This window comes from Lepus europaeus, chromosome 13 (assembly GCF_033115175.1).
Source record: "Lepus europaeus isolate LE1 chromosome 13, mLepTim1.pri, whole genome shotgun sequence".
Lineage (NCBI taxonomy): Eukaryota > Metazoa > Chordata > Mammalia > Lagomorpha > Leporidae > Lepus > Lepus europaeus.
In genome coordinates this window covers 16,484,133-16,628,311 of record NC_084839.1, presented here as the reverse complement: position 1 = coordinate 16,628,311, position 144,179 = coordinate 16,484,133, and the positions used below count along the sequence as shown (strand labels likewise).

The window sequence follows — 144,179 nt, the reverse complement described above, 5'->3', positions numbered from 1 at the left end:
GGCTGGCGCTGTGGCTCAGTGGGTTAACACCCTGGCCTGAAGTGCCAGCATCCCATATGGGACTGGTTTGAGTCCCGGCTGCTCCTCTTCCAATCCAGCTCTCTGCTATGGCCTGGGAAAGCAGAAGATGGCCCAAGTCCTTGGGCCCCTGCACCCATGTGGGAGACCCGGAAGAAGTTTTTGACTCCTAGCTTCTAATTGGCACAGCTCCGGCCATTGTGGCCAATTGAGGAGTGGACCATCAGATGGAAGACCTCTCTCTCTCTCTCTCTCTCTCTCTCTGCCTCTCCTCTCTCTGTGTAACTCTGACTTTCAAATAAATAAATAAATCTTTTTTAAAAAAGTACATTTTGCAGAACTTCTTTCACTGAATGATTCTGCCCAAGATTTAGAAGACAGAAGAGAAGGAGAAGCCTCATTCACATGGAAGATCTCTGTCTCGGGTGCTGTCACCCCCACAAATATCATCTGGTCTTTACTCATGAATTTGTCGAGAGGGCAACATCGGGACCTACAGTTTCTCCAGCTCCAGAATGGATTAGGTGCATGACCAGCTCTTTGGAAAAGTGTGATGTGTATGCTGCACCACCCACAGAACGAGGGTGGAGGCATGGAGAGATAGACAGAGTTCCCATATATGTCCACCCACTGGCCCAGCTGACTGTTGAACCAATACTAAACATAGAGACAGGAGTCTTATGCAGATAATATAACCAACTCTCAGGATTGCATGAAGGCTAATCTCTATAATAAATCTAATTCTGTGTCATTTAGAATGGCTCTGCTTCCCTGATCAAGCCCTAAATGATTGGTAGTGAGATCCCTTTTGTCATTCGAGAATACACATTTTTGGGGGAAGGATCTGAACAATGGAATTTCTCAAGTAATAGAAGAAACAAATTGATAATCTTGTGAAGTCTTTCCTCTTAGCATGCACATAATGAAATATGATTCCCCAGTAGTGTCAAATATCAATTTTATTTTTCAAGTTGTGGTTTCAGAGGTACTTAGTGTGGTATTTATCATAGGTCTCAATCAGGTCATCTCTTACAGGTTCTGGGTGGGGAAAACATGGTAGGGGTGGGGGTAGGAGTGGTCAGAGTATTTTGATCCTGGCATCTGATACTAGATTTCTGATAGATGAGAGAAAGACAATTCTTTTGTAACCTATTCCATGAACGTTGAAATTAGTTAAAATTAATAGTTGTTAAAATTGAGTGCCTCAGTGATAACCTACTACTTCATTTAACTCTAGAGCTAGGTATATTTGCTCTCAGTATTTTCTCCCATTTCATTTTTCCTCACTGATTACAAACACTGGAATGTTAAAAAGCACATTCTCAAGGGGTGGGTGTCTGGTACAGGGGTCAAGATGGCCCTTTGAATGCCTGCATCTCTTATCAGTGTCAGGGTCTTGTCCACTTCTGATTCTGTCCTCCTGCTAATGTGCACCCTGGGAGGCAGCAGGTGATGGCTCAAGTAGTTGGGTCCTTGCCACCCATATGGGAGACCAAGATTGAGTTCCAGCCTCCTGGCTTTGCCTTGTCCCAGCCTTGATTGTTGCAGGCGTTTGGGGAGTGAAGCAGTAGATGGAAAAATCTCTCACTATTTTTCAAATATATAAAACTAAATAATAAAAAAAATTTAAAAAGAATATTCAGAAAAAGATGGCCAGCTCTGGTGCTGTCCACATAGATACTGCATCCTCTTTGGTGGTGTCTAACAGATTGGTGCTTTACACAAGTTCCCAATTTGTGGATTCTGCCTCGCCTCACTTTGGCAGCCTCACCCCAGATACCCACTCTTGTGCCCTTGATCTAGATTTCGGGAACACGGAAGATTGCAAAGGAGAGCCTCACTCCTCCTTTTGTGGCAGATGAGTTAATTTAATGCTGAAAAATTTGTTCTCCATAGGGAAAACAAAGCCCCATCGATGATTTCATGAGATAGTCTTTCAGGGAAGGATCTGCTGGGCAGCCTGACCTGGGAAGCTCATGATGGATAGACTAGAAAAGACTTTCCCTAAAAATGCTGTGGGAGCAATGTCATTGTGCATTCGTACTTGCTTCTCCTATTCATATTCTAACTCAAAACAGTTACAGCTATGTGCAGTTGGGGAAACAAAAGAGAATTCATTGAACATGGATGACAGTATACTGATTTGCTTCTGCAGACCTCTGAGATTGCAAACAGATCACAGATCTGCTCCTCCATTCCCTCGTCTTTAAAACAAGGCATCTTGTTAAGATGGTGTGGAAGGACGCTTCCAGCTGTAGCATCTGCAAGTGCCTGGACGCTACATTTCTGGAGGCTTGGCCTCAGATGCATTAGCACTTGGTGGCCGCAGCCAGCGGAGATTTGAAATATCACTGAGACAATGTTGAGTGACATGCTGTCTCTCCCCAGGCTCTCTGTCACGGCTCTGTCCAGCTCCAATTGTCTGCCCTGACTCCTGAGATCTGCTCAGCATTTCTTTTTCTGCAGACTATTTGAGTGTTTCTGTTATACATCTTGGTTGCCATGCAAACTTGGCTCTCAGAAGTCTGAAACAAACCCCAAACACCTCCTTACATACTTGCTTTATGACATTTTATTTGAATGCCAATATAACAAGTTTATAGTAAATGGAGGATATGGCAGGAGACTAAAATAACACTGTAGTCTTTGAACACTCTAATCTGAGCTTAATAATTTTAAGATTTTTTAGACATTTGTAACTCAACCTATAGGCATAATCTAGTAGTAATGGTACTTTGGTAAAGATGTTACACATGGTGCTCAAAAGATTGTACTGGATCAAATAACACAGTGGTTCCAAAGGAAACTAAATCTTTTTAAAACCCTCAAACATCAGTTTAAACTGTTAACTTTAATTTTATTTTAAATTCATGTTAAAGTAATTGCATCAAGCTGGGATTAGACACTGTCTCTAACCCGCCTCTTACAGAGTTAACCATTTCATGTATTAGAAATACAAATATAGTTAAAAGGGGAGAGGGTTAAAAGTAACCTAGAGGTTTCTTCTCACTGTGGATTGACATAAGCGATGGTCCCAGACTATGCCTCCAGCCTGGACTCCCCAACTGCTGGAAGACAGGGCATTCACTTGAACAAATTGCCTGGGGAGAAACCACAAAACAGTACCCCCACCCTTGGACAGTGACATGCTAGCCAGTACCCTGATCATTCGGAGTGTGGATGTTCAAGGTTGACTTGAGGATATTCTTAAGGCAACAGCTCTTTGAAGGTGCAGCCTTGTAGAACAGAGAGAGCCTGGGCATGGAGTCACTCAGGCTGGGACTCCAGGACCTGCTCAGCTACTCTCTAGCATCCTGACTTTAGAAAATTGATCTCTCTTGGCCTCAGCATTCTAAACTATAAAACTGGGGAATTAATAAACTCTCACGAGTCCTGTCAAAGACTGACATTCTGGGATTTTTCATTTAGCAAAGCTTTCCAGAAGTGACGAGCTGGGAAGGGAACCATCTGTAGGGAGAATTTTAGAACGGCTGCTTCCCTGACTCCTTTTGGTTTTCCTGTGACCTCAGACATGACCCCTTCAGGATTTAGCCAGGAAGTGCCAAGTGGGGCAGGTTCAGGCTGCTGTAGGGCAGTATATGTGTCATTGTGTAGGAAAAATAGGGATGCAAAGGAGGATACGCCATGTCTGTTTAACCTTGAGGAAATAGTAATCGAGATTTCCATTTATAGGGGTGCTGCACTGTCAGAAATGGCTAGGATTTCCCCAGCAGAAGAGCTGCTGCTGGGTTCATTATCATCTGCACCAGCAGAGTTCAGCTCTTGCAGGCAGGTCAGCTGCATGATAGAATCACAAAGGTTAGGCTCAGGAGGACAGAGGGCAGCCAACACACGGTGAGGCTGGCAACGCAGGGGAGTGTTCAAGGTGAATTGTCAAGGAATAGCCCAGCTCAGAATACAGGGGTATTCCTGACCATGTTGATATGAGCCCAGCCCCAGTTCAGAAGTTCTCACCAAGGTCCAGAGTCTCAGCCTTCCCATGCATCTCTTTCTGTTGGCTCTAGTGGTGCAGGATAGACACATGGGCCAGCTCCTACAAGGGGATCAGAACAGCAGTGTTTATACTCCATCATTCCAAGTTCTAAGTGTCTACCTGTGCTGCAAAGCTCACTCCTTGGAACCCTATTACTATTACTCTAGCAGATGAAAACCACATAACTTCCTTTTGGGATCTTAAAATATAAATGCCCAGATGTGATCTTAGAGGCACTCATCTACTCTGAGACTCAGCTTAACATTGAATCCAAAGTCTCTGATTTTCTTTTTCTGAGCACAAACATAAGAATTTGAACTGTTACTTTTTCCCTGTTATGGTCCTCAACTTAATTTTCCCCAACTATCTTTGTCCGTTAAATATAGAGCAAAGTCACCTGTAGAGTGCCTTCAATATTCCATGTTTTTTAATCTGTATGTCTACAACAAACAAAATAGAATTTCCATCTTAATGTCCTTGTTATAAGTTTTAAAACACAGTCACATCAAAATAAAATAAAAGTTCTGAAAAGATGAATGGTCATTATATTATTTTAAATATTTATTTATTTATTTGAAATGCAGAGTTGCAGAGAAAGAGAGAGAGAGAGTCTTCCTTCGGCTGGTTCACTCCCCAAATAGCTGCAATGACTGGAGCTGGGCCAATCTGAAGCCAGGAGTCAGGAGCTTCTTTCAGGTCTCCCACATGGGTGCAGGGGCCCAAGGACTTGGGCCATATCCTACTGCTTTCCCAGGCCATAGCAGGGAGCTGTATCAGAAATGGAATAGCCAGTACTCAAACTGGTGCCCATATAGGATGATGGCATTGCAGGTGGCGGCTTTACCCTCTATGCCACAGCACCAGTCCTGCTCATGATATATTTAAGCTGGAATATTTCATTCATTTACACAGCTAAGGACTTATTTTGGCAGAAAACACACAAAATTACTAAAAATTAGGGTTTGTTTAGATTTACAAAATTAAGTGTAATAATTTATTTTAGTTAATTCTTCTTCCTTTACTATAACAGTTAATATTTACCTTGCAAATTATGTGCTTGAATTTCTCATGAGCTAGTTAGAATTTCTGCTCATGATATAGGGCCTGGACTTAGGGTTCTTTAGGAATCCCTGTGAAGGAGATACTAGGAGACATCATTTTAACGAAGGATAATTACCTTAATAGATGAATTGGTGTAATTGCTTAATTGTATTGTTGTATGTATAAATTAGCCGTTTTAGGATCTTTAAACATTTTACAAACCCTCTATAGAATAGGTTTCTAGAAAGGAGATGATTATCCTTGCAGAGCCTAATAAATTTTCAGGTGGGAATGAGACCGGAAACCTGTGGACTTTGTTTGAATCATTCAGCATTTAGTAAGATCAGCATTGGGCAAATGGTGTGTGTGTGTGTGTATGTGTGTGTGTGTGTGTGTGTGTGAGAGAGAGAGAGAGACAAAGAAAGAGAGCAGATTCCTTGAACTCAGAGAATCTTGTCTTACTGGGAATATAAGAGGCAATCAAGGAACCATAAGAACTAGAAAAATTACTTGTGTTTGAGATATAAAGATATAAATACCCACAGGGATAACCCTTGTTCCCACACAATCTCTACTGTGCCTACACTGATTGATATTCTTTTTAAAGGGTAAAATGGACAACCTCTACTTCCCCAGGTCCTAAAGACCAGTTTTGACATTTTCTTCCACCTACTTCCACTTTTCTATAAGACAAGGCAAAGGGAGTAGGGTGGTGGTTAATTCTCTTTTTTTTTTTAAATTTTATTTAAAGTATACAAATTTCATGTATTTCCTATATACACCTTCAGAAACATAGTGAAACTTCCCACCCTACCCTCCCTTCCTCCCATGCTCCCACCCTTCTTCCTTCTCCCATTCCTATTCCCATTCTTATTTTTTACAAAGACTTATTTTTAGTTAAATTTATACTCATAAGATTAATGCTACACTAAGTAAAAAATTGAACAAATAGTGTGAAGAGAAAAGCACTGTTCCTCAACAGTCTAGACGGGGGCTGTAAACAATCACTGAATCTCAGAATGTCAATTTCACTCCTATATATTACCATTTAGGTACTCAGTTAGTTACCACAGATCAGGGAAAACATATGGTATTTGTCTTTCTGGTATTGGCTTATTTTGCTAAGTATAGTGGTTTCTAGTTGCATCCATTTTGTTGCAAAAGACAGTATTTCATTTTTTTTACTGCTGTGTAGTATTCCATACCGTATATATACCATATTTCCTTTACCCTGTCTTCAGTTGATGGGCATTTAGGTTGATTCCATATCTTAGCTATTATGCATTGAATTGCAATAAACATGGGGGTACAGAGCACCCTTTCCTATGCTAATTTCATTACCTTGGGTAAATCCCCAGGAGTGAGATGGCTGGGTCATATGGTAGGTCTGTATTCAGATTTCTGAGGTATCTCCATACTGCACCAGTTTGCAATCCCTGTGGTGGTTAACTCTGTGCAAACCTTACTGGGCCACAAGGTACCCAGATATTTGGTCAAAGGCTATTCTGAATGTGTCTGTGAGGGTTTTTTCTGAAGGAGATTAACTTTTGAATGCTAGAATGAACAAAGCATATGATTTCTCCTAATGTGAATGTATCTCATATACTCAGTTGACGATGTGCATGGAACCAGAAGGCTGAGTGAGAGAATTGTCTTGCCTGATGTGTGAGCTGGGACATCAGTCTTCCTGCTTCAATTCAAACTAAAAATTTGGTTCTTCTTTGACTGCAGATCTTAGAGCTTGTCAGCCTCCATAATTGTGTGAGGTGACCCCATGTCATGAGATGACACTTCTTTTGTACCTCTGGAGAAACCTTCCTAGGATAGGGGTTGTTTCATTTAGTGTATCAATACTCATTCCAGGCACTGGAAAACCTTACTCCCAAACAGGAGAGGAACATAGGAGTCTGTCCTGGCAAATAGCAAGCCAAGGCCAGTGTGCATGCAGCTTTCCCTGCTCTGTGTGATGGCTTGCATGACGCTTCTCTGAGCTGTCAATGCCCTGGGCCTCCTCTATAATAACTTAGACATGGTCACCATTGCCCCCTGTGAGTTCACAGGCTGCATCAGGCCTGGTCTGCAGTTCCACCAAGCACTGATCAGGCCCCTTCATTCAACCAGCTGGAAATGGTTTGGAACTGCTCAGAGAGCCCTCTGCCTGATTTAGCTAACCATTGCTCTTTCCTTTTCCCATTCTAACCTGGGCCTCCCCTTAGAGTCATTCTGCTTGATGTACTTTGCCCCAAATCTCATCAAAAGGCAGTGCTGTGGTTGGAATATTTGTGTCCCCCTCCAAAGTTCCTTTTGAAACTTGATATCCAATGTGGGATGAAGAGGCAGTGCTTAGGCCATGGGACCTTGCCCTCATGGGTAGAATTAGAGACCTCATGGATAGGATTAGGGACCTCATGGATAGAATTAGGGACCTCATAGAAAGCACTGGAGGGAATCAGCCTGGCTCACTTTTGCCTCCTGTCCCATGAGTACACAGTTTCTGTCCAGACGACACAGCAACAGAAGACATCTTGCAGGCAGGGAAATGCCCTTCACTAGAAATGCTTGTGCCTGATCTGTGAGAAATAAACTCTCATTCATTATAAATGATACATTACCAAACTTGTAGTATTTTTTTTTACAGCAGCACAAATAGATGATGGCAGAAAGCGTTGGTGAAGTAGACCCACCTCACACCCACCAAGTTCTTCCAACTACACAAGCTGGGCTCCTACCAGGCATTTTCATCAACAAACTCCTACCCATGGACAAGAGCCTTCCTGGGGAGGAGCCTGGTGTTTTCAGGCCCTTGGGGTTCTCCACTCAGGCTTAACTTCTATGTGCAGAAAGCCTGTGGCTCTGAGCCAATGGGAGTATGGCCCCAGGATGATTCATGGCTCAGGTACAGGATTTATATCCTAGTCAATAAAGACACTTGGAGAAGCTTCAGCTACAAGAGATATGGTTCTGCAGGACCTCTGTCTTCACAGAGTTGTATTATAACTTTTAAGTGCTCCCAAAAGATGTGTAATTATTGGGTGTTTTGTTAAAGTTAATTAAGTATCTAAAAGAAGAAGGAGGAGAAGAAAAAGGAGAAGGAGAACAAGAGCAGGAAGAGGAGGAGGGAGAGGAAGAGGAAGAGGAAGAGGAAGAAGAAGAAGAAGAAGAAGAAGCAGCAGCAGCAGCAATGGGGGCCAGCACTGTGGCACAGTAGGTTAATCCTCCGCCTGAGGCATCAGCATCCCATATGGGCACCGATTCTAGTCCCGGCAACTCCTATTCTGGTCCAGCTCTCTGCTGTGGCCTGGGAAAGCAGTAGAAGATGGCCCAAGTGCTTGGATCCCTGCACCCATGTGGGAGACCAGGAAGAGACATCTGGCTCCTGGCTTTGGATCGGCGCGGCTTCGGATCTGCGCAGCCCCGGCCATTGCAGCCATTTGGGGAGTGAACCAACAGAAGGAAGACCTTTCTCGCTGTCTCTCCCTCTCACTGTCTGTAACGCTACCTCTCAAATAAATAAATAAATAAATAAAATCTTTAAAAAGAAAAAGATGCAATGACTTTGAACAGCCTTTGTCTCAACTGCTGAGGAACAGTTTTTTTGTTGTTGTTATTTTTTTTTTAACTGTACAAATTGTTGAACTCTTTACTTAGTTTAGAGTTGGTCTTCTGTGTATAGTTAACAAAAAATGGATCTGAGTGGAGAATGGGACTGGGAATGGAGAGGGAGGAGGGGCAGGGATGGGAGTGTGGGTGGGAGGGTGAGTATGGTGGGAAGAATCACTATATTCCTAAAGTTGTACTTATGAAATGTGTGAAGTCTGTATTCCTTAAATAAAAGTCTTTGGGGAGAAAAAAAAGAGAGAGAAATTATGAATCCCAGAAGTTCCAAGAATTCATTTGGTCAAGCAGGGTAGATCTAGGTTTGAAAGAGCCTGAAGTTTACGCAATCTGGGGGAGGTATCTGATTTTAAATGAAAGTTCCAAATTTTAGAAATAAAACTAAGCTAAAATAAATATTTACTTGGAATGCAAAAAAGTTACATGTTTTTAAAAACTGACAAATACTACACATAAAATAACATAATTAATTGCTTAATATATGATCATAATGGATTTTCCTAAATTTTTGGCTATATCATCTTGGATCTTTTTTTATAAGAAAAATTGTTAATATACGGAGACTATAAAGATAATCTTTAGTAGCCAGTGCTGTGGCATAGCAGGTAAAGCTGCTGACTGTAGTGCCAGCATCCTATATGGGCGCCTATTCAAGCCCTGGCTGCTCCACTTCTGATCCAGCTCCCTGTTAATGTCCCTGGGAAAGCAGTGAAAGATGGCCCAAGTCCTTGGGCCCTTGCACCCACGTGGGAGAGCTGGAAGAAGCTCCAGGCTCCTGCTTCGGATCGGCCCAGCTCCAGCTGTTGCAGCCATTTGGCAAGTGAACAGCAGATGAAAGACCTCTTTCTGTCTCTCTCTGCCTGTGCCTCTCTGTAACTCCGCCTTTCAAGTAAATAAATAAATTCTGTAAAAAAAAAAAAAAGAAAAAGAAAAATCATCTTCGCTCTAGCATGATTGATCAGAATATTTTTAACTGATTAATTTTTTTGAAAGAAATGAAGTGAGAGAGCGAGACAAAGACAAAGAAAGAGAGCGAGAGATCTTCCATCCACTGGCTCATTCCCTGAATGCCTATAAGAGCTGAGGTTGGGACAGGCCAAAGACAGGAGTCTACCATTCAATCCAAGTCTCCCCTGTGGGTAGCAGGAACTCAAGCACCTGAGCCATCACCTGCCACTTCCCAGGGTGTTGGAAAGCTGGAATCAGACCCAGAGCCAAGACTTACACGCTGGCTCTCCAGTATGGGATAAAACTTCTCAAGCAGCATCTTAACAGCTACGCCCAATGCCACCTACCCCCAATTTTTTTTAATTTATAGTTTAGGCAGCGTTATTTCATTTTTACACTTGTAGTTGGTAGTACTGTACAGTTTTAAGATTTGGAGAAACCTTTCTCAAGCGTCTTTCATATGCCAATTGTATGATTTAGAATTTTCCATAGATTGGCTTCTAGCTCTTTTGCTGACATTGTGTGTCTTTACCTTCATGTCAGGGTGCATGGTGGCCCAGGCAAGAGGCCATTGGCATCTTCCTGGAGGCCTTTCCTTCATGAGGGAAAGTGTACCCAAGGGAAACTCAGAGTAGAAAGAGACAGGAATATTAAATAATCTCACCTAAATGTTGTACTTTTCCAAAGTTTACAAATGCACAACCTACACTGCACATTGCTGGTGCCCCTGCCAGGAACAGTGGGGACAAGTGAGGAGACTGAGCTTTCTTGGAGACCCTCTCAGACCCCTGCTCAGTCTTTTTATGACTCATTCCTTCTTTGCAGCCTGCATTCCTGAGTCTGAAGTCCCTCGTCCAGAACGACCCTCCCTGAATCCCCAACCAAGTCAGATACTCATTCTCTCTCCTCTAGTGGCACCCTGTGCTCACCTCATGTATAATCCATGCCACTCTGCCTGGCCATGGCTGTCTTCTCTCCTGACTGCCTCAGTAGATTAGAAGCTTTGCAAAGACTGCCCCCTCCACCTCTCTGTCTCCAGTCCTCACACGGTGTCTCAGTGTGGGCCGCCCCCCACCTCTGGGTCTCCAGTCCTCACACGGTGTCTCAGTCAGGGTGGGCCGCCCCCCCCACCTCTGTGTCTCCAGTCCTCACACAGTGTCTCAGTCAGTGTGGGCCGTCCCCTCCACCTCTGTGTCTCCAGTCCTCACACGGTGTCTCAGTGTGGACCGCCCCCTCCACCTCTGTGTCTCCAGTCCTCACACGGTGTCTCAGTCAGGGTGGGCCGCCCCCTCCACCTCTGTGTCTCCAGTCCTCACACGGTGTCTCAGTCAGTGTGGGCCGTCCCCTCCACCTCTGTGTCTCCAGTCCTCACACGGTGTCTCAGTCAGGGTGGGCCGCCCCCTCCACCTCTGTGTCTCCAGTCCTCACACGGTGTCTCAGTCAGTGTGGGCCGTCCCCTCCACCTCTGTGTCTCCAGTCCTCACACGGTGTCTCAGTGTGGACCGCCCCCTCCACCTCTGTGTCTCCAGTCCTCACACGGTGTCTCAGTCAGGGTGGGCCGCCCCCTCCACCTCTGTGTCTCCAGTCCTCACACGGTGTCTCAGTGTGGGCCGCCCCCTCCACCTCTGTGTCTCCAGTCCTCACACGGTGTCTCAGTCAGTGTGGGCCGCCCCCCCCACCTCTGTGTCTCCAGTCCTCACACGGTGTCTCAGTCAGGGTGGGCCGCCCCCTCCACCTCTGTGTCTCCAGTCCTCACACGGTGTCTCAGTCAGTGTGGGCCGCCCCCCCCCCACCTCTGTGTCTCCAGTCCTCACACGGTGTCTCAGTCAGGGTGGGCCGCCCCCTCCACCTCTGTGTCTCCAGTCCTCACACGGTGTCTCAGTCAGTGTGGGCCGCCCCCCCCACCTCTGTGTCTCCAGTCCTCACACGGTGTCTCAGTCAGGGTGGGCCGCCCCCTCCACCTCTGTGTCTCCAGTCCTCACACGGTGTCTCAGTCAGTGTGGGCCGCCCCCCCCACCTCTGTGTCTCCAGTCCTCACACGGTGTCTCAGTCAGGGTGGGCCGCCCCCTCCACCACTGCGTCTCCAGTCCTCACACAGTGTCTCAGTCAGTGTGGGCCGCCCCCACTCTGTGTCTCCAGTCCTCACACGGTGTCTCAGTCAGTGTGGGCCGCCCCCTCCACCACTGCGTCTCCAGTCCTCACACAGTGTCTCAGTCAGTGTGGGCCGCCCCCACTCTGTGTCTCCAGTGCCTCACACGGTGTCTCAGTCAGGGTGGGCCGCCCCCTCCACCTCTGTGTCTCCAGTCCTCACACGGTGTCTCAGTCAGGCTGGGCCGCCCCCTCCACCTCTGTGTCTCCAGTCCTCACACGGTGTCTCAGTCAGGGTGGGCCGCCCCTCCACCTCTGTGTCTCCAGTGCCTCACACAGTGTCTCAGTCAGGGTTTGCTGCCATGACAAAACACCACAGGCTGGTGGCTGAATCAGCAGAGCTTCATTTCTGAAAGTCCAGAATCAAGGTCCCTGCATGGTTGGGTGGCCAGTTCCTCCTGTGTGTGCACATGGCCTTGCCTCAATGCATGTGTATGGACAGCGAGAGCAAGAGCGATAGCAAGAGGGTACTAATGGTGTGTTTTCTCTGGTGTATTTTCTTAGGGCTCTAATCCCAGCATGAAGGTCCCATCCTCATGACCTCATGACCTCATCTAAACCTAATTATTGTCCATTGGCCCCATCTCAAAATACTGTAATTTTTATTTTATTTTAATTTTTATTTTTTTTACAGGCAGAGTGGACAGTGAGAGAGAGAGAGAGACAGACAGAGAGAGAAAGGCCTTCCTTTTCCGTTGGTTTACCCTCCAATGGCCGCCGCAGCCAGCGTGCTGCAGCCAGCGCACCACACCGATCCGAAGCCAGGAGCCAGGTGCTTCTCCTGGTCTCCCATGGGGGTGCAGGGCCCAAGCACTTGGGCCATCCTCCACTGCACTCCCGGGCCAAAGCAGAGAGCTGGACTGGAAGAGGAGCAACCGGGACAGAATCTGGCGCCCCGAACGGGACTAGAACCTGGGGTGCCGGCACCACAGGTGGAGGATTAGCCTAGTGAGCCGTTGTGCCCGCTTCATTAGAGCTTCAATATATAACCTTGGGGTGGGGGCAAAATTCAGTCCCTAGAACTTAGAATCTGATAGTCAGTGATACTTGTTAACTGCATATCAAATGAATGAAAGAATGAGAAGTTGTTTTGGTTCCTAGGATTTAATTGAATCTCCTTCGGTTGCATAAAGATTTCGGCAATGACCACTCATTCTGTTTGGACCTGACCTCTGTCTCTGGGATTCATTCTTCCCAAATCTGTTAGGCCTTCTCCACCCAACCCTTGCCTTCTGTTGTCACTCCTTTCTACTTCATAGCCAGGGCCTATAAAGTAAAAACAGCCACAACCTCTCCTTTCTAAGCATTACTTTTTGCTCTCACACATTTTGCAGTCTTCACAGCATTGTCATGTAAATGTCCCTCATCCGCCTCATAGAACTGAGGGTGCAGCATGGCAGCAGTTACTTTGTTCTGTATCGTAGCCCAGGAAGAAGAAAGAGGAGAAGGCGGTCGGGCATTCGGCACAGAAGCTCAGCTCTTCACTTGGGATGTCCACATCCATGCAGAGTGCTTAACTCCAGCTTTGACTATTCTGCTTTTGATGTAGCTTCTTGCTGGTGCAACAGGGAGAAAGCAGATGAAGTCTTAAGTACTTCAGCACCTACCACCTACAGGGAAGACCTAGATGGATTTCTAGGCTCTGGAATACTGTCTGGTTCAGCCCTGGTTGTTGTGGGCATTTGGGGAGTGAACCAGTAGATGGAAGATCTCTTTCTTTTTGTTTTTCAAACAAAATGAAAACATTAAAAAAAAAAGAGGAGAAAGAGAAAAAGAAAGATAGGCGAAGGGAGAAAAATTCACTGAGTTGAAGTGGTTTAGCCAACATCCCAGAGGAATTTGTAACTAAAACGCACACTTTATAAATCCCAGCCCAAGACTCTTCACACTAAGATAATGCAATGAAACACTGCACTTGGGAGCACTGTATGGGGAGCCATTCATCTTCAGAACTTCAAGACCAAGGTCTAGAAGTCAGAATGGGTGATGAACCTTCTTCCAAGGCCAGGACTTTCAGTTAAACCTTCAAGTTTGGAAAGCACATAATCCTGAGGTTGCAGGGCCAAGTGAACACTTGGGAATGTTAGAACATCCAGGGACACTCCTTGTCTGCATCCCTCACCTTTCCCTTCCAAGAAGAGAAATTCACAAGCATATCAGTAAAGCAAAGTAGACAGATGCAAGCAGCACTTTCAAGTGAGCAGACGTCTAACTGTGTGCAACCTGTCTTTGCGCGGAAACAGTAAGTCAATAGTGCTGTGCATTCTTGTCATTAAGTGGAGCTGCCAAGAGTGTTCAGTGTGCAAGTTGCTTGTTACATGTCAGCCCACAGCAGTAGCCTGCCTGTGTATCTCAAAGGAAGACAGACAAACACAATCTGCAAGGACAGTTGAGGCTCCCACAGGAGCATAGAATTGCCTCGAAGTACAAAGGCTCATGAACATTTTACATCCCTGTGGGAAATCCCCCTAAACCCCTGCCTCCCTGGTTTCCTGGTACAAGATCTAATAAATCTGCACACTCAGCTTAAACTTAGTGCCAGGCCTCATAATGGAATGATTACATGTGTTTTGTGTGTCAGAGACCTGACAGAAAGATTATATGGCATAGTGAAACAATCTTTGGGGTTTTGGCAAAGGAAAAGGGAGATGAATATGTGTCCAGAGGAGAAAAATGGCAGCTCATGGAACTGCTGCCTCGATGTCACTCAATCATTCAGCAAAAATGTATTAAGTTCAAGTCAACAAACATTTATCAAGTGCCCCCTGTGTGACAGGCATTGTGTTACACACTCTAAGTACCGGGGAGCACAGGACACATCATTTATCCTTGGAACTGGAAGAGACAGGCATGTAAGCAACAGTTGGAGTATAACATGGCAAGTGCAGTGGTAGTGGTTGTGACTGGGGCAACGGCAGCACAGAGGAAGGGTATTTAGTTCAGCCTGGTGTGTCAAGGAAGATCCAAAAGGGGCCTGAAGGAAGGCATAGGGCAGAGCAGGAGGTGCACTCCAAGCTAAGTAAGCAACATCAGAAAAAGTATAGGGTTATAAAAGATCCTGGCGTATGTGTGAGATTGGGAAGTAGGGAAGGGATGAAGAGGGGCATGGACCTACAGGGATAAAATAAAGAAACTGGGACTTGATGGAGTGAAAAAGAATGTTGGCAAGTGCTGTGAGGGATTCAGAGAAAAAGTAGACAGTTCTGTGAAGGAACTGACCAATGGTCAACTGGACAAGTTAATGTGCTTAAAGTCACAGTCACAAAAGACCCTTCTATGAAAGAAACCAAGCCCAGTAAGTCAGTGACAAAGTGCCTGAAGTGATCAGAGCACCACAAGGGGTAGTTTGCAGGAGGTAGAAGGAGCTGGAGAAAGGTCCAAAGAGGCAGTGATATTGGGCAGAAGAGAGGATCTTGAGGCAGGTAGAAAACAAAACACCCACCAAGCACAGAGAACCAAAGACTTTGGCCAAGACTCAGAGATACCGAAAATGGCTCTGGATCAGAAAGACACCATAGAAATCGGCAACAAAATGCTTATATACGTGAGTACTTAGGTCTTTTCCCCATGGGCTCTTAAAGAGGCAACTCTACCTAAGGTGACTTTACAATTTGTCATGGAAACCAGAACAAGTTTTGTCTGGGATAAATACTAAACAAGACAAGATGCCAGGAAAATGAGTGTGAGTGAGGATTGTCTGATCAAACTGGGACACATGGTCCCTGTTAGGAAGACAGAAACCATAAGAGGCATTTCAACAGAGAGCATTTAACACCAAAAAAATGGGTTAAAGGGTAGAGCCTGAGAAAGCAAAGTGAGAGCATCCAAGTAACACAGAGGTGATAGGTGGAGGTGAAGGCAAAGGTTGGGGTTATCAGAATACAAAGCCTATAGACAGAGCTGGGCTCTGCCCTCTGCAGGGGAACTACTTCCCCACTGGGTCTGGATAGGTCAGAGCTCTGAATAGGACGTCCATGGACCAGAGGCTTGGCTCTCTGAGGACAGGGCATTGCCAGGCTGGCGGTGATGCCATCCTACACCTTAATGAGACTTCTCCTGGGAGTACTGAGAGAGGTTAGAAACTGGAGCCAACTGGTGATGCTGAGTAAAAGGCCATCATTATGGCGCCACTAGCAGAAACAGAAGGAAACTGCCTTCTTGCCCCCCAGTCTCCATGCCCCTATTTGCAATGTCCAACAAAAAGACAGCTGACAGAGGAAAGACATAATCTGCATGGCTCCAGCCCCAGCATCTCAGAACAGAGCACAGAAAACTGGATTTGGAGCCGAGTGACATTGGTTCCAAGGTCACTCTGTGCTTGGCAGTCTCAGACTCAAAAACTGCCCCCAGTTTGAGGAAGGAATTCTCCCAAGAGATCCCTTGGCTCAAGCTGTGTGATCTCTGCAGAAGAACGTGTATCAGTTTTTCCCTTTGTACTGGGAGTTTTGTGTATATTGATTTATCACAATAGCCCCACAAAACAGGAAGGTGTGTGGCCCATTTTACAGATGAGAAAGTAGAAGTTCCGAGCAGATTGGCCAAGTAGGTAGTAAATGGCAAGGTCAGGAGTAGAAACTAGTTGCTGCCTCTTTAAAGGCTGGGGCCCAAGATCCTGGATGGAGGAACAGTGACTGTACCACTTCTGGAGTCCTGGGCCAAATGACCTCTGCTGACCACTGGCCTCTTGAAAGCTCAGGCCTAAGAGGTCTTCCAACCCTTGAGTTCACATGTGGTCAGACTCACACCTACCGGGATTCACTCCTGCCAAACTTTGGCCTCACTCCCATGGGAAGGAGCCAGGACTTTGTTTGAATGAGCTCATCACCTCTTGGAGGAAGCACCATGCTGCAAGCTCCCATAGCTCAGTTGTGTTACATGGAGAATGTCTGTGTGTCTGTCCGTGTATTCTCATGTCTTATAAATTCAACCTCACTCATCAGGATGACATTCTTGGGTAATAGGCCATTTAGCCAGGAAGCCAAAAATTGCGAAGGCAAAAGTTACTTTTGGCTAAATCAAGTCTCCAGTCTTAGCTGAAGATGGAAGCAAATTGTGGCTGTATTTTCTGGAAATGTTGATGCTGAGATGGGACCTTATTGAGAAATTCACCAAAGCCCAAGGGAACTGAGAAGATAAGTACTACCAGGCGGCTGTGACTTGAGCAAAATTCAGAAACAATAGAATGTCAACTTAAGATCATAGAAGGCTGTGGTGAGTGTGACAGAAAGCAAGGGCAATGACTTGGTCCCGGGATAAAGGAGGATGGGGATAATGGGTGATGGCACTACAAAAACTGCTTTGAAAGAAGCCCGAAGGGAAGGAGGCAGAGCTGCTCTGCCTGGCTGGGGTCTCCACCTCATCATCGAGAAAGAGGGAAATGCAGCCCTCAGTTTGGCACCCTGCCCTCCCCTGTGCCCCTGTTCCAGCCTTCACAGTGGTTTCCTGAACAGCCTGGGGCCGCCAGGTATGGGTTTCTGCTGTCACGTCAGTGTTCCTGCAGAGAGAGCTTTGGGGCCGTTTTGGAAAGTGACTTGGCTGGAGCCACACTCCTGCCAGCGTGGCAGCTGTTACCACTTATGCCAGGAACATCTGGCCTGAAGATGGCAGTGAAAGTGACACTTGTCTACAGAGAAAAAAATGTCGAAGTATACATTTTGGACATAAAGAAATAAGTAATGACATTTCACGTTTTCATAAAGCTGCTGCACTGAGCAGCTATCTTCCAAACCCAGAGCCAGACAAGGGTGCATCTGTAGAGCCACACGGGACTGTGAAGGGCTTGGTATCCAGGACATCACGACCTAACTCTGGCTTGGTCCCCTGAACACATAGGACAAAGGGGTGCTCATGACAAGATCCCTACCTTCAAAACCTAAATAAAAAAAAATGAGGGACATGGAGCTGGATGTCTGGAAAGCTAGTTCTGAGTGGCAGTAGTTATTACTAGGTAATTCCTATTTCCAGGGTCAAATTTCACATCTGAGAAATGGGAGTGTCAAAGCTGATCTGTTTAAGGTTGCTTGAACATTTTGCACTTTGTGCTTTTTCAAATAGAGGCAATTCTATCTTTTTTTTTTTTTTTTTTGACAGGCAGAGTGGACAATGAGAGAGAGAGACAGAGAGAAAGGTCTTCCTTTTTGCTGTTGGTTCACCCTCCAATGGCTGCCGCAGCCAGCACGCTGCGGCCGGCACACCGCGCTGATCTGAAGGCAGGAGCCAGGTGCTTCTCCTGGTCTCCCATGGGGTGCAGGGCCCAAGCACTTGGGCCATCCTCCACTGCCTTCCCGGGCCACAGCAGAGAGCTGGCCTGGAAGAGGGGCACCCGGGACAGAATCCGGAGCCCCGACCGGGACTAGAACCCAGTGTGCCGGCGCCGCAAGACAGAAGATTAGCCTATTGAGCCACAGCACCAGCCGCAATTCTACCATTTCTATGCCAGTCCTGTACATTAAACATGATTCTTTCCAGATCCCACACTGTTTTTTTAAAGATTTTATTTATTTACTTGAGTTGTAGAGTTACAGACAGTGAGAGGGAGGGACAGAGAAAGGTCTTTCATCTGCTGGTTCTCTCCCTAAATGGCTGCAATGATTGGAGTTGTGCTGATCTGAAGCCAGGAACCAGGAGCTTCCTCCAGGTCTCCCATGTGGGTGCAGGGCCCAAGCATTTGAGCCATCCTCTACTGCTTTCTCAGGCAATAGTAGAGAGTTGGACCAGAAGAAGAGCAGCCAGAACATGAACTGGTGCCTATATGGGATGTCTGGCACTGCAGGTGGAGGCTTAGCCTACTATATCACAGCGCAGGCCCCCTTCCTCCCTAAATGCACATCCCCTTGATGTGGTAATAGTGGCCACAGCTCTAACTTCCAAATAAAGGCTAGAAAGACACAGGCTGTAGCCTGGCTATGCTGTTCTGGGCTCCTGGAGAGGAAGACAACCCCTAGAGGGTGATGACACACTCAGGCTCTGCACAGACAGTCTGAGTTTCCTGGGGATGCTCATAGTGGGACATGCATCAGCATGTCACAAGGTGGGCATCTGTTGCATTTAATTTTCAAGATAGGAGTTAAGGCACACTTGTTGCAACTTCTTCCTTTATGGTGGTAGAGTGTCAACTGGTGGTGATACAATAACTTGATCACCCTGACTTTGGCAGTAATCAAATAAGAAAGCTTTCTGATTTGTGAGGCATCAATCTTTCATGTAATTTAACACAGAATTGGTAATTATCAATACCTTCTGAATTGTAAAATGTTACCACTGCTAATAGTAGACTGCATTATTAACATGCAAATACCATCAGTAACATATACATGACTGTGTTAAGTACATGTCTCACCTAAGAAGATCCTTAGAGCACATTCTTTTTTTCTCTTCCACTAAGAGGAGCGAGGCAGAGACAAGTACCATTGTTCCCCAAATGCCACCAGACATAGCTATCTCCCTCAACCCCCATCTCAGAAAGTGGGCTCTGGAGCCTGCCCTTTCAACCAGAGAAGCTGCTTATCTTCTCAGTGGCCTCTCTGCTCAAGCAGCTAACTTCTCAAGTCAGGAGAGAGGAGTGACCACACGGAAGAGCTGACTAGATGCTGGTCAGCCCAGGTTTACAGTCAGGGCAAAGCAGAAGTAGCAACAGGTTTAGGGCCCGCAGTGAGGTCAGGGGATTGGAGGAGGCAGTTTCTCTAAGATTTGGTCTGTAGGCTTTTGGTTTAATTTGGTCACTTTTTCCTCAATGACTACACTAAGTAGCAAGGGTGCCTCCATCAGGAACTTGGGCTTTGAAACCTAATACACCCATGCTCAAGTCCTGGCTCCAGAACGTGTGGACTTTGTGTGACTCTGGGACAAGCTATGTGCCATTTCTCGGACACAAGGTGAGAAGAAGCATCATTCTGGATATTTTAGCTGGCAGAGAAGAATCACATGGATCACGCAGATCTGCTGCACCTGCCAAGCTCCAGCGAGGAGAGGGTCAAGAGAGGCCCTGTGTCTAGCCACTGACCTCTGAGGCTTCGTTCCACGTCCAGGACTCCATTGAGGGGCCAGAGCTCAACCACAGGAAGGCCCTCACACTTAACTTCTTTGTTAAGAAAATGGGAATGACAGAACGATGCCTCCCGAGGGGTGTACCACACAGCACAGCTGCGTTTGCCCAAGCAACCTGGCTCCTCTCTTAGCAAAGCAACTCAGATGGCCGCTACTGATTGAAATCGCAGGTTCTTTCTGTGAAACCGGAGGCCCTGTGTCCACCTGACCTAAGGAAATCCTTGTAAATGATTTATGTGCATTACCTCACCTATACATGTGATAGGTGATTAAATCGGAAAGTCCTCGTATGGAACATTTTACACCAGTTTTAAAATAAATAGCCATGTAAAGTAAGTTTTGACCAAACTAAAATGGAAAAGCACTGTCAAAATAAAAGCATTTAAAAAAAACCCTATTGGCTGGTGCCAAGAGTCCCAACCCCAGGTACCACAGGGGGAAACTCAGCTGTGCTGGTGTGTCCATTCTGCTATGGAGACTGCCTCTGGGAAGGGAATGACTGCCCATCTTATGGCAAAGCTAGCAGTGGCAAAGTAAGTGGCAAACCAAAGCCTCCTCATTCAGGCCATAGCACCTCCCTTCTGATAACAGTCACAGGACAAAGTATGCATGGATGGGGAGCAAAGAGAAGAATCCTGGGTACCTAGAGACACCTGCTCTTCTCGACTGCGCACAGTGGAGCTTCCCAGCATTAAAGCAACCTCTCGCTGGCCTGAGATTCTGGGTCCCTTGGCCTGTGTTTCTGGCTGGACCAGCTCTCCCAGTCTTTTGCACCCCAAGGGAGTTCTGCAAAAAATAACTTTTTCTCATACTGAGATGAGTGTTTTTCCAAAGCCTAGGGTGTTTTACTCACACTCAGATATATCCTTTATGTTGACAGTATGGGAACCTCTTACATTAGACTGGCAGCAAACCCAAGCACCCTGGCCCAAATCACTGCCCATTTCCTCGGCAGGAAGTGGAGCCTTCAAGCTCAGTTGCTGCAAACACTTTGGATGGATATGAGGTCCAGTTCCTTCTTTCACAGATAAAAAATGGGAGTTTGTAAGAAGAAACGCCTGGGGCTGGGGCTATGGCATAGCAGGTAAAACTGCTGCCTTCAGTACTGGCAATCCCATATGGGTGCTGGTTCAAGTCCCAGATGCTCCACAGCTCTCTACTGTGGCCTAGGAAAGCAGTAGAAGATGGCCCAAGTGCTTGGGCCCCTGCACTCACGTGGGAAACCTGGAAGAAGCTCCTGGCTCCTGGCTTCAGATCACCCCAGCTCTAGCTGTTGCAGCCATCTGGGGAGTGAGCCAGAGGATGGAAGACCTCTCTCTCTCACTGCCTCTGCCTCTCTGTAACTCTGCCTTTCAAACAAATAAATAAATCTTTAAAAAAGAGGAAGGAGGAGGAAGAGGAGGAGGAGGAGGAGGAAGAGGAGAAGGAGAAACGCCTGCTTAGCTGTATACTATGATTTAAGGAATTGTAGCTAATCTGGGTAACTTTTCAAGCTCCAAGATCCTCCTTAGCAAGAGCCAGACACCACTGGGCAGAATCACTTTTTATAGAAGCTTGTCAGTATGTACATGTGCCAAGGATAACTGTTGTCACAATCGTCTTGGAAAATTAAAAAATGCAGCCTGCCAGGGCCCACTTCCGGCTTCCTAAATCAGAAGGGCCAAAGAGGTGTCTGAATTTTGGCAAATTCCCCAAGTAACTTTGTGGCACAAGACTTTCAACAGGCTCCATAACTGTTGGTTACAGTCCATCAGGAACTAGTTCACCAGCCTGTGCCTGGGCTGGGGTGGGGCATGTGTGCCCAGTCTCCCTTTCCCTGGTGGGTGGCCTTGTAGCAGTCTGGCTAACACTAAAGTGCCCTCTGTCAGTCATCCTGTGTGGCACGCCAGGCCCCCATTCACTCTGCTGCCCATGTAGGACCCTGGGCACTGAGAACTGGACTCTGTCCATCCACATGACCTGCTGGTATATTGCAGCTCCCCTTGGCTATCTTCTCAGAATATTAAAAATGGGATCAGTATCATGGTGCAGCAGATTAAGCCACTATCTACAACACCAACATCCCATATCAGAGCACTGGTTGGATTCGTGGCTGCTCTACTTCCAATTCAGATCCCTGTTAATGCACCTGGGCAAGCAGCAGAAGGTGGCCCAAGTGCTTGAGCACTTGCCATCCATGTGGGAGATCTAGATTGAGTTCCAGGCTTCTGGCTTCCGCCTGATCCAGTGCTAGGCTTATTGATCATTTGGGGAGGGAACCAGCAGATGGAAGATCTCTCTCTCTCTCTCTCTCTCTCTCTCTCTTTCCTCTATCTTCTTTTCTCTGTCACTCTACCTTTCAAATAAATAAATCTTTTTTAAAAGGATATTAAAAATGAACAATCCTTACTATAATACTTGGCTTTTTCCTCCTTAGCTAAATTTGAAATATTATTGATTGAATTTTTTGGAAAACCAGGTCCAGCCCAGAAATTCTTTATCTATAATTGATTGATAAGAAGACTTTAATTTGTTCTCCTTAATTCCTTTTATTGTCATGTAATATCCTAACTAATTCTTAAATATGAGGGTAAGATAACTTCATGGAAAATATAATTAAAAACGAGTTTAGATGCAAACAATTTTGAAACCCATGTTTTTTTATTTTAATTTTTAAATTTTTCCCAAAGAAACCTTTTATTTAAGGAATATAAAATTCATGCATTTCATAAGTACAACTTTAGGAATATAGTGATTCTTCCCACCATATTCACCCTCCCACCCACTCTCCCACCCCTCCTTCTCCTCCCTCTCCCATTCCCAGTCCCATTCTCCACTAAGATCCAGTTTTGATTAACTATATACACAGAAGACCAACACTCTGCTAAGTAAAGTGTTCAAGAATTTGCACGGGGAAAAAAAAAAACTGTTCATCAACAGTTGAGACAAAGGCTGTTCAAAGTCATTGCACCTTGAAGTTAATTTCACTTTTTTTTTTAGAAACTTAATTAACTTTAAAGAAGCATCCAAGAATGATACATTTTTTGCCAACACTTGGACATAATAATTATAATACAACTCTTTGAGGACAGAGGTCCTGCATGAGAAGTTAGTGCACAGTGACTCCTATTGTTAATCTATTTTTTAACACCCTTTTGTGTGATGTCAGCGATCACCTGAGGTTCTTGACATGGGCTGCCTAGGCTATGGAAGCATTTTAAATCCACAAACTCCTTCAGTATTTAGACAAGGCCATAAGCAAAGTGGAAGTTCTCCCGTCAGAGAAAAGTACCTCCTTCTTTGATGACCACTTCTTTCCACTGAGGTCTTGTCCACCAATGTCCTTCACGTAGAACATTTTCTGCCACAGTGTCCTGGCTTTCCATGCCTGAAATTCTCTTGTGGGCTTTTCAACCAGACCAGAATTCCTTAAGGGCCATGCATATATTTTCATAACAGACATTTTCCATAAACTTTTTGAAGACCCCTCATATAGCAAAACAACCCACCTGGTAGCCATTTTGAAGTGAAATTTACACACTAATATATTACCTTTTAAAATATTTAATATTTGCTCAAAGTATTTCCGCAAGTGCTTTTTCCCTTCAGTGGAAAGGTTTTCATGGAAGGAACTGGAGACCAGATAACAACTTGACTTACCTGGAGTCACCCAGAAAATGAGAACTGACTGGGGACTGCCATTTCAACTGCCCACCCTATCTTGTCTTTAAATCATGCAGAACAGGAGGCTGCACCCATGGGTGGCTGAAATAAGGGGTTGTGGCTCCCACTTTGAGGATAACCTACTTCATTGTGTGATGAACACCCACAATTTTTTTTCAAAAATGTATTTATTTGCAAGAGAGGGAGAGACAGAGAGATAGAGAGAGATCTTCCATCTGCTGATTCACTCCCCAATGGCTGCCAATGACCAGGACTGGGCCACGCTGAAGCCAAGAGCCAGGAGCTTCATCTGGGTCTCCCACATGGGTGCAGGGACCCAACCAGTTGGGCCATCCTCCGCTGCTTTTCCCAGGTGCATTAACAGGGAGCTGGATCAGAAATGGATCAGTTGGGACTCAACCAGCAATCATATGGGATGACAGCAGGTTAACCCGCTGTGCCACAGTGCTGGCCCCACACCCATGAATTTGACTTCTCCTGAGTCTGACTTCATAGAAATCAGAGGAATAACTAGAGGCTCTCCTGGCAGAAGAGGTGGGCTCCTCCCATCTTGCTGTTCACTCTGTGTTTGCCGCCTTTACCGAGTATTCGCCATTCCAATCCCTTGCTCCACCCCTACGTCTCGCAAAACTAATATTTGGGGTTGTCACACTCAGTGGAGGGACACTATGGATGTGAGTGTGTCAGCTGTGTCACCTTCCCAGTGGCAGTAGCTCCTGTACAATTCGGGCCAGGAATTTGGCATCGCTTCAGTGTGACAATCAGAACTCCGGAAGACTCTGTCATAGCACTAGAAGAAAGTCAGAAGCACCCAGTCCTCACCCGGGCAGTGGGTAATGTTGTTCGTGCATACAAACGACACACGGGGTAGCTTTCACCACCTAGGGAGGGAAGGTCGCTGCAGGTAGAAGTTCTTTGGGATGTCCAGGTTGGGTCTGTCCCCTGTCCATCCTCGCTGCAAACTGGAGATGGGGAACTGGGAGTCCCTATCTCTTGAGGTGACGGGTGGCAGAGCACGCCCTTCTCCAACATCTCGGGGCAGAGCAGGGAGCCTGTCTTTCCCGGTCCCTCACTTGTTTACTTGTTTTCTCTTGGGACACTCTCCAGCCTTTCCCCCAAGGAGTGGAGTCTCGGAGACCCCAAAGATGGGCAATGACACTTCACCTGGGAACTCGGTCTCTGTCGCGTGGCTCGAAGCAGCCCAGCGTCAGTCTGCGTTCCTCCTATTAGAAACGATCCAATCTCTGAACTCCGTGCGCCTGGAGCGAGCGTTGTAGGGATGTGGGACGAAGAACGTGAGCGCAGATGCTGCGGAGAAGGTTCCAGCAGAGCAGCACGACCCGGAGGGGTCTTTGAGACCTTGTTTTCCTTCAGCAAAAAGAGAAGGGGCCGCAGAACTCGGGGACAGGTAGAGCCTTAGGCTTTCTCTCTTCCGGTCTCCGTCTCTGGAGCCGGAGTTTGGAGGACAGGGTCCGGCTGAAATTGCGCCAAATATCAAAGACAGTGCAGCCGAAAAGTGGGATCGAATGGCTTGCGGGGAAATTGTGGTAGGAAGCCTCAGGTGTCGGAGAAGCCGGTGCACGCTAACAAACGCGCTCCGTCCAGTCGGACCCTTCTTCAGAGAACCGGGCGCCGGCTGCGGGGCGGGCGGCGGAGCTGAGAGCGAGCGGGCGAGGCAGGAGTGGACGGGAGCGACCTGGGAGCGAGGCGGAAAGGCTTCCTGGGAGACCTGAGCTCATTATTTGTCCAGGACCAGAGCTCCTGGCGGTAGAAGGTGATAAAGATTTCGAATTATTTAAATCTCCCGACCGCAAAGTCTAAAGTCTTGTTTGGGACGGGGAAACAGAAGCCTCGGGGAGAACAGGGACTCCCTTCTCCGTTTGGTGTTTGGAAGGGTAAGCGTGCGCGCAGTTTTAAACGAGAAAAGGGCGATTTTCGACGGTGAGAAAAGAAAACTTAGAAGAAACACGCACACACAGAGACACACACACACCGCGCGCGCACGCACACACAGAGACCACACTCTTAGGTGGAACAGAGCAGGGATTCCCGGGTCTGCGACTTTTCCGGGAGGGCGCACAGAGATGTAGCTAGCTCACCAGCAGGGGGCACGTTTTCTTTAGGATTGCGGCCGCGACTCTTCAACCCTCGCAGCCAGACTTGCTCCCAGTCCCCTCGCCGGAAATCGCGCTGCAGATAATAACTCTCCAGTGTCTGGAAATGTTTAATTACCACGAACGCGCATTCCTGCCGCGCCGCCCGCCGGGGACGCAGCGCCGCGGGTACGGTAGGTGCTGCGGGCCTTGGGGGTCCACTCTAAGCGCACACTCAACTAACTACCCCTCCCCTCCCCGCCCCACCCGGCTGCCTCAGTAGATTAGACACCGCCTGGTCTCTAATGCAACTGTTTCCACCTTGGATACGGGAAAAACCCAGCAACCTGGAGATGGAGACCCGTTCTGGGTCGAAGGCAGCTCTGACAACTCAAATTTGTGCAAAAAGCAGAAGCCCACCCCGCCTTTGCACACCCGTTTCACGTTTGATGCTCACCACCGAAAGCATTGCCTCGGCCCCCTTTCAAGGGTAGTAGTGCTCCAGAGTTGCTGCCATTCCACGCGCGCGTTCCTGTCCCTGGAGGCTGCCTCTTGCTAGCTAGAATCCACGTGCGTGGTCGTCCCTTCGACGGAGGCGACACCTAGTCCCCAGATGCTCCTGCGCGCATCCAGAACTTACGAAACGGGAACTGGGACGGCAGCGCACTTTCCCTTTCAGTTTTGACGCTGTAACTCCTTTGTCGCAGTCACCGCGGTCAACACAGCTCTCGCCTTCCTCCGGGCACGTCCTCCCTTGAGGGCGCAGGCTGACTCCCGTTTTCGGAGGTGCTATTGGCACCAATGTGTGCGTCAAAACTTTTCCCCCAAGCTGGATTTTGACCTGATTGACCGTAATGGTTCCAGAGGAGCTATTGAGCCCTGACAATCCGTCATCTAAATGCACGCAGAGGGACATCTAAATCTCCCGGTTATTTGAAGGGTCCCTTCCTGCGTGGGAAGTGGAAGGGGAGTCTCACGAGCAGACCCCCAGTGGTCCACAAGCCCAACAGTCCGCAAAGCAGTTGCAGGACATCTGAAGTTGGAAGCATAACCTCTCAACTGCTAAGTAAATTCCATGTTAAAGAATGAGATCATTTTTGTGTCTGGGGAGTGCAGAGAGGGGAGGTTTTATTTTTGTTTGTGTTTAATCCAAACCAACCCGAAGAATAGAGGCCACGCTATTTTCTGAAAAATATTCTATATTCTGAAACCCGCTCAGTTTCCACTCCTAAAACAAGCTGGGACTCTTTCTTTCCCATGGAACCCGAGTCCAGACAGGGGCTGGGGTCGGGGCGGGAAGGTGAGCAGTTTCTCACCACCCCAGATGCTCGCAGTGTCCCCAGGAGCTCACCGGGGCTCTGGGGCGGCACCTGGGGGGACACTCAATGCCCCGAGGCTGCGGGTCCGTCAGGGCAGATTCCGGGATCGTTCCCTGACCGGACCCCATGGGGACTGGTGGGGCTCTGGACACAGCTCAGGAGCCGGACCCGGAGGCCTGCTCTCCAAGGTGGGGATCTGCCCCTGACGCGCCTGGGACCCCGTGGGCGCTCGCCGTTCCATCCAGCACGCAGTGGGTGAGAAAACCAGAAAGAACCGCAGCGGACTTGGCGCTGGGTCTGGGCGCTGGTTGGAGCCCCCCAGGATCCAAGGGAGCAGCTGGGCTCCCAGGAACGCGGCAGGCGTCCGACAGGAATTTTTCCACCTTCTCGGAGCTCTCGGGTGGGCAGGACGGTCAGGTCCAAGCAGCTGAGGACATTCACCAAATTCGAAACGCAACATCCTCTTGAATCCTAAACGAATCTGACTTTGTTAAGAAGTGCCGCCGTGGCCCCTAGGGGTCCTGGGTCCTGCCCTCCCCAATCCGTCCAAGACGCGGTCCCGGCGTGGTGCTGAGACACAGACCCTTCTGGGTGCGATCTATTATTCTTCCGTTGGCGCCGCGGGGGTTCCCATCCAGAGCGCCTCCTCGCGCAGAGCCTCCGCGGGGTCCTTAGCTCTCCGCATCTCTCCCGCCCGCCCTGCCCAGAGGGAACCCTGACCCAGGTCGGCCTCCCGCGGAGACCGGGGCCGCGGTTTGGGGTCGCTCCCCTGGGAGCTCAAAGTGGGAGGGGGCACTTTTCAACGCCTAGAAAATCTTGAATTTCGTTTCCCCGGCTCTCTCTGAGGTTGTGCGCGACCCAGGAGACAGTCATCTGAAACAGGCCCGCCCTTGAGGAGACCGGGCGGTGCCAGAGCCCACGTTCCGGCTTCGCTGCGCTCGCTTCGTCGCGTCCTGTCCTTGCTACCAACCTCGTCGTAGTCTTCTCTGAGGGAAGCGGCCTGGGGCCTTGGATCATGAGGATCAGAGCCAACCTTGATTCCCCACCTTTCCCTACCTGAGTCAGGATGAGTTTTCAAGATAATCAGGAAAACACATTAAACAACCTGGTCTCACGGTTCTTTCTTTACGGATCCCACTAATTGGAACTTTCTGGAAGACTTGAGGCATGTTGGCCGAGTATGCTGTTGTAGAAAGGAGAGACAAGTGCAAAGATGGAGGAAGCCCGGCTGAGCTGCGAGGAGTTCAGAGCAGATGGGTGATATATTAGAGATCTCCAAAAAGTTCTAGGAAATGGGCATTATGGGGAAAATGGAAATGCATGTATTTCAAAGTTTTTGCACCAAAATAAACATCTTTTAATTCCATCTTCCCACAAACTTTTTAAGGTACCCTGATAGCCCCTAGAGGGTTCCATCCCACCTCAGTGTCCTGGCCTCATTTGCTGGCCTTTCTTGGAAAGCGTCTGTGGCTGGCAGTGTCCCCCAGGCTTTGCCTAATTGCAGAGCCTGAGGCTGGTACAGAAAGAGACTCTCTCATCCAAGATGGGAGCCAATGAGTCCCAGATCGCCCTGCCCGGACTCTCCAGGGCTTCCTCTTCTCTCAGAAATTGCTGCCCAGGAATCTCTTGGAAAATGGCAGTATCTACTACCTTCTCTGATTAGAATGTCACCCCTATATTGGCAGCTGCTAAGACTTTGGGTGCACAAGCAAGCTTAATGGATCTGTTAGTTGTGTGCTGACCTGTGAGATGGAGCTGGTGAATGCAGTCCTGGGGTAGAGATTACACTTCCACATCCCTCTTCCAGCTCAAGCCCAGGTTACCCAGGGGTTAGAGGCAGTGAGCTGTTCTAAAGGACCCAGGAGCAGCCTCTGGGGGTGCGTGCATCTCCAGTGAGAATGAGGAAGGTCAGGGACCACAGCCCTCCAGTTATCCTGCAGAGAAAATCTGATGGGCTTTGCAAACCAAATCAGGGACAGTAGGGACTCCTGCAGAGGGAGGAGTACTGATGGGTTAGAGACACTCTCTCTGGGTGCTGACCAGTCACTTGGCAATAACTCCGGACAGAGATGGAGTGCAATGGTGTGAATCTGGACCTACCCGAGCCCCAGGAAACTGGCGCCTCCTCCTGTGGCGGACCCTGCCTGGGGTGTTCCAGAGAGGTGACAGGGAGGGCTCCGGGTGGGGTCATCTGGAGGTCAGCTCCAGGAGATGAGCAGACAGGAGGGTACTGGGACCCTCCATAAGGCCTAGGCAATGAAGATAGAATTATTGGAAGTCAGAAATCCCGACTCTTTATAAGATTCCAAACTCCATCTGAACTGAGCTGACAATTGTATAGTTTGCACTGGTTGCCTACTCTGCTCGATAGACTCCCATCCATGCTGATAGTAGTAATCCACTAGAAAGCAGGCTGTGCTTGGGGGTGGAACCTCAGGGAGTTTTGGGCCCCAGGAAAATAACTGGACCTCTTTATGCGACCCGCAGATATTTCTACTGAACCCGGAACCCAGAAAACCTCGAACGTTAGGACTCTTCTTGAGTCGGTGACTGTGGCTCTAGCCAGCGCCACCCAGGTCACCGCGCTGGCCCTAAGCACACTCTGATGACCAGGAGCTGCTCCGCACCCGAGGTCTGCAGCCTTTCGGAAGGGATTTTGGCAGAACGGGTGACTGCTAGGCGCCACAGTGTGCCAGGGTCCAAGCTTCCGTGCCTGGATCCCAGGGCACACAGCTCCTACCCTCCCACCTAGCGGAGTACAGAGCAAGAATAGGATATGGAGACGCAGGATACCAGCTTGCTGTGGTCTGCGAAGGGCTGTTTGCTCTAGCGCACCAGGCATGCCCTCGTGGGCTTAAAAGGCGAGGAGGGGTCGAGCAGGACTGCAGGGGAGGGGGCGCAAGCCGGGAGAGGCCAGGGCCAAGCGAGTGCAGCTGCCAAAGTTGACCGCCCCGGTCAGCAAAACTTTGTCTCTCAGCGCGCAGGCGCAGGGCCGAGTTGGGGGGAGGCAGGGAGGGAGGGGAGGAATCCTAAGGCTAGGGGCGGAGGGGGGGGAGGAGGGAGGGTGGTGGATTAAAATAAGTAGGCGGCTCGGTGCGAAGGGATGAGTGAGTCGGAGCTCGGCCTCTCCCCAGCACGTTCTCAGCCGCTCCCGGTTCAGAGCCAGCGAGCGAGCGGCGAGCGAGGCTCACCATCCCCCGGCGGCCAGGATTCCGGGGCCGCTGAGCGCTCCCGCCTGTCGGGAGCTCGGGAGTCCTCGGAATCCCCGCGGCCGGAGACTTGTCAGGACTTTAGAGCGCCAGCGGTGTCCGTGGGCTCCAGCGCCTCCGACTTCCCGGGCCCCTCGCAGCGAGAGCCCCAGAGACGCGGGACCTCCGCGGAACAAGGTAATTGCAGCCCGGACCCGGGGCTCCGCCAGGGGAGTGCGGGCAGGACTCCCGGGTTCCTCGGCGCAGCCCGGCGGGTGCCTCCACTCTCCCCTGCCCCCGAAGGAAGTTCCCCCTGCCAAAGCCAAGGCTGCAGGACCTTAGTGAAAGTGAGAGTCGCCCAGGCTGGTTGGGGGCACTGACTCAGGGACCTGCCGCGCAGGGGTCCTGGCCTGCGACCTCGGCAGAGCCCGGGGCGAGCCTCTGCTACTGCCTCCAGCCTGGCGGGGGCTCCGTGGAACCCCGCGCGAGGTGGCCCTGGGCTTCGGAAGTCCGTCTGTGGGCTCCCTTTAAAAGATCAGAGCGACTTGGGCGGGCGCAGCCTTTGCAGAGGCGCTCTCCTAGCTCTGGCTGAGCATCTGGGGGCTGACGAAGGCAGGGAAAGTGAGGGGATGGCCAAGGCCGCAGGGACAGGTGCATGCCCTAGCCGGGTAGCGTTTTCTAGAGTTCTTGAGCGGAGTTGCGCTCAGGTATGAGCCTGGCTGGATCCCGGAGCACAGGGCCGCGCATCTCATCCCCGCCTCGGACTCGTGCTCGGTCTTGGGGATTCTCCCTACAGGATGCCTGCTCTGCATCGGCCAGGCCTGGAGCGTGGCGCGCCAAAGTCCTGGTGTTGGGAGGCACGCAGGGGGCGCGAGCGTGGCTTCCCGGTGGGAGACCCGCACGCTGCAGGAGCGGAAACACTTTGCAGCTGCTGGTGTCTAAGGGCTGGGGTTTGGAAGGGGAGGAGGATTTTTTTCGCTTTCGTGCCTGTCCCCTCAGCCCGAAGTTCAGGAGAAAAAGAGAAAGGCGAAGGAGGGAGGGAAAGAGGAGAGGGAATGCACGCTGAACTCCTTTTTCGCTGGAAACGCCTCTTACAAGGAGAACGAAGAACCCCATCTAGTCGCTGTCAGCAGCTCGGCCCAGCAGCGGGTGCGGTCTTCAAGTGCAGAGTAGCTGCAAGGGCTTCTTTGTGGCCATAATTTGGTATTTTCGTCCTAGCTAAGAGCTGCGCGTTCGGTCTTGGGAGGAAAAACCACGTGCAAGGCTGGTCTCTCGGGTGCACAGCCTCCGAAGGAGCCGGCGGGGACTGCGAGCGGCCGGTGGGTCCAGACTCCATCCCGGGCTCCTCCAAGTCATTGCGTTTCCATTATGAGCGGGGAGTGGATCGCCGAGGACCCAGTCCGCGTCTCAGGGCGGCGCAGAGGCCGCCTCCTCCGTGGGTTCTCGAGCTCTCCTTCGTTGAGAGAATGCAAGCGAAGTATCTGGTGCTGGTCACTCCTCTCGGCGGGGGTCCGGACGCCTGTCACCGCCCGTGCTCGGTGGTGTTCGAGTCGAGGATGATTTTCTTGGGCTGCCGCTGGGCTCCTCCAGGCGCTTAGCCCATGGAGTTCGCTCCGTCCTCATTAATGGAAGCAGTTAACTCGCTCACGCTCAATTAGCCCCGAATAAACCACTTTAATAGACTCTGCACACTTCATTAATGCCCGACATGGGGCTGGCGGCGGACCCGGGCTTGTCGACCCACCGCGCGAGGGACCCGAGTGCCTGCGCGGCTCAGGGCCCCGGGCCTCCCCAGCGCGGACTAAGCGCTACTTAGTTCGCGTTGTCCCGACCTGGGCGCTCACCTTCCAAGTTCTGAGGTCGTGCGGGGTGAATGCCTGGCCTGGGGAGGGGGTTTGAAGATCCCGCTTGTAAGATCGAAAGCGCTCACCCTGGGGTACGCAGGGGCGCAGGGCGTTTGTTCTACCTCTCTGGCTGGAGAGGCGCATGTGAGAGCTTTTCTCTTAGCTGAGGGCCTGGGACTGGATCCTGAACTGGTCTCATTCTTGGTACTAGTGTGAAGAGCCACGTTTGGAACGAATTTCGTCCCCTGGATTTGAAGTGCTCGCAGGAAATCGGAAGCTAGCTGGGCTGCTGTGTTGGGGCTAACAGGATCGGGCAGAAAATCCGAAAAGGTTGACTCCCCAGGGCCTTAACGGTCGCAAGCACTCCTACCTCCCAAACCCCTGGGGAGCCTGAGGTGTGGGAGGAGTAGGAGGCCAGGTCGGGCAAGGTCTGAGGGTTCTTCCAGCAGGGCACCCAGAGGGCTGGGTTCTGTGTGTGCAGCCAGGAGTCCTGCCGTCCCCGGGGCTCCCTGGCCTTTGGAATAAGCCGAGCCCAGAGAGGACCTTGAAGAGGCCTCCGCCTGCCTGGCCGACTCCTGGGAGCCAGAGATAAAGATCTGATTCTCAGCCTGGAGGGGAAGAAGAGGTGACAGCAAATCAAAGTGCGCTCATCTCAGCGAAGTCCCGGACCACCTTTGAAGTTGTCAGTCCTCTCCTCCTCCACTTTCTTCCACCCAAACGGATCCCACTTTCCAACTGGTGCTTTGCTCCCTCTTGTCACGGTGCTCTGGGATGGTCTCGCTGGATCCCTGAGCTACCTGTGCACGCTCCGAGGAGTAGAGGGGACTGGTGGGGAGGGTCTGCTCCAGTTCTAGAGGTGGGATCAGGGCAGATATGGGCCTCTCTTGGCCCAATGCTTAAATGAATTGCAGAGGTCAGACTTGGGTTTTCTCCGTTTGCTAATTCAACCTGTGCAGACAAATCTCGGACAGCTCACATACAGCAATGCCTCTCCTTCCCAGCACCTCCCCAGCCACCATCCTGCCAGCTTCCAGGGGAAGATTTTTTTCGGGGACAGGATTACACTCCCTCCTCCTCCTCCTCCTCTCAGACACAGGCGCTGTACATCCCTGGACAGAGCGGACTTCTGGAGCCTCGCTGGAGCCTCGCTGCAGCGAAAGGCAGCTGAGTCAGTTTCTGGGCCTTGCCTGGGGAAAGGGGAATCTGCTCTGACCTGGGGAGCAGAGCAGGCGCCTGCACATCCCAAGGGAGGAGAATTACCGGAGATTAGAGGAGAGGTCTGGGGAAGACAAGGAGAGCAATGAAGAGTAAAGAAAGAAGTTTGCAGTAGAGGACTGAGATGGGGCAAAGAAGGGAACCCCATACACCCTGCTTGGTAATAACTTCTTGAAGAGCCCCAAGCTCAGAGCTCTGGGGTTCAGCACTTGGCAGCCCCAAGGCTCCCTGCTACATGCAGCTTTTCTGCTCCCATTTTTTTTTTTTTTAATCCACGGGACAGACCAGGGTTAGGAGTCTCTAGGAGGGTAGAATTAAATGATGGTTTGCAGAGTCCAGATGTTTCTAGGGAGGCTGGCAGCTCTGAAGGTTCTCGGGGGATAACAATACCTTGCCACTTGAGTGTTGCGTCCCTGTGGCTTTGCTTAAGCTCTCTGACCTGGCAGTTGGAGGGTGCAAGGGCAGCAGCAGCAGAGGCCTTGGTGCTCTTGCCCATAGGCACATCTGCTTGCTCAGGGTCGGCTGCACACAAAGGCCCTGCTTCCCTTTCCTTTTGGGAGGAAGGACATGAAGTCCCCTTGTATGCCACTGTAGATATTTGACTGAGCAAATAGATGTGAGTGTCAGTAACTCCCTGGAGATGGTGATCTCCAAAGTCTGTGGTAAGGAGCAGCTGCAGAGAGAGTGGTGCCAACAGGGTGCACTAATGGTAAAGCAAGAAAGCGAGTTGGAGGTCAAACTTGAGAGTTTTGAGAAAAACAACACTGCTTCTTTGACTTCTGGAAGCCAAATGGAAGAACAGTCAGAAGATCTTAATGTGCAAGAGCCATGAAGTGTGCATATTTGTGGGGATGTGTGTGTGCTATCTGTGAGGCTCTTTGTGGTTGTAAGGAGATCCACTGTGGTGTGTGTGTGTGTGTGTGTGTGATGGTTCCCGTGTTTTGTACTCAGTGTTGTGCCATAAAATATCAATCGTCCTGGTGTGTCTTTGCATCTTCCTGTCAATTATATTTCAAACTGTGTGAAGCTGTGTTTAGATCTCGATGCACATTTCTGTTTTCCTACACATGAATCTAAGCTTGCCTTCAAATTAATTATCTTTGCAGGAGAATGTAGTTCTGTGCTGATCCATATATGAGCGGATGGTGGGCTCTATGTGCCAGTTCCCCTGTGCTTTGCCTCTCTCAATGTCATGTATATAGTACGCCCTTATTTTAAGTTGGATGCATAGCACTGAAACTGCGTTCTTTATCAAGTTGTGTGCCTCTGCCAGAGGCTATTTAGAGGGAACCCTCAGAGCAGAGAGGGTTCTGAGGGCTCTTCTGAATTTTATACTGGTTCCCATCTTTGTGAGGGCTGTAGGTTCTGGGGCTGGGATCTTAGACTCCTAGTTTGTGCCCCTTGGGGCAGGAGAGGGTGTGTCTGGGCTGGCGTTCAGGATGAAGACAACCTATCCTGAACTTCTTTCTTCTCCCCCTCTCTTCTTCCTTTATTTGCAGATCGAGATTGAGAACTCACTGCAGTTACCACGATGGGCAGCAAAACCTTGCCAGCCCCAGTGCCCATACACCCATCCCTTCAGCTCACCAACTACTCCTTCCTTCAGGCAGTGAACGGCCTGCCCACAGTGCCCTCGGACCACCTGCCCAACCTGTATGGCTTCAGTGCTTTGCACGCTGTGCACCTGCACCAGTGGACGCTGGGCTACCCGGCCATGCACTTGCCACGATCCTCTTTCTCCAAAGTACCAGGTGCGGTGTCCAGCCTGGTGGACGCGCGCTTCCAGCTGCCCGCCTTTCCCTGGTTCCCTCACGTCATCCAGCCCAAGCCTGAGATCACCACCGGAGGCAGCGGCCCTGTGCTCAAGACCAAGCCACGCTTTGATTTTGCCAACCTGGCCTTGGCTGCTACACAAGAAGATCCGTCCAAGCTTGGCCGGGGTGAGGGTCCTGGCTCACCCACAGGAGGGCTGGGGGCCCTCCTGGATGTGACCAAGCTGTCTCCAGAAAAGAAGCCTACCAGGGGACGCCTGCCTTCCAAGACCAAGAAGGAGTTCGTCTGCAAGTTCTGTGGCCGCCACTTCACCAAATCCTACAACCTTCTAATCCATGAGCGCACACACACCGACGAGCGGCCCTACACCTGTGACATCTGTCACAAAGCCTTCCGGAGGCAAGACCACCTCCGGGACCACAGGTGCGGCGCTGCGGGTGGCCTGAGAGGGAGCTCTCTGCCCTTGGATTCGGAGATCTTCCTCCCTGAGGTTCCTGAGATCCCCCCTAGGGTCTCCAAACCATCCCACCTTCTGAGAGTTTCCTAAAATCAGGAGGGAATCCAGAGAGGGCTCAGGGATAGACTGTGGGTGGAGGAAACACAGGGATGAAGGGGACCTAAGGGTAGTCAGGTCTCCATGAGCTCGGCCTCACACACAGCCTACCCAGCCGCTTCCTCCACCCTCAGAATCAAACCATACAAGTTTCTGTCACGATGGGAAAAATGACAGTTGAGCTCTTGAGATGTGCATTTAGTGTGCTTAAAGTTTTAGTTTTATGTACCGTGTGGGTTGGTGGCTACTGTCTTGGACAAGACAAATGGTTGGATCCCAGCTCACTCCACTCACCTCCAGTGCTCACCGGATCTGTGCGTGCCCCCCCCCCCCAACAAGCAGGTGGTCCGTCCGGTTGGATCTGCTTGGGGTCCCCAGACCTTGCCAGGGCATCTCCTTCACAGCCGCTCCCCACTCCATCACCAACTGTGTGGTCTGCAGGACCCACACTCTGGCCCCTACGCTTCCTCCCCCTTTCTGAGGTCGAGCATCTATGGATGGTGGGAGGGGATCTGAAGCTGTGTGTGACCCTGCCCTGGGTCGCAAGGATTAACTGTGTCTTTCTGTCCTCAGATATATTCACTCCAAAGAGAAGCCTTTCAAGTGCCAAGAGTGTGGGAAAGGATTCTGCCAGTCCAGGACTCTCGCTGTCCACAAGACGCTACACTCACAGGTGAAGGAGCTCAAATCCTCCAAGATCAAGTGCTAAGCGGAGCCTCGGGGCCTCCAGGACCCTGCGGCACGCTGCCCCCTCCTCCAGAGAGACCGCTAGCAGGAGCCTTCTCAGGCGGGCAGCAGGAGGGGCGCTCGGGACCTCCCTCCACCCCAGCAACGTCCCCTGGGCCCCCGGCGCACGAGGCACTCCAGAGCCCCGCCCGGGGCCGTGACCCCGACCGCCCGGGCGGCTCCCCCAGGACGCGGCTAAACTCTTGGCCAAAAGGCGGTACTCACGTGGCCGAAGGGAAACTGCATTAAAAAAAAAAAAAAGGAAAAAAGAACGAAAGCTCCGCGGAGCCGCCGCGGCATTTCTCCCAGAAGTATTACTTTTTCTATTGTTATTTTATACGTCTTCTTTATTATTTTTTTTTCTTTGACCATATAAGCTTGTAACTCTGCGGAGAGGGGAGCGAGGAGCCGAAGTTCGCGTGCTCGCAGCTTCCCTCCCCAGCCCCGGGAGCCTGCAAAAGTGTAATCCGTGTATCTGCTTCAGCGCCTGGCCCCAGGGACTGCAGGGCCGGCAGCGCCCGGGTCCAGCTCCGCCGCGCAGTGGGCGCGGGCCCGGCACCTCGGGCCGGGGGTGCAGGCGGCCGGGCTTCCGGCGCCCTGCTTTGCCGCAGAGCCACCGCGAGCGAGCAGCCGGCTAGGAGCCGGGCGTTGTACTGCGTTTGGCACTTTACGCTGACCATCGGTAACGGACATTTATCACTGGAGTTTTTTTTTTTGTTTGTTTGTTTGGTTTTTTTAAAAAAACTATTAAATAAACGGTTATTTTACAGGCACTGCCGGGTGGGTAATAGCCCTGCTGCACTCAGGGCACCGGGGGACCCCAGTCTCCAAGAGGGGCAGCTTTCTGCTCTCGACCCCAACCGGTCCCACTCCCCTACCCCTGCAGCAGCGCGACGGGGCTGTGGCGGGGAGGGGGGGAAGCCCCTCTCTCCTGGGGGGTCGTCTTTCTCTGCCCCAATGCACATTTCTTTTCGTGTTCTTTTTATAACCCTTTGCTTGTCTTCCCACTCCTCACCGCCAAAGAGCTGTTAAGTCGAAAAAGACCCGGGCCCACGAAACCCGTACCGGTCCGGGTGCCTGGCTCGTTCAGGAACCACTAAGGGAACAGACCCCGGCGCCCCTCCGTCCCCAAGGCCTCGCCCTTGGTGTGGCTTCTGCTTTGGGGTGGGACGGACCTGCGCTCGCAGAGCCCCCAGGCTGCGCCGGCCCCGGCTCCCCCAGGAGCCCCCACACCGGGCTGCACACCCTGGGTAGACGGTGCCTCCCACAACCCCCCAACCTCTTCCCTGAGGCCTCCGCAAACACAACACAACGTGCACGGCCGGGGCCTGTGCGCTCGAGGGATCGCCGCTCCACACTCGCGAAGGCTGCCTCGCTTTAAAGCCGGGTCAGGAATGGCGGGGGCGGGCGCCCCGGGAGGCCCCAGGCGCTCAGGAGGAGAAACCTGAGTCCGCCCAGCGCAAGTCGCACCTTCCCCGGGGCGTCTACTTTCCCACTCTGAGAGGCCAGGCCGCCGCGGGGCTCCGCTGGGCAGGGCCCTCCTAGCTCCAGGGCCCCGGACCGAGGAACCGCGCGGGCGGTGGCGCCCGCGGCCTTTCCCAAGCCGTGCGCGGCCTCCCGGGCTTTAGGCTGCGGAGAGGAGGGACCCTGCAGCGGTGGCCTGCGGGCAGAGAAAACGGTCGGGACGGTGGCGCTTAAATCTGCTCTCACCGACCGCCTCATCCCCATCTCTGGAAACGCTCTCAGGCCCCGCGCGGGACACGACTCCGCGGCCAGGGAACTCGACTTGGCGCGGTGGAGCCGGGCCCTCCGCGTTCGGAGCCGCGCTGCCCCCTGCTGGACAGACCTGGAGGGGCGGTCCAGGGCTGGGACGCCTTATAGGGTCCGGCCCGCAACCCCACCGAATGCGTGTCCCTGTCCCTGCCGCTCACCGCCTGGGTGTGGCACCGCCCTCAAACCCTCTCGACCGGTCCCAGGCTCGCTGCGAGTGGGCTCAGGACTGGCCTTCGGGAGCTGTTGTAGGACAAGGTCCCAATTTCTCTCCCACCCGGACCCCCAAGGGACGCCGTCCAGGACAGAACGAAGCCCCAATGCCTGACATTGGGACCACCTCCGGGTGAGCGGAAGAAAGGTTTTAGTCGGTAGGTCTCGGACATCAATTGCCTGGGCCCATCTAGCACCAGGGTATGGTCAGCGCGAGGCCACGGCCTGTGCTCGGGCCGACTGCGGGTGCTGCACGGGTGCCTTTAGGAGGCCCGCAAGATTGAGGCCGTGGTCGCTGCAAGACGACGAAAAGAGCATGGGTGCACGAGCACAAACAGGCGCAGCCTCCAGAGACCGCGTTGGGGCGTCTGAGGACCCGCGTAAAATGCGCCCCGCGCTGTCCCTGTGCCCTTTCCGGGGCACCGACCCGCCGCGGTTTCCCTCCACCACCCAGGACACACGGAGCCACTGCATTTGGCCTGGGCTGGGACATCAGATTGCGGCGAAAGGAGAGGTTTTTTCTTTTCTGGCACCGCGAAGAGAGAGAGGCTCTCAGGATTAAGCGCGCATCCTGGGGAGGGCGGATTCCCAGCGCACTGTGTTGACGGGGGAGGGGAGGACAGGGGGCGGGCGCAGGGTGCTGCCCGGAGACCCCAGCCCCATTCCAATGCCTCGGCTTCCCTACCCACGGCTGCTGTCATTCCGGTGGGTCCACGGCACCGATTCACTTATGGCGAAGAAACAGCAACTGCAGGTGGAAAGGCGGGGGGGGGGGGGAGCCGGGGCTCGGATTCCCAGGCCGAGTGCTGGGGGGGGGGAGGCGTTTCCCACCCACGCTAAGTGGGGGTCGCATATAAAGCGCTACCCAGAGGGCCGGAAGCGCCGGGTGTGTTGCCTCGCCTGCTCCAGTTCTCCGCTACCCCCACACCCCGGGAAGTCTCACACACCTCACCTCCCAGCATCGAGCTCTGCGGCCCGGAGGCCAGCGCGCCCTAGGGCCGGTGGGCAGGGGCAGCAGGGGGGCCGGGGCCGCTGGCCGGCGGGGGAGGCTGGGGCCGCTGGCCGGAGGGGGGCCGGGGCCGCTGGCCGGAGGGGGGTCCTTCCCTGAACCCCCCGGCGCGCGGTGCGTGCGTGCGCGGGGACAAGGCTGGGCTGTGGACGCGTGGGCGGCAAGGGCGACCCTGGGCGCAGCCTGGCGCAGTCGGGGACCGCTCTGCCAGGAGCTCAGGAGCGCTGGGGACCGCACCCACAGAGAGAGTCGCCCCAGCAAGGAGCGGTTGCGGTGCCGCCGCCTCCGCCCTGACGGCAGCGGGGGCGGGGGGCGCACCAGAACTTTTCCCCGCGTGACCCCCTTGCCGCGGGGGCAGGGGTCGGGGCGCCCCAGCGCCACAAACGTGGGTCCTGCGATGTCCTAAGCTCCCCAGAATCTTGGCGTCAAAGGCAGCCCGACCTCCCCCCACACTCCCGGCACTACAGCGCCGTGACGTCAGCGCTCCGTCTACTGCGGCATCCCTTGTACGCTGTCTCATGACGTCACGCACGGACACGCTTCCCGGCCCCGCCCACGGAGGCGCCCAGGGAACAGTTCACCCGTGGGACCAGGATCCGCAGACCCGCGGACGGGTGCCCCAAGTGAGCGGCGCTGCCGGCAGCGGTTTAGCGCCGTCTCCCCGCCCGGCCTGCGCGGTTCCCGGGCACCGGCGGCCGCGGCCCAGACGCCCCGCCCTCTCCACGCGCCTCCCGGCTCACGGCGCAGGCTCGGCGCGCAGGCGCAGAAGGACTCGCCGGCCCGGGCGGCAGGTGCCGCTGCCTGAGGGCTCGCGGAAGTGCTCAGTTAGCTTTGCTCTCTGGGACGCTGGCCCGGGGGGCGGGCCTGTCGGCTGGCGTCTGTGAACGCTAGAGATGCAGACGAAGGTTCGTGCGGGCTGGAGACCCTGGGCTTGAGACCTCCTGAGGTCTTCAGACCCAGTGCAGGTGACCGGTGTCGCTGGGATCCGAGCCGTCAGGGCGCAGGCCCTGTCCTGGCTCAGAAAGTCCATTGCGGTCCTAGCCGCAGACTTAAGTGCCACCGCTCCGAAGCAGCCTCGGCCCCAGCCTCGGTACTTTGCATCTTGGCCTCTCACCCCACTCTATCTCCTTGACTTGGGCCTCCTGCAGAGCCGAGCCCCTGTGCTGTTTCCCACGACAGTGTCTCTGCAACCCTAAGATACTCGGTTGGGAAGTGGCAGAAAAAGGTATAGAAACTGTCGAGATGCGAGGCTGCGTGCTAGCTTTTTCCTGACACAAACTCTGGGCAACTCTGCTCAGGGCCTTGGATTCATTCCTGAAATGGAGATAATGCTCCGTGTTGTCAGTAATGCATTCATTACTCGAACCCCAAACGGGCCCTGGCGTGTTGCAAAGCCACTTTGGAGCTTGTGGAGCACCGTGTAAAGGCATTGGAAGTGCTTCTCCCAGTGTCCTGTTACAGGTTCGTCTCCCAGGCTGGCCTATTCCTAGGAGTCTCCGTCCTCACTGTATCACGACCCAGGGATCCTGGAATGGGATGAGAGAGGGAGACCATTTGAACTGTGATCTCTTTGAAGCTTTTGGGGAAACTTGAATGAAGCCTTTACCAGTTCTTGAATACCAATGGGTTAATCAATCCCCAAATCATTTGGTTGGAAAGGGGAATCAGCATTGTGTGAGAGTCCTACTCACCCCTGATGTGTGGCACAGGCCTAGGGAATCAGAGTCAACCTGGGGCAGAGTAAGGAGCTTGTGTGTGAAGCCAGTGTGATGTACACTCCAACGCTGGCTTGCAAGAGTAGTGACAGATCCCCAAGGATTTGTACTGTCTCTGACCTGTGCTAGAACATCTGAACCTACAGAAAAGGTGTTCACCAATGCTGTTTCATGGAGATATCTGGAAAAAAAATTTTCTTTTCACCAAGTCAGCCCAGTCCTGGCTCTGTGCTACTAGTCTCCACCGTCTTCTCTGGACAGTGCTATTTAAGTACCAATTATAATATAGAAAGACTAAGCCAGAAATCAGGAGTGGATAGATGAATGGGTTGAGAGTATTTGTTTCTCTCTTGCTTTAAAAAGATTCATTTATTTATTTGAAAGCAGAGTTGGAGGGGGCAGAGGGAGAAGGAAGGAGAGGGAAAAGGAGGAGGAGACAGAAATCTTCCATTATTTAAAGCATATTTAGCTGGTTCACTCTCCAAATGGTCTCAATGGCTGGGGCTGGGCCAGGCCAAAGCCAGGAGCCTGGAACTCATCTGGGTTTTCCACATGGGTGTCAGGTGCCCAGATACTTAGGCCATCTTCCACTGCTTTCCCAGGCATATTAGAAGGGAGCTGAATTGGAAGTGGAGCACCCAGGAGTCCAACTGGCACACTAGCTGGTATTGTAGTGGTGGCTTAACCTGCTGTGCCACGATGCACACACGACCCGTTGTTTCTCTCTGCTAAACTCTGTGCAGTTTCTCAGCAGCTGTACTGTCTCTGGGTATGTGTGAAGCATCATTAATTCTTTTCAAATATTTGGTTTGATTGAACTCTTGCTAATGAGATAAGCAGCTTTTGTTATCATTAAAGTAGAGATGGTTGCTTTCTATCCTTTGCAGGCATAAGAACTGCTTGGAGCCTTTAGGTAGGTGGTAGCACGGGATGAGAAACTTTATAGGGGACATGGAAGGAAGCCGGATGACGTGAGTCAGAATGGCTATACTTGACCTTTCAGACAACCAGAGAAGGAAAGTGAGCTTCCAGGAAATTTGGGTATTGCACTAAATAATGAGAGTTAGAAGGTTGGTCTGCTTATTAACTTGGGTCAAGTCAAATGTCTTTGTGTAGCGTGAGCTCAGAATTGCTTTAGTGATTCAGAGCAGGTGGAGGTCTACCTCCTGTAGGTGTGTAGTAGGGCAGAGACCACTGTGGTGTTGTAGCTATCAGAAACTGTGTGGCTTTGTCTTTGGAGAGATCAGCCGGCACTGAAACATTTGAGCATGGGCACTTGAAGATGGTGGAGAAACTGGAAGAATCATGATTAACAGAAGGATCCATGTATCCATGAGGCCTGGATTTTTTATAAAGTTTATATATTTTATATTTGTTTATTTCTGTGTGTATTAATTCCTAACTCTGATACTTTAGTGTGTATCAGAAACTTGTACTATGATGATGGATCTTCTTACCTATTGTTCCATCATGTATGTCTATTTATTTACGTTTAACGGTGATAACATACATTGCTATTAATGGCTACTCTCTCATTTTACATTTTTAGTTGTCTCACCTCTTTTATGGCTCTTTTCTGACAACTTCTGATTTAAATGATAAGCCTTAGCTCTATTTCTTTAGTGATTACTCTTCAATGTTTAACATGTTTTCTTAGATTGAAGTCCTAAGATAACAATGTCACTTTAATTCCAATCATACCTGACAAGATCCCAGTTTATATGTTACTCAGAATACTTTTGGCTGTTTTGCCACGCTCACTCATTTCACAGTTCTGGATGCTCACCCAAGAGGCATTAATAACTTTGCATTTTAGGTAATTTCTGGAAATAGCAGCGTATCCATGAATCCAGGCTGGCCTAGTTCAGTCTTGTCTCTCTTTTACAGTAGCCATACTCTCAGGGACTGCTCGTGTGATGGTTCGGACAGTGACAGTGTGGGCAGGCAGTGCTAGGGTTTCTCTAACCAGGCAGCCAGGCAAATAATTTCTGTTCTAGTTGTCATGAGTATGTGTTTTACTGGACCAAAGGAGGATAAGAAATGTTAGAAGAAGGTGTGTTGTGTTGTGATCCCTCCCTCAACATTTTAAGCATTTTCAAACAGAAAAAATAGTTTTGTAGTGACCACCCAATTACCACCTAGATTCTATTATTAACATGTTACTATATTTGCTTTATCACATATCTATCCATTAATTAAACCTGCCAGCTTTTTCAATGCAAAATGATAAACATACAGAATAATTAGAAAAACAGTCCTTGGAACACCTTCAGATCTTCCTCAAGGAGTGAGTAATTAGCAAATTGTTAAATTTGTTTTATTGCCATTCTTTCTTGCTGAATCATTTGGAAATTCCACAATTCATTATGTTTCATGTGTACTTCAACATGTATCTCTTAGGAATGAAGATACTATTCTGTACCACATTATTACCATGTTGAAGAAAATTCACAGTGGTTTTATAGCATCAACCTTCTTATCAGTGTTACATTTCCCTCATTTCTACAATCATTTGAATATTTTAAAAAATTCCAAAGTTTCACACTGTGTGAGTAGTCCCCTGTTGTGAAAAACTTTTTATTTTGAAATATTTACAGATTATAGGAAGTTGCAAGAATAGTAAAGAGAGGTTCCATGTATCATTATTCAGTTTCTTCCAATGATTATGTCTTGCAGAATGACAGTATAAAATCTTAACCAGAACATTGATATTGGCTCAATGTGTATGTATAGTTTTACCAAGTGTGTGAATTCTAACAACCACCAAGTGAAGGTAGAGAACCATTTCATCAACACAGAGGTCTACCGTGTCAACACCTCACCTGTTTGAGTCAACTACAGAAAACTGACCTCTCTTTATGGCCCTTTATCCTGTCTATGACATTGTTGTCTTAACTAATTTCTTCTACATACATCATTGAGAACCACTTTAGACAATGCTATACTTCTTGCTTCAACCATCAAACATAATTTAGACAACTCAAGAGGATAGGGAGAGTTTATTGAACTTAGCCTTGTTTTTGCTTTTCCTATTGTTCTTTCTTCCTTCCGATGTTCCAAGTTCCCTTCTTTTATTATTTCCTTTCCATTTTGAGAATTTAAAAAAGCCGTTCTTGTGGAGAAGGTCTGCATCTGACAACTTCTCTTAGTTTTCTTTTGTCATTTCTCTCATTCCTGAAGAATAACTTCATAGGTACACAGTTCTGGGTTGACACTTGAGCACTTGAAAAATGTTACTGCTTGTTTCTGGCTTTCATAGATTCTGATGAGAAATCTGTTATTTGAATTGTTTTTCCTTTGTACACATATGTGTCGTATCTTCCTTGCTCTTTTTAGGATAATTTTATGATCTTTAATTTTTTAAATTTGAAGAAATTTGATTATAATGGTTCTTGGTGTTGGTATCTTTGAGTTTTCTCTGATTTTTCAATCTGTAGGTTTCTGTCTTTTCCCATATTTTACAAGTCTTTCAGTCCTTATTTCTTCACATACATTTTCAGCTCCCCTCACTACTCTACTTCCAAGATTCCAATGACATAAATATTAGAACTACGTTACAGTCCCACTGGTTTCTGAAAATCTGTTCATATTTATTTAAGTCTCTTTATTATCTGTTGTTCACAATGGGCAATTGTTATTGTCCTGTCTTTCAATTAATTGATTCTTTCCTCTGATTCCTTCATTTTTCTGTTGAAGCCATTACACCCATTGTTTTTGTTCTGAAAATTTCAATTTTAATATTTTTTGTTTCTAGTATTCTGCACACTTCTTTATATATTTTGCTTCTTTGTTGGAATTTTCTAATTTTCATTATCTTCAAGTATTTGTAATTGCTTGTTGAAATGGTCTTATGATTGCTTTAAAATTCTTGTTAGTCAATAATTCCAACATTTGTGTCATCTTGATTTTGGTGCCTGTTGTCTTTTCTCTTTCAAGTTAAGATTTTCCTGGCTTTTGGTATAATGTGGTTTTCAGTCATCTCCTTGAATTTTTGGTATTATGTTTTGAGGCTCTGGATCTTATTTTAGTCTATTTTAACATGTTTTCTCTGACACTGTGCTCATGGGAGAAGAAGGAGGTGCCGTTTCTGCTACCAGGAGTGGCTGAGTGTAAGGCTCTCTAAGTGTTGCCTCTGTGGATGTTTCCAAGGCTGAAAGCAAGAGCTGTGTCTTTACTGCTCCCCGTGTGGCTTCTGCTGGGAGGCAGGTGGCAGGCCTGTGTCTCTGTGGGACTTGGGTCCTCTTATTCTTCTCAAATACCCCCAGGGTGGATCAGGCAGGGCCACTTTGTTACAATCAGACAAGGAAGGAACTCAAAGTTCTCTGCCAAATTTTTCTAACTGCTAGACTGGGGCATCTTGATTTTCTGTCTTCTTACATAAGTGAGTGAATATTGGTGTAAATATATGCTAAGTGATGGATGAATTCCTCCATAAATTCTTACCTTCTGGGGGTACTTCCTTCTCTTTTTGTTGTTCTAAGCTGATCCTGGGCTGTCACTCTAATGTATTATGCTGTTTTCTATTTTACAATGCACAATCATCACTTCATATTTTGACATAAAATGCTCTGGAGTGGTTCTCTTATTGTACAATCTTTGCTCTCAAATGTTAGTATTTAGGGTCCCTGTGGATAAAGAAGAACAATTTTTATTTTTAGATTGGCTGCAACCTTTTGATTTTGACTCAGTAAAATTGAGTCTTTATTATTTTGTTTATGAAAGAAAAAATATAATGGAACTATTGGCTGGGAACATGGTTTTCTTTTATACCTTATTCCCTTGCCTGGTTTTCAGATCATAATTTTTTAAAATATAAGTTTGTCCATAGAATTTTAAGCCTCATTAAATTTTTGGCAATGGAGCTTCAGGGATCTGTTTAAATTTTTCTAAAATACCAAGTTGGTTTCCTTCAGTGTCAAAATGTTTCCTAAAGGGATAGAATTTTTTTTTGTTCTAAACTCATTCCTCATGGATTTCTTAGTGTTGCCTTGGTCAGGAAGTTAAATAATTATTTATGCAAATGCTTCTCTTTGGTTGATATTATTTATTGGTTAAGATATATATCTTTGGTAGAATGCAGTGTGAATGTAGATACTCTGGTTTAAATGGTTTGCTTCCTCTGAAACTGATGCTGGAGTTTAATACCCATTGTGAGATATGCAGAGGGTGGACACTGAATCTGATGCTGCTAATTTAGAGGTGGAGCTTTGGGAAGATTATTAGGATTAGATAAGATCCCAAGTGTAGGTCCCCAGCATTCAACACTGTGGGTTTTTTATTTTATTTTTTAAAAGATTTATTATAATCCATAGATCCAATTCTAGGATTATAATGATATTCCCTCCCCATCTCTCTCTTATCCTCTCTCTCTCTCTCTCTCTCTCTCTCTCCCCTCCCTTCCTTCCTTCCTTCCTTCCTTCCTTCCTTCCTTCCTTCCTTCCTTCCTTCTACATTTTTAATTTGCATTATAATTTCCCCTTAAATTAAAAAAGAAAATTAAAGGGGCCAGCACTGTGGCGCAGCGGGTTAACACCCTGGCCTAAAGCACCGGAATCCCATATGGGCGCCGGTTCAAGTTCTGGCTGCTCCACTTCCCATCCAGCTCTCTGCTATGACCTGGGAAAGCAGCAGAAGATGGCCCAAGTCCTTGGGCCCTGCACCCGCATGGGAGACCTGGAAGAAGCTCCTGGCTCCTGGCTTTGGATTGGCGCAGCTCCGGTCATTGCGGCCATCTGGGGAGTGAGCCAATGGACAGAAGACCTCTCTCTCTCTCCCTCTCTCTGCCTCTCTTCTCTCTGTGTAACTCTGACTTTCAAGTAAATAAATCTTTTAAAAAAAAGAAAATTAAAAATGAAAAAATTTAAAGGAATGAAAAAAGGAAGAAATGCCTATGTATATTAGTACTAATGCAAATAGTTTTGTCAATCTTTGTTTTATACCTTTGTCAAACCGATGGTTAACAACAGTGTGGTTTTTTAAGAGATAATGAGAAACCAGAATTTACACATGTGTGTGCTCCCTGTCTCTCCTCATAAGATGCCTTGCACCACCTAGGAACTTTGACAGCAAGAAGGCCATCACCAGGGGAGGTCCCTCAACCTTGAACTAGAGCTGTGAGCCAACCAACAAAAGCTATTTTCTCTACCACTTACCTGGTCCATGGTACTGTGTTATTAGCAACAGAAAACAGATTAAGACCTTAGGTAACATATACATTGAGAGAAGCAATTCCTGCCTTTTCCAGATGCTTATTACAACATGATGTTTATTTCTGCAGGTCTGAGTGGACTTCATTGATCACCTGGGTAAAAGGAATTTGGAAGCAGTAAGCCTCTATCTCCAAACAAATTTTATTACTGAACATCGCTGGGTCACTTCCAGTTGGGTGAGTGTAATCCCTTAGTATCTCAGGACCTCAATTCTTACCTATCAATTAAAATAAAAATGCCTGTCTTTTCTGATTTCCACAGTTTCTGCTGGAGAAAGTTTAAATGAGTGCCACAAGTGTGGCTAATACTACTATAGGCTATCTACCTCTTTTTATTTGGTCTTAAAAACTATTTGGGAATGTTACCAGCATTTTGGCTACTTTGATCTCAAAAAGTCTTAGACAAACAATTAAGAAAAATGGAGTAGGTATAAATTTTTGTTTTCAGTTTTGTTTGCAGAATTGACTATATCCATTTTTGCAATTAGAACCAAAATTATTTTTCCTTCCTGAATACTTGATTCTGTAGTTGTCCTGGAAATAGTTACGTCACTTGTGCAGATTCAGATGAAGAAAGTCTTGCACATGGCTTAGGATACTGTGTGGCAGACATACATGGATTAAAATAGCTGTAATTTGTAAATGAGTCTCATGTTTAGGAAATATGCAGAAGCATGCGGCTATTCTGACATGTCCCAGAAGCACAATAAAAGAAGCCAATTGCTTTCAAAGTAAGAGCTATCACAAAAGCAAAAAAAAAAAAAAAACCACTTTGAAATAATGAACATAAAGGTTTGAGCTGTAAATATTTATTTCTAGAGAAACAAATGAAATCAGACACATTCCAGATTTCTGAGGAAGTGGGCTGCCTGGCAGTTAGGTCACACCAACCATATTGTTATGTTAAAATGAGCGTTTTTCCTTAAGACCACCTGTAAGAGACAGGGACTCTCTCCATCTCTAGATGGACTCTTACATGACAGGAAACCATCAAAGATTTCCCACCAATTTTATCTTCTATTTATAATCTTGAGGTTTGAAATTAGTGCACCAGAACAAGGTATGACCTAGACTTTAGTTGTGGGTATTAAGATCAGCTCACAAGGGCCAGTGCTGTGGTGTAGCCAGTAAAACCGCTGCCTGCAGTGTTGGCATCCCATATGGGCGCCAGTTTAGGTCCCGGATGCTCCGCTGCTGAGCCGGCTCTCTGCTATGGCCTAGGAAAGCAGTAGAGGACAGTCCAAGTCCTTGGGCCCCTGCACCTCCACGGGGAACCCAGAAGAAGCTCCTGGCTCCTGGCTTCAGGTCGGCTCAGCTCCTGCCATTGGAGCCATCTGGGGAGTGAACCAGCAGATGGAAGATTCTCTCTCTCTCTCTCTGTCTCTCTCTCTCTGTCTCTCTCTCTCTCTGGCTCTGCCTTTCAAACAAATAAATAAATCTTTTTTAAAAAAATGATCATCTCACAATTGGATGCTAAACATAACTTTGAACTGACAGAGAATACGTGTAAAACAATGTCTAGAGCTTTGTTTATGTGGCTAAGATAAATTTCCATACAGGTATGGGCCAGGAAAGCATGGAATGTGAATATCAGTCACAATCTGTTGGCTACAAAGAAGGCATCTCCAGAGCTGTTGGTGTAACTGTTGGGAAGCTGGTGAAAACCACTCTGTCCTTTCCAGCTTGTTGGTTTCATTGTTTCCCACAATAGGTGGATAATCCTTGACTGGCCAACTGATACCAGGTCCTCTGAGATGCTTAGAGCTCCCTTCCGTCCTGCACCCCAACATACAGCGAGAGAAATGGGTGCACAGCCAGCTTTGTGCAGCACTGGGCTGGTGAGGCACACTCAGCTCTGGACTAGGAAGCATGCCCTGGCTCATGAATAGAAAATGTCTTACTGAATGTATTTCTTGTGGCATGGTGATTTCAGAGACACCTTTGGAAGTTTCTCTCCTCTTCTTCCTCCTCCTTTTTTTTTTTTTTTTTTAAGATTTACTTATTTATTTGAAAGACTGAGCTGGAGAGAGAGAGAGAGAGAGAGAGAGATCTTCTATCTCCTGTTTTACTACTCAAATAGCTGCAATAGCAGGGGCTGAGCTAGGCCAAAGCCAGAATCCAGGAACTTCATCCTGGTCTGCCACATGCAGAGGCCCAAGCACTTGGGCCATCTTCTGCTGCTTTGCTAAGCACTGACTCAGAAGTGGAGTAGCCAGGACTTGAGCTAGTGCCCATATGGGGTGCAGGTATTGCAGGTAGCTGTTTGACCAGCCACACCACAATGCTGGCCTCATCTCTCTCCTTCTTTTTTTAAGATTTATTTATTTATAATTTGTAAGGCAGAGCTACAGAGAGGGAGAGGGAGAGGGAGAGGGAGAGAGAGAGAGAAAGAGAGAGAGAGAGAGAGAGAGAGAGAGAGAGAGATCGGTCTTCCATCTGCTGGTCTACTCCCCAGTTGGCTGCAAAGGCTGGAGCTGTGTTGACCCAAAGCCAGGAACCAGGAGCTTCCTCTGGATCTCCCACACGGGTGTAGGGTCCCAAGGACTTGGGCTATCTTCTGCTGCTTTCCTAAACCATAACAGGGAGCTGTATGGGAAGTGGAGCAGCTAGGACTCGAACTGTCACCCATATGGGATGCTGGCACTGCAGGTGGTAGCTTTACCCTCTATGCCACGGCGCCGGCCCCCTTTCTCCTTCTAAAACCATCAAACCAACCAACGAACCAACCAACCAACCCTCATCTGCTTCCCTTGCCTTTCCCCTGGAGCCTAGAGTCCATCTCTTTCTCATGAAAACCCATTCTTCCTCCATGAGATATGATGTTCAGTATGCAGACATACGAGGAGAGCATAGTCTGTGTAGCTACCATTTATTGAGTCCTTGCCATATTTAAGATGTGCTGAGAGATTTACAACTCTGAGTATTATTATTCCTAGTTTTTAGATGAGGAAACTGAGGCTCAGAGGTGTACATTTGCACGGATGACAAAGTAAATCATAGAGACATCCTTTAGATTCTTTACAGTCCTCAACCCATGCACTCACAGGACCCCAGACTTCCTCTGTGTCACTGAGATTCACGGAAGGGTGAGCCTGTCTGAGCTTCAGCCCCCTGCTGTGAGGGAAGTGAGCAGCTAAGAGAGAATGGGCAAGAGAAAGCCTTAGGCATCACCAGGTGTATGGAGTGCTGGCCCAGGAAGGATGATGGCTCAGGTCCCAGACTTGCCTTCAAGCACCAGCTGGAGCCCATTCTCCTGTCCCTGGGGTGCCCTGCCAGCGTGTCTTGTGCAGGACAGAGCCTGTTCTGAGAGCAAGAGTGGGAGTGTGTGTGTGGGGATTTGGGGGACCCCTGTCTGCCCAGGGCTCTTACATTTCCATCAGAAGGGGGTGAGGTTCGTCTGACAGGGCAGGGTAATTTGCAGGATTTTCGCTGTCTCTGTCACTTCACTAGCTGCGACCTGAGCTTGTGAGCAGGAGAGTGTTGGAAAATCGCAGCTGAGAATGTCAAGGGCTGATAATGGAATGTGGAGCAAAGCCTCAGGGGTCTCTGGTTGCTGTCCTGTTAGTACCTGGCTGAGACTTGTCACTGCCTCTCAGAGTTTCACCTTTCAGTTAAGTCCTCTGTGCCAATGACTGTTGCTAAAACACTCAGTGAGTGTTGCTAAAATATGATTGGAAAAGGGAGGAAAGTAAATTAGGCACCTACAGTAGAATCTCCCAAGATACAGCCTCAAGCTCCTTTACCTTCAGTCTGGTCCAGGATCCTTTCCCTGGCATTCACTCTTTACGCTCCTCGCTCTGCATTGCTTGTAGACCACAGGTTCCTTTAGGACATGAGGCGATTCTGCTTTGCTCAGCATTCGCAGCGTCCTTGGTGGCACCTGAGCCTGGGCGGGGGGTGTTCTGAGCTAAGTTGGGATGTGGAGAAGGAACGTCTTGCTCGAGTTACAGAAATGTGGAAACTTCCTGGGAAATGGGGAATGTCTGGTTAATTGTGTTCTTGGAGGAAGTCTACTTCTGCACATTTGGACTGAGGATGTGTTTGTTAACCTGGAGCAGAAGGATCTGTGTGCCGCTCTGGCCAGGGTGATCAGGGTTACCTAGAAGATACAAGAGCTGTGTTTTGGGACAAAGCATGTATTGCTTTTTTTTTTTTAAGATTTATTTATTTATTTGAAAGTCAGAGTTACACAAAGAGAGGACAGGCAGAGAGAGAGAGAGAGAGGTCTTCCATCCAATGGTTTACTACCCAAATTGGCTGCAATGGCTGGAGCTCTGCCAATCCAAAGCCAGGAGCCAGGAGCTTCTTTTGGGTCTCCCATGCAGGTGCAGGGGCCCAAGCACTTGGGTCATCCTCTACTGCTTTCCCAGGCCACAGCAGAGAGCTGGATCAGAAGTGCAGCAGCTGGGATGCAAACCGGCGCCCATATGGGATGCCAGCACTTCAGGCCAGGGTATTAACCCACTGTGCCACAGCGCCAGCCCCATGTGTTTGCTTTTTAAAAAGAATTATATCTGCCAGCATAAAACCTGTCCCTTTTATTTCCATTTTACATTGTATTTAAAATAGAACATTTAATTTTCGCTCCCACATGCAAAGGAGAACATGAATCAAAAATAAAACCAGGGACCAGTATTGTGGCATCGTGGGTAAAGCTGCTGCCCGTGATGCAAGCATCCCATATGGGGACTGTTTCGAGTCCCTGCTGCTCCTCTTCTGATCCAGCTCCTAGCTAAGGTGCCTGGGAAAAGCAGAGAAGGTGACTCAAATGTTCGGGGCCCTACACCTATGCGAGAGACCGAAATTGAGCTCCTGGCTGCTGGCTTCAGCCTGGCCCAGTACTGGCTCCATTGTGGCCATTTAGGGAGTGAACCGGTGAATGGAAGATCTGTGTTTCTTTGTCCCTCTATTTATAGTTCTGACTTTCCAATAAACAAATCTTTAAACAAAGCAAAAACAGAAAAAGAAATGCTTGTGTATGTCAGTATTGCTGCAAACATAGTTTTGTCAAACTAATGGTTAAGAATGATTTACTACTGTAGTTTTAATGGCCTATGATTACTTTAAAATTTACTGTGTATGAGTGAAGTGGACATCTTCTCATTTGAGTATTGTCACTGAACTATGGTGTTTTTACTTTTACTTGTCAAGTACTTTATTTAGTAGAGCATTAAACCTTTGGCTATAATTAAAATTAAAAATATGCCATCTTAAACATGAAGGAAGGAAGAAAGAAAAAGAAAATAAAAAGAAAGCAGACAGAGGGAGGGAGAGAGAGTGGGAATGAAGGGGAGGAAGAAGTGAATATCATTATATTCTTAGAATTGTATCTATGAACTACATTCAGTCTGTTCTATTTGTGTTAATATCACATGAACATGAAAAAATAAAACATTAAAACTATTTAAAAGGAAACTCCTGACAGTTTAGGAGGCAGATAAAGCCATGCTGCCCACTTAATGAGCATGAAGCTGTGACTGCGATTTCACTTGAGGACCTGGTAGCCAGGGGGAAAGGCAAGGGAAGGACGTCCTGTGACTCATCCCAGTGGGCCAGGGCCTTTTTCTTGTTTCCTGTAGCAAGTAGCACCTTCAGGCCTTCGGGCTTCACCCCTGTGGATTTCCCCTTCAAGTTGCCTTGCTTTCTGTCTTCATCCTGGGGCTGCAGAAATGGGGTCACCATCATAAAACCCAATTCCTTGGGACCCGTGTGCCGAGGGCTAGGCGTTGGAAGACAAGCTTCTGCCCAAGACCCTCGGTGGGATTCAGCCTCTCCGTAAGCTGGTCAGAGTTCCCCGGAGGGAGCGCCACTCTGTCCTCACGGGCGTCTTCTCAGTAATCCTCCTGTCACAGCCACCTCCAGCGGCTGCTCACCCTGTCAGAGGGGATGTGATGGGCAGCCTGTCCAACAGATTGCGAGTGCATTAGCAGGATTAGCAGCGAGGCTAATGTTGTAGCCGATCCAAAGCTTGTTCACAGCAGCTGAGACTGGGCTGCCTGGCTGCCACACTGGGCGGGCAACAGGCTGCAGAATTCATGTCACATCTGGATGGGCCCTGGAGCGGTCAGAGGCACAACCATCCCATTGTGTTTGACTTATTTTTGTGTATTTTTGTTTTGTAACAGAGTTTAATGTTTAAATAATATTAGTAAAAAGATGCCATCTAAGGGTTCTTTCTATCTTGCTGATAAACTAGCTGAAATAGGTTAGCAGCCCTTCAAAACCAGAGGCTTTGTTCTTGGCAGTTGTTTAAGTATTCTTGATTTTATTTCTATTTGTTTAAGTAATATGCCCGCATTTTGGAAAAACTGAATCAGAAAAGTATAAGGAAAAAATTTAGAATAGGCAATCCTTTCACCAATTATTACTGCTGATGCTATTTGGATGTAATGCCATACAGTCTTTCTTCTATGCATTTATATTAAACAAAATGGTGATCATATAATATATTTGCGTTTGTTTCCTTTTTTTGAAAGAATTATTTATTCAAAAGAGTTACAGAGAAGGAGAGATAGAGGCAGAGAAAGAAAGAGAGAGATCTTCAATCCACTGGTTTACTCCCGAAAGGGCTGCAATGGTCAGGGCTGGGCCAGGCTGAAGCAGGAGCCAGAAGCTTCATCCAGGTCTCCTACATAGGAGCAGGGGTGCAAGGACTTGGGCTGTCTTCTGCTTTCCCAGGCACATTAGCAGGGATCTAAATCAGAAGTGGAGCAGCCAGGACTCAAACTGATGCCCATATGGGATGCCAGAGCTGCAGGTGGTGGCTTTACACGCCACACCATAGTACCAGCCCCTGCATTTGTTTGCTTTTAGAAAAACTTTAAAAAAATTTATTTAAGGTATGTAAGTTTCATATATTTCATATAGACATACAGATTTAGGGACATAGTGATACTTTCCACCTTACCCTCCCACATGCCCATGCTCTAACCCTTCTTCCTCCTCCCTTTCCTATTCTCATTCTTAATTTTTACAATGATCTACTTTCAGTTTACTTTTATAGTCATAAGGTTCATGCTACACTAAGAGTTCAACAAATAGTATGAAGAAAAACACACTATTCCTCAACAGTAGAGACAAGGGCTCTAAACGATCATTGAATATCAGACTACCAATTTCTCTCCAATGTATAATGTTTCAGGTACTCTATTAGTAACTGCAGATCAGGGAAAACATATGATACCTGTCTTTTTGGGACTGGCTTATTTTACTAAGTGTAATGGTTTCCAGTTGCATCCATTTTGTTGCAAAAGAAAGCATTTCATTTTTTTTTATAGCTGAGTAGTACTCTATAGTGTATATATACACCATAATTTCTTTATCCTGTCAACAGTTGATAGACATCTGGATTGATTCCATATCTTAGCTATTGTGAATCAAGCTTCAGTGATCATGGGGGTACAGATAACTCTTTCATATGCTGATTTTTTTTTTTTTAGTTTGGATAAATTCCCAGGAGTGGGATTACTGGGTCATATGGTAGATCTATATTCAGGTTTCTGTGATATCTCCGTACTGTACGTACTGTGTTCCATAGTGGCTGTACCTGTTTACATTCCCAGCAATAGTGGATTAGGGTGCTTTCTTCCCCACATCCTTGCCAGAATTTATTGTTGATTTCTGTATGAGCCAGTTCTTACTGGGGTGAGTTGAAACCTCATTGTGATTTTGATTTGCATTTCCCTGATGGCTAGTGATCCTGAGCATTTTTTCCTGTGTCTGTTAGCCATTTGAATTTCCTCTCTTGAAAAATATCTGTTCAAATCTTTTGCCCATTTCTTAACTTGTTTGTTTGTTTTGTTGTTATTGAATTTCTTGAGCTTTTTATAGATTCTGGATGTTAACCCTTTGTCAGTTGCATAGTTAGCAAATATTTTCTTCCATTCTGTCTGTTGCCTCTTGTTGGCTTTTATCTTTGAATTATGCCTCTGGGCTTAGTGGAATGTCTGCTCTTTCAGTGAATAACCAGAGGTGTGTTCTGCATATGACCAGGGAGCTCTGGTCAGTGCTGCAGAGTTGGGTGAGTATCCAGAGTGAAACCCAAGTTGTGCAGAAGAGAGGTGATATGGTCACCACTATTGGAGTAAGTACACCCTCACTTCCTCTCTTCCATGGTGATCAATGCCTTGGTAGTAGCTCTCAGTGGGTACATCACTCATCCATACTGCTGCCTGAACTGCACAAAAGATCTGTGCAGTCCTCAGATCCATTGCGTGGATCCCATTGCAATGACACACCCCAGGCAATCAGGGAGCTCTGAGCATGTGAAGCCACACATAGTGATTGCCCAGAGAACCAACTCACCAACTCACCCCACACCCTCTCATGCAGTCACGGATCTTCCATAGATGCCATACTCAGGGCTTACGTAGTCACTTGGTGCTGAGAATCCACTCTGTCTCCCTAGCCTGTCCTGCCCACAGAGAGGCTGAGGTGTTCCCAGAGCCAGCTGCCTGTAGATGCTCTGCCTAGGTGGTTTGGGCCCCGAAGCCGTGGAGCCTGTGGTATGTTGAGAGGCTATGGGTACCTCACAGTCATATGTAGGTGGCCAGCCCCCTGTCAGTCCTCCCAGCCAGACTCAAAGTCAATGGGTAGTGAGGATTTTTCCCGCTGGTAAAATCCCTGGATCACATGCATGCGCACTACCCGCTGGGTACAGCCCTACTTATTTCACAACCATTCTGGGCACATGCGAGAGTTTCTGCAGCTGTTATTAATGACAGAATGTCTCCTTCTCCCTGCCCATTTTCAGGTTGTTGCATTTGCCTCTGCTGACAAAATGGTGACTGTCTCAGCCAGTTGCTGGGTGTGTGCACAAGACCTGCAGCAGCTGCTACCTGCTTATATCCAAAATGGCACCCGTCCTCTCAGCTGGCTTCCAGGCACTGTTGTAGTGGGGAAGGGGAGAAAGGAACATACCCTTTTTTTTTCCTCTGGGTGAGCAGGCACACAGTTCCCCTCAGGGCTCTGGGCCAGACTCAAGACACAGTTGTCTACTAGGCTCTCCCTCTGGCTATATCACACAGTGGCATGGGCTGCTGCAGTTTGATCCCACCTTGCTCTCTGAAGCTAGTGCTTTCTCCAGCTTGGGGCTGCTGGGGCATTGATTGTGTCTGGCCATTGCTGCGCACCTTCCACACAGATCCACGGCATCTCTCTTCCTTCTGCAGAATCTCCACTCCCTACAACTCTCCCCTGAGAATGCACTTTCCCCACTTTATTATTTTTATTATTTTCGCTTAGCCTAGAACAGACTGCCCTGTTGCTATTCTGCCATCTTGGAATCTTCTTCTTGAAAAACTGTTATAGCATAAATATTTGCCAATTTTCTTTCACTTTTAGTGAAGCTAGAGTATTCAATCACTATAAAATATTTTATGTGAATATATTGGCACTAATTTTTTTTGATACATAACAAGTTCCCACAAACCTATCAACTTAAAATCACACCCACTTATTAGTTCTCATTTCTGTAGGTCAGCAGTCTGGCCTGGCATGACTGGGTTTTGTGGCTCAGAATCTGCTCTGGGCTGCAATGTACTCTCTGCTCAAGGCCAATATCAATTTGTCAGCTGAATTAACTTCTTGTCTGGAGGTTCTGGGCAAAATTTGCATCTGAGCTCATTCATTCCTTGAGGGTGTACAACTGAGGTCCTCTTTTTCTGGAAGGTTGTTAGCTAGGACTTCACTTAGCAGCTTGAGGCTGCTTGCCTTCCTTGACAGTTGGCCTGTCTGTCTTTGGGTCAGCCATGGTGTGTTGAGTGCATACTGTTTTTTGAATATTTGGCTTTTTCTGTGATATGCTGGAAAGAGCATTCCTCTTTAAAGTGCTTTTATGATTGGGTCGGGCTCACTGAACAATCACAGTATATTAAGATTGACTGATTTAGATAATATAACCTAATGAGGGGGAATGAAACTCATCACATCGATAATCCCCAGGATTATGCTGACCATGTATACTGGAGACAGGAAATTTTGGGATCTATATTACATTTTTTGTCTGCCATAAGTATTATAATTTTAAAAACATTTTTTATGTTTTTAAACATTGTATTTGCTTATAGTTTTTAGTAGAGTTATAAGTAATGGTTTTGGATGACTGTATAATTTGTGTTAATTTGCTAGATGGGAATGATATTTCATAGTTTGTGTTTTATTTCTAACAAACTTCAATGTTATTGTTCTCTTTAAAGTTTTATTTATTCATTGTTCTTTATTTGAAAGGTGGAGTCACAGAGAGATAGAAAGAGAGAAAGAAGGGGAGAGAGAGAGAGAGGAGAGGATCATTCATCCACTGGTTCACCCCACAAATGTCTGCAACAGCTGGGTCTGCATCAGCTTGAGTCTAGGAACCAGAAACTCCTTTTGAGTATCCTATGGGGATAGCAGTGGCTCAAGCACTTGAGCCATCATCTGCTGCCTGCTAATGCATTAGCAGGAAGTTGGATTGCAAGCAGAGGCAGGACTCAATCCAAGGCACTATGATATGGGATGCTGGTGTCCCAAGAAGTGGGTTCAACCACTATACTACCTTGGTGATCGGTGTGAATTTTGGGAATGAATGTTTGTGGTACGTTGTGGAAAGATGTTTCCTGTCCAAGTCTGTTTTTGGCAGTGGCAGAAATTGGGTTTGGTGACAGTATGTGGACAGGGGAGAGTTTTCCCAGGTAAGGCTCATGAGAAAGTTATTCCCCTTTCAATAGCTGACCCATTTTCTGCACATCCTCTGCCTTTAAACCCACTTTCCAGATTCTGGCCTCATTCTGTGTGCTTACAGCTCTACCTGAGTCTAGAAATTCAGGGAAGAATGAGACACAACCTCTACCCTTAAGAAGTCAACAATTAGGCAGCCAAGAAAGTCTTAGGCACATATACACACCTCTTAATACACTTGTGCATGCATGCACACATACATATAAGAATGCACATGAGGAGTCTTCAGTAAGCTGTTGGAAAATTCATGTTATTAAGAACTATGCATGGATTCCACAAATTTTACACTATAGCAAACATGTTTTAAGTCCATTTTCCATGAGCTTTTCAAAGTACCCCATATAAACATGAGTGTGTGTGTGTGCGTGTGTGTGTTTTACGGGGTGGAATTCTAAGTCGGAGAAAACAATGTGGGAAACCTAAAGTTGTCTGTGTGAATATGATGACTGTTTTGGAAGTCAAATTGAAATCCGTGGTTCCACAAGAATGCAAGTCCAATAGAAAGTCAAGGGGATGATGCTTAAGCCTGGGGTTGTCTCTGTATTGAAGCTGCCTCCTTAAGACATGCTTCTTGTCCTCAAACAGTTGATAATCCAGGTAGAAATATAGTCATGTGCCTATCCCTGCACAAAAGATAGTGCAGCTCTATGTGTCATAGAAGTGAGAGGAGGACACAGTGAAACTGATAGTTGCCAAGAGCTGTGGGAGACAAGAAGCGGAGGGAGAGGGCTTCATGTCAGGGAACAGGGACTGGATCATGGAGAAGTGGAATGCTGGGTCTGGAAGGTTGCTGTATAAACTCCTGGCTGCAATCTTATCCAAGCAGGGAGATCAAAGTGCCTGTGCAGATTTAAGATGATGAGACACATCCTTGGGGAGCCAGGTGTTTCTGTGGCCAAGGACTGTGCAACTTGTCTGGCTGACTCTCAGCTACATGGCTGAGCATAGACATGAGGGACTGATTAGAAAACTGTGATGCTTGGGAAAAAATGTAGACATCAGAGACATGAAGAAGAAAACATCCCAGTATTTGTGAATGGAATATGCCTGTCACTGTGGTTTACATGTGTGGGAGACCTTGTGAACCACTTGTAGAAGTGCCTGAGGATCTCTTACCCTGCATGTACTGATGGCTATTTCATTTTCCCTTATGAGATAGGATCTTACTCCCACTGTTGGTTGTCCAGAGGGGAGTGAGAAGGCCTCCGAACTGAGAGCTCCACCAGATGGTCAGGAGGAATCCTTATGTGTGTTTGTGGGTAGAGATATGGGTACACAGCCCAGGGATCAAGTGCCCACTCTGGAGGCTTAGGAGTTGTCAATGTTTGGCAAGTTACTTAATCTCTTAGATGCTGAACCTTAGATTCTTCATCTATAAATGGAAATACAAATGCCCATCTTGTAGTGTTCTTGAGAGTGCTAAATATAGGAACAAAGATTAGTACAATGCTTGAAACAGTGTTCAACACATCTCACCTGTTGTTATTATTGCTGTTTTTTGGCACATGATGGTACAATATGAGTGCATTCTGGGTATAGTTAGGACATACTTAAAATTGTTTCCCTGGGGAGAGGCACACAAACACACACATTGCTGTCCATAGTGCTGAACTGTCATTGCATAGGCTTGGCTGTCACTCTTAATCCCAGGCAACTGTTGATGGCTGCTCAGTCTCTCCCAGGAATTCTGAGCCAGGAATGCAGAAAGGTACAGAATCAAATGAATAATTGCTTTTGGATAAGTTTCCTAGAAATTTATAGAGGGTAAAACAGGCATTTTAGCCTCATTTATATATTTGTGGTACTAATGAATAAATTCAGATGGATTGAAATAGCCAATGAAGGAAAAATGTGCTGCAGGGTAGGGGTGCAGGGTTCAAGTGAAGAGTGGGTGCGGTTAGTTATTGAAATCCTAGAGAAGACTGTTTCCATGAGGTCTCATTATCAGTTAAGTAAAATAACTTTAAAATTTGGTTCAGTAACACTATTTGTAGTGTTCATAGTTACAAAATAAACAAGCTAATAGTTTTCAATTTATGAGATCAATTTTATGTAATATTGAACATTCAAACACACTTTTGACTATAGTTGGTTTTTTTTTTTAAGAGTTTGGAAGCTTTGAAGCGTTGGCATCTTCCCTGCTTTTCTTTCCTTGAGCACTCTGGTGACAAGTCTGGGTAGATTATTTTCTCTGTTCCCCCTTTCTTTTTTCCTCTTTTTTCAACCCTGTTTCCTAATATCTTTTCATTATTCTCATCGTCTATCCATCTGCCCTTTCCCCAACCAATTCATCAATTATCAAGCATGTAATTATTGAGCACCTATTGCATATTCTATATCCTTGTGTTTTGTTGTGTGTTTGTACCAAGAGAATATCTTGTTTAATTTACCTTTTGTCAACATAAACTCTGTCCTTTGTCCCAGCCCCTCTGGAACCCGCTGATCCTATTCATTCCTTTATTCAACAACATTTACAGAGCACTTATTGTAGGCCACGCACTGTTCTAGGTACTAGGGATTCAGTAATTGTTACTATTATTTTTTAGAAAGCTTTTATTTAATAAATACAAATTTCAATGGCACAGCTTTAGGAATATAGCAGTTCTTCTCCCCATACACGCCCTCCCACTCCAACTCACATCCCACCTCCCACTCCCTCTCCCATCCCATTCTTCATTAAGATTCATTTTTGATTATATACAGAAGACCAACTCTATACTAAGTAAAGATTTCAACAGTTTGTTCCCACACAGACACGTAACTATAAAGTACTGTTTGAAGACAAGTTTTACCATTAATTCCATCCACCAGTTCATTCTCCAAATGCCTGCAATGTTCATGGCTAGACCAAGTGAAGCTAGTAGCCTGGAACTCTATCTTGGTTTCTCATGTGGGTGGCAGGAAGCCAAGCAGTTGGACCAAGACATTATCAGGAATCTGCATTGGAAGTGCAAAATAGCTCTAACTTGAGCAAGGCATTCCAATATGGAATGCAGGTGTTGCCAGTGGCAGCTTAACCCTCTGTGCCACAACATCTACTCCAACAAATACTATTATCTAGTGTCTGGTTTACCAAAATAGGCTCATAATTGGCTCCCTGTTTCTGCCATAGATACCCTACAGTTTATTGTTACTGAAACCAGACATCTCTTTAAACCTAAATTGTATTGTGTCATTCCTCTGCCATTCTCCCAATGGTTTTCCAACCTCCTTAGCTGGGGAGCAGTGCTGGAGGCTTCTATATTGAAGGGACAACCTATAGAATTTTGGACGGATTAAAAGGTAGAAGAGAAAATTAGGAATCAGTAATATCTCAAAGAATTTTGTCATCAGCAACAAAAAAGAATTATTGAGTTGGAAGAGACTGAGAAGAACATATGTGGAAATGAAAATTCCAAATTTGATTTTGGACATAGTAGGTTTGAGATACCTGTTTAGTGTTTTAATGGAGATACTAAGCATGTAGCTGGATATGTAAGTTGAGTTCAGGCTGGAGTCATTTGCATGCAAAAGATATTTGAATCCAGGATTTGTTGTGAGCTCCCTAACATAGAGGAAAGTAAAGCTCAAAGGGTGGGCTTTGGAGCACTCATCATTTAGAAGTGGGTAAAATGAGGATAGACTCATAAAGGAACAGGAATAAGAAAAGGTGAAGAATTTGGAAATGAACAAGTGAGTATCAAAGGAAAAATATATTTCAGTAAGAAGAGAGGAAAGATGGCAGAAAAAGGACTTAGGGAAATCACAGGATGTTTTGATCAGAACTGACTCAGTGAAATTGTGGAGTCAAAAACCCTGAATAAAAATTGTGTTACAATGAGAGTAAAAAAAATCAAGAAGGGAGCAATGGGTAAAAGGTAATGACAACTCTTTCATTGTATCTTGAAATGTGTTAAGGAACCTAATGATTTGCCAAGGACTAGGCAACAATAAACCATGATTTTTTTAAAATTATTTATTTGACAGATAGAGAGAGACAGAGAGAAAGGTTTTCCTTCTGTTGGTTCACCCCATAAATGGCCTCCACGACCAGAGCTACAGCGATCCCAAGCCAGGAGCCAGGTGCTTCCTCCTGGTCTCGCCTTTCAAATAAATATCATTTTTTTGACAGGCAGAGTTAGTGAGAGAGAGACAGAGAGAAAGGTCTTCCTTCTGTTGGTTCACCCCTCAAATGGCTGCCACGGCTGGTATGCTGCGCCGATCCGAAGCCAGGAGCCAGGTGCTTCTCCTGGTCTCCCATGCGGGTGCAAGGCCCAAGCACTTGGGCCATCCTCCACTGCCTTCCCAGGCCACAGCAGAGAGCTGGACTGGAAGAGGAGCAACTGGGACTAGAACCGGTGCCCATATGGGATGCCGGTGCCACAGGTGGAGGATTAACCAAGTGAGACACAGTGCTGGCCCCTAAACCATGAATTTTTAATGCCAATGTTGTTCTACAATGGAAATATCTTCCAAATATTGTATTGGCCTAAAGAGAGCTAGGCATCAAGATGTAAATTTCTTTCATATCTTGAAAAAAGATGTTGAGTCAGCAAAAGGCTGCTTCACTCCCAGCTTCTCTAAAAGTAGTTGAGGGCTTTTCATCCAGGCTCCTTAAAACAAAAGTATCAATAGCAGCAACAATGATAACAATAACTAGTAATAATAATGAATTCTCATTTTATGCCAATACGTTGTACTAAGTAGGTTTCATGGATTTTCTTATTGAATAGTCACAACTCAGTGAGATCATTGTTTCTGTAATCTCTATCTTAAATACTCAGTAGCCTATAGACAGAACTGTGGTCCTGTGAAATAGTTGATGACCCTGATTTTTACTACTTTTCCTACATAGGTATTACTTCAAGACCCTAAGGAAGAACAATGGTGTGGAAATGACTTTATAGAGGTAACATAGAGATAATAAATAAAGGCTGTTTTCCCCAAGAGCTATCATGTGGATTGAGTCCATTTAAGTGGAGGCTACTAGGACATTAATAAACAAAGCCTGCAACCTGCACAGACCTTGTGTGGTTGTGAGAAGAGGCCTGTGGTCCTTGTGGTCCATCTTCCCTTTGACTCCCCGCTCCAGTGCTGGTGGCTACTCTGCCCCTTGCAGAGTGAAGGACTTGCTTCATTCAGAAGAAAGCAAGGTGAAAAGTGAGGTCACTTTTTGGTTTCTGCTAACTCTTAAGGCCTTAAGTTTCAGAAACATTTCAGAAATGTTTCCTAAACATTTACAAGAAACAAGAGGTATTTTGATAGGCTTATAAACTTTATTCAGTTTTAACAAATACTGAAGTTACTGGTTTAACTATACCAATAGGAATTGCATGTTGTGCTATAAAATCAAAGGCCAAAATAGTTCAGATAGCTATGGCTCTAATTAAGACTTTGGTGCATGTTGCAGTGTGGGGAAAGTAGCACCACTAAGCTATGGTCTTTTTTTAATGTTTAGCTACTCAAGTTCAATTTTTTTTTTAAAAAAAGAGCCTTTTATGAAAAATGTAGAGAACATTGGATTCATTAACAGTTGTAGGTTTATATGAATAGCAGATGGATCCATTGACAGGGCCACATGAATAAATATGAATTGATTATGACCTTCAGAAGTAAGGAGTCTTCTTGAACCATGTTGATATGACAGTATTTTGTGCAGTAGTTTTAATTCTTGGATGTAATTGAGAATTCATCCCCTTCCTTTTTATCTTGAATGTACTTTCCTCCTGTTTAGCTGTACACACATGGGCTTTGAAACACAGTGTGTTAAATCACCACTTGGGAGGCCTGCATTCCATATCAGAGTGCCTGGGATCCTGTCCCGCCTCAGCTTCCAATCCAGCTTCTTGATAATGTGCCTGGGAGGCAGAAGATGATGGCCCAAGTATTTTGGTTCCTGCCACCCATGTGGGGGACATTCATAGAGTCCCTGGCTCCTGGCTTTGGCCTAGCTCAGCCTCAGCTGTTGTGGCCATTTGGGTAGTGAACCAGTGGATCAAAGATCTCTCTCTCTCCCTCTGTCTGTCACTCTTTCGAGAAAACTTAAAAAACCTTTTAGATGCAAACACATGTACTTACACATAGTATATTGTAGTCCCACAGCAGAATTTTCTCTTGTATTTTAATGCATATTTTGGATTGCTTATTTATCTCATCTTTCTTGTTATTTTTGTCAAGGAAACCATATGTACATATTGTATGTCTTTTAACATGGCTCCAAAAGACTGCCTTGGACTTTAGACTCCATGCCAACTCAGTAGGAGCAAGCCCAGAAAAGAACTAAGACATTGAAGGGGGCTTCCTATACTTATTTTCACTCTAAATTTTTTTGGGGAGATATTAAAAACAAAAGCATTAAGGAAATGTATGATTCTGGTCTTCCATTTGCGAGCTATGCATCTGATAAAAGATTAATATCTGGAATATGGAAGGAGTTCAAGAAATTCAGCAACCAAAAAAAGAATCCAGTTTAAGAAGTGAGCAAAGAATCTGAAGAGACAAAATAAGAAATTTTCAAAAGAGGAAATGCAAATGGACAACGAACACAAAAAAATGCACAGGGAGCCAGCACTGTTGCATAGCGTGTAAAACTGCCACTTACAGTGCCGGCATCCCATATAGGTGCAGATTCAAGTTCCTGCTGCTCCACTTCAAATCCAGCTTCCTGCTAATGTGCCTGGGATAGCAGCAGAGGATGGTTCAAGTCCTTGGGCTCCTGCATCCCCATAGGAGACCTGGAAGAAGCTCCTGGCTCCTGGCTTTGGATCGGCTCAGCTCTGGCCATTCAGCCATTTGGGGAGTAAACCAATGATGGAAGATTCTCTCTCTGTCTCTGCCTCTCTGTAACTCTGCCTTTCAAATAAATAAATAAATCTTCAAAAAAAAATGCTCAGGGTCACACTAACCCTCAGGGAAATGCAAATAAAAACCATAATGAGGATCATCTCAATCTAGCTAGAATGGCTATTATCAAAACGACAAAAAACAGAGCAAAACAAAGCAGCAAATGCTGGTGATGTTGTGGGGAAAAGAGAACTCTAATACACTGTTGGTGGGAATGCACATTTGCACAACCATGATACTGAGCAGTATGGAGATTCCTCAAAAGACTAAAAATAGATCTAGCCTGTGGCCCAGCTATCATGCTTCTGGGGATAGATCCAAAGGAAATGAAGTCAGCAATGAGAGAGATATCTGCACTCCAGTGTTTGCTGCTTACTATTCATAGTAGTAAAGCCATCTGCACATTAATGTTTATTGCAGCTCAATTCACGATAGCTAAGACCTGGAACTAACCCAAATGCCCATCAACAGTAGACTGGATAAAGAAATTATGGGACATGTACTCCATAGAATACTATACAGCAGTAAGAAACAATGAAATCCGGTCATTTGCAACAAGATGGAGGAATCTGGAAAACATCATGCTGAGTGAATTAAGCCAGTCGCAAAGAGACAAATATCATTTGTTTTCCCTGATCGGTGACAACTAACTGAGCACCAAAGGGGAAACCTGTTGAAGTGAAATGGACACTATAAGAAACAGTGACCTGATCAGCTCTTGTCCTGACTCTTGATGTACAATGTAATACTTTATCCTTTTTAGTATTTTGTTGTTGTTGTTGTTGTTGTTCTAGTACTAGTGGTTGAACTCTGTAATTAACACACAATTATTCTTGGGTGTTTGAATTTTAACTGCAAAGTGATCCCTGTTAAATATAAGAGTGGGAAGAAGAGAGGGAGGAGATGTACAATTTGGGACATGCTCAATCGGACTTGCCCCAAATGGTGGAGTTAGAAATGTGCCAGGGGATTCCAATACAATCCCATCAAGGTGGCGTGTACCAATGCCATCTCACTAGTCCAGGTGATCAATTTCAGTTCACAATTGATGACTCTGATAGGTCTAAGAGTCAAAGGGATCACACAAACAAGACTAGTGTCTGCTAATACTAACTGATAGAATCAAAAAGGGAGAGAATGATCCAACATGGGAAGCGGGAGACACAGCAGGCTCATAGAATGGCAGATGTCCTAAACAGCACTCTGGCCTCAGAATCAGCCCTTAAGGCATTCGGATCTGGCTGAAGAGCCCATGAGAGTATTGTAGGCATGGAAAGCCAAGATACCATGGGAAAAAAAAAAGAAGAAGACCTAAATGAAAGATCTCTGTTAGTGAGATCCCAGTGGAAAGAACGGGGCCATCAAAGATGGAGGTACCTTTCTCCGAAGGGAGGAGAGAACTTCCATTTTGACTATGACCCTATTGGAATAAGATCAAAGTTGGAGAACTCTAAAGGCTTCCATAGCCTTGGCAACTCTTGACTAGAGCCTAGGGAGATTACTGACGCCATAAACAAGAGTGTCAAATTGTTAAGTCAGCAACAGGAGTCACTGTGTACTTACTCCTCATGTGGGATCTGTCCTTAATGTGTTGTCTAATGTGAAGTGATGCTATAACTAGTACTGAAACAGTATTTTTACACTTTGTGTTTCTGTGTGGGTGCAAACTGATGAAATCTTTACTAAGTATATACAGAATCGATCTTCTGTATATAAAGATAATTAGAAATGAAAAAAAAAACCCTGGTGTTAAATTGGAAATGGCATAGAAAAATTAATTAATTTTTAAAAAATGTCATGTAGGATCTCTGTCTTTAATGTGCTGTACACTGTTATTTAATGCTATAACTAGTACTCCAACAGTATTTTTTCACTTTGTGTTGCTATGTGGGGGCAAACTGTTGAAATCGTTACTTAATATATACTGAACTGATCTTCTGTATGTAAAGAGAATTGAAAATGAATCTTGATGTGAATGGAAGGGGAAAGGGAACAGGAAAGGGGAGGGTTGCGGGTGGGAGGGAAGTTATGGGAGGGGGTAGCCATTGTAACCCATAAGCTGTACTTTGGAAATTTATATTCATTAAATAAAAGTTTAAAATAAAAAAAGACATATCATTAACCTGGATGTCCATCAGTGCATGAATGGATAAAGAAAAATGTACATGTATGCAATAGAATGTCAATCAGCTATAGAAAGGAATGAAACTGACATTTACAACAAAACAGATGGACCTGGAGAAATACACTAGACATGAAGAACAACTAACACTTTGCTGCTTATATGTAGAGGCTTATATAAATATATATTTAAAAATCGCATAGATGCCATATTATTTGGTGTATATATATTTATAAGTGCATTTTTTTTTTGACAAGCAGAGTTAGACAGAGAGAGAGACAGAGAGAAAGGTCGTCCTTTTCTGTTGGTTCACCCTCCAAATGGCCGCTATGGCCAGCGTGCTGCGTCTGACGCACTGTGCCGATCCAAAGCCAGGAACCAGGTGCTTCCTCCTGGTCTCCAATGTGGGTGCAGGGCCCAAGGACCTGGGCCATCCTCCACTGCCTTCCCGGGGCCACAGCAGAGAGCTGGACTGGAAGGAGAGTAACCAGGACAGAATCCAGCGCCCCAACCGGGACTAGAACCCAGGGTGCCGGTGCCGCAGGTGGAGGATTAGCCAAGTAAGCTGCAGCGCCAGCTTTCCTGTGCATTTAACCATTATATAGAACCCCTTCATAGGGGATATGGGAGTCTACTATTTTTTTTTTTTTTTTTTTTTTTTTTTTTTTTTTTTTTGTGGTTCTGTCTCCTGTTGATGGGGGTTGCAAAACATTGTAGAAGGCACTCTGGGGTTTGAATCTCTTTTATTCCATGTCTGGCCTTGGAAGAGACATTTAACCTCTTGTGCTTCTGTTTCCCTATCTATAAAATGGGGATTAAATATATCTACCTCATATATTTGTGTTGATTAAATGAGATTGATCTGATAGAAGAAAAGCTCATTCTAAATTGGAAAGTTCTAGTTAGTATTAATAAATAGATGTTAATAATAGCAATTAAAATTTGATGAAAAAGTAATCTTATTGGTGACTAGAGTTTTTCATGTGACATAGACTACCTTAATTGGTAATTTGTAGTTGGATCATAATTTCCTTAATCATTTTCTAAATTTGGGCAAGCACATTGTTCATAGTTTTCTTTGTTTGTCTACGAATAGCGCTGTGATTTACATGCTTTGCATAAACAATTTATCTTTGTTTGTAGGTTATCTCTTTGGAATCTGATTCTAGAAGTCTCAGTTGCTTTCTCCAAGGGCTATCATTGCTCTGGGTTCCTGTCTTGTTCACACTTTGTTCCTTTTTGTCTTAGAGTTTTCTCTGGAATCTGGAAGGTGCCTGCAAAGGCCTGGTCATGGGTAGAGTTGTTAAAGGCAGCATGAGCTTTGTGATTGTTTGTTGGATGGCAAAATAGGACTAATAATACTGCTTTGCTCTAGGGAATCTTGGTGCAAGGAAACACTAGGCTTTGCCTGGAGCAGGATGGGCAAAGTAGAGAACAAGAGCGAGGGCTACTTTGAATCTCTGGGTACCTGTTCCTGCCTAGGCTCCCTGTTGGGCCCCCAGGGGTCTCCCCAGCCGGGCATTGAATTATGACTCAGTCTTTTTTGGAGACAGCAATTAGCCTGCAACCCCCCTTCCCCAACCCCCAATGTTGTCTCCAAAGTGAAGATTGGGGGCAGCAGCCCTCCAGGCTGTTAGCAGTGTTAGCAGCTCTGTCTTTGAGTGGTTGGCCTGTGAAATGTTAGAGAAGACTTGAAACCTTCCTCCCTGGGCGGATATCACCTTCTTCCTTTGGATTTTACACAGAATCTGATCCTCTTTGCTTGAATGGAGCCAAATCAACAGGAGTCTCGGAGGAGGTTGATGGCTCAGCCATAGAAGTCCCGCGGCGACGTCTGGTTTTGATGTATTGCTGAAGGATACGATCATACTTAGAGAACGAGATCACTTTTGCCAGTTTGAGAGAAAGGTCATGTTTTTAATTTAACTTAATTTCCTACACCAAAGAGAATTTTCAATAGGCTATTCGACTTTTGCACCTTTAACGAGACCAGATGCTTTGGGGCCTACAGCGAGGAAGAGAAAGCAGATTTTTTATTTCACACTTCTACTTTGTGTGTTTTCTAAAGTGGGCATGTGCAGGACCTTTAAGGATGCCATTACTCATTTGGGGTTTCTTTGCTTCTCCCCACCCCCCGCAATCATTCTCTCTCCCTTACCTCCTGCTTCCCTCCCCTCCTTCCCCTCTTGCTCTTGTTCCTTCTCCTTTTTGTGTCATTTCTGAGCTCACAGGCTAAGCAATTTCTATTTTATGGATGTTGCTGATATTTGTTGAGGTTAAGTAAGACGTTTAGTATGTGCAGTGTAATAGGATGACACGCTGAATAACAGTGTTTGTAAACCTGGACTCTAAAACTACATCATCTGGGTTCAAGTCTAGGTTTCACCATTTACTTGTGGAGTGACCTGAGAAAATTGCTTAACTTTTGCTTACTGGTCTATTTTGGTTCTCTTAAAGTTATAAGTTTAATTTCATTTTAGTGACAATAATTGTACACATAAAAAGGCTCACGCACATCTATTATAGAATAACAAAATAAATGCTTGGGTCCTGCTATGATCTGAATATTTTCTGTGCCCCACCACTCCCTCCACACACAAGCAGATTCATATATTAAAATCTTTACCCCCCAACGTGATAATTTTAGAAGATGGAGTTTTTGAGAGGTGATGCGATTAGGAGAGTAGAACACTCATGAATGGGATTAGTGTCCTTAAAACAGACCCTGGAGAGCTAGCCAATCCCTTCTACCGTGTGAAGACACAGTGAAAAATTGGTCATCTGCAAACTGAAGAAAACCCTCACTATAACTCCACTGTGCCGGTACCTGTTCACAGACTCTCTAGCCTCCAGGCCTGTGAGAAATTAATATCTACTAATTTTAGCCACCTAGTGTATGCTATTTTGTCTTAGCAGCCTATAGAGTAAGACAGAGCACACAGTCAGAAGTTTTATTATGGTACAGCCCTGGGAATGGCAGGATCAGAGCTAAGTGTGTTCAACGTTATGTCCTACTGCTTCACAAATTTATGGAAGACCATAACAATTGAGAGTGTGTATGTCTTTCCTCTGTTGGTTTACTCTCCAAATGCCTGCAACAGCCAGGGCTGGGCCACGCTGAAGCTAGGAGCCAGGAGCTCGTTAGAGTCTTCCATAGGTAGCAGGAAGCCATCATCTGGAGCCATTATCTGCTGCTTTGCAGGCACATTAGCAGGAAGCTGGATTGGAAGTGGAGTCAGTACTCATCAGGTACAATGATAGGCAATGTGGGTGTCCCGAGCAGTGACTTAAGCTGCTGAGCCAAATGCTTGCCCTCATTTATCTTTTTTTTTTTTTAAGATTTTATTAATTTATTTGGAAGGCAGGGTTATAGAGAAGCAGAGGCAAAAAGAGAAAGAGAGATCCTCTATCTGCTGGTTCGCTCCCCAGATGGCCACAATGGCTGGAGCTGTGCCAATCTGAAGCCAGGAGCCAGAAGCTTCCTTTGGGTCTCCCATGTGAGTCCAGAGGTCCAAAGACTTGGGCCATCCTACACTACCTTCCCAGGCCATAGTCAAGAACTGAATCAGAAGAGAAACAGCCAGAACTAGAACTGGCGCCCATATGGGATGCTGGCACTGCAGGTGGCAGCTTTACTGGCTATGCCACGTTCCCGGCCCTGCCCCCATTTATCTTGACTGACAGTTTCCATTTCTTCTCTTTGTCAGCAACATAAGGTATTATCAAAATTGATTTTTTTGCCACTCTGACAGGTAGAAAGTTTAATATTTTAAGTAGCAACTTTCATTTCCAACAAAATTGAGCAGCTTTACATGTATTTATAGTTATGTAGGTTTTCTTTGAGGAGAAGTGCCTGTTTATTTTCTTTAAACTTTCTACTGAATTCTCCTCCTAGACTCTCATTTTACCCATTTATGAAACTGTGGATTGTTCTGAAAGCTTTCTAGTGACCATTAGCACACAATGATCTGTGACTCAAAGACAGATATTTTGCTCAGAAAATGATGATGTTTACATAGGATTACGCATTCATATATTATATATAAAAGATGCGGTGATATGTTTTAAAGCATTTTCCCTTAAATCACATAGGGAAAAAAGTAGAGTTGTATGCCATTGTTACAATATTAATAGCTTTATTTAATTTTTTTTTTTAATTTTTGACAGGCAGAGTGGACAGCGAGAGAGAGACAGATAGAAAGGTCTTCCTTTTGCCATTGGTTCACCCTCCAATGGCCGCCGCGGTAGGCGCGCTGCAACCGACGCACCGCGCTGATCCAATGGCAGGAGCCAGGTGCTTCTCCTGGTCTCCCATGGGGTGCAGGGCCCAAGGACTTGGGCCATCCTCCACTGCACTCCCTGGCCACAGCAGAGAGCTGGCCTGGAAGAGGGGCAACCGGGACAGGATCGGTGCCCCGACCGGGACTAGAACCTGGTGTGCCGGCGCCGCAAGGCGGAGGATTAGCCTAGTGAGCCGTGGAGCCGGTGCAATATTAATAGCTTTTATAATTGCCCATGTGTTTATGTAAAATGGCACAATTACTTTTGAAAACAGTAAGGGAGTTCTCCCAACATTAAGCTTCTGAGTATAAAGAAAATTGAAAGTATGCCATTGTAAAAATTAAAAGAAAAGCAAGAATAGAAGGAGGAGGGAGGGTTAGTATAAGTGAGGGAGTGAGGGCATGGTGGGGAGTTTCATTATACTCTTAAAACTATATATAAAAAATACATGAAACTTATTCCCTTTATATAAATGAAAAAAGTTTACAGCCCTTGTTCCTACTGTTGAAGTAGAACAGTGTTCTTTTCTTCTATTTGTAGAATTGTTTACTTAGAGGAGGGTTAAGCTTATGATTATATAATAAACTGAAACTATGTCATTGTAAAAATTAAAAGAATGAGAAAGGAAGGAGCAGGGAGAGTGGGAGCATGGGAGGGAGGGTAAGGTGGGAAGTACTACTGTGCTCCTACATCTGTATGTATGACATGCATGAAATTTGTTAATCTTATATAAATAAAAAATATTTAAAAATTCCATAAAAAGAAAATAATGATGTTTATTGTAACCTTTAATCACATTGCTGGGTTGTGAAACAGAAAACCTATTTCTCAGCCTCCTACTTTCTCCTTCCCCCAGCCTGTAGCAATCACTTTTCTATGTTAAGGGCTATAAACAATCATCTATTCTCAACATGTCAATTTCACTCGAATACATTACATTTCAGGTATTCTATTAGTTACTTCATCAGGGAAGACATATGGTATCTGTCTTTTTGGGACTGGCTTATTTCACTAAGTGTAATGGTTTCCAGTTGTGACCATCTTGTAGCAAAAGACAGGATTTCATTTTTTTTACAGCTGAGTAGTACTCCATAGTGTATATATAACATAATTTCTTTATTCAGTTAACAGTTGATGGACATTTGGTTTGATTCCATATCTCAGCTATTAATTGTGCTGCAATGAACATAGGGGCATAGATAACTCTTTCATATGCTGATTTCTCTTGGTTTGGGTAAATTCCCAGGAATGGGATGACTGGATCTATATTCAGACTTCTGAGGTTTCTCCATACTGTCTTCCACTGTAGCTGCACCAGTTTACTTTCCCACCAGCAATGGATTTGGATACCTTTTTCCCCACTTCCTCACCAGAGTCATTTGTTGATTTCTGTATGAAAGCCATTTTAATTGGAGTGAGGTGAAACTTCATGGTTGTTTTGATTTGCATTTCCCTGATGGCTAGTGATCCTGAGCATTTTCACACATGTCTGTTGGTCACCTGAATTTCCTCTTTTGAAAAATGCCTTTTTAAGTCCTTTGCCCATTTTCTAATTGGTTTGTTTGTTTTGTTGTTGAATTTCTTGAGCTCTTTACATATTCTGGATGTTAACCCTTTATCAGTTGCATAGTTTGCAAATATTTTCTCCCGTCCTGATATTAGGATGGCTACGGCAGCTCTTTTTTGGTTTCTGTTAGCATGGAATATCTTTTCCCATTCTTTTACTTTCAGTCTGTTTTTATCTTTGTTGGTGAGGTGTGTTTCTTGTGAGCAGAAAATAGATGGGTCTTGTTTTTAATCCATCCAGCCAATCTGTGTCTTTTAACTGGAGACTTGAGGCCATTTACATTCATGGTGATTATTGATAATAATGACTCAGCCTTGTAATTTTTCCATAAATATTCTATTATTTACTTTGTATTTCTTTTGAACATATACTGGGAGGTTATATCACTTAAAAAGCTCATTTATTTGTTGATGCACACTTTGTTTTATTCCATATTTGGGCAATTGTGACTAGTGCTACAATAAACAGAGGAGTACGTACATACATCTCTTTGATATAATAATTTCATTTATTTTTGATATATACTAAATAGTATGATTGCTGGATCATATGGCAGACCTATTTTTAGTTTTTAAAAGATTCTCCACACTTCTTTTCATAGTGGCTGAACTAATTTGCATTCCCAATATTAATTACCCTGACAAAATCAGTACATACTATATACATTTATTAAAATGCCTCACTGTACCCCATAAACATGTTTAATTGTTAAGTGCCAATCAAAAACATTAAAAAATGTTTAAGGAGGGGCTGGCACTGTGGTGCAGCGGGTTAACGCCCTGGCGGGAAGCGCCGGCATCCCAAATGGGTGCCGGTTTGAGACCCGGCTGCTCCACTTCCAATCCAGCTCTCTGCTATGGCTTGGGAAAGCAGTAGAAGATGGCCCAAGTCTTGGTTCCTTGCACCTGTGTGGGAGACCCGGAAGAAGCTCCTGGCTTCAGATCTGTGCAGCTCTGGCCATTGTGGCCATCTAGGGAGTGAACCAGTGGTTGGAAGATCTCTCTCTCTCTCAGCCTCTCCTCTCTGTGTAACTCTGACTTGCAAATAAGTAAATAAAAATCTTAAAAAAATGTTTAAGGAGATAGAAATACTAACTAACTAGATTTACACTTCCCACATCTTATACAGGATTGACTAATCACACTGTAACCCATAACTATGTAAAATTAAGAACAAAGTGATATGCTTTCATTTATTATATTTTTTCTTTGAAACATGTTTGTATGTCTTAGGAATTGATGCCAACTCTAGGTCCTGTCTCTTAGATCATTGTACAAGGACACTGTAGAAAAGTCTTTCGGAGAGCGGCAAGATGGCGGAATAGGAAGGGAGCACACTATTCGTCCGGGGGAGAGACAGTTTAATAAAAGTGGAGATACTGCAGGGTCAAGGAAGAGTAGGGGAAGAAACAGCAGAGGAAACTCTTCCGGAACTAGTGATTCACAGTGGACCTGCGTGGAGAGCGTGGGAGCCCAAGTTCGGGACACCAGCGGCAGAATCAACACACCAGCGCTGGAACACGAGGTGAGCCGAACCTCAATAGCCCAAGACACCAGTGGGCAAGTGGAAAGAGGAGACTAGAGGGAACTCCGTGGGGAAAAGTTCACCAGGCTAACTAGAAGAGAGAGAGGAAAAAAAAAAGTGACTGATACGCACACAAGTTTCTCTCTCTCCGCTCATCTCTCAAAGGCGAGCAAGACAAAGGGCAGGCGCCATTTTAACATACATCATAAGCAGGGTGACCTCAGGTCTGCACCGGCCCTGAGTCTAGCAGAAAAACCTGACTCTGGGGGGAGGGGTGAAATAACAGGAGATTAGGCTCTAACTTGGCAACCCAGTGGGAGACTGCAGGAGAATTGGAGCCCACACCGAGGGCAGCAGAGATTCCCTGTGTGGTCCTTGGGAAAGAGCTTCTGATCTCTGGCTCCTGTGGGTATATCATTTGCCTGCTAACTACCTCCAATTACATTCAGCTGTGCGGAATTACTTCCCTTTTGAATCAAAAAAAGAAAGAAAGAAAAAGGGATTTACCACACCTAACCTGGGAGTGTCATCTTTGACACACCCTCAACCCTGAGGAACCAAACACAGCTCTCAGTCCACACTCATCTCAAGCCTCTAAGGCTCCACCCAAAGCAGGCAGTTCACTTAATATAGAGCCATAGTGTAACAAGAAAAAACACCACAGTGAAGAAACCAAATATCTCCAACATGCCAAACAACAAACGCAAAAACCAAGCTAACAAGAACAAGGAAGACACTATGACACCCCCAAATGAAAAAGACACCCCAATTCAAGATTATGAAGATGATGAGATCGAAGAAATGCAAGAAGCAGATCTCAAAAAATTGATAAGAACATGAAGAAGTTCTCAAAAACAAATTCTTGAACTACAGAAATCCTTAATGGACAAGATAGAAAATCTCTCTCATGAAAATGAAATGTTAAGGAGGAATCAAAATGAAATGAAACAACTAGTGGAACAAGAAACTGTGATAGTGACGAGAAATCATAATGAAATGAAGAATTCAATAGATCAAATGACAAACACATTAGAGAGCCTTAAAAACAGAATGGGCAAAGAAGAAGAGAGAATATCAGACTTAGAAGACAGAGAACAGGAAAGGAAACAGGCAAGTCAAAGAAAAGAAGAAGAAATTAGAAATCTAAAAAATATTGTCGGGAATCTACAGGATACTATTAAAAAACCCAACATTCGGGTTCTAGGAGTTCCTGAAGGCATGGAGAGGGAGAAAGGATTAGAAGGCATTTTCAGTGAGATACTAGCAGAAAATTTCCCAGGTTTGGAGAAGGACAGAGGCATCTTAGTACAGGAAGCTTATAGAACCCCTAATAAACATGACCAAAAGAGATCCTCACCACGACATGTTGTAATCAAACTCACCACAGTGAAACATAAAGAAAAGATCCTAAAATGTGCAAGAGAGAAATGCCAGATTACTCTCAGAGGATCTCCAATTAGACTCACAGCAGACTTCTCATCAGAAACCCTACAAGCTAGAAGGGAATGGCGAGACATAGCCCAGGTACTAAAAGAGAAAAACTGCCAGCCCAGAATATTATATCCTGCAAAGCTCTCATTTGTGAATGAAGGTGAAACTAAGACTTTTCATAGCAAACAGAAACTGAAAGAATTTGTTGCCACTCATCCTGCCCTGCAAAAGATGCTTAAAGATGTGTTACACACAGAAACACAGAAACATGGTCACCAATATGAAAGAAGGTAAAGGAAGGAAACCTCACAGCAAAAGATCACAGGAAGCTCAATTTCTCTTTGACATAGAATTAAATTCTGATGCTCTGTTAAAGCAATGTGTTAAAGTAATCTATTATGTTCTCTTGATGTCTGTTAAATTCTAATTGTTCAAAAACAGCTGAATTTTTATTAAGAGCTATGGGTTATTTAAATATGTGCTTATTTTCAAAGATTTGAATAATCACCTTGTAACAAGATCAAATTTGGTCTATGTTATGTCATGATTTTAAGGAATCTTAGTTCAACCAGATATTTTGGATTTTGAGCCTTCTTGGCATTCTTGACAGGCATTCAAAAAATCAAAGTTTCAAACAATCTGGACTCTAAAATTTCCAGTAAATCCTGGACTTTGGTTTTTCCAGTTTGGGCCCAACTGAAAAAATCGAAGGGCCTATGTCTCTCATCTTATAGAGACACCAACTAATCAGGCTATTTGGATTATATTAGAAGTACTGTCAAGATGTGACGTGGTACCTAACTTTAAGTTTCTATAATGGAAAATGCTATTAATACAAATGTTTGAGAATTAAAAAGTCTAATGATCTTGTGTTACTAGACATGATAGTTATCTTAATGAGAAAACCCCAGAGGCCTAAAGGGTTAAATACTTGTAAAATCCTACAGGTGCTTTCAAAAATACTGTGAAGTAAGCAAGTGCCTCTTGTTGGTTGATGAGTTTATAAATTTAAACATGGCGACTTAAAGTCTTTTGTCATCCACAGTTATATATGATTTGCTGCTCATAAAACTAAAGCGTTGTTGGTTCTGCGTTTAGCTGTCCTCCTATAGGTTCCTATGGACTTTTTCCAGCCACTTCTATTGTATTCAGTACTTTGCGATGGCTCTGTAAACAGATGAAGCCAATAATGTATTAACAGTACCAACTGAGAGAAAGTATGGTTAACTGAGGTTACTAAAAACAAAAAGCAATTCAAATCAATTGGCAATCTACAAAAAGAGTTAAAGATTTTAAAAGCTATTATTAAAATTGCTATATTGGTCTATTATGCTATGTTATATGTGTGTACATATTGTATGTCCACATGGGGAGATTTTATTAAGAGTTTTATTTTAAATGGCTTATAGATAAGATTGTCCATAAATTTAAGCTGCTAAAATCAATCAAAGATACATTTTAATTTGTGGGACCTGAATCTGTGTATCATATGTTTTAGACTTGTTGGTAGAAAGAAACTAAAAACATTTTAGATGGTTGTGCTTAAGTTTACTGGCTAAACAAACTACACCATGTTAGATATTTAAGAGGTGTTTTCAAATACATGATTCTTAAAATTTATAGAAGGCATTGGACCTTCTGGTAAATGTTTTCTTAAGTTGTTATCTAATGGTTGAAACGGTTTGCTAAGTATTCATGTGATATTGCTGTTGTCAGCAAGCGATCTAGGACTTGCTCCCTCATTTCTCTATTCTAAGCCCAACTTGTTCTTTCATTTCTCTATTCTCTTCAAGGTAGGAAACTAATTCTATTATGAAGGAATCTGTAGGACGCACAATTTAATCTTTAGACCTTATAAAAGAGATGGCTAACATTTTTCTGTAATAGCATAGCCAAAATAAGAACTTAAATAATAATCTCATAGCTAGATTCACTTCGCCATCAGCAAAGTATACAGTAAGTAGAAAAAACCTCCCTTTCAGACCAAAGGGAAAGAAAGTTTTAAAGTGAGAATATAATTTTCCTCATGGGCATTGTCTACCTTAGAAAAACTACTACAGAACATGCCTGTGACTATAGACTTGTAGTTCAGGCCACCGAAGATTAGAGATGGGACTTGGGCACTCCCTTGACTTGCATCCTCTGGTCTGCTTTAACACAAACCAGGAGGAAAAGAAAGCTAGGCATCAGAAGCAATGGGTGGCAGGCCTATTAATGGCTGATCTGTACAGTGATCTGCCCTCAAGGAGACCCAACAGGTTAGTCCACTGCAGTGGCTTTCAATGTGGTAAGCCTGGGCTTCAGCAGAAGTCAGCTTGTGAAGAGCCCTGGCAGCTCTGCCAAGAGTTGGATCATTGGAAATGGACCTGCCCTGGAGTCGAAGGATGCCCAGGTCAGAGCCACAGATCTTATTGGCTCTAAGCTGAAAAGCCCTTCACTTAGCCCAACTTCCAAAGTGACCACTGCAGCTGAGGGGATGGTCAAGTAGGGTCAGCAACATTGCAGGCAGAACTGTAAATTTCTTGTTAGAGATGCCCCCTGCCTTTACCTGGCCAGCTCTCCTCCCAGCCCAGCCAAGTAATGAAAGTCAACAGAGTGCCTTCCCCTAGGAGGTTCACACCTCCCTTAGGATATACCCCATGTGAAGAGATAGATAGGTCTGGGCCTCTTAACTTACAAGGCCTAAAGCCCACCAGATTATTATCAAGCCCCTTCTATCAGGTTCTATTTGCCTCTCAATCAGAAAACTTAATTGTAGCTTAGACAGCACCTTTCTTAGCTCCTCTAATAATGACTCTGTCCTTTGTTCTAGACCCTGTCTAGCACACTTGGGCCTCATTCCTTTATAATCATAACCTCTACTCTACCACCAATGGCTCTACTCCCAACCTGTGTGTATTGATGGTCCTCTTCCCCACTTAATGCTGTATAATTGTTCAGACCTGGTAAATGCCACTCTTAGGATCATTGGTTACTATCCTCACTCTGTCTTTTATGACCTTGTCTAAATATGATCAGAGTCGGGGAACTTGGAAGGCTTCCATAGCCTTGGCAACTCATGACGACAGCCTAGGGTGGTTACTGGCGCCATAAACTAGAGTGTCAATTTGTTGGGTCAACAACAGGAGCCACTGTGCACTTGCTCCTCATGTGGGATCTCTGTCCTTAATGTGCTGTACATTTTGATTTAATGCTATAACTAGTACTCAAACAGTATGTTTCACTTTGTGTTTCTATATGGGTGCAAACTGTTGAAATCTTTATACTAAATTGATCTTCTGTATATAAAGAGAATTGAAAATGAATCTTGATGTGAATGGAAAGGGAGAGGGAGCGGGAGAGGGGAGGGTTTCGGGTGGGAGGGAAGTTATGGGAGGGGGAAGTCATTGTAATTCATAAGCTGTACACTGGAAATTTATATTCATCAAATAAAAGTTAAAAAAAAAGTCCTTTCAAGAATAAGCCCGAAGAATTTTCTGACTTTAGTTGATTTAAAAAAAAATTCCCATTGACAATTATATTCCCTGAATTATTTATAGACTGCCCATATTTTTGAATGGGAGAATTCAGAGCTTTCTCTTGAATACAAACAGGGAAGTTTCTTTTCTCTATTTTCTGTTCTTTACTGGTGGTAGAATCAGGAAAAACAATGTGAGGGTAGGCATTTGGCCCAGCAGTTAAGCACCAGTTGAGACACCTGCATCCCATATCTGGCTTGTGTACCTGGCCTGTGTCCTGACTCCAGTCCTGATTCTAGCTTTCTGCTAATGTGTGCCCTGGGAGCTGCTCCATGATCGCTGAAGTAGTTGGGTCTCTGCCAGTCATGTGGTAAAGCTGGAATGAATTCCCAGCTCTTAGCTTTTGCTTGGCCCAACCCTGACTATTGTGGGCACTTGGTAAGTGAACCAACCAACGTATTGGAGAACTTTCTTCCTGTCTCTCTGTCTTTGCCTCTCAAATAAAATAACTCAATAAATAAAATTTAAAAACAGAAAAAATGCAAAGTTTATAAGATAAATTCTTCCTGTTTCTACAAGTACACGATCACACCTTATTTTTAACATAATTTATTAGATATCTCTTTGTTGCTCTGTTTTTGACTTGTAATTTCTTTCAGACCAATGGTTTTGAAGATATGAATAAGCCAAAACAAAGCAAAATTCCTCCAAACCAATGAATCAACAAGCCAACAAAAAACCAAATATAAGCGTCCACAAAAGATCGCCAATAAATATTACTATCTTGTATATTCCTTGATTTAGAACAGGAGCTAACAACATAGGAACAACTATAATTTATTGTACATTGGCCAATATTTATTACTGCTTATCTTTTGCCAGGTCAGGAATCTCTGATTCAAAGAAGAGATATATGGCACCATGGGAATTCAGAAGGTTTGGTGTTTGGCCACCCATTAATCATCTGCAGCAATGCTCCGTGTCACCTGAGGCTCAGCTGATTATAAAATGCCAAATGGCTATGGTGAGAACTTTTCTATCAGGGCAGTGAGTAATGTCTGATCAGGAGTGGTCGTGGTTGTAGAAGTCTCTTGAAAGCCTTTTTTTGTCATGGAATTTCCATTCTGTATCAAAGAGGCCATCTATAGGCCTGCAAACAAAGCCAAATATCAGATCAGAAAACTGGGCCCGATTTCAGAAGACTGGGTTTCTGAACTCTTTCCTATAAGAGGCCTAGAGCACATGGGAAGGCATTTGGCTGCTTCTTCTCTTTTTTTTAAGATTTATTTATTTATTTAAAAGTCAGAGTTACACAGAGAGAGAAGGAGAGGCAGAGAGAGAGAGAGAGAGAGAGAGAGAGAGACAGACAGAGAGAGAGAGAGAGAGAGAGAGGCCTTCCATCTGCTGGTTCATTCCCCAGTTGGCCACAGTGGCTGGACCTGTTCTGATCCAAAGCCAGGAGCCAGGAGGTTCTTCCAGGTCTCACGCAGGAGCAGGGGCCCAAGGACTTGAGCCATCTTCTACTACTTTCCCAGGCCACAGCAGAGAGCTGGCTTGGAAGTGGAGCAGCTGGGACTTGAACTGGTGCCCACAGAGAATGTTGGCACTTCAGGCAGCAGCTTTACCTGCTACACACTTGGCTTCTTTAAGGATGCTATGAATGATACTTAAAATGATTATGGGACTGGTCACCTCCATTTTTTTAAAGATTTTATTTATTTATTTGAGAGGTAGAGTTATAGACAGTGAGGGGGAAAGACAGAGAGAGAGGTCTTCCTTCCATTGGTTCACTCCCCAGATGGCCTCAATGGCTGGAGCTGTGCCGAGCCGAAGCCAGGATCCAGGAGCTTCTGGTATCCCATGCAGGTGCAGGGGCCCAAGGACTGGGGTCATCTTCTACTGCTTTCCCAGGCCATAGCAGAGAGCTGGATTGAAAGTAGAGCAGCCGGGACTCGAACCGGCGCCCATATGGGATGCTGGCTCTGCAAGCGGAGGATTAACCTACTGTGCCGCGGCACTGGCCCCTGGTGACCTCCATTTTATCCCCACTCAGGGTGGAGTTGGGATAGGCAGGGAGCTTGTAAGGGGTTGGATGAAGACAGTGAACCAAAATGCTTCAAGAGCACACAGAGGTTTCCTTAACTTTGTGGATTAAAATTCCTTGGAACTGGAAGTGATTCCAGGATCTCTCCTCCATTTCTTATCACACTGGTGTCCCCCAAATCATTTCTCTGATTTTTTTCTTCTGATGGCATTTAATCCCCATTCATGACATAGGCAGGGGAGTCTATCAGGGGAAAACACTACATATATGTGGGTTTCCTCCAGAAGAACCTCTTTCATAGATTTTTTTCCCTTTCTGTTTCTACCTTTTCCCCTTCTCCTGTGTAGTACCTGCCATACATTGCTGTGTGCTAACACCCCAGGACTCGGGGGGGGGGGGGGCTCCTAGGAGTAGTTCTTTAAAAAAGATGTAATTATTTATTTAAAAGGCAGAATTACAGAGAGAGATATCTTCCATCCACTGGTTCACTCTCCAAATGGTTGGAATAACCAGGACTGGATATTCTAGGGCAGCCTCATTTACACATCTGGCAGGAAACAGCAGCAAGTGGTTTAGTTCTGTCTCTCATCCAACGGGCTAGCTTGGATTCTTCCATATAATGGCCACTGTGTTTCCAAATAGCAAGCGGAAGAACATCAGTGAGGAAGTGCTTTAGCCTTTCTGCTGTATTAGGGGCTGAATTCCCATTGGTCAAAGCAAGCCATAGGGCTAATCTAGGATCAAAAGCCAAAGGATAAGCTCCGTCTCTTGATGGGAGGAGCCACACCATCACATTACAAGGATGTGGCTGCTATGTACACATTCCATCAAAAATTTTGGCACAATATTTTTACAAGTGAGCCTATGTTTGTGTTTGTTTCCTGGAAGTTTGGTCTAGTGCATGCTATTCTGCTATTGTCAAACATACTTGCTGGGTTTTGAAGTTAATGTGTCCAGCTGATGGCATTTATTTTATTATACTACCTCATACAATTTGGTTTTGAATTTGCTTACACAACTCTGTTGTGGTCTATGTATTGGTTTGGATATTAAATTAAAAGATAAGCACTGCAAAAAAGAAAAATTCTGCTTATGCCCATTAGTTGAAGGGCACCGGTTCATTTTTTTCTTGACGACTGAGCCTGATTCAAAATTCCTACCATGTAAGACAAACTTTGATACTGTGTAATTCTGAACTAAAACTAGTTTGGAGAATTTGGAATTATTTTCTATTTTGCATGAAGTCACAATTTTTGTATAATTGTATAATCCCATTTCTGCTACAGTGCATCACGATATATTTTCACAATGACAGTAAAATAAAATTTATTTTCAGGATTGCATAAAATAGCCAAACCATTGAGTTAGCCTATTTTTTTATTTCAATTTGTCATGGTTTCATATGCAGTATTAGATGGGGCAGAATATGTCATTATGCTCTTTTTAATAATTTCATTATATTTATAATAAAAATATGTTTTACCAAAAAAAAAAATTCCTAGGAACTTTGTTGAATCTTTTCCAAGCTGGAAGTAGAAGGGTTTGGTGGTCCAGTACTGTCTTCAACCAGAAGAGCTGTTTTATTTTTCTAACTACACATTTCAACAAAGTATGCCAACATTTCAAAGTAGGAATGAAAAACCTTGATTCCTAATATAGGGAGATGGTTGTGATGGCTGTAGGTAGGCGTGTTATGTAAACAGCAACAGAGGCCTTCATTGGTCATGGTTTCCAACCATGTAGCATCGTTATCTAAAAGTATAAGCATAAGCATGATTTATTCTTTAATTATTTGGAGTTCTTTGCATGAAATTATATATTAATAAGATCTGTGTGTTTTAAGAAAGTAAAACACATGGGGACGGGCATTCTGGAGCAGCTGGTTAAGCCATCACCTGCAACACTGGACCTTACAAAAGTGCTGGTTCAAGTCCCAGATGCTCCACTTCTGATCAGATATCTGCTAACGTACCTGGGAAAGCAGCAGCAGAAGTCTCAAGTTCCTGGGCTGCTGCCACTCATATGGGAGACCTGAATGGAGTTCTAGGTTCCTGGCTTTGGCCTAATGTAGCCTGGTTATTTTGGCCATCTGGGGAGTGAGCCGGTGGATGGAAGATCTCTCTCTCTCTTTCTCTCTATAACTCTGCCTTTTGTAAATCTTAAAAAAAAAAGAAATAAAATATCCTGATGCATCATTTCAATGATTTTTCAAGATTTTATCAATTCTTCCCTTTGCTAAGGTCTTGCTATTACTCATGATTCCTACTCCTCTCCCTACACTGGATGCTTAGGACCCTCTGCTACACTGCACTGGCCAGTCCAGCCTTCTTGCCAGTTTTCCTGGTCACCTAAAAAAATCAAGTTAGGTTGGTTTAGACAGTATATTCATGCAGGATTTTTTTGGCCTATTTTCTAGATCAATGATTCTAAAATTTTAGTGAGCCTCACCTAGGTAGCTTTTCTAAAAAAATATTTATTTATTTATTTTTCAAAGATTCATCTGTTTGAGAAGCAGAGTTACAGGCAGAGAGAGAGAGAGAGAGAGAGAGGTTGTCCATCTGCTGGTTCACTCCCCAGATGGCTACAGTGGCTGGAGCTGGGCTGATCTGAAGTCAGTGATCAGAAGCTTCCTCTGGGTTTTACATGTGGGTGCAGGGGTCTAAGCACTTAGGCCATCCTCTACTGCTTTCCCAGGCCATCAACCGGGAGCTAGATTGGATGTGGAACAGTCAGGATTCATACTGGTGCCCATATGGGATACTGGCACCACAGGTGGATACCTAACCTACTATGCCACAGTGCTGGCCCCAAAAAGATTTATTTATTTACTTATTTATTTAAAGGCAGAATTGAAAATGAATCTTGATGAAGAATGGGATGGGAGAGGGAGTGGGAGATGGGATGGTTGCGGGTGGGAGGGAGGTTATGGGGGGGAAAGCCACTATAACCCAAAATTTGTACTTTGGAAATTTATATTTATTAAATAAAAGTTGAAAAAAATAAAAAAGGCAGAGTGATGGAGAAAGGCTGAGAGTGAGGGAATGAGAGGGATGAAAGGAGAGGGAGAAAGAGGAGAGAGGGAGGGGGAGGAAGAAAGAGGGAGAGAGAAAGAGAGAGAGATTTTTATCTGCTGTGTCACTTTCCAAATGACTGTAACAGGAGGAGCTGGGCCAAGTTAAACCAGGAGCCTGAAGCTCCATCCTAGTCTTCCATATTGGGTGGCAAGAGCCCAAACATTTGGGCCATTCTCAGCTGCTTTCCCAAGTGCGTTAGCAGGGAGCTGGATCTTAAGTGGAATAGCCAGGACTTGAACCAGCACTCTGATGTGAGATGCCGTTGTTGCAAGCAGTAGCTTAACCCATGGTGCCATGATGCTGGCCCCTGGAGAGCCATTAAATGCACAGATCCCTGGGCTCCATATCATGATAGTAGATCTGAGGCAGGATCAGGGAATTTTCATTTGTAATAAGACAATAGACAGTGCTAATATGGTCCTCATTTTGATTCTTGCTGTCCTAGATGTACTTTCAAAAACTATAGAATCTATTGATGTTTAGTAAAATATTTGATAATTTTTGTCATCTTGCATTTTTAAAATAATAATATTTTATATTATTTAAATCATTTTTAAAGTTTTATTTATTTTTTATTTGAAAGGCAGAATTACAAACAGAGAAGGAGAGGTAGAAAGAGGTATCTTCCATCTGCTGGTTCACTTCCCAAATAGCTTCAATGGCTGGAGTTGGGCCAGGCTGAAGCCAGGAGCTTCATTCAGGTATCTCATGTGGGTGGAAGGGGCCCAAGCACTTGGACCATCTTCCACTGCTTTCCCAGGCCACTAGCAGGGAGCTGCATCAGAAGTGGAGCAGCCAGGACTCAAACTGGTGCCCATGTGGGATGCCAGCCTGCAGGTGGCAACTTAACCTGCTGCACTACAATGCAGTCCCTGTTTAAATCATTTTTAACTACTAATGATTTCTCACCAAGTTGTTGACACTTCCGTGACCAACTTTTAGGTTCTTTTCCATTGTAAAGTCACTTTTATTTCAAACTCAGACAGGCAACGTGTTGATTGATGGTAAAATGAAGGAAAAATTGGTCAGTGGATTGAAGCCCACAGCACTTGGGGCTCCAGGTTCACTGGTCACACCCTTGTGCTGCATTTCATCCAGTCCCTGGGAATCACAATCTCTCTCACTTTCTGCTGCAGATCACTGGCAGCCTTGGGACCACCCTGCCGTAGGCTGAGAAGTGAGAAATTCTGAAAGCAATCGAACGCTGTACATTTTCCCAGCAGTTCAGTGCAAAGCTGTTGGGCACAGATGTTTCTGTAATTGCGATATGCTGGGAACATTCCCCGGGCTTCAGGCTCAGAGGATCTGTGCCTCATTCTTCCACCTGGGTGCCTCAGTGGGCGAGCCTCACTGGAGTGAGGCTGTAATGGGAACCAGGTGGCAGCATGCTCCTGCTTTAACAGAGCTGAGAAAGATTCATGTCCCAGTACGCATCCGTCTTTCCCTCCTGCTTAAGCTGATTCCTTGGGGGAGCCAGCTTTGGTGATGGTCGACTGGTCTACTTTCTCCAAAGTGGAGTAGTTCTTGGCTTCTTACCCAAGATGAGAATGGAATCTCATGTTTGCTGCTGAGTGGAGCCAGCGAGCCCTTCCAGCTGCCGTTTGAGAGACTGTAAGAAAAGAACCAGGGAATAGCTTTGAGGGTGTGAAAAAACATGACTATTTCAAACTACTGGGTCATTTCTGTCATTTAAAAGTCCACGGAAGGCTTTTGAAATTTGTGACATGTTCCTTCCAAAATGAATTTTCTTTGAGGACATAACATTGCTGTCGTTAGCTAGAGATAGCTGTCATCCCACTTGTGGAAACAAGAGAGAGGCTATGAATAGCACAGAGGAAACATCTGCTGTTTGAAAAGCAGACTGCAAAACTGACAAAAGTTCAATAAACTTCGTACAGTTTTCATGAACGTTCCCAGTTGAGGACTTTAACCTGCGTATACTGTAGCCAAAGGTGTAAGGAGGACGGAAGAGGACAGCTGCCGAACTGTGGAATGGGAAAATAGAACAGGGTGGCACCAGGCATGTCTTAAGAGACCCCATGCTGTGGTTAGTGTCCAGTACTAGTGATGATATCTAGTGAGTCTGCCTGCTCTTTTTTTTTTTATTTGACAGGTAGAGTTATACACAGTGAGAGAGACGGAGAGAAAGGTCTTCCTTCCGTTGGCTCACTCCCCAAATGGCTGCTATGGCCGGCACTGTGCTGATCTGAAGCCAGAAGCCTGGTGCTTCTCCCTGGTCTCCCATGCAGGTGCAGAGGCCCAAGCACTTGGGCCATCCTCCACTGCACTCCCAGGCCACAGCAGAGAGCTGGAATGGAAGAGGAGCAACTGGGACTAGAACCCGGCTCCAATATGGGATGCCAGTGCTGCCAGCGGAGGATTAACCAAGTCAGCCACAGCGCCGGCTCCAGAGCCTGCCTGATCTTGCAACTTCAGTGTTTCTGAATAATAAATGCTCCTTTGCTGAATAGAAGCTGTGTGAAGACCTGATTTTGTAAACCCTGTGATAGCCCTATGTTTACCATTACCTGTGCGACTATGAAACAAAGCCCATTTACTCCAGACAGCACTCACACATCTTCTAAGTGATGCAAGGGAGTCTATTGCATCCAGTTGTAGCTTCCGCCTAGAACATGTTCCAGGTTAAAATGCAATGAGGTCTATCTTCTTGCTTCTGTTATTTACTGTGTAGCTATTTAAAATCTTACTTGGCTTTTGGACTTTTAGGGGAAAAATTCACAAAAGAATATTTGCTATCACTAAGGTAATTGGGAAAAATAAAACCAAAAGAGAGAGAAGGGCCAGCACTCTGGCGCAGTGGGTTAAGCCCCTGCCTGCAGAGCTGGCATCCCATATGGGTGCTGGTTAGAGTTCCAGCTGCTCCACTTCTGATCCAGCTGCTTGCTAATAGGCTTGGGAAAGTAGCAGAAGATGGCTCAAGTCCCTGGATCCCTGTACCCATGGGGGAGACTTGAATGAAGCTCCTAGTTCCTGGCTTTGACCTGGCCCAGTCCTGGCCATTGAGGCCATTTGGGGAGTGAACCAGCAGGTGGAAGATCTCTCTCTCTCTCTCTCTCTCTCTCTGCCTCTGCCTCTCCCTATCTGTAACTCTGCCTTTCAAATAAATAAACAGATATTAAAAAAAGAGAGAGAAAACTCTATCAGATGAATTATTAGAAGTGATAAGAAAGTTGAATAAGTTTGCTAGATTTCAGATTTGACTTAAAATATTTAATGTTATTTTCATCAACCATCACCAAATATCAGCTAAAAAGCATAAGAAAGGAAAACCTTCATGGCAATAAAATCTATGAATATCTAGGAGTTAGCCTAATCAAATGTACACAAGATTTATATGAAAAAATGTTAATTTCTACTAGAGTATCTAGAAGATGACATTTAAATAGGAAAACACATTCTTTATTTTATATAGAACAACTTAATATCATTAATCTGCATTTTACCAAAATTAAGTTGCAAGCTCAGCACAATTTCATTTAAAATTCCATTTAAAATTCCATAGTGATATTTTGAAGAACTTGATAAGTGCATTTGAAAAATTGCATGGAAAAATTAAGGTCCTTGATTAGTTAAGTTAACCTTAAAAATAGAGGAAAAGGGTGATATTTTCTGGCTGGATATTAAGATATGTTACAAAGTGTGATATTTGTGTAAAAGAGACAAATAATCCAGTGGAATGGACTAGAGAACTCAGGGACATTCATTCTCTCTCTCTCTCTCTCTCTTCCTCTCTCTCTCTCTCTCTGTGTATGTGTGTGTATCTATATGTATTTATATCTACATCTGGGAATTTACTTTGAAAGAAAATTGATCCAACAAATCATTGGGCATTGGAAAGATAAGTAGTTTAATAATTGGGTTTGGGAAAACTGTGTCATAATATAAAAAGAAATAAACTTGAAGACATAAAATGTTCAGCTAGGATCCAGGAACTCCATCTGGGTCTCCCATGTGGGTAGAAGGGCCCAAGTACTTGGGCCATCATTCTTTGCTTTCCCAGGCACATTAGCAGGAAGCTGGTTTGGAAGCAGAGTAGTTGGATTTGAACCAGCAGTCTGATATGAGATGCTGCATGGCATCTTAGCCTGCTGTGTCATAATGGTGGGCCCTTAAAGCCAACAATTTAACAATGGGAAAACTGGGGCTGCTGCTGTGGTGGAGAGGGTAAAGCCACCTCCTGCATTGCCTGCATCCCATATGGGGGCCGGTTTAGGTCCCAGCTGCTCCATTTCTGGTCCAGCTCTCTGCTATGGCCTGGGAAAGCTGTGGAAGATGGCCCAAGTCTTTGGGCCCTTGTACCCACATGGAAGACTCAGAAGAAGCTCCTGACTTCTGGCTTCAGATCGGCTCAGCTCTAGCTATTGCAGCCATTAGGGGAGTGAACCAGTGGATAGAAGACCTCTCTCTCTTTGTGTCTCTCTCTCCCTCTGCTTCTCTGTAACTTTGCCTTTCAAATAAAATAAATAAATCTTTTAAAAAATATTGGAAAACTATTATTGTAATGTCTACCATAGGAAAAATATTAATATCTAGGACATTCAAAAAAGAACTCTTGCAAATCAATATGTAAGAGACAGGAACTCCAGTAGAATGAGCCAACGATATGTGTAATCAATTTACACCAAGAAAATATCTAAAAGGTTGACAAGTATATAAATATGTAAATGTTAAAAATAAAGATTATCATTTGCAACAAAATGGAGGAATCTGGAAAACATCATGCTGGGTGAAATAAGCCATTCCCAAAGGGACAAATATCATATGTTCTCCCTGATCGGTGACAACTAACCAAGCACCAAAAAGAAAAACTGTTGAAGTGAAATGGACACTATGAGAAATGGTGACTTGATCAGCCCTTGCCCTGACTGTTGATGAACAACTTAATACTTTATCCCTTTTAATATTTTTTTTCTGTTTGTTCTACTTAATACTTTTGGTTGAATTCTGTAATTAATACACAATTATTCTTAAGTGTTGAAACTTAACTGAAAAGTGATCCATGTTAAATATAAGAGTGGGAATAAGAGAGGGAAGAGATGTACAGTTTGGGACATGCTCAATCAGACTTGTCCAAAATGGTAGAGTTAGAATTGTGCCAGGGGATTCCAATTCAATCCCATCAAGGTTGCATGTACCAATGCCATCTCACTAGTCCAAGTGATCAATTTCTGTTCACAATTGATCATAATGATAGGACTAAGAGTCAAAGGGATCACATAAACAAGACTAGTGTCTGCTAATACTAACTGATAGAATAAAAAAGGGAGAGAACGATCCAACATGGGAAGCGGGATACACAGCAGACTCATAGAATGACAGATGTCCTAAATAGCACTCTGGCCTCAGAATCAGCCCTTAAGGCATTCGGATCTGGCTCAAGACCCATGAGAGTATTTTAGGCATGGAAAGCCAGGACACCCTGGCAAAAACAAACAAACAAACAAACAAACAAAAACAAAAAAAACCTAAATGAAAGATCTCCGTGAGTGAGATCCCAGTAGAAAGAATAGGTCATCAAAGAAGGAGGTACCTTTCTCTGAAGGGAGGAGAGAACTTCCACTTTGACTATGACCTTGTCCAAATATCAGAGTCGGCGAACTCAAAAGGCTTCCATAGCCTTGGCAACTCATGAGAAGAGCCTAGGGTGATTACTGATGCCATAAACAAGAGTGTCAAATTGTTAAGTCAACAACAGGAGTCACTGTGCACTTACTCTTCATGTAGGATCTCTGTCCTTAATGTGCTGTATATTGCGATTTAATGCTATAACTAGTACTGAAACAGTATTTTTCACTTTGTGTTTCTGTGTGGGTACAAACTGATGAAATCTTTACTTATTATATAATAAATCGATCTTCTGTATATAAAGAGAATTGAAAATGAATCTTGATGTGAATGGAATGGGAGAGGGAGCGGGAGATGGGAGGGGTGCAGGTGGGAGGGAAGTTATGGGGTGGGAAGCCATGGTAATCCATAAGCTGTACTTTGGAAATTTATATTCATTAAATAAAAGTTAAAAAATGATAAAATTTCATAATGCCAATCATTGTGAAGGTGCAGTGAGGGAGTTGAAGGCAAATAATAAACCCCATTATCTGTTGTGGGGAGAGTAGACTGATGCAGACATTTTGAAGGGTAATCTGGAAGTATATGGTCAAATGAAGCATACATATATATTCTGTGATTCAGCACCAAAATGCTCACACTGGTCCATAAGCTACATGTATAAAAACAGACATAGAAGCATTACTTTAAATGGAAAACATTGGTGGCAACCTGGTGACCATCAATGGATCACTTAGAGTTTGGAAGTTGATAGCCCTATTGGTTTCATTAAACAATTGACTTGTGGATGATTCCAGACAAATAAAGTTCCAAGAAAGAGAAATTGGTCATCTGGATCGTTTAGATATGATAGAGACTTATATAACCAATTTGGATGTTAAGAAGGAAAGTGTTTTGGTGGAAAAGGTAATGATTACACAACCAAATTCTGGTACTCCAGTGAAAAACCTAGTGTGCTCAGTATGCCAGGCATTACGACAGATGATGAGGTGGATTCAAGATGATGGTATGACCTGTTCCTGGAGGCAATAATGAAGTGGTTTTATCAAGGGGTTGTCCTTGCTGTTCAGTTAATGATCTTGTGTGTCAAGTGAGTAGAATAATGGTTATTAACCTGGATGTACCTGCGGCAAATGTTAGCATGACCATAGATTATACTGTAGTTACCATAGAGGCAAATCAATTTCCCTTCAGAATTAGTACACCTATAATCCTCAGCTACTTTTCAATTGTGACCATTGTGGAATTTTGTACTTGATGTTCCGAGATGCCTGGGAAGGTGATGTGGCTTTAAAGGCTCAGATCCTACTGCAGCACCGGGTCTGGGCTATTGCTGGAGGAGCATTTCTGCCAGAACCGCTTCATCATTCTGAGAAAGGACAGCTTCATCTTGCAGGGGCCTCTGGCATCCTCTTGTTTCTCTCATCTGTCTGCTCTCCTCTGCCGATCATACCTGTGTTTACCATCCAATGCTTCCCATTAAAAATGACAGACATTATGGGGCCCTAATCTATTACTCTGTAAGCATCTAAGTCACAATAATCAATGATGGCTCCATGTCACTAAGAGAGTGATTCCTGTTAGTTGGTCTTTATGTAAGCTTGTTTAGTGATCCATTGTGTGTAGGGGGTATGGACTCTTCCCCTCTGACATACTATTCCAGCAAGAATCAATTTGCCTTCACCCACAGTGCTCAAGGCCGTCTTTCACAGACTGGCAGAGGGGACTATAGAGAATCTCTGGGACTCAGTAGTTCTGCCTGGGAGAAGGTAGCAGACTGAGTTGGAAGGAGCTTTCTTCCTGCACATTGTGGGAAATGGCTGAGGTGTTTGGAGTGTGACTTACTTTTTCTCTCTGAAGAATCTACTTTTGCATCTCATCCTGGCCATCTCTAATCAAGAATTAAAAAGACCTGATGGAGGTGTTGAAGTAGCAGAAGTTAGGATATTATGCAAAGAAGAGATCCTGATAGGGTGGAATATAGATAAATTCCCTAGGAATCATATGACTAGGGAGAAATCAGATGTTTTAATTTGGAAAGTGATCAGAGAATACAGAGCTTGAATCTTGAACAGGGATAAGGTGCCCAGAACTTCCTTTGATGTATAGTGACCTTATGGTGTTATAACACTTAGGGTTGGGGTCAGGTCTCCAAGCAACAGCACCCCGGTATGTAGCTCTTCCTGCTTCATCTGTTGCCTATTCTTTTTCTGCAAGGGTGCTGCCATCACTCCTTCTCTGGATGAGCTCAACACAGACTTCTAGGAGGGTGGGGCTGTAGGGAATTTCTTTCTCCAAAAAAAATCTATACCCAGAGGAATTCTAGAAGAGTGACCATTGAGGCAAGAGGTTCCTTGACCTTCCTCTGTGTACTGTTAACTTTTGTGGCCTACAGCTTCCATTTTTTTCCTTTCTTCATTTGTGTTTGATTGGTGGCCACTGCAATAGTAACCCCCATGCGGGCAGGCAGAACCAATTGAGCCCTGCACTTCCCTGCCTTCCCTTCCCATCTGATGAGGTCTGCTCTTCAAGCACCCCCCACGTTTTGATTAGGGTCCCAAAGACAACCACTGGACTCCTATGTCTCCCTCCCCCTGGACAGTGTTGCTCTGTCTTTGCTCTGGGTCACTGAATGTCCAGTTGTCATAGCATTTGAAGAGCATAAAAATCCAGTGAAAGAAAATCATAAGAGATTAAAACACATGCTCATAAATTTTAAATAATTTGCATCTGGGTATTCTTGAGCCCATCAGACCATTTTTTTTTTCTTCTTTCTACTACCCTTAGAGGTATTTGATGATATAAATTAGGTATTTTCTTTCTTTTGAACTTAAATTGTTAAATGGTTTGGCACTCCTCTTCACCTGCTCCAGTGACCTCTTTGACTCTTTTCCTGCATTATACAGAAAGAAACCTGAAGATAAGCCAGTTGTCTTGTACTTCCAGCCCATGGTAATCTATGAGTTGTTAGTAGATGTTATTATATGGGGATTTTTAAACCAAAGAAATTGTTCCTTTAGTGATTATTTCAGTTTTGTTTGTTATTTGATATTTTTACTCATATGAAAAAGAGAGAGAGAGAGAATTCTCATTTCTGGTTCACTCCTCAAATGCCTGCAACAGCTAAGACTGGGCCAGGCTGAAGCCAGGAACCCAGACTAAATCTTGGTCTCCACATGGGTGTCAGGGACCCCAGTATTTAATCTATCACCTGCTGTCTCCCAGGGTCTAATTGACAGGAATGTGGAATAGGGATCAGGAGCCAGGAATTGAACCCAGGCACTCTGATATGGGGTATGGACGTTTGACCACAAGGCTAAAAGCCCATTCCTCTTCATTTTCATTTGAATTTCAGAGTAATTGTTTTTCTTACAATTGCTGTCTAATTAAAGACTGTCCTCAGTGCAAAGCAATTGGTGGAAAAGATCCATTATCACTTGTAACATCTATTTCTGTGGCTGATTTTTTTTTCTTTTGAAACCATAAAAACAAAGCAAAATCCTGAAATAAATTGGATACTGAGAAGGTATAAAACTGCAACTATAATCCCGACTTCATATGTTTTATCTCAATCAAATTAACTTCTAATTAATTATTCATACCTGTTGTCTTTATAATCAGTAACTGCTGTAATTTACTAATAAAAATGGATTTAAAATATGTTTAGGTGTTAAGCTCCATATATGTTTCCACTGAAAGTGTTTGCAAAACACTGCATAGAAGATTGCTGTGAAGATTTGCATTTCCACCTCACTAAAACCCTATCTTGGTTAACCCCTACTTGCTTGCTCACTCTCCAGTCTTCATAGCTTGATTTTGATCCCCTGGATTCTGGGACTTTGTTGGTTCCCTTCTTGCTACTTTGGGCATTTTATGAGGTTCTCAGGTGGGGATATCCTAGTATATGCCATTTCCTAAGGTCAGGACTCACTTTTCCCATGCTGCCCAGCAGAAGCAGTTTCTCCTGAGGTTGCACTTGCACATGAATCCTTAGTTAGGCCCCATTGGGGAGGGATGTCCCAGCACGATTCTCTGTTGATAACTGTCTGAGGGGCCCACCTGGGACCCAGATGATGGCCTGAAGTCTGCACATGTGCTGAGAAACAGACTTCTTGGAATGGCACCCACTGCTTAACCATTTTTTTGGGGCCACTTAAAACACAAAACTTTGCTGTCTGCAAATAAGGAAATAACAGAGGAAACACAGAGTTCCTGATTCCATGCCATGCACTGTATGAGGTGGTTCCTTATGCAGTTTCTTTCTCTTTCTCTCTTGCTTCTGGCTCAAACTAAATGGAATAAACAAAGCAAGGAACCCATTAGAGAGCACTTGTGAGATGGGATTGGGGACATTTGCTTTTATAGGGGAAGAAGTAAAGGGAAGTATTTGCCACCAGGGCAGGGATTTATTTACTCTTCTGGTGATTCTCACATTACACTGAAGAGCTCTGATGCGTTTGGAAGGCTTGGAAGGATTATGTGTATATGGGTGGGGTCATCAACACTTTGAACAGAGCCAGCAGGATGATTTCTGTAAATGCTGAAGGCACCCTTATGTTGTTTGTGAGAGTATAAGCAACAGGAGAAACCAAGATCTTTCCCTTTAAGGAGCATATGGGTTCCCTGGGTAGAAAAGACATGATTTCCCAGAAACATTAACGATAGTAGGCAGCATATGGGGGTGCATAGCACAGCCCATTGTAACCCAGGAGAATGCATGATTCTTCAAGCTGGGGTGAAGGAAGCCATGCAGGAGAGGAAGGCTTGTCTGAACCATGTGTGATGGTCCTTCTCCATGTCCTCCCCTTCGAGCATGTTTTCCATGTCCTGAGTGCAGTTCTTGTCTCCCCAGTGCTGTCTCTTCCTGTTACAAGGAGCATAGATTCACTAATGCTACTCTAAGTAGTGTGGGAGTGTCCACAGGGAATAGCACAAGGATTTATTGCAAGGAATTGAAAAAACAATAAGGGTCATGGGGGACCTCATAGTATTCAGATATTCTGTGACTCAATTTCTTCTTTTGAAAGCGAGACTAATAATAGTACCCAGACATTGATTTTTCTTTTTAATTAATTTATTTGAAAGGCAGAGTTACGGGGTTGGGAGGATGGAGAGAGAGAAATCTTCTGTCCATTGTTTTACTCCTAAGATGGCTGCAATGCCTAGAGCTAGGCCAATCTGAAGCCAGTAGCCAGCAGCTTCATCTGGGTCTCCACATGGGTGCAGGAGCCCAAGTACCTAGGTCATCTTCCGCTGCTTTTCTCAGGTGCGTTAGCAGGGAGCTGCATGGGAAGTGGAGCAGTCAGGATTCGAACTGGCACCCATATGGAATGCCAGTGCCGCAGGCAGTGGCTCCAACAACTAAACTACAGCGCCAGCCCTGACTTATCGGGTTTTTGTAAAAATAAGTAAATAAGATAATTCATGGATAATATTTAGTTCAGTAGATGGTACAAATAAAGTCTTCCATAAATGCAATTTTTATTACCAACATTTTTTGGTTTCTCACCATTTTATTTACTCACATAGCTTCAATTCTTTATTTTTCTCATTTACTCATTTGATTTTAGGGTCTTAAAATGCTTCAATTTCACCTCTTGATTCCCTCAGCCCGATTTTCTTGTTTCCAAACAATATTCTTAAAAGATAGTCTGATGGCCTTAGCTCGTGTTTCAAGGTTAGATCATGTCATGTATGACTAGTCATTTTATTAGCAGGCTTTTCTTGAGTCTGTCTTCTTCCAGTCTAAGCATCAGGAATAATTGTGGACATAGGAGTGTTGGGTTGGTGGGTTTTGGTGTTATGCTATTCATAGCCTAACCTTGTTTAGGCACTTGCTGTGGAAAATCTCATATGTGACATGCTGAGAGGACACACAGATGGTTCATGTGAGAACTCTCCATCAGGAAGTGATGTGAGGATGAAGAAAGCAATGTACCCAGAAGACTATAATGTAGGCAGATTCCGAGAGCAGAGTGAGGAGAGTGCTGTAGAGTGTGGCCCTGCAGACTGTGGGATCTGGAACTGTCTCCTGAAAAAAGAGACTCTGAGGGCCGGGTCTTGGGTGTTCCACAGGCGAATGGCAGCAAATATGCCAGAGACAGTGGTCAGTGCTTCCATTAGTCCTTACAACATGCCTGTGAGGTACGGATTGGGGCATGCATACGAAGTAATGGATGCACAGGAAGTTTATGTAGGTCTTACAGTGCTAGTGGATAAGAAAGGGATGATTCAAATCCAGGTCAGTAGCAAGAGCAAGGGCAAGGAGGGCAGAAATAGTTGAGACTCATTCTACCCAGAAAGGCTCTCTGATCTGTTTGTCGGGAGCCCCGAGTGTCTGCTGAGGAGTGTTAGGAAAAGACTGGAAAGATGGATTGCAAAGGACTGGGGAGGGGCCTGAGCCCCTGAGAAGACTGGGTGGGGCCCAGAGTCTCAATCACAGACCTGAGCACAAGGCCCTGTGTGTCAGGAGAGTTGTTGATGCTTTTTGAAGTGGCTGTCAGGTGGAGGTGTTTTTGGGATGGCTGTCTTGGACACCTGAGCCTTGCTCTGCAGCCCTCCTGTGTCAAACTCTAGCCACTGATTCACTCAGATGCCACAGGACACGTCCTAAAATCTAGGCCCCTGCAGGTTACTCTTCCTCTTCAAGTCTTCCCAGGGCTCCCTAGAGCTCAGAGAACAAAGTTAAAGTTCCTTAATGTGACGTTAGATAGACTTCCAATCTAGAATCATCTGTCTTTGTCCTCTGCTTTATGTACCCTAAGTTCTAGCCACACTGAGCCTCTCATTCTTCCCCAAACAGGCATCCTCTTTGGAGAGTGTGTTGTATAGACTCTTACCCTGGCTCTGTCTGTAATGCCATCTCTTATCAGTTGGTATGGTCTGCTAAGCTGATGGTTTCCAACTTTGAAACAGTGGTTTTTCAACTTCATGATGGTGTGGAAGTAATACACGTTCAGTAGACACAGACCTAAAATTATGATATTTTCGTGTTCTGCTGCTATGTCCTAAGTTCCCGTCTTGTGATGCTGAACAGTGAGAGTTCCTAGTCAGCCCAGTAGTCACAGAGGGAAAAACCCTGTGCCCTATAGTGTGCTGTGTTGCTAAGCTGTGATGGTGCGTAGGGAAGGTATATGTGATATGTTTTTGATTTGTGATATTTGAAATGTATGATCAGGTTTGTTGGGACATAGCCCTGTCATAAGTTGAGTAATATGTAATCTTTTAACCTCCATAACAACTTTTTCAAACAGACTATTTTTTTCACCTATTTTCTAGCTGAGAAAACTGAGGCTGAAAGTGGTTAAAATGCTTGTCTGGGATCCCAGAACTAGCAGGAATAGAGCAGGATGTCAACCCTTCCATTCTGATTCCAGGTTTGTACCCTGTATCACTATCCTGTCTGGTCTCTCTCTTCTGGTTTTCTGATGAGTGGGCTCTTATGTGTGATCTAGATTTGATGACTCTTCTACCGTGTTTTCCTTGGTCATTCTCATCACAAGCCACTGTCAGATGAGTCACTCTTCAGGGCTTTGTATAGTTCTATAATGATAGTTTGTGTCTCTTTTTGAAATTCATTGTATAGAGCTCTTAGGTTCTGAGCTAACTGCTTGTATTTTTCCAAAATTTGTATGTTAATATCCTAACCCTTAATGTGAGTATTTTTGGTATCAGAGACTTCATGAAGGTAACTAAGGTTAAAGGAGGTTTTAAGGGTGAGACTCTGATCCAATTAGCTTAGTGTCCTTTTAAAAAAGGAAACCTGTTGAAGTGAAAGGGACACTATGAGAAACAGTGACTTGATCAGCCCTTGTCCTGACTATTGATGTACAATGTAATACTTTATCCCTTTTAGTATTTTTTTTGTTCTAGTTAATACTATTGGTTGAACTCTGTAATAAACACACAGTTATTCTTAGGTGTTTAAATTTAACTGCAAAGTGATCCCTGTTAAATATAAGAGTTGGAAGAAGAGAGGGAGGAGATGTACAATTTGGGACATGCTCAATCGGACTTGCCCTAAATGGTAGAGTTAGAAATGTGCCAGGGGATTCCAATACAATCCCATCAAGGTGGCATGTACCAATGCCATCTTACTAGTCCAAGTGTTCAATTTCAGTTCACAATTGATCACACTGATAGGTCTAAGAGTCAAAGGGATCACACAAACAAGACTAGTGTCTGCTAATACTAACTGATAGAATCAAAAAGGGAGAGAATGATCCAACATGGGAAGTGGGAGACACAGCAGACTCATAGAATGGCAGATGTCCTAAATAGCACTCTGGCCTCAGAATCAGCCCTTAAGGCATTCAGATCTGGCTCAAGACCCATGAGAGTATTTTAGGCATGTAAAGCCAAGACACTCTTAAAAAAAAAAAAGACCTAAATGAAAGATCTCTGTGAGTGAGATCCCAGTGGAAAGAACGGGGCCATCAAACATCAAAGGAGGTACCCTTCTCTGAAGGAAGGAGAGAACTTTCACTTTGACTATGATGACCTTGTCTAAATAAGATCGAAGTCGGTGAACTCAAAAGGCTTCCATAGCCTTGGAAACTCATGACTAGAGCCTAGGGAGATTGCTGATGCCATAAACAAGAGTGTCAAATTGTTAAGTCAACAACAGGATTCACTGTGCACTTACTCCTCATGTAGGATCTCTGTCCTTAATGTGTTGTCCAATGTGAATTAATGCTATAACTAGTACTGAAACAGTATTTTACTCTTTATGTTCTGTGTGGGTGCAAACTGATGAAATCTTTACTTAATATATACTAAATTGATCTTCTGTATATAAAGATAATTGAAAATGAATCTTGATGTGACTGGAAGGGGAGAGGGAGCGGGAGATGGGAGGGGTGCATGTGGGAGGGAAGTTATGGGGGGTAAAAAGCCATTGTAATCCATAAACTGTACTTTGGAAATTTATATTTACTAAATAAAAGTTTAAAAAAAAAAGAAAGGATATCAGATTCTCTCTCTCTCTCTCTGTCTCTGTCTCTCTCCCACCCTGCCTTCTCTCTGTCTCTCTCTCTCCCACCCTGCCTTCTCTCTGTCTCTGTCTCTCTCTCTCCCACTCTCCCTTCTCTCTCTCTCTCTCTCTCTCTCTCTCTCTCTCTCTCTCTCTCTCTCGTAACACCAGAAACCAAGGCAGGAGGACAATGATCTGGAACTTGCAGCCTCGAGGATTGTGAGAATCTGGATTTCTGTTATTGAAGCCACCCAACCTGTGTTATTTTGCTTTCTGGATGAGTCTTCTCTTCGGAATGTGAGTGATTAACTGGCAGGGATTCTATCTGTCAGTGACCCTGTATTCCCAAGATTCAGCATGGGGCTTTTGCCTGGCTTGCAGAAGGGCTTGGGTAGAGTTTGCAAAATTGTACTTCATTACACCTTTACTGCCTGGGTCCTAGGATCTCACAGCTACAAGTTGACCCAGGCATTCTTCCTCTCCTACTCTTGTTCACCTGTGCTCTGACCCACTCCCCAGGAGATGATGGAGGTGGAGTTGTCTCAGCTGCACATAGCTTCCATGGACTGTTGATTTACTGGCTCCTTGCAGAGGGCTTGGCGGCCGGCTGTCTCCACTGGCCCTTGTAAAGCGGCTCCCTCCTCCTCACCCTTCACCAGCAGCCGCCCCACTGACTGCCTGGGCAGAATTTATGACAAGGATTCATCAGATTAGGAGGGACAGGACACGGTTCTGTTTCCACTGTGTGCAGAATGCAGTTGGACAGCATTACAGGCCCCTCTGACTGCTGAGCAAACCCACGTTGTCATGCTTGGCATTTTCTGGCTTGAGGAGTCCCTGGAAGCATTCTACATTGATGAGAAATAACTTTATAATGTTTTGAAGTGGAATATAAACTTTCCTCTTTCGGGCCCCACTCGGGCTCAGGGCTGCCTCCTGCCAGGCTTTGGAATCTCCATGTGGTGCCTTTTCACCACAATTTGCTCTTTATCCAGACCAAAAGGCAACTGTGGGCTTTCACCCAACCACTACTTCCTCTTCTAAGATTGGAATAGCTTCCCTCAATCCTGAAAACCACTCGTCTCATCTCCTTGTCAAGGGTTGGTGAGAGGGAACTCACTACTGCTCCCCTATACATATTATTTGATCATTAGACTGCATTGCTTCATAGAAAGTTTTTCAAAAGGTGGATTTTACATATCTTAACATTATTTCTACCATCTCAGGCAACAGCTAAAGCAATAAAAGATCCGCTTCTTGTTTCACACAGCAGCTCTCCCCACAGTTAAGAGAGCAGTGAGTTTCTTTCTTCCAGCACTCATCAAGGGCTGCTCTTTCAGGCACAGTGAATGTAGGGGTGAGCACGGGGCTACTGCTTGTGGCTTTGCAGCTGTGGATGCATGAGTTTAGGGAGCCCCACTCACAGACACTGTTACCTGCACAGTCCTATGGGATTATCTTGCACAAACACTGCACAGTTCGTGTTCTTGAAGAGCCTGCCCTTCACCCTGAGATCTTCTGAGTTTTCTTGCCCAGCTAACCCTCTGGGGCTTTCCTCAAGCTGTTCTCCCTTAGACAAAGGTATGAGTGTAAATCACCATCTTATTCTTCCTCCTCATTTGCCCAAGGCTTTCTGCTAGTGTGTGGCCTTCAAGTATGATCTAACCACACCAGAGTGACTTAGAGTTATCATCTCCTATTTGGAGTCTCAATGGCTGTTACTGCAGTTCTTAAAAAGAACCATTTACTAAGGTGCTACATTGGTAGATGATTTTTCTGGAGATCAACAAGACTTGGAGATCATGGCGGTGGGTTAAACGAAAGAGACATTCACTTTTCAGCTATCTGATATGTGTTAAATGTAAAATTCTTTCTCTTTCTGCAAAGTCTAGCATAATGCATCATTCAGATTTTAATTATCCATTTGTATGCTTGTGTTCCTTACTAGGCTGTAAGCATCTTTGTAAATTTTTTAAAATTTATTTTTGTTTTATTTGAAAGAAGAGACAGGGAAGGAGGGAGGGAGGGAGGGAGAGAGAGACAGACAGAGAGAGAGAGAGAGAGAGAGAATATTCCATCTGATGGTTCATTTCCAAAATGCCCACCCTATTGGGTCTTGTTCAGGTCAAAGCCAGAATCTAGAACTCAGTCTAGGTCTCCAGTGTGGATGGCAGCAACCCAGGCACAGATGACCCATGAAATCACCTGCTGCCTCCAGGGTGTGCATTAGAAGGAAGCTGGATTTGGAAATGGAGCTAGGACTTGAACCTCCAATATGGATGGAGAGCACTTGCCCCAAATCTAAATTTATAGAAGGAGCTGCTTTTCATTTTTATGCATTCTCAGAGTTAGAAGAGTGCCTGACCTAGGTATCTGATAAATATGAGGCATCCACCTTGTTCATGGTTATTCTGTGTGCTTGGGATGGAGTGTTGTAATGGAGAAAAGCCAGCTCTTAGGAATACTCTGACATAGACTGCTCATGATAATCAGTGAATTTTGAGAAATAGATATGAGGGCCAGTGTTCCTCAGTGGTGCCCACCAACTAATGGGCTTGCTGTGGCTCAGTAATAGTGTGTGGCTTTCCCAGCAGGGCGAGGGCCTGTTGGATCTCAGTAGTGGCACTTAACCAGAGTAGAGGAACTTATCATTGCTTCTGGAAAGACCAGATGTGTAGGAGGCATTTGAGACACCAAGAGGAAAAGATTTTGCAGAACTCAGCTTTCAACGGGACCCTGGTATTCCTGGGGGGCACAGTCACCCATTTTTGAGGGTGTAAGGTCTGCGGGAGGTGAGATAAATGTGATTGGATCACAAAGCCTTTACCAGATCACTGGCTCAGAGATACCAGTGTTGGCAATCACATGAAAAACCAGACACATTGAAAACATCGAGTTAAACAATGATATAGAAAAGAACAAGAGGGTGAGACTTTCCAGGGAATGGAGGAAGGGAGGAAGAATGAACTCGTGGGAAGGAAGGTGTCAGTGCTGCGTGTATGCCCTCCTTGGGAAGGTTGACCAGGTGACTGGATCCCAGAACTGCTTTCCTGGTCATTCAGTGTCTGATAAGCCCTGTTAGTCTCCCCTCCTCTGTTTCAGCTACTTCCTTACTCCTTCCTTGTGTTCCAGAGACTGTCAGAGGCAGTCTTTGGCTTCATCTCTCCTGGCCCCTGGTCCTGTTCTTCCCCACAGCAATGTATGTGACCTCATTTTCCATTGGCTAATTGGCGTATGTGCTTTTTATGCCACTCTTGTCAAAATCCCTAATCATTGGCCTAGAGGAAGATCACTAGATTCAAATTTAAGAAAACAAAACAAAGCAACTTTGGTTTTTGGTACACTAACCCTTTGCACCACTCCTCTCCTGTTTTAGTCTGGACTAAACTCATTTTTGTGGTATTTGGTAAATTGAGCTTGAGGTTGAAATCATAACAATATTTGGAAACTACCTTAATTTTATAATTAAAGATGAAGTGACTCATCCAACCTTCTCTTTCTCTCCCTGCAAATAATCTGGCAGTAAAACAAATCTCGGCTATTAAGTGGTATTTATTTAATTATGATTTGCTGTAGAGCTGTTTAAGAGCAGGTCATTAGGTTAAAGCCATTGCACTCGTCCTCAGAGTGGAGGATGTCTTGTTCTGACTTACGTTTGGGTGTGCTTTCCCTGGCGCTGAGCTAACACAGCCGTGTTTACATTACACAAATTCTCAAGTTGCTGAATTTTTTGTTCTTCCAGAAGGAAAAAGATGCAATGCAGACAGATGACTCTATTTGATGTGATGGGTCAAGTCAAGCTGGACGATGGCGGATACTTTCCACTGGAATTAACCACACTGCCTTCCCAATCTTTCCAGTCTTCCTCACCACCAAATAAGTGAAGAAGAACTTGGTAACTTCAGAATATCGGAAACATTTGTAGCTTTATCAAGAGTCTCAGGTTGGTTAGTCTCTTGGTGCTAATGAGTCATGGATTTCCTGGACACCAAGAACGCTGACTGAACCCCTGGCTGCTTCCAACTGGGTAGGATATTGAAGCCTTTGGGGATTCCTTATGAAATGTTGAAATGAGGTAGAGTTAACATATAATGAAGGCATAGAACCAGGCACACTACAAAACTCCCTTCATAGCCTTTCCTTTAATAGTTTTTCCCAAATTCCTTATCTCCTTCCCATTCAGAGCCCATTTGGCTTTGCATTTTCTGGGCCAATGTGAGAAATGTCACCATTATTTCCCAAGAGGAACTGAGCAAGATAGATGGTCTCTGCCCCAGCAGGACACCTGGATGGCATCCTTATCTAGGGCCAAAATGGGAGTGCATGTGCCTGCATGTTTATTTATTCTCCTCCTGTTTGGAGACTTTCCCTGATTAATTACTTTCTTGTAATTGAGGCTGCTAACTAATGTCTCATCTGATTAACCTGTAGTTTGGCTCTAGGTCCCAGAGGGTGGACAGGCCATCCCGTCTGGGGAACGAAGGAGGTCAGTGGTCAGGGGCCCTTGGGATGCCCATTTTGGGCCCGTTTATTTGCTTTAAGTCTTGTTTGCTGTTCCTGCTGCAGTGAGTGGAGACAGCTCCCACCTAGTCCCATCCAATCTAATTGGCCTGCTGAAACATCAGTGAACATAAGATTTAAGAAATGTTTTCTTTGAAAACTTCTGGTCTGACAGACACTTTGAGCTCATATTTCACCCTGTTTCTAATGCACACCCTTCCCTGGGACTTTCAGGAGAAATATAGTGAGTGAGTCTTACAGGAGAACTGCTGCTCTGTGGTTTAGGGGGTGGCAGTGGGGGCTGGTGCACTGGAGGTAGGAGGGAAGGCTGTGCGGAGGCAGGCCGGCATCTTCAGAATCTAGATACCATGCCAACGTTAACACATCCAAGGAGGTATTCAGTATCAAAGTCTCTAATATTTGGCTCCATAAACACGATACCGGTTGCAAAAACAAAGCTAAGGAGCTCATGCTGATTACTTCAATAAAAGCTGTTTAATTATGAACGCTTGGGAAATGAAGTTACCAACAGGACCAGGAGTGCTCTGAAGGCCTGGCGTTCCTGCCCCCAGCATCCCGCTGTTAAGCCAGATTGTCCACTCAGCTGAAAAGTTTGACATTGAGCAGGGCACGCCCTCAGCCCCACAGGAGACCACTCACTTGCCAACCATGTTCCCTCCTACTGCAGTGGCAGTTCTTGAGAACTGATTAGTGATAGAACCATAAAGTGTTATCAGTACCACTCACAGGCCATCCAAGGGTTACATGGCATGGTGGCCAGAGCTCCCAAAACACCAGCACTTGGGAAGTCAATTACTGTTTCTAGGTAGCTAGCTGACCTTCTCCTACCAGAAATCAGGGTTCCAGGACCAAGAAAAGTGGAACTGAATTCTGAGCTGGGAGCCAGTGGATCTGATTATGAAAACAGTAGTTTTTTTTTTTTTTTTTGCTGAGCCCTTGTGTGAGTCTTCTTGAGGAGCTATGACCTTACTAATGCTTCTAAATCATTGTCCTTTCTCTAGTGTGGTTATAACCAGCTATTTTACATCAAATAGAATAGGTAGAACTATATGTGTAAAAGTTTAACAATAATCAGAGTTGAAGCTGTGTATGTGAGTGAAGGAACATAAAAACATACACATTGTCAAGGGGAGAGCTTTTTAGCATAGCAGTTTTTCTGTTAGACTGATGTTTTTTTTCTCTAAGAATCAAAAATTTTTATATCTTAACTATTTTTAGTAAAAAAATCTTGAAAGTTTACCCTTATTTATCAGTAGATATGAAATACAAATGAATTATTGTTGCTCAGCCCTGATAATTCCAAGCTGTAATACAGTGATACCTTCAGGAACTCCTGAAAGACCCCCAACCATTGCACCCATGCCCTGAGACACAATGACAGTCATTTTTAAAATTTATTTGAAGTTTGTAGGTTAGACATCCAGAGAATACAATGTACCACTGGGCATTTGATATGTTAAGTTTTTATTTATCAACAGAATCTCTCTCTGCTAGAGTAATAGCTGGCCAAGGATAGTTGGGATTACTAGTATTCTGAATACTGGCAAATGACTTGTATTTATGGCCATTTGTGTGTGTACATGTGCATGTGTGTGCACATGCGTACTTGTTAGGGCTCTTGTAATTATTACATATTTTCTCTTGTCTTTTTGGTAATGGGCATTCTAACTGGGATGAGATGATCATCATTGCAGTTTTGATTTGTTTTTCCATAATAGCTAGTGATGTTGAGCATTTTTTCATGCATTTGTTGGTCATCTGTTTCTCTTCTTTTCAGGATTGTCTTTTCAGATCCTTTGTTAATTTCTTAACTGGGTTGTTTCTTTGTTGTTGAGTTTTTAAAAATTTCCCTTTCAACATTGCAACAGTCATTTTCTTCTTCCAGTGAACAAGACAAAGAAGCCAAGTCAGAAAGATATTTTAAGTGTTGGGGAGAAGTTCTTGGCTCCAAGATCATACCATTCAAAAGGGTCTGGAACCTCACTGATAGTCAGTGAGACAAAGCAATGAAAGGGAGAGAAAATTGAGTTTGTGGGAGTTGGAGAGAGGATAGGAAAAGGGATGAGAATAATGTGTTTTTTGAGGGGATCTTAGACTTAAACTTCAGACTGGACCATTTACCTGGAGACCATGTGCCAAGAATTTTTATTTCTCCCAACTTATTCAAAGATTCCAGTGAAAGCTCAACTTTTTATGCATGGTATACACAGTTAAAATAACACCTTAAATTCCTCTGTGCATGGATTTGTTTTCTCTTCAAATGGTCAGAGTTACTAAGAAAAACTTAGAACGTTATTTGAGGTTCACAAGATTCCCAGCCCACTTAGACCAACCAGTGGTACTTGGAGAAAGATCAACCTGATACTGTGATTCTCACTTGATGTGAGTCAGGAAGATCTTGATTGGTCCCCAAGAGCTATCTGTTCCACTACTAACTGCAAATACCAGAAGAAGCTTGTGGGATCAGGAAAGGGGACTAAACTCTTGGTCAAAATCTTTTTATTTTTGTTTAAAGAGAAGGAGAGAGAGAGAGAGAGAGAGAGAATGAATATGAATCTTCTGTATGCTGGTTCACTCCCCAAATGGTTGCAACAACCAGTGCTGGGCCAGGCTGAAGCCAGGAGCCAGGAGCTTCTTTCAGGTCTCTCGTGTGGATAGAGGGGCCCAAGGACTTGGGCCATCTTCTGCTGCTTTCCCAGGCACACTAGCAGAGAGATGGATGGGAAGTGGAGCATCAGGGACTTGAACTGGCACCCATAAGGGATGCCAGCATTGCAGGCAGTGGCTTAACTCACTGTGCTACAGCACCAGCCCCCTCAAATTCTTGTTCTAAATTCTCCTATCAATTGTGTAACCTGGGATAATCCATTAACTTTCAGTGTGTTTTCTCCTTTTGTTAATGAGTCTAATAAGGTGGAAATATAAACTAAGAAGGTAATGGGTGTGGAGAATTTTGCAAAGATTACAATATGCCATGCAAATTCAAGAGTTAGTTCATTCTACATACTTTAGTACCCTTCAGATCCTTCTAAATTCAATAGATAGTATAATAAATTAGAATGATGGTCTTGGAAATCATCTCTTTCAGGGATCCACAGTTACATACAAGAAATGGAAGAAGAGAGGGAGTTGTCCACAAAGTCATGTGGCATGTTAGTGCCAGGGCTAAAGTTGGAACAGGGGGATCTATATTGCTTTATTGTTTCCCCCGATAACAATTTCTCTAAAGAGGAGGCTCATAATAACAATCGAGTTCAAGAGAATGAGGTAAGGATGTCAAGAAAATGTAATTTTGAGGTCATCTTGCCTTTCTTGATAGATGGATTACAAACCCCATCCCCGTGGGGAAGCATAACCTTGAAAGTACCCTCTCCCCGTCTTCTGAAGTCAATTGTGGCTGTGACTTTGGGGGACTCTCAGCTTACAGTGCTTTGAGTAGCTGTCACTGGTAGACAGACCGATATCTTACATCCCAGTTTTGGAGAATGGAATGTGATCACATGATAAGGTCAGCCTCTGAAGAAGGACTGGCTTTTCAGAGAGGACTTCTGCCCAGGAGCATCTCCTGTCCATAGCATGAATTTTTCCTCAAGAGGAAGGGCTCAGAAAAGCAAAGTTGGGACAGTTTCCTGCTGATTGCCTTTCCTTTCATCCTTGATCTGCTTCTCCATAATGAACTTATAGATTATCCCAGTCATAGTTCAAGAATCCCAGATCCAGGCATCCTAGGGGCCATGAAATATAGTGAGCAATAGCTGAGCAGTAGAGCTTTGTGGGGTAGCTGGTTGATATTTTTAATTTTTTGATGCCATTATAGATGGTATAGTTTTAAATATTTTTATTTTCCACTTATTTAATGCTATATATAGATAGGAAATTTATTTTTGTTTATTGGCTTTATATTTGCGACTTACCTATATTTAGTAATTGATTCTTGCAGATTTTTTTGTTTCCTTCATACACCATCATTCTTTTCAAATTATGAATATTTTAATTATTCCTTTTTAATTTTTCTTTGCTGTATTTGTTTTCTTGATATTTAGCACTTACTAGAGTCTATATTGTAAATGTTAAATGGGGTCATGGATTCGGATATTAATGATGTCTTCTATACCTTGTGGACAAAATGTTGACTACTTTGCATTTAAGTGTTATGTTAGTCATAGGGATTTTTTAAAAAAGATTTATTTGTTTATTTTGAAGTCAGGGTTACACACAGAGACAGGGAGTGGCAGAGAGAGGGAGAGAGAGAGTGAGAATCTTTCATCCACTGGTTTATTCCCCAGTTGGCTGCAAGGCAGGTGCCATGAGCTTCATCTGAGTCTCCCACATGGGTGGCAGGGGCCCAAACACCTGGGCCATAGTCTGCTATTTTTCCAGGCCATTAGCAGGGAGCTGGTTCAGAAGTGGAGCAGCCGGGACTTGAACCAGCACCAATATGGGATGTTGGTGTTGCAGACAGCTGCCTTATTCTCTACACCACAGCATCTGCCCCTAGTTGTAGGAATTTTGAAGCAGCCTGATGCCACATTGAAGATATTTTTTTCTATTCCAAGATTTCCATTTTGTTCTGACATAAGCCAGTATTGAATTTCATCAACTATTCATTTGCTGATCTATTGAAATGATTGTTTCCCTCCCACCTCCAGTATTCTGTGAACTGATGAGCTACCTCTGTAGATTTGCAGCTGTTCACTAGTGTTGCATTTATGGATTAAGCATATTTTATCATCACTAGCTTTATTGTGTTTTACAGGATTATTTTCAGTGTAAGGAGTATTGATTTGTGTGTGTGTGTGCGCACACGTGTGTGTTTGTCTTGTGAGGACCTTATTAGGTTTTCGATTTTGGAACCACTAATATCATAAATAAGCTGGATGTATTTCTACCTCATTTATATTCTAAAATAATTTGCTGAATGTCAGTGTTAATCTTCCTTAGATATTTTATAGCACTTGTCAGTGGAGATTGCTGGGTCTGAAAATTCTTGTAATTAAGAAGTTAATTTCCTTAAGTTTCTCAATTATCTGTTTCTTCTTGCTGTGTTTTGAAAAGTACTTTTAAAGAAGTATAATCATTTTTACTACTTAGCAGAATTTTTTGGAAAAGTTATTTGTAAGTTTCTTTTAACATCTTTGTAAAGTTTGTAGCGTCTTTGTCAGTTATTCCCTTTTAACTTTAATATTAGTAAGTTTATGCTTTCCCTGTATTAATCTTGATCATTTTGCTAGAGATTTATTTTTGGCTTTGTTGATTTTTCCAATATGTATCTGTTTTCCATTTATTATTTCTCTCTTTCTTTGTTATGTTTGCTTTTCTTTTTCTAGTTTTTCTTGTTTTATTTGCATAAATATTTTTATTGATTTTAATTTTTGAATATTTTCACTGAATTTTTTCCCTTAAGGCATTTTAAATTTAGTATTATAATTGTCTTCCAGCTTTAAAATATTTCTTTTCTGATTGGGTAGGAGGATTGATGACAAGAAAGTTTGAGAATTCTCTGTGTGTTCCGTCAGAATGGCCCATGATTTAGGGCATTTGAATCTCATGAGATGTACTTCTTGTACTTTCTTTTAGGAAAGGATCTTGGTAATACCATGGGCCAGTGACCAAAGTACGATTGTTGACCAGTTTTTCCCCTGGGATCCGTTGTTCTCAAGTGAACCCAAGCTGTGGTGGCTGTGAGGTGAGTGTGCATGCATGGGCTGAGCAACAAACATGACTTCTTCGCAGGAATGATTTGGCTACTACTGCTGCTGAATGCCTTTCATGACACCAGTGTGCATTGTGTGTTGATATGCAGGTGTCCAGCCGTCTTAAGGCAGATCAGTAACATGAAACTCAAGACGGAAGGGAGGACAAATCGTTTTCAGCAAAATGGACACTTTGGCTAGAAATGGTTGCTATTTTCAGCATGAACTGATCTTCTCTATGCACTTGCTGAATGCCAGTCACCACCAAGGCTTCCAGTGCTACCTTGCTTCTGATCAAAGATCTAGGAAACTGTAGAAACAGACCTGGGATACAGGACGTGCTGGTTATTTTCCTCCGTTTGCCTGTCCAGGTAGCTCCACTTCCCACTCTTCTCTGCTTTGCTCTGTTCTTCAGAAGAATGACTCCATTGGCTGCTTCTTAGAGGTACCTTGATGGTAGATGGTGATCAGTGTATATAACATATAAACTATGTATCAGTAACTAATACTAAGAGAAGCTTTTGCATGGGATATCTATTTATAATCTACCTTATAATATAATTACTATAGTATGTCTCCATTCTGCAGATGAGGATGCTGAATGGATGTATGTAATAGAATTTGAGTAGTGGGATTTATTCCAGGGTAGCAGGCTCAGGAGCTCATACTCCACTCATGAAACTGTACAACTGAACCAGGTAGCAGGTGAAATGCTTGTGAGCCCAGACTCTGGAGCCAGATTTCCTGGGTTTGAATCCTGGACCTAATGTTATTCATTTGCTGGCTGTTTTTGGACAAGAGCCTCTCAGTTTCTCAATTTTTTCATCTATAAAGTGGGAAAATAATTATTCCTGACTCCTAGATTGATTATGACAATTAAATTAGTAATTGTGAGTAATAGTTGTGGTGTGGCTCAAGGTGTATAAATGTCTGGAATATGGTTAGCTGAAGGTAGATGCACTCTGGTTAGATAGACCTGGCTTTGGATACAAGCTTTTCTGTATTTGATGTATTGAAAAGGGGAGCTCCATGTGGCAAACATTGAGGAAAACCTATTTCTCCTTGCAATCTCTTTAAGCTCACTTATTATAGGGCTCCATTTTCTTTCTTCCTGGGTGGGTGAAAAAGTGGGCAACTCTCATATCTTTTCTGCTCACTCTCTAATATGGAAAGTCTTCTAATCAATTTAAACCACAAATTATCTTGTTTTAGTAATTGATTGTTTAATCTAGCATAGTGTCCAAACGTTGAATTTCATTTTTAATGAAGTTCTTCCCTTTACTTGACTCAATAAGACTTGGCAGTGAAACCTCCAATTGGTAAACTATCATTGTCGTTGTCTCCTTTTCTTCATGTTATATAACTCTTCCTTATGTAATACCTCCCCCTGGTCTGCTTTGGTTCTTGTAGAGTGTGGAGTGGGGAAGAGTTAAGGGATGAGAAAGGTGTTACTTGATGACTCCTGTCATGATCAAATATTGTTGCCCTCTGGACCTGGTGCTGGTTTGCAGCTTAATCTTTCTCTTGGAGGTATCCTTGATTGGTTTCTTAGAGATATCCCTGTACTGAGGATCAATTGCTATTCCCTTAACATAGTTGGTGCCACTTTAAATTTGCCTCTTACTATTCCAGATGACAAGGTCTGGGCATTCTTGGGGTTATTTTGCCCACTGGTTTCTAAGAGGACTTCTTGGACAGACTTTTTCATTTCAGGGACTATTTTGAGATCTTTCTTTGGTGTCCATGCCTAATGCAAAATCCACACTCCAAACTCAGGCCAATTCCAGCACAGCCATCCTCTCTGTTTGCTTTGAAGAGAGCTAGTGTATCACTACTTTTCCCTTTTGGATGTCTCCAGGCTTGAATCAAGCCCTGAACTCTGTGCTGCTCAGCCTCAGTTCAAGCTCCCTGAACTCTCTTCCTAACGCCTCCCACACTTACATATAGCAGGAGGCAAATAGGAGGGACCCCCTTTCCTCTCCTCATGGAGGATGTGTAACAGTGGTGACAGTACAGAAATTATTTTCTTCTAGGTATTTTTTGTAGATATGCAAACAATTTATTTCTATACTCAATGAAGTAATAAAAACACAAAATCAGAAAAGGTGAACTAGAATATCATTTTAATAATGTAAAATACAAAATACCAAAATATAAATATGACAAATGATATGAAAGACCTTTGCTCTGCAAATTATAAATATGTGAGAACTTAAATAAGGTTAATAAAATTAAATAAGGGTAATAAAATAGAAATATACACTGTGTTCTCAGTGGGAAGACAATAGTATTAAGATCTTGATTCTCGGCCAGCGCCGTGGCTTAACAGGCTAATCCTCCGCCTTGCGGCACCGGCACACCGGGTTCTAGTCCTGGTTGGGGCGCCGGATTCTATCCCGGGTGCCCCTCTTCCAGGCCAGCTCTCTGCTATGGCCCGGGAAGGCAGTGGAGGATGGCCCAAATCCTTGGGCCCTGCACTGCATGGGAGACCAGGAGAAGCACTTGGCTCCTGGCTTCGGAATAGCGTGATGCACCGGCCACAGCGGCCATTGGAGGGTGAACCAACGGCAAAAAGGAAGACCTTTCTCTCTGTCTCTCTCTCTTACTATCCACTCTGCCTGTCAAAAAAAAAAAAAAAAAAAAAAAAAGATCTTGATTCTCGGCTGGCGCCGTGGCTCACTAGGCTAATCCTCCGCCTGCGGCGCTGGCATCCTGGGTTCTAGTCCCGGTTGGGGCACTGGATTCTGTCCCAGTTGCTCCTCTTCTAGTCCAGCTCTCTACTGTGGCCCAGGAGGGCAGTGGAGGATGGCCCAAGTGCTTGGGCCCTGCACCCGCATGGGAGACCAGGAGAAGCACCTGGCTCCTGGCTTTGGATCGCCGGCCATAGCGGTCATTTAGGGGGTGAACCAACGGAAAAGGAAGACCTTTCTCTCTGTCTGTCTCTCTCTCACTGTCTAACTCTGCCTGTAAAAAAAAAAAAAAAAGAAGAAAAAAAAGATCTTGATTCTCTCTTGAGGCTTCCTGTTCTGTCTGAAAGGCATGAAAAGTCAAGACTCTGGCTTAAAAAAAAAAAAAATCCTACATGGAGGATCTCTGTGAGACCTCAGTAGAAAGAAAGGGTCATCAAAGAAGGACGTACTCTTCTCTGAAGGGAGGAGAGAACATCCACTTTGCTTTTGGCCATGTCCAAATATTGATGGAATCTGTGGTCACAAAAGGCTTCCATAGCCTTGGCAGCCCATGGCAAGAGCCTCAGGTGATCACTGACATCATAAATAAAGGTGTTAACTGTTAAAGGAACAATAGAAGTCACTGTGCACTTACTCCCTATATAGGACCTCCATCTCTAATGAGTTGTACTATGAGAATCGACTGCAAATTTTGTTCCCAAACTGTACTCTATATGTTCTGTGTATGCGTGGGTGCAAATTGTTGAAGTTTATGCTTAGCAGGGAGTTGGTCCTCTGTATATAAAGTCAAACTAAAAATGAACCATAATGAAGAAGGAGATGGGAGAAGGAGAGGGAGGTGGGATGGAACTTAGTGGAGGGAGGGTGGGTATGGGGGAAAGAACCACTGTATTCCTAAAGTTGTAGCTGTGAAAAATGCATCCATTAGATAAAAACTTTAAAAAAATAAAATATGCCTTGAAATCTGAAAAAAAGACCTTGATTCTCTAGATGCTTTATAGATGTAACAATCCCAATGCTAATGCCAGTAGAAAATAATCCTGAAATTCATTTGAAAATGTGAGTAAATGCTACCGTCAAATTAATTAGTACATTCATTACCTCCCAAAGTTTCCATTTATGTGTGGTGAAGACATTTAAAATCTGTTCCTTTATAAAATTTCAAGTAAACATTATTATTAATTATAGTCCCATGCTATACATAAGATTGACAGACTATATCTTACCAAGATTTCCCTGTTTCCCCTACCCTTTAGACCTTGAAAACCACAATTCTATTCATTGTTTCTAAAAGTCCAGCTTATTTTAGATTCTACAAATAAGTGAGGCCAGGCAGTGTTTGTCTTCCTGTGCCTGGCTGTTTCACTCACTCAGCACAATGTCCTCCAAGTTCACTTCTCTGCCACCAGTGGCAGGATCTGAAGGCAGCATTTGTTTGCTCCCCTCTACCCCAGCTGATTTTTAGGTTTTTTATCACTAGTGGCAGTAATTTAATCCTAATATGTCTCAATATCATTTTTCATATTTCCTATCCTTTTTTAGGTTATGCAAGTTTCATATATTTCATATGTATAAATTTAGGAGCAAAGAGGGGCTTCTCCTCCCTCATGCCCACATTCCAACCTTCCCCCCTCCCTTGGATTTCCATTATTTATTTATTTTTTATAAAGCTTTTATTTAATAAGTGTAAATTGCATAGGTACAGTTTTTGGAATATAGGGGTTCTTCCCCCCATACCCGCCCTCTCACCCCGAAACCTTCCCACCTCCTACTCCCTCTCCCATCCCATTCTTCATTAAGATTCATTTTTAATTATCTTTATATACAGAAGAACAACTCTATACCAAGTAAAGATTTCAACAGTTTCCACCCACACAGACACACAAAGTATAAAGTACTGTTTGAGTACTAGTTTTACCATTCTGAATTTTTATGATGATCTATTATCAGTTTACTTAGTGATCTTATTGTTAGCCCTATTCCAGGTAGAGGAGTTCAGCAAATAGTATGCAGAGAAAGAAAACGAGAGAAAATAAAACTAAACTAAAGATTGTTCCTCAGTGGAAGAGATAAGGGCCATAAACAATCATCCGTTCTCCAAATGACTATTTTACTAGAATGCATTACATTTCAACTATTCTATTAGTTGCATCAGATCAGGGAAAACATATGATATTTGTTTTTTTGGGACTGGCTTATTTCACTAAGTGTAATGGTTTCTAGTTGTGACCATCTTGTTGCAAAAGATGATTATTTTATAGCTGAGTAGTACTCCATAGTGTATATACCTAATTTCTTTGTCCAGTCACTAGTTGATGGGCATCTGGGTTGATTCCATATTTCAGTTATCGTGAATTGTGCTGCAGTGAACATGAGGGTACAGATATCTCTTTCATGGACTGTTCCCTTCTGGTTTGGTAAATTCCCAGGAGTGGGAAGACTGGATCATATGGTAGGTCTATATTCAGGATTCCTAAGTATATCCATACTGTCTTCCACAATTATTATACCAGTTTACATTCCCTCCAGCAGTGGGTCAGGGTACCTTTTTCTCCCATCCTCACCAACATTTATTGGTTATTGGTTTCTGTATGCTAGCCATTCTAACTGGAGTGAGGTGGAACCTCATTGTGGTTTTAATTTGCATTTCCCTGATGGCTAATGAATCTGAACATCTTCATGTCTGTTGGCCATTTGAATTTCTTCTCTTGAAAAATATCTGTTTAAGTGCTTTGCCCATTTCTTTACTGGATTGTTTTGTTGTTGTTGAATTTCTTGAGCTATTTATATATTCTGGATGTTAACCCTTTATCAGTTGCACAGTTTGCAAATATTTTCTCCCTTTATGTTGGTTGCCTCTTCATTTTGCTGTTTTTCTTTTGCAGTGCAGAAGCTTCTCAGCTTGATGTAATCCAATTTTTGATTTTTGCTTTAATTGCCTGTGCTTCTTGGGTCTTTTCCAAGAACTCTTTGCCTATGCCAATATCTTGTAGAGTTTCTCGCATGTTCTTTAATAATTTGGGTCATAGATTTAGACCCTTGATACATTTTGAGTGGATTTTTGTGCAGGGCATAAGGGGGGGCATCTAATTTCATACTTCTGCACATGGAGATCCAGTTTTTCCAGCACCATTTGTTAAAGATACTGTCTGTGCTCCACTGATTGATTTTAGCTCCTTTATCAAGTATAAGCTGGCTGTGGATGCATGGATTGATTTCTGGAGTGTATATTCTATTCCATGGTCTATAAGTCTGTTTTTGTGCCAATACTAGGCTGTTTTGATTATAACCATTGATTGTAGTATGTGTTTTTTTGTAGTATGTCTTGAAATCCGATATTGGGATGCCTCAGTAGAGGGTAAAGCCGCCACCTGCAGTGCCGGCATCCCATATGAGTGCCGGTTCGCATCCTGGCTGCTCCACTTCCAATCCAACTCTCTGCTATGGCCTGGGAAAGCAGTAGAAGACGGCCCAAGTCCTTGGGCCCATGCACCCGCGTGGACACCCACAAGAAGCTCCTGGCTCCTGCTGTCGGATTGGTGCAGCTCCAGCCATTGTGGCCAATTGGAGAGTGTACCAGCGATGGAAGACTTTCTCTCTCTCTCTCTCTCTCTCTCTGCCTTTCTGCCTCTCTTTCTCTCTGTGTAACTCTGACTTTCAAATAAATGAATAATTCTTTAAAAAAAGATTGCTTTAGCTATTCTGGGCCTCTTTTAAATTACAGCATTGTTTTCTCTAGATCTATGAAGAGTGTTATGGTATTTTGATTGGGCTCACATTGAATCTGTAAATTGCTTTTGGTAGTATGGACATTTTGATGATGTTGATTCTTCCACATCCACACCCAACTTCTCTTATTTTTAACTAGAGCTCTCTGTATCCTTCCCACCCTTCCCAGCATTTAGTAATCAACAGTTTTTTGTTCATATTGAGTTTAAAAAACATTTTATGTCCTTCATGTGATGAGAAACATTAAGTATATCTCTTTCTGCATCTGACTTATTTGTCTTAATATGATTTGTTCTCTAGTTCCATACACTTTGCTGCAAATGACAGGATTTTTCTTTTTTATGACTGAATAGTATTCCATTGTGTGTGTATGTATCACATTCTTTTTATCCATTTATCTCATGATAAACACTAATTTTTAAATGTAAGTCAGAAAATCTGAATTTATAAAAAAAATCATGATCTCTGTTCTTTCAAATGAATTTGTTGAGTCTTTAGATAGTATGACTGGTGTTTTTGGTCATTGAAGTTATTAATTAGTCAGCAGTGATTTCCAGAATCAGACATGTTCAAACCACATGTGTGTTTCTCATGAACAGAGAAACTCTCCTATTGATAGTGTCTGGTTGTCCTCAGTCACTGGAGTGATGGCCTCCGGCAGCTCAGGCTAAGTTACAGATGAGGAATATTTCTCATTGACCTTTAGTCTGAATTGTCAGTACCCCACAAAGAGGAAATAGCTTTTGCTGTTTTCAGAGGAATTCAAGACCTTTATAGGAACCAAGAACCCATAAATCAAATGATCTATATACGTTAAAATAGCCAATGTCCACGAATCAGTTTGGGAAATTAATGTGAATAGGTTGGGCTTTGGACTTGAGAGTGTGTGGCATTTGCTGGGGAGTGGGATGTCCCTTAAGTCATCTTTCTCTTCTCTCTTTCTCCTCAGTGGAAAACCATGAGAGTGTAAACAGGTTTACTTTATGTTTCAGTAGGCTGGACAGTAATAAAAACAAGAAGCAAACAAGAGCAAAACATACAAAACAGGCAAAGAAAAAGCTGAAGTTTATTGTGTACTTCCAGTCTGCTGTTTATAAAGTTTACTTATTAAGGCTTGAAGTGATAACCAAAAGATACTTTACAGCCCTGAATACTTTTACTTTCACATGTCACAGATGTATATTCCCACAGGATGAATGGATACCAGAATGCAAATCTTGGGTCTTGGCTGATCTTCCTGGATCATACTTTCCACGTATAATAGCATATTTTTTTATTACTTTTTCTTTGAGCCTAGAAAAGCTGACTGTGTGGACATGTGTATGTGTGAGTTTATGGATATTGAGAGAGAAGGAAAGAGAAGATAGGGGTGTAGGTTAATTGGTTTCAAAAGTAGGCACACAAGATTTATTATGTGACCCCCATTTTAGCTAGGTCTGTCACTTAGTCTTTCGACAAGTATTTGTTGTCCCCCATGTTTCAGGAACTTTGCTAGTTTTGGGGCTGCCCAGGTAATTAAGCTCTGGTCCCTCAAGGTACTAACATTGGGATGGGAGCCCTTTCTCTGCTGTGTGTAAAGCAGAGATCTTGAAAACCATTCACTATTGTACACAGTCTTTATTTGGTACCCAAACAATGAGATAATCCTTGTTTAAATGTTTTTTAGAGCTTTCATTTGGAAATGCGCTTTCCATATAACATTCCTGTATGTGGAGATCTTCGTTTATGAGGAATGGGAATTTTTCTTATGCAGATTTTCTTTGTAAATTTGGAGTCACTGATGAAGTGGTAAGGGTGGGAGATTTAGTGGGTGGCAGGAAGATAAACACAAAATCTTTGCAAGTTGCCAAAATCAACACGAACAAGATGTTCACTATCACAGCCTTCAGAATTTGGATCCATAAAAGTATTGTGGTTATGTCTAGGACCAAGAGGCACTGATTTTTATTTAACTATAATTTTGCAGATTGCGCCATTGGCAACAGAACTTATCATACCATTCTTTTGGCAAGATAAAACAAAGTCTGGTTCTACTTCACTCTGTCTTGGGTTGTCTAAGGATCTGGGGTCAATTAATTCAGTTGGTGAGTATCTAGAGTCAGTGAGACTCATTTGCATGCTGATTCCCAGTGAGCCATCAATCACCTTCACATGAAAGAAAAGGGGACCCGTTCTCACCAATGGCTGCCCTGTAACGTGGACCAGCGTGGTCAACGCATGGGATCATCACAGGGGAGGGTGAGAGGGCTCGTCTTCCTCAGTCATCTCTCCCACAGAAGTGATTCAAGACACTTTACCCAGTGACTTATCTGTGTGGTTGCTGAAGTTTGGTGACAGGAACCTTGGAAACACAATAGAATTATGCCTACCCAAATCCACATAGTTGGTCACAATTTATAATAGCTTTATCTAGATACATGCAATCTCTTTAAAAAGTTCATGGGGAAAAAAACCAACTGCAACGTGTCCATGTCACATACAACCACCATCTCGCAGACATTCTTCCGTGAGTAGGGCTCAGTAGCTTTCCGAGACTGATCTTCCCTGGCATGTCCAGGCATCTGCTCCTTGTACCTTGTGATCACCACAAACTGCTGTGTTCACTGAGAACGTTGAGGACACAGTAGGCTGGGACCTGGCTGTCTGCAGAAGCTGAGCTGGGATTACAGCATCTGAGGAACAAGCTTAAAAGTAGCATCCAAAGATTCTTCTAGAACCCCTTGTAGGAAGCCAGAAAGAGAAGACTTTCCACATGAAGACTGATGTGTGTGTGTGTGTGTGTAAACATTTTAAATATACAATACCGGCCGGCGCCGCGGCTCACTTGGCTAATTCTCCGCCTGCTGCGCCAGCACCCTGGGTTCTAGTCCCGGTTGGGGCGCCAGATTCTGTCCCAGTTGCTCCCCTTCCAGTCTAGCTCTCTGCTGTGGCCTGGGAAGGCAGTGGAGGATGGCCCAAGTCCTTGGGCCCTGCACCCGCATGGGAGACCAGGAGAAAGCAGCTGGCTCCTGGCTGTGCCGATCATAGTGGCCATTTGAGGGGTGAACCAACAGAAAAGGAAGAGCTTTCTCTCTGTCTCTCTCACTGTCTAACTCTGCCTGTCCAAAAAAAAAAAAAAAAAAATACAGTACCCTTGTTTACTCTAAAAGATAAAATTAAAAGATAAATTTATTTTGGCATCCAAAACTTGAAATCCACGCATAGCTTTTTCACAGTATGCATTTTCTATGAACTCTTGGAAAATCCTTTGTCATTTATGTGTCATACAATTCATAAACTTAAAGTGTACAGTCCAGTGGTTCTTATGTGCACAAAGCTGTGTAACCACCATCACAATCAGTTTTAGATCATTTCCATAGCATAACAATGAAATCTCTTAAGCATTTGTGGTCATTCCCTGTTACTCTCCCCATTTCATTCTATCCTCTTGCCTCCTATCCTCCAGCCTCAGGCAATTGCTTATCTACTCTTTATATCATGGCCTCTGGTCAACTTCTATCAGAGAAAGAAAAGGAGTCTGGCCTAAACGGTAATTCTGCCTTGATTTTTCCTAAGATAAGGGAACCTGGTTCTCACACTGCCAGAACTAGTTCACTCTTTATCAGGATATGGTTCTAAATAGTATTTGCCTCTTCTATCTTAGATGTCCTGTAAGCCCTTCCTCTTCCCCTCTTTAAAGATTTATTTATTTGAAAGTCAGAGTTAGAGAGAGGAGAGACACAGAGAGATTTTCCATCTGCTGGTTCACTCCCTAAATGGCCACAATGACTGGGGCTGGGCCAGGAGGAAGCCAGGAGCCAGGAGCTTCATCTGGGTCTTCCTTGTGGAAGCAGGGGCTCAAACGGTTGGGTCATCTTCTGTTGCTTTTCCCAGGCAATTAGCAGAGAGCTGGATTGGAAGTATAGCAGCTGGGACAGAACCGGTCCCATATGGGATGTGGGCATCTCAGGTTTCACCACAATGTGGGACCCTGAGTAAAACCCCTTTAAATGAGAGAGAGAGAGAGAGAGAGAGAGAGAGAGCGAGCGAGCACGCGCTATCCTGGAAGCAGGCCTGCAGAGCCTGCTTTTCCAAATGTTACCCACAGTCTCAGTTGACATGCCCTCAGGCATGATTTTTCTGAAGGCCTCACAGTTTTTTTGTAATTGTCTTGGGTTGAGAAAATGAAATTACTCAGCCATAACCAGCTTCTTGCCAAGACCTTCTATAAAATGCATAATAAAGCAACATTTTAAAGATTAAACATGTTTATTTGGCCTTTGGTGGAATAGTCACTGAAGGTCTTATTTTTTCATGATATGAAGAAAGAGGCTAATGGTCAAATGGCTGCCCTGAACTGAGGTGGGTGAGGAGAACTAATATCTACAGATATTTGCAAAAGGATGCAGGTAGTTCTTGGCAATGTAGAATGGAATAGGAGACAGGTGAGGAGTTGGCAAGGCATGTGTTCCTGGTCAATGAAGCTCTGCAGATCATGGCTAAGTGCCCTGGATAGCAAATCTTGGACGGGGAGTGACTCTGGCATTGGAAAAACCTAATGACTTAGCAATACCACTGACTTTGCATGGGCAAGCTATAGTGGATAAAGAATTCCTTCCAGCCATGTCTTATCACAGTGACTTGGTATATGAGAGTATTTCAAGGAGTTTGTGGAAAAAAAATGGATTTAAAAGACAAGTTTACTTTGATGCAAAGCTGTTTTTGAAATACATACATAGTCTTTTTTTCACAATACATATTTTCATGAGCTTTTTGGATACACTCTTTATGCATGGGTTTCAACATTTTTACTCCAAAGTAAACTTGTTTCATTCCATTTTCCAAACTAAATCACGTGTTATATGCTAGAGATAAAGAAAGGCCCCTAGCTCAGACCTTTTCAGTGTGATTTACCTTGTAGTCATACCTCTGTGACTGAGTATTCATTTTGATATTTCTGCCAAAGACCAGTAATCATGCCCATATCTTTTGGTGATCAGGCTGTGTTTAACAGTATCCTCCCTACTATCCCGGAGCTCTGACCTGATCTAAGGGTACAGTCCACCTCCCCAGTGTCATTCCATAAAAGTTGCATTTATTGCTCAGAAGGTCTCTCATTATCAAGTAGTCCCATTGCTCAGTCTCAGCACAGAGGGTGCAGGTGGTGCCTCTGCTCCTTGGGTATGGCTTCCCAGAAGATGCAAAACTCTCAGGGGCCATTGATTCCACTGATCTTCAGTGGGACCCTCTGAAAATTTGGGGCACTTTCTGAGCTGTCTTCATTGATACTGCTATGAGCTCACCATCTTCCCTTCTGCATCAACAGTTTCACCCCAGACCCATAAATCACACACAATCAGAATGGAGGCAGTTAGGATTTGCTTATACAAGGTGTCTGCTCTTTCTCTCTCCCTCCCATGTGTGTGTGTGTGTATGTGTGTGGTGTGTGTGTGTGTGTGTGTCTTAAGCAGTTTACCATCTGGCTTGGCTGAGACTGCAGGGCTTTATAAGGAGGTGGAGGTAAGGCATTGGGTTTGGAAGAGTGGTAGCTTCTTAACAGTCTCCTGAGCATCTTTGCACAGAATGCTGCGTAGATGTCATCAGTCAGCATTCCTGGAGTATCCAACCCTAGTCCTGAAGAGAAAGTCTGAAGGTTTCTTCTTACCCTGAGGGCAGCTTTGGCCTTGAATCATTAAGACATCCATGAACTTGCCTCATTAGTGAAATTGTTTCACATGGGCACTAAAAGTCCAATTAATTCCTCAGGCTGAGACTCACCATGCAGTCCTGGCTGTGGCAGGGGATCCCTGAATTTATGGCTGAACCTGGGTGTTGTGTCCCTGCCCTGCAGTTAGGACTCTCAGTGTCCTCTGTGAAGACAAAGGCAGAGGCAACGAGTTCTCAGTGAAGGCCATGGCAGAGTCAGCGCACGACATACATGGGATCTCTGTCAGGACCCACTTTCCAAATAGCCAGGCCCTTCCTCACTCGTGACCCAGAGAGGAGTCTTGGGAAGATGCTTTCCTCCCCCCAGGCAGTGCCCCCATAGAACATGACATTAGGATGAAGAAAGCTGTGTACGGGGCAGATGACCTTGTACAGGCTGGACCAGCTTTTGTTATGTGGTGACCACTCACAACTCTGAGGAAACCTACAGAGGTTAATGGGAAATAGAACTGAAAGCAAATGCACTTTGGGGCCAAAATTTTTGAAGTCAACATCTAGCTTTTTTGTAACATGTATTTTTCATGAACTTTTTTTTTTTCCCCAAAGTGGAGATATGTCCCAAGTTCCATTCAGAATAACAGATCCAGGATCAGATTCTCAGTATCTGCTTTTTTCTCTTTTTTAAAGATTCATTTATTTATTTGAAAGGCAGAGTTGCAAAGAGGCAGAGTCAGAGAGAGAGAGAGAGAGAGAGAGAGAGAGAGAAAGAGAGAGAGAGGGGGGGTCTTCAATCTGCTGGTTCATTCCCCAAATGGCTGCAATGGCCAGAGCTAGGCTGATCTGAAGCCAGGAGCCAGGAGCTTCTTTGGGGTCTCCCACGTGGGTGCAGGGGCCCAAGGACTTGGGTCATCTACTGTTCTCTCAGGTGATAGCAGAAAGCTGGATCAGAAGTGGAGCAGCCAGGACTTGAACTGGTGCCCATATGGGATGCCAGAACTGCAGGTGGCAGCTTTACCCACTACACCACAGCACTAGCATCTTTCATGGACTTTTTGAAGACCCTTTGTGTGGATGGATTTCTAAATTTTTTGTACCAAACTAAACCTATCTTTTAATTCCACTTTCCAAGTACCTTTGGAAGTATCCATGTATGTGCATGCCTGTAGAATCAGTACATTAACCATGTCTAGTAAGAACCTACTATGTACAGAGTAGCATGAGAAACATTGAGGGAGTCCATGGAAGTGAGGTATAAGTCTGCTCTCAAATGGATCAGTCTGGAAAAGGGGCCAGTGAGAACAGCAGCACAAGAGTCTATTAAATCTCTGGCAACAGATAGGATGAAGCAGTCGGGGAAGGTTTGGTGGGGTGGACTGGGTCTGGGAGTGGGTAAGGTAACCTTTCCTCCTGTGAGGCAGGTGATGATGAGAAAGTGGGAGCTAGAATTCTCACTTGAGCTCAACACCATTCATCCAGGTTTCCCAGGGGAGAGTTCCAACTTCCCGGCAGTGGCAGAAGACTGCCTTTAAAGACAAACCTCATGCCCTTCTGCTGGGATTTTGCCCCTCTGGGCTTAGAGAATTCCCAGGGATCAACAACACAGGGACTCACCTTGAATTGCTATTTTGGGTCTTCCCAGGGTTTTCTCATAACATTTGAGCGACAGAAGAGAATTTCTTAGTGGGTAGAGGGAGTATATTTTTAGAACAAAAGCTATTAAAAAATAAGACAACTACTGCAAAAGTTTGAAATTTGACAGAAGCAGACAACATTCTCCATCCCCATCATGAACCTTTGCCCAAAAACTTGGACCTTTAAATACCACAGATAAGCTTCAATTTCTGTCTGGCAGTCCAGGGCCTGCTGCAGAGATCTGCGGAGGCTCAAAGTGACACCTGTGCAGAGGCTGCCAGGGACCGTGGTGTTTCAGGCCCAGATTACTTTCTTTTAACTCTAATTAGCTGGATCCTAACCCTCCACTTGTAGGACTTGGCTTTGGAAAATTCCAGTTTTAAATTCCAGCTTTAACCATTTTACTCGCTGTGTGACCGTACACTGAGTGAGTTACCTCTCTGAGACTCTCCTTGCAGAATAGCAGCCACGCAGGTCTTGTGAGGCTCCTAGTTTGTTTTGTCTCCCTGTAATGTGGGCCATTTGCCATGGGAGAGGCTAGACACACTACGTGGAACTCGTAGTCTTGTAAGAAGAGAGAGAAGCAATGCTTCAAACTGAAAGAGGAGCACAAGGAAGCATTGAAAGTAACTTAAGAAGTATCCATGGTGCAGGGTTCAGGGAAGGCTGTGAGGAAGCGGTGATGGGGCGGAGGCAGGAATCAGGAAAGGCTAACATGCTTGTCCTGAGGTTGGGGTTCAAGAGTGTGGTCAGACACACAGAAGGGAGGAACAGCAACCTGCAGAGGAGGTGCTGGCTGGTTCACTCAGCGTGATGTCCTTCAGCTTCATCCACACTGTTGCACATGGCGGGCTTTTATTCTCCTCCTTCTCCTCTTCATCCTTCGTCCAATCAAATGCTATCCCTCTGTGTGCATGTAGTGGCACAGTCTCCTTCTCTGTCCGCCTGTCTGCAGATTCATAGACGTCGTGAACAGGACGGTGGTTGTCAGGGGAGATGGGGAGAAGTTGGTCAAAGGGTAAACATTTCAGGCCCAAGATGAATTAGCCCTGGGCATCTGATGCGCAGTCTGGTGACTGCAGTTAATAAATGCATGGTCTTCCTGAGATCTGTGGAGAGAAGAGATGTGAAGTGCCCTCATCACATCCCCAGCACTCACACCATGACTGTGAAGGGTGGGAAACCAAGCTGACTGAGGTAACCAATGCACAATGCATGTGTATATCACATTATTGTGTTGCATACCACAGATACGTATAGTCTCTACCTTTGATTATGTCTTTTCTGAAGAAAATTAAAAAAATTCTGATTTAACAAAAGTACAGAAGCTCAGAGGCACCTGGGTGGGATTGAGGTCTATGGTGTGGATGTAGTTGGGGTTGGGAGAGGCAGAAGGGTTTGCTGGCAAGGTCACCACATGCAGTACAGTGACGGATTTGGAGGCCACAAATTCCTTCTTAGGCGTTTCTCTCCCACTCCGCTCTTCTGAAATTGCAGCATTCTGCTTCCCTTGGCATCTCTAGCCACTTTATCTGCTTTCTTTTCTTCAGGATATTTTTTACTGTCTGGCATTATATTGTTTGTTTGCTTTTAAATGTAAGGAAATGTCTTCTTACTGATTTCTCAGTATATCTATGTATAGTTGGCGTAAAATAGACACAATAAGTATTTGTTCAATGGATGAGTAAATGACAAAGGATCATATTTCAAGGCAGTATTATTAGTAGCCTGCATCATAATCTTTCTGAGAGACACCCTGAAATACACGATGCGTTTCTCTGAGCCAAGTGTGCACAAGAAAGGACAAGTTCACCCTGTCCTTTGCCATAAGCCCTGTGAGGCTGGGAGACTGAACATGTTCCTCATGTTTGAGGGAACAGAGGGGTCAATGACCGTGCCCATTGGTTTCTGCAGTGAAGAGAGACAAAAGGAGTTGATAGTCAACTTGTAAAACCTAGAGTAGGAAGAAGGGACATGCAGTCCCTGTGTTCTGTCACAGACCCAGCATCCTCCACGAGAGCCAGCTCCTCAGAGTACTTGCTATTTTCTGAGGTTCTACACCCTTCCACTACTCTATCTAAATCACAAAATACCATGAAGTTGTGGTATCCTGTGGCTTTACTCAGAGACATCCCAGTTAAGCTTATTTCTACATTAATATGTGGTAGTTGCTACTGCCATCCTTTGTGTCTTGTTGGAAGGGATTTTCTGAAGGACTCGAGGCTATTCAAATTCCCCCAGTCTTCCTAAATTGCCAAATAGCAATGGGGTAGGAGAGGGAATATTTGGTGTCTTTACTATTCCAAGAAAGTTAGCTGCATATACTTTGGGGGATAATGACATCAGGATCCAGCTATACCTGTTCTCTCTAACAACCATTATCTTACATTATCTGTTAGTTGATTCTAAATGTTTTCATTGACTTATTCAAATGCTAGATATATATTTTCTACACTCTAATGAGTCTTTTTAAAAAGATTTATTTATTTATTTTAAAGTCTGAGTTACACACAGAGAGAAGGAGAGGCAGAGAGAGAGAGAAAGAGAGAGAAAGTGAGAGAGAGAGTTAGTTCTTCCATCCACTGTCCATTGAGGTTCACTCCTCAATTGGCCGCAATGGCTGGATACCAAGCCAGGAGCCAGGAGCTTCTTCCAGGTCTCCCACATGGGTGCAGGGGCCCCAGAACTTGGACCATCTTCTGCTTTCTCAGGCCATAGCAGAGAGCTGGATCAGAAGTGGAGCAGTCGGGACTCGAACTGGCGCCCATATGGGATGCTGACACTGCAGGCAGTGGCTTTACCTCCTCTGCCACAGTGCCAGCTCCTCTCATGAGTCTTAAGCCTATGGAGCCTGATGCTGATTCTTCCTCAGCCCTTTCCCTGGCCAAAAAGCAGCTTGTGGGTCAATCCTAGAAGAAGAGAACTTATTAAGATTACATTCATAGGAGGGATGGAGTATGGTGTCATCAGGATGTGTATCTCCAGGGACTTTTAGTCATGAGAAGTCATTAGATCTGAGAGGTCAAGGTAGGAAAACTAGAGAGTTACTGGCACCAGCAAGAACTAGGGCTGGGGGGCGGGGGGAGGGGTTTGAGCTGCAGGACACCAGCTAGGGCTGAAATAGAAAGGAGCCCAAGGAAGAGCTAGGATAGCATGGGGATGGGACGCCGAAGAGAGGTAAAAGGTACCCGAAGTTTTCTTCCTGCCCTTTGCTTTCCCGCTGTTGGCTCCCATTGACCAAAATGAAATAGAAGCACCAAAGTATAGAGCAGAGGAGGGTGCAAAATGACTGGGGACTATGGCAAACAGGAAATAACCAGCACAGAATACAATCATGAAACCCCCAGAAGGCCCTTCAATAATCAATGAGTTATTTTGTGGAGTAAAGAGCCCCAAAGATCCAAATAGAGTTATTCATTTAAAAACACACATCAAATACCGTCTGTTGTTAAACTCTATATTTGATACTAGTGGATTTTGCTTTGGGTTTTATTTAAGAGAGATAATTTCCTATAGAGTTGCCTGGATAATTGAAAAAAATAATCAGAGTCTTCTGGGATTGCTTTAGAAAATATTGCCCCAGATTTGAAAACTTCTTTAACTTGTCTCGCTTTCTGGTAAGTGAACAAAGCTTTGTCACTCTCAATAGTCTGTGAGTGCTGGCTGTGCTTACGTTTAATCATGCTAGTCTGCTAATCTGTGGAGATCTGAAGAAACAAGACTGCAATTCTCTGGCAAACTGTGAGCAACGCCAGTGATACCAGCCAGGCAGCATGGGGAGCTGGGAAAAGCTCTGGGGAGGGTTTCTAAGCACACTTATGGCCTGGACAGAACTTCTTGAAAGGCTCCAAGGAAACTATTGAGAATTTGAAAAATTCCGCTTTCTGCGTATGGCGAGAATATATGCTTTAGGCCTTTGGAATTTTATAGGAGATAAGGTTGATGTAGTTCCTGAGTACTTTGCACTAATTTCTTAATGTCTTTCAGGTGTTAGGTGTAGTGTTCCCTAGAAACTGGTGTCTATTTCCTCATATTGGGGAAAGTTAGTGGATAGAATCATTGGGGAAAAGAGAGAACCTGGATGAGGCTTAGGGATCATTTAGGACACCATCTTTTTTTGCAAATTGAGAAATTGAGGGCTCAGAGGGATGGGCATTTGTTCAGAGTCCATGGTGAGGACAGGGAGGGGAGCAAGACAGGGACACAGTGTGAGTGGCAGAGTGGCTGGGAGGCAGTAGGTCATTGCCCAAGTGCCCTGCATTGTCAGCCTGGTGACCAAACTACTAATCCAGCGATGTTTCCACTGGTAGGCGAGGGCTCTCAGGGTACAAAAATCACACAGGTTTGCTGTATTTAACCTTACAGGTTCTTAGGCTTTGTTTTTGCCCCATTCTTTGTGGATAGTCAAAGAAGAACAGAAAGTTCTTGTCAGAGTTAGAAGTTGGACCCTAGGTTATTAATGGCTTGAGGAACCCAGATGAAAGCTTAAGATTCATGTCTAATGAATCAGGTTGCTCCAGGACTTACAAATTCCACTACCAAACCAGCATCCTTTACTTGCAATAACATAGTAAGAACTAACATTGAGTGGGAGCTAACCATGTTACTCATTGTTTATAGCAATTTATACCATTTGATTAATTTGGTTTTCTTGAAAACCCTAAGAAGTAGATATTTTTTTAATCCTGTTTTATAGATGTGCATCCTGAGTTAAGAGGTCAAGTAATTTGCTCATAATCACAGAGTGGCCGTAATTGGCCACATTGCAATTTAAATCTAAATCTCAGTATTTCAGTGCTGAGCTCATGTTACTTTTTTTTTTGATTTAACAATTTTTTTTCATTTATTAAACTTTTATTTAATGAATATAAATTTCCAAAGTACAGCTTATGGGTTACAATGGCTTCCCCCTCCCATACCTTCCCTCCCACCCACAACCCTCCCCTTTCCCGCTCCCTCTATCCTTCCATTCACATCAAGATTCATTTTCCATTCTCTTTATATACAGAAGATCAGTTTAGTATATATTAGGTAAAGATTTCAACAGTTTGCCCCCATATAGCAACACAAAGTGAAAAAAATACTGTTGGAGTACTAGTTATAGCATCACTGCACATTAGACAACACATTAAGGACAGATCCCACATGGGATGTAAGTACACAGTGACTCCTGTTGCTGACCTAACAATTTGACACTCTTGAATAAGATCAAAGTCAGCGAACTCTAAAGGCTTCCATAGCCTTGGCAACTCATGACTAGAGCCTAGGAGATTACTGAGCTCATGTTACTTTTAAAAACATTTATTTGAAAGGCAGAGATAGATGTATTTTTAGAGACAGAGAAAGATAGAGAGAGGTCTCCCATCTACAGGTTTTCTCATCAAATTTTTGAAACAGTTAGGGCTGCGTGAGGTCTAAGCCAGATGCCAGAAACTGAATCCAGGTCTCCCTCATGGGTGGCAGGGACCCAAGTACTTGAGCCATCACCTGCTGCTATCTCCCAATGCTACCTGTGCTTTTTCAGGAGTCTGGAATCAAGGTGGAACCAGAACTCTCACCTAGATGTTCCAATGTGGGATATGGGCGTCGTAAGCATTGTAGTAACTGCTACTCCAAATGCCCATCTTTGAGGCTATATATATGTGTGCGTGTGCGTGTGTGCGTGTGTGTGTGTGTGTGTATATATATATATATATATATATATATATATATATATAGAGAGAGAGAGAGAGAGAGAGAGAGAGAAAGCCTTAAAAGGATGCACTGGAGCTCCATGATTAAAAAATATATATGAGCTTCCTTTTTGCAGTATGATCACTGTTACATCAGTTAAGTGTGTTTGTTTACCAAGGATACTCCAATTCAGAGTTCTAAGTATTTCTGCATACCCCACAAGACAAGAGCAGTAAGTTTCCCGGTGGTCTGTCATTGAATGTTCTGTATGTCACACCAGACTCCACCTACAAATATGTAACTGCAAAGCTAGACTCTAACAGTTTTATACAGTTCTTCACCAACCCCTTGACTGAACAGCTTTTGTAGTGTACAAGTCATATTTCTCAGTGTACTGGTTTGGTAAAATACAAGTAAAGCTTACTTTGTGTGCTTAAGTTCCCAAGTATATTTCCTGGATTGTACAGGAAGAATATTATTTAGTCATTAAAGTTTGGAAAATAATTATGATAGCAAAGTTTGTTCCTTCCAGGGCACTGATATACAATATTGCAAGACCACAGTATTATTTCCATTTAAAAATTTTTTATTGATATAAAGATAACAGATTTCATGTATTTCATAGGTACAGTTCTAAGAATATAACCACACTTCCTTCCCTTCCTTTCCCTCTCTCTCAATCATCCTCTTTCTTTCCTTTCTTTTTTTCCTTTAATTTAGAATTCAAAAAATGTATAAAAATGAAATGAAAATCCTTTGATATGATTGTTGTTTTTAGCCCTCGTTTATACTCCTGTGGAGCTGTGGTCTTCCTACATTTTACTTGTTCAATATTATGGTTAGTAGTGAATTAAGCCTGTGATTATAGAGGGGACTTAAAGCACATCCTTGTAAAAATTAAAGAAAAAAAAAAGGAAGGAAGGTTGTTGCAATGTTATGGACAGAGAAACAGATCCAGCAATGGAGGGCAACCTACTACAAGCTGGGAGCCCTGAGGTCCCATTTTGGCTCTACCTCCAGCTAGTGTGTGACCTTAGATGTATTCTTTTCTCTCTGGGTCTCTGTCTCACCATTCTTAACACATGAGCCTGTCTTTGATTCCTGAGTTCTTTGCTAGTTTTGAAATCATGTGACTGACCAAGATAAAAGGAAATTGATATTTAATTGTTGCATCTTGTAGATGATATCATTTAAAAAAGGATTTGTGGTAGTTTACAGGGTTAAACTTGCACTTTAATCAGAATGGTGAGAAATTACAACAGAATTAAAAATCATAAGATGATGAAAAGAGATGCTTCATGTACTAAGCCAGTCACTAAGCCTGAATACTATGTGTGGAATCCTGTTGAAGCCGAAGTTGACCTGAAGGACCCTGGGCCATTCACATGCATCCCAACTTGTTAAGTTTCTCCCATGGAGTAATCTTCTAGCTGGAATATGCTATTTTCAAATGCAGCAAACTTAGAAACATCTTTTGAACCACAGGAGTGGTGATTCCATAACATCCTGGCTGTTACAACCTGAAGAGATTTGGCAGCTCAGCCAGGGAGGACTCCAGGTTTCCTGCTTTTCTGTCTAATGCTTTGCCCGTGACTCCATGACACTTCTTCCCTCGACAATGACTCTTCACTGCATGGTAGACAGACAAGGGATTTTGTTGTAGATAGCTTTTCCATACCCTGAGATCTCTTGTTTCTTTTAATCCCCTGATGTGAAGGAAGGAAAGATGCTAGTATACCCATAGCATATCTGAATGAACAAGCCCAGAAATGTGTGTTTTGCCAAAAAAGTGCACTGCTAGATAGTAGAGAACTGCCCCTAAAATTGTTTATTGATTCTAGAGTGTCCAGTGCTTGCCGTGTTCCATAATCATGCTCCAGGGCTCCTGGGGAACCTAGTATTCTGTGATGATATGCTCTATGATGATGTGCCAGTGGTCTGCTTATCAGGAATTGAAGTCAAAGCGTCAAAGTGACTAACAGAGAACCTCTGGAAGCAGAGAGGGTAGACTCCCAGCACCTAACCCTTTTCCCAGATCCAAGGCCTTGAGTTTGAACTTTATATTCGCAGATTTTTCTTTTAAGCTCTGCAGGTATTTGGAATTTCATGTTATAGTTTGCATCATAGGTCTTGGTATTGAGACTGATGGTATTATGAAAATGCCAGAGTTTGAGCAGGTTAAGCCCCTCTGTGCACACCAGGGGTTTTTCATCAAATTCAGCTGCAGGAAACCATTTCACTAGACCACACTGCTACTGAAAATGTCATCAATCAATCAACAAATACATCTTGAGACAGAAATGTGAGAATTCAATGAGATCATCTAAAGGACAAGTTAGGAAGGCAACGTGGTACAGAGGAAAGACAAGGACAATAGAGATACTCGGAAGTAGGTTTGAAGGTTGGCAACATTACTCAAGAGCTGAATAATCTTGACCAAACTGTCTAATCTAATTAAGGCTTTGTTTATCCACTTGTAAAAAGGAAAAATTTTACCTCTCAATATTTTGGATGAACATTTATTTACCGTTAATTTCCTATCACTTTCCCAACATTTACAAAATTATAAAGTGACAAACCATTGATAGTTGCCAGTTAAGCATTCTTATGTAATTGGTTTCTTTGAAGCCAATGGGAGAAATAGATGAAAGGGAGTCATGCATGACCTCTTTTCTCCTTGTAGAGGCTAGACAATCCAACAAATAAGGCAAGATACAGAGGGGAGAAGAGATTGTGGACTTCTAGGCGTAGTAACAATTTCATGGAACAGATAAGAATGGAGCTGTCTTGGGAAGAGGTGATATTGTGTCATAATAAGGAGGATGGGATTCCAGGTGAGTGAGATAATAGACGTAAAGGCTGGGCTGTTTGCAGGACAGCATAAAGGCTTCTCTGATCAGAGTGCACAGGGAATGAAGAAAAATAATATTAAATAATGTTTAGTGAATGAGGCAGGAAGAAGAGTATTTAAAATTGGATTAACAACACTATAGTTTGAACATTATTTGGCAAAGTCATAGATTGTTGGTGATAACAAGGTATGGGCTTAATCCATGTATTGTTTTTGGAAGGTCTTTTGATCATTGAGGGTATGCTTTTGGAAGGTGGTTCTCCCAAGAGGATTGGTTATAAGAACTGAGTTTGGCCTCTGTCCCTCTCTCTGCTGCCTGATTTGCTGTGTGATATTCTCATTGCCATCTCTCTGGCCACACCAGATGGCTGAACTCATAGAAACCCATCTGATCATGTACTGTGAACCTCCAAAACCATGAGACAAAATTAATCTCATGTGGAGTGACCAATGGATAGCCTTGGGTCCATGTTTTTGTCTCTGTTAAGGAAGGAACTCAAGGAAGTGTCACAGAGGTGAACAAGAAAACAAGATTCGTTTAAAGCAAAAGTAAACACTCAAGGAATACATGTGGGCAAGCTTGGGAGAGAATGAGCTGTGATCAACAAGATTTGGGCCATCCTTTTATACAATCTGAAGGTGAACAGGTAGTGTCTTGGGTGGGGCTTACTTGAATATTCAAAAGGGGTGGAATTTGGGGTGGAGTTCAAGTATTGACCATATCTGTGACCTGCTGTTGGAGACTCAGAAGTGTCTTGGCATCAGGTGCGTGATGGGAGTGGGAATGTCAGCCATAGTAATTTTTATTATAATGACATTATAATGATTAAAAGGTCATCACGGAGACTAAAACTGTAGTGGATATTTTCAGCTAGTGCAGACTATAAGTTGCAACATTTTGGACCTTGCCGTTTCTACCAAATTGAAAGAGGGGTCTTGGGCAGCACAGAGAAAGTGTGGTTTGCACAGTGCACAGAAAGGTGCTGGTACAGGGATGTAGGGGTTAGTTTGACCTACTGAGTTGTGTGGCCAGAGCTGTCACATGGCTCTGCTGGGGCTGCCACACTGTGGGCCATACAGGTCTTCAGCATACAGGAAATGGTACTGGGTTGTGCTTTCAAACCTTAGCTCCTCTCGACTGAGTACCTCCCTATCTACATAATTTCTGTCAGAAGTTACTTCTATCAGATATTTATTATAGTGGCAAAAACTAATACAAACAAATTTGAGCTTATTATAATAACCAACACAGAATGTTCTAAAGCTCTTTCAGTAGGAGAGTGATAAGGTTGGATGCTGGAACTATGTCATTGTCTTTTCAGCATAAATTTTCCACAAAAGCTTCAGCACAGGGATGATGATAAGCATGTTTGCTGGTTATGTATGATCAGATATTTATGAAGGGTCAGTCCTGCAAAGGTGTGTGTACTGTTGACCACTCTTATGAATGGAGAGCCTGACACCAGATATCAAGTGACTAAATGTGGCCAATGGAAGCAATTCCTGAGGCCAGATAGGATTTGATTGATTCTACTTACATTGTTTCCAGCTACTGAAAATGATTCTGTTTATTTAACTGAGGTTTTTAACTTTTGATTTTGAAAATACAGAAAGTGTACATGCTTGTTGAAAAAGCTACTAATTATGGAGAACATTTCCCACTGTCCTCTCCTAGTCTTCTGCCACTTTTAAAGGTCTGTTGTATTTACTTTCAGGTCATTTTGTAGATATGAAAATATATATACACATATATATATGTGTGTGTATATATATTACTTCCCCTAATGTAAATACATACATACGTAGCATAACATAAAATACATACAAATTAAAATGCATTTAGTGATATAACTATAGTCCTTTTACTTAATTGTATTGGGATCTGATTTCAATGTACTGATTTAAAGTTTAGTGTTTGACGAATTTGGATAAATACATTTACTTCTATCATATATAAATTAAAAATACAGGAATAGGATCACAGTATTATTCTATTTCCACAACTTCTTTAGATATTCAACAATATATCATGAACATTTTTTCCTATGGTAATAACCTCTTTTAAATAAGTGCATAGTTCCTGCTATAGATACCTCTAATTTATTTAACCATTTCCTTATAGGTAGATATTTAGATTCTTTTCACTTTTTAAAAGATTTATTTATTTATTCAAAAGGTAGAGTTACAGAGAGAGAGGGAGAGATAGAGTTTTCAACCATTGGTTCACTCCCCAAATGTCCATGGCTCTGCCAGGCTGAAGCCTGGAGCCAGGAGCTTCATCCAGGTTTCCAATGTAGTGAGGAGCCCAAACACTTGGGTCATCTTCCACTGCTTTCCCAGGCATATTAGCAGGGAGCAGGATTGGAAGTGGAGCAGCTGGGACTTGAATCACCACACATATGGGATGCTGGTGTTGAAGGCAGCAGGTTAACCCATTGTGTCACAATGCCAGTTCCTCTTTCCACATTTTATTATTCAAATGGAGCAATGAAGATATTTTTACACTTTGATACTTAAGTGTTTTATAGACTAGATTCCTAGAAGTTGAATTGCTTGGTCGAAATACTGGAAAATTAAAAAAACTGGATGTAGAAAATTTGTCTTTTAAAGAGATCACAAGAATTCAAGTTTTCTTAGTATAATAAAATAACCTTTTCCTAACATTTTTCAATTTTGAGTATTAACATGTTTTGCCAATATGATAGGTGAAAAATGATGCCATGTTGTTATTTATTTCAAGTTTCCCAAATCAGTGGAGAAGATAAGTATTTATTGTTCATTCGCAGTTCTCCCATGAACTGCCTTATATTGTGTCTCATCTGTTTTTTAACTGTTTTTCTTCTTCTTCTTCTTCTTTTTTTCTTTTTTTTGACAGGCAGAGTGGACAGTGAGAGAGAGACAGAGAGAAAGGTCTTCCTTTTGCCGTTGGTTCACCCTCCAATGGCCGCTGCGGCCGGCGCATTACACTGATCCGAAGCCAGGAGCCAGGTGCTTCTCCTGGTCTCCCATGCGGGTGCAGGGCCCAAGCACTTGGGCCATCCTCCACTGCACTCCTTGGCCACAGCAGAGAGCTGGCCTGGAAGAGGGGCAACCGGGACAGGATCGGTGCCCCGACCGGGACTAGAACCTGGTGTGCCGGCGCCGCAAGGCGGAGGATTAGCCTAGTGAGCCGCGGCGCCGGCCCTGTTTTTCTTCTTCTTATTCACTGGTAGGAACTCTTTATATTAGGTCAGGGGATGATTTTGAGAATCTGCTTGCCTTCCTTCCTTCCTTCCTTCCTTCCTTCCTTCCTTCCTTTCTTTCTTTCTTTGACAGGCAGAGTGGACAGTGAGAGAGAGAGACAGAGAGAAAGGTCTTCCTTTGCCGTTGGTTCACCCTCCAATGGCTGCCGCGGCCAGAGCACCGCGGCTGGCTCACCGCGCTGAGCCGAAGGCAGGAGCGAGGGGCTTCCCCTGGTCTCCCATGGGGTGCAGGGCCCAAGCACTTGGGCCATTCTCCCCTGCCCTCCCGGGCCATAGTAAAGAGCTGGACTGGAAGAGGAGCAACCTGGACTAGAACCCAGCACCCATATGGGATGCCGGTGCCACAGGTGGAGGATTAACCAAGTGAGCCATGGTGCAGGCCCCATTGAGTTTTTGTTTTTGATTTAACTTTATTTTATTTTATTTTATGTGAGAGACAGAGGCACATCCTAAAACCGTGCAATATCTAGATCTGGGCCAGGGCCAGGGTCAGAGCTGAGAGCTGGGAACACCATCCGGGTCTCCCATGTGAGTGGCAGGGACCCAGTGACTTGAGTCATCACCTGTGCCTCCCAGGGCTCTCACTGACAGGAAGCTGGAGTCAGGAGACACGAAAATTGAGCCCAAGCATTCTGATGTGGAACATGGGCCTCTTACCTGCTAAGCTCAATGTCTGCTCCTAGCTACTTTTTTTTGTAAGATTTATTTTATTTATTCGAATGACAGAGTTGAGAGAGAGAGAGAAAAAGAGTGAGTGAGAGAGAAAGAGGATGAGAGTCTTCCATCTGCTGGTTCACTCTCCAAATGGCCACAGCAGCCAGAGGTGGACCAATCCAAAGCCAGGAGCCCAGAGCTTCTTGTGGGGCTCCCACATGGGTGCAGGGTCCAAGAACTTGGGCCACCCTCTACTGCTTTCCCAGGTGCATTAGCAGGGAGCTGAATCAGAAGTAGAGTAGCCAGGACTCAAACTGGTGCCCATATGGGATGCCAGCACTATAGGCCAGGGCTTTAACCTGCTGTGCCACAGAACTGGCCTCAAGCCATTGAGTTTTTTTTAAAAAAGATTTATTTATTTATTTGAAAGGCAGAGTTACAGAGAGGCAGAGGCAGTGGCAGAGAGAGAGAGGTCTTTCACTCATTGGTTCACTCCCCAAATGGCTGCAATGGCTGGAGCTGGGCTGATCCCAAGCCAGGAGCCAGGAGCTTCTTCCAGGTCTCCCATGTGGGTACAGAGGCCCCTAAGGACTTGAGCCATCTTCTACTGCTTTCCTAGGCCATAGCAGAAAGATGGGTCAGAAATGGAGCAGCCAAGACTTGAACTATTGCCCATATGGGATGCCGGCACTACAGGTGACAACTTTACCCGCTTTGCTACAGTGCCACCCCCGCCATTGAGTTTTGAGTTCAAGTTTTACCACTTTTTATCTTATGGCCCTTAGGATTTCAGCTTCTCCTTTAAGTTGAAAAGATAATAGGACAAGAATATCTGTTTTGGTTATTATACAAAGTGTTTTTTGAAGGTATAGAATTATTGCTTTCCAACAATTAGAGTCCAGTGGTTATTGCACCTGGCCATGCAAAGCCTTTGGGAATCTGAACAGTAGGTATGGAGGACATGAAATTTCAGTCTAGCTGATTTGCACAGTGAAGGAAAGAGTGTTAGCGTACTTCTGTATCAGTGCCCAAATTCATACTTAGGCAAACTCTCTGCATCAGAGTTTAGATTTCCATAAGTGTATCTGAGTCACCCTGGAGTTCATTTTTACAGTAAGGAACCATTTCAAAAGTTGTCCTTTTAGGATATCCTGCTGTTTAGCTGCGGCAAATGTCAGGTATTGAATTCTGCATGATTCTGAAGCCAGGATATCCTAGCCAAGTTATCTGGATAACACACACACATACACACACATGCACACATACACCCTGGGCCAAAATAAATTGCTAAATTACCATGGTAATTATAATACAAGTACAGTTTACAATATAGTTGGCTGTGTGTGACAGACAGTGGAAAGATTTTCCCTACCTGTTTCTTCTTCATCCAGAACATGCGGATAGATGATAGTACCTGGCTTTTTGCAACTGAATGATTAAGTTCTAACCAACAGATTGTGAGTGGAGGTCATTCTGGACTGAGTTTTTTCTCTCCCTTTCTCTCTCTCTCTCTCTCTCTCTCTCTCTCTTTCTTTAATAAAAATATTTATTTTATTTGAAAGGCAAAGTTACAGAGGGGTGGGTGAACAAACAGAAAGAGATCTTCCAGCTGCTATTGTACTCCCCAAATGGCTGTGGCAGTCAGGGATGGGCTAGGCTGAAGTCTGGAGCCTAGAACCCCATCTGGGTCTCCCACATGGGTGGCAGGGGTTGGAGTACTTGAGGCGTCATCTATTGCCTTCCCTAGTGCATTCACATGGAGCTGGATTGGAAGCAGAACAGCTAGGACTCGAACTGGCACTCGGATACGGAATACCAGCATTGCAAGCAGTTGCTTAACTTGCTGTGCCACAATGCTAGCTCCATCTTTTAAGTGCCTGTGTAGGACAAACAAGTAAAAGAAAAGGCAAGTGGGATACCCTCATGAAAACAATATGAGAGTACTTCAGAAAGTTCATGGAAAAATGGAATCAAAAGAGATTTATTTTGGTGCAAAAAATCTTGACATTTATGCATAGTTTTTCATGATATGCATTTCAATGAACCTTTGAAGACCCCTCATATAGTTTGGAGAGTCTTAATTTGAGAAATGGGTCATTTGGCATTTGGGCAAGCTTCTGGTTGTCCTTAGCTTTAAAACTTCACAATTGTCATGAAACTTAGAAATCAGGCATTGAGAAACAGTTAGAAATGCTTCATGTGACTTCTCCCCACCCACTTCCCTTTAATTCCTCTCTTTCTGCCCAGGCCTGGAACAGGATGGCTATTTTTTGGAGAATGAAGGCTGAGTGAAAGTCATGTAATGTTTCTGTTTGATGTTTTTGGCAGTGATGATGAAAATGCTAGACTGAAATTATATTGTATGAAGTCTGGACCAATTGCCGTGTTAAAGTAGAATGGATTTCCTCCCTTTTTGCTGTCTGGATCAATTCTTGGAGGAGTTAGAGAATTTGGTCTCTCAGTTGAAGCAACATATTGTACTGATAACATGTGAAAGTACAGTCTGATTGGACTCACCAGGCTGGTCCAACTTGCTGCTAATGCGAGCATTAGGAGGGCTTTTGCAAAATAAATAGAGCTTGCCGAGGTTTGTTAAGAAGGATTCCAGATTCCATTGACCAAAAGCAGAATGTTTAATACTGTACTGTAAAAAAAAAAAAAAAAAGACCCAAACACCCTTGGAATTCTGAGTCCCACCTGTTAAATTATTTGTCCTTCTAATAGAAGTAGGAATGAAAGGCGTATGTTCAACATCATTTTGGACCCATTTTCTGTGGCGGGAAACCAAGGTAAACACATTTCTCCTGATGTAATTGTTGATATTAGTTCAGTTCATATGATGCAGGCGTAGCTGTGTGAACCATTTTATTTGGACCCGTCCTCAGCTGGAGTTGGACACGAGAGTGGGAAAGCCTGAAGCCTACAAAAGCCAACAGTCTGGGGCCTATGGTTCTTTCAGGGAGCACCCAGCACAAGCACTGCTGATGTACAGGGGTCCTTTGGATGGCTGAACTTGGTTGGGAGTATTCATCTCAGTTCCTCACTTGGGTTAGTTCTGGTTTCTTATTTGTACCAGAGCACTCTAAGTGCTATATATCCAACATAGATAGTTGTTGATAAATACTAGAGTCCTGTTTTCTTTAAATCCTTTGAGAAATGGAGCATTTGATGTGTGGGAAAATTTCTGGTTGTCCTTGGTCTCAAAAATTCACAGTTGTCATGAGACCTAGAAATGAGGCATTGAGAAACAGTTAAAAATACTTCACGTGACTTCTCTCCACACTGCCTCCTTTTAATTCCTTTCTGCCCAGGCTTGGAACAAGATGGCTAATTCTTTGTTCCTCTTCAATGCATGTTAATTTTCTTTCCCAATGTTCTTCATGTCAGCATATTTATATACAAACGTGTGTGCCCATGTGTATTTTCATTTTCTCCTGTGTCATTTTTAAATCCTTTTTTCTTTATGTTTCTACTTTCACGAGAGTTCCAGGGTAGCATATGGGTTTTGTTCCCAGGCTAGCTTCCCAAAACACATTTAGCTGGTGATATAGTTTATTCTTTCATTTGTTTATCCCACAAATATTTTTTGGGACAACTTTGTGCCCAAATGGCTTAGGCATTCTGGATACAAAGGGGAACTGGAGCCAGATCCTGATCTCAGGGAGTTACAAGTGTGTGTGCTTAGTGCTCTTGGGATCTCAGTGAGGGACATCTGGCCGGACTGCAAGACTCAGACCTGATTAACATCATTGGGCTCATTGCTTTCCTGGGAGAACCTGTTCCAGATCTTAGCTTTCTGCTCAGGGTGGGAAGGGGCCTTGGCATGGGGAACTGGAGTGGTTCTGGAGGAATGGGACCCTGTCGCAGGGGTTGGGACAGTGGTGGGGGGGCACTGCCCGAGGTGTCCTAGACAATCACGGTAGTGAGAGTTCAAATGGGCAATGACTGTATGAATTGTTTTACAGTCTGGTATTTGTAGATCAGGAATCAGCAACGAGGATGTCTGTCTTACAGCACTTGTATGGCTACTTAAGGTGTGTGTTCTGTCCTCCCAATGGGACTATAGCTGGACTGCAATGAGGGCATGAACTGTACCTCACATGTCTTATACTTTTCCTGTGGTGTGTAACATAATGCTGGCCCCAGAGGCTTTAATTCAAATGTGGTGCTTGGGGCCAGAGGAATGGGAAAAAACAATGACCCATGAAGTCTTGTCTCCCATGGACTTCTAAGTGTGGTTTGACGTCCCGGCTTCTCATACCAGAAGTGTCTGCATTTGTGCAGTATTAATAGACTGTTCACAAAACAGTGTCCCATATTGGTCTGGTTCTTCACGATGACCTTAGGAGGCGGGCATCTTCGTTAACATCATCATTCTACATCAGTGCAGATTCATCTGCGGCTAAGCTTTCTAATCTTCCATACAGTGCACACAGCTAGCATTGGACAACCTAGGACTCACTTTTCATCTCCCAGCCTTAGCATCAATTCTTCCCACTGAGATTTCCTAAATTATACTGAGTCTGCAGGGTTCCTCAAACTTGTATGAACTTCGGGGAGCTACCTTTCACTTCTTCTTGTGGGACAGTCACAGGTGGGTGAGGGAGGGTACCAGCTGAGGTCATAAACACCAGATGAGGATCACAATACTAGAAATAATGCCTTGGAAAAGTCATCTGATGAGATAAATATTGCCCGTCTCAGTCTTCAGTTTAACCCAGAAAAGTCTGCAAGAAAGGAAGATGGTAAGGATGAATCCACCAATGAATACCTTAGCAGTGTCTGTTAGGGAGGAATTATTCTCTCTAGGGCCGTGGAGGAAGGACCCTAGCTTAAGACCATGTACGTTTTCTTGTTTTAGGAAACTTTGGACCCATAGTGTGACTCAGGGCCACAGTGTTAGAGAAAGAGGAAGGGGTGCTGGGGACTGGCGAGAACCAGAGAAGCTACTGCCTCTCGATCCTGTTCTCCTTGTCAAGAGCATTGTGGTCCATCTGATTGTGGATAAGTCTTCAGAGCATCCCTCAGCCATCATCTCCACATTTCTGCTGCTGTGCTGGCAGGAAGCAAAGCAGTGCTAGGACTTCCTGTTTCAGGGAGAGTGGTGTCAGGCAGGCAGGAGGGAGCATGGAGAGAAGGCAGCTGGCCTGGGTGTTGACTTGGGGACGCAATCATGGGATTCTTGGTTTTGGAGAAAAGGTCGCCCTCTTTGTGAAGTGACTGCATCCGCAGCATGCAAGGTTCAGTGCAGAGCCTGCAGAGGACCCCCAGGGCAGGGGATGTGTGTCCTGCAGACACTCACAGGCTGCTTTTTCAGTACGTATAAGAAAAACAAACAATCCCGTGGTACTGAAGTTCAAAGCCACAGTTCCTGCATGTTCCTTAACATGACGCAGGTGGGCCTTCATTGGAAACACCTTCTGCTCCTACAACTCTGATTTTCAAGAAAACAAATAACAGTGCCCTTTGCCCAAATCAGAAGAGGTGGCCATGAGCTCCCTGTGAGTTTCCAGTGCACGCCACAGCTTCAATCCATCCAAGGGTTCACCATGGTCAGCCAGGCAGAGGCTGCGAGCACTGTGTGGCCCAGGTCTCCTGCCCTTGCTGTGCTGACCGGGTTGAGGTCAGGACCCTTTGCACAGTCCAAATCACCACTATATCTGGGAGGTCTCTTGGCCTTGAACACTTTCCCAAGACGGGCTCTGAATTGTTCACGCCTTCGCCTTCTTATCACAACAGCTACTGAAAGTGAGGGCTAAGAATAAAGCTTCGTAGGCAATGGAGGAAGTGGAAATCTGGAGCCAACTCCAGAGAGTGTGGAAAATTGAGGGCTGTGTGGCTTTGTGCAAGACACTGGACTGTTCTGTGTGTTGCTTATTCATCTGTGAGATGCAGGCCAGAGAGTAGTAATTGGCGTACCAGGCTCTTTTGAGGATGCAATAAGATACATGCAGAGGATTTAGAAGAACGTCTGGAGAGTAAATCCACAGTGCTAGCCATTGTTATTATTATTGCTATGAAACAGTCAAGGTTTATGCTTTTTAATAAACTTACTTTTTAAAGAATTGCTTCAAGTTCAAATCACAATTGAAAGTTGAAAGAAAGATTCAGAGACTTCCTGCTTACCCCCTGTATCCACACATGTATTATAATTTCTATACTTACACTGCCACAAAAGCACACAGTCCACAATTGACACTGGGATTCTTTATTGTATTTCCATTCTCTGGCTTTTGGCATAAACGTGTCCTGCATCCATAATTTCAGTGGGTTGTCACTGCCCTAAATATCCTCTGTTCTCTATTTGCCCATTCCTCCTCCCCTTAACCTTTGGGAGCCATTGGTCTTTTTACTGTCTCTATAGTTTTGCCTTTTGTTATTGAACATATAGTTGGAATCATACTGTATGTTGCCTTTTTAGATGGGCTTCTTTAATTCATAACATGCATTCCAATGCCTCCCCCGCCTCCCCATATCTTTTCATGGCTCCATATATGATTTCTATATAGTGCTGAATGTCATTCCTGCTTACTTACCCATTCACCTATTGAAGATCATCCTGGTTGTGTCCCAGGTTTTTTTTTTTTTTTTTTTTTTTTTTTTTTTGCAATTGTAACTAATGCTACCATATATATCTGCACACAGTTTTTGCTTGTGTAGAATTTATCATTTTTATTTCATTAAACATGTAGGGTATAGAATTTTCCTTTACTGTGTTCTAGTGCCCAATATATATTAGAATTGAAAGTTGGTTTTCAACTCTTGACTCTTGCTCCAGTGTCTGATACAGACTCCAGTGCCCAGGATGATGGAGGAGGAGGCGAACTCTCGGCCACTCTGCTGTCAGCCTGCAGTTCACCCAGTGTACACCTCGCCTCTCACATCTCTCTCATATTTATTTGTCCTCTTAACATCAATCCATCTAAAAGCTCGGGCACTGCTTGGCCCTAAACGTTTACTGAGGTTGTTTATGATTTTCACTATGGCTTTTCCTTTTAGAAATAAAATACATGACTAAATTATATGAACATAATGTTCCAGAGGGTGACACAGATCTGCTAAGGTTTAAAAGTAAGGTTTAAAAAATGCTCCTCATGCATTTGTTTGCCTGGGCCCAGGATTGTAGGGCTTTACACCTATACCCTATGTATACAAGAATCAGATTTATAATACTTCCCCTTTTTTGTTACATATGAACGCTATAAACCAAATTATTTTGAAAATGTAAATAATAAAAAAAATTAAAAAAAATAAAAGTAGTGTGCAATTGAAAAAGGGCTAAACATGGCCAAAGATATTAAGTAGGCTACACTGATGTAAATTAAATTAAGGAAAAAGGAGAAGTTTTTTACTGAGTGAATAGAGTTCCCAGAAATTATAATGAAATAATGAAATTGGTGCATTAATTTTGAGAGCACATAGGTTCAATGACCATCAAGTTGTGACAACAAACATACCTTTTTGACTAAGTTGTCTTAGATTCTTCATTTAGAGATGAAGCCTAATTTTAAAAAAAAAACAAAACTACAAACATTGAGAATCAAGAAGAGGTGGAATCCATTCCAGAAAATTATTCATGGAATAATGGGGAAAGTAGGGCAATCTTTATTCAAACTAAGAATTCTAACACAGGAGCAGCACTGTGGCGTAGTAGGCTAAGCCTCTTCCTGTGGCGCTTTCATCCCTTATGGGCACTGGTTCTAGTCCTGGCTGCTCCTCTTCTGATCCAGCTCTCTGCAATGGCCTGGGAAAGCAGTGGAAGATGGCCCAAGTCCTTGGGTCCCTCCATCAACATGGGAGACCTGGAAGAAGCTCCTGGCTCTCAGCTTTGGACAGGCCCAGCTCCGGCCATTGCGGCCATTTGGGGAGTGGTGCAGTGGATGGAAGACCTATCTGTCTCTCCTTGTCTCCCTCTCTCTATCTTTAGCTCTGTCTCTCAAATAAATAAATAAAACCTTTTTTAAAAAGTATTTTTTTTTTGATAGGCAGAGTGGACAGTGAGAGAGAGAGAGAGAAAGGTCTTCCTTTTGCCATTGGTTCACCCTCCAATGGCCGCCGCGGCCGGCATGCTGTGGCCGGTGCACCGTGCTGATCTGAAGGCAGGAGCCAGGTGCTTATCCTGGTCTCCCATGGGGTACAGGGCCCAAGCACTTGGGCCATCCTCCACTGCACTCCCAGGCCATAGCAGAGAGCTGGCCTGGAAGAGGGGCAACCGGGACAGAATCTGGCGCCCCGACCAGGACTAGAACCTGGTGTGCCGGCGCTGCAAGGCGGAGGATTAGCCTACTGAGCCACGGCGCCGGCCTAAAAAAAGTATTCTAAGACATATAGAAAGGTGCATTTAAATGGTGACATTTTGAGAAATTGTCCATAAGTTGCACCCAAATTTCCAAGAAGGTGAGAGCTAGTGGTAAAGATTTTTTGTTTTCTACCAATTTGGCTTTTGAACTACTTGCTTTCAATTAAAAACATTAATTTTTGAATGGAATAACAAAGACATCTCACTCCGTGAGCTGGACACTGCATTGCCTCTTGAAGAAGATGATAATGCTTCCCTCTGCTCATGTGTGGGAGGCCAACCGTACTCTGTAGATCGCTAACAACTTACTCCCTCACTGTGAGACCTTGGGCAGGCCTCCTCTAGGAGCTTGTATGCCTTCATATGGGCACTGAGGAATGGTGCATTCCAACCTTGTGTTTCCTCAGGGACTTTCCTTTCTGAGGTCAACACAACTGTACACCACTGAACTCCCAAACATGCTTTATTTTGTCAGTCACATTCTCTTGCCTCATTTCCACCAGGTAAGGACCATTTTAACCATGAAACTCCTGATGGCCAAACCGCCAAATGTGACAGCAAAGATTCTGGGCAGGGACATAGGGAGGCTACTAGGTGAGTAAAAGAAGTGGCTGGTCCGTCAAGGTGCTGAAAATAATAGAAATTCCATCTGTACAATAATCCCTGAAACTGTAATAACTCCCACCACAAATTATACAGGTTGAGGTTTTCTATAACCTTGCACACCCAGCCTTTACATTGTGATCTCCTGGTTGTGTTACCTCCCAAGTCTGTCTTGAATGCTCACTGTACCAATTTTACCTTTAATAATTATCACTTGGCATTGTATGTGCTTCCATTACCTCTGCATTTCT

At 44.4% G+C, this 144,179-nt stretch overlaps 1 protein-coding gene and 1 long non-coding RNA gene across 4 annotated transcripts; both read left to right on the top strand.

Annotated features, from left to right (window-relative positions):
* The first annotated feature begins 29,992 nt into the window (after window positions 1–29,992).
* OSR1 (odd-skipped related transcription factor 1) lies at window positions 29,993–36,456 on the top strand. The gene is given in 5 exon segments (XM_062208999.1): window positions 29,993–30,271; window positions 32,129–32,247; window positions 34,632–35,328; window positions 36,032–36,146; window positions 36,148–36,456. Coding segments are annotated over 3 exon segments (978 nt in total). The 5' UTR covers window positions 29,993–30,271; window positions 32,129–32,247; window positions 34,632–34,663; the 3' UTR covers window positions 36,346–36,456.
* A 3,497-nt stretch (window positions 36,457–39,953) lies between these two features.
* LOC133773004 (uncharacterized) lies at window positions 39,954–102,580 on the top strand. Of its 3 annotated transcripts, none has more exons than XR_009867841.1 (5): window positions 39,954–40,081; window positions 47,169–47,276; window positions 62,650–62,703; window positions 97,003–97,100; window positions 102,438–102,580. It is a non-coding gene; the product is annotated as an uncharacterized LOC133773004 (long non-coding RNA). The 3 variants fall into 3 exon arrangements; XR_009867842.1 differs by having other exon boundaries at window positions 39,954–40,266; XR_009867843.1 differs by lacking the exons at window positions 97,003–97,100; window positions 102,438–102,580 and adding an exon at window positions 63,972–65,288.
* Window positions 102,581–144,179: the final 41,599 nt, after the last annotated feature.